Raw genomic sequence first — 114,897 nt, forward strand, 5'->3', positions numbered from 1 at the left:
CCTGGGACTTCCCCTGGATGGAAACTCCCAGAACCTAGGCGTCCTAGTTCCCCTGCCAACTCCCACCAACTATCTGGGTTCTGTTCAGCTTCAGTCAGATCTTCCTGTCTGCCAGCCTTTGGCCAAACTACATCTCTGGCACAGACGCAAGGATGTGGGCCTACCCTTTGGGACTGTCTCTGATGTCTGGCTGTCCCTTCTGGTGGGCTCCTTTGAAGAAAAGATGTGGGGCTGGAGGAAGGGGGAGGTTAGGAAGCTATCCTTTCTCAAGCACCTACTATGTGCCAGGTGTTGTGCTAGGCGTGTATATTATCTCATTTAATCCTCAAGGCAGAGAAGTCCAGAGAGCTAGCAATTAATTATCACTCTCATTTCACAAAGTGTTTTGCTTAATATCACACAGCTAGGAAGTGGCAGAGCTAAGATGGGAGCCAAGGTGTTGGTGGTCCTGAGTTCTTTTTTTGAGACAGGATCTCACTCTGTTGCCCAAGCCTCTAACTCCTGGGCTCAAGTGATCATCCTGCCTCAGCCTCCCAAGTAGCTGAGACTACAGATATGTGCTACCATACCTGTTTAATTTTTCTATTTTTTTATATGGACAGGGTCTCACTCTTGCTCAGGCTGGTCTTGAACTCCTGGCCTCAAGCAATCCTCCCACCTCAGTCTCTCAAAGTGCTAGATTTACAGGAATGAGACACGGCGTTGGCCTCCTGAGTTGTCTTTGCTATAGCAGGCTTTGTCTCCTCCTCCTGTAGCTGCCCACCTCCCCATGTGTGAGAGACTTGGGAAATTCAATTCAATCCAATTCAGCAAACATTTGTTGAGCATCTGTTATGTGCCAGGCATTGATAGGTGACATACAAGGAAGGTCTGGTGGGAAAAGGTGGGTATATGGATTAGGAAGTGTCTAACTTCAGTATAATGATCTGAATGAGATGGCATGAAGCAGATAAAGAAGCAGCACTTTTATTTACTCTTTCAGTACAGAGGATATTATGAACAGTGTACAGAATAAATTGGAATAAAGTAAATACCTATTTAATTGCCACCAAGGTAAAAAAAAAATGGAGTGTCTTTTATTGTATTTATTTATTTATTTATTTATTTTATTTTATTTTTTGAGACAGAGTCTCAATTCTGTTGCCCAGGCTAGAGTGCCATGGCGTCAGCCTAGTTCACAACCACTTCAAACTCCTGGGCTCAAGCAATCCTCCTACCTTAGCCTCCCGAGTAGCTGGGACTACAGGCATGCGCCACCATGCCCGGCTAATTTTTTCTATATATTTTTAGTTGGCCAATTAATTTCTTTCTATTTTTAGTAGAGATGGGTCTTGCTCTTACTCAGGCTGGTTTCAAACTCCTGACCTCCAGTGATCCTCCTGCCTCAGCCTCCCAGAGTGCTAGGATTACAGGCGTGAGCCACCACGCCTGACCTAGAGTGTTTTCCTACACTGCAGAAGTTCCCTGTGTATCCTTTCCACTGTCTCCTTGCTCCCCTAAGAAGTAACCACCATCCTGACTTTTGTAACAATTGTAAACACAGAAATTGTTTTTCTTTAAAGTTTTAGTGCCTGTGTATGCATACCTAAACAATACTGCTCAATTTGCTTGTTTTTGAGATTTATATAAATGGAATGATACTCTATTATTCTTTTGTGTCTTATTTTGCTCAACTTCTTGTTTCTGAGACATATCCAAGTTGTTGCACACAGCTGTCCTCTTGTTGTTGCATAGTATTCATTGCATGAACACACCACTGTTGTTTTTTTTATTCTACCGTTGGTGGATGTTTGAGTTGTTTTCAGTTTGGGCTATCATAAATGATGTGCCTATGAACATTCTTGTACATGTTTCCCAGTACATACATGAGAGAGTTTTTCTAAGATGTAGAACCAACAGTCAAACTGTATACACAGGTTCAATTTTATCAGATAGCACCAAACTGATTTCCAAAATGGTAGTACCAATTACACAGGCAGCAGGACTTTCTAACCAGGTGCAGAAATTATAACCAGGGTGTAGAACCAAAAAGACCCATACATTTTCTTGCCTAAAACTCTCAGAGGTTTTCCCTTTTTACTTGGAATGAGATCCAAGTCCCTGCTACGGCTCACAAGGCCCTGTATGACGGGACTCATGCCTTAATCTCTGACTTGTGCCATTGTGGCTCTCCTCTTTGCTTGTGGCACTTGCTGTCCCCACTCTCTGGAATGTTCTTCCACTAGATATTTCCATGGCTTGCTCCCTCACTTCTTTCTTATTTATTTATTTAGTAGAAACAGAGTCTCATTATGTTGTCCAGGCTGGTCTTGAACTCATGGGCTCAAGAGATCTTCCTGCCTCCCAAAGTGCTGGGATTACAGAAGTGAGCCACCATGCCCAGCCCTACTCCCTCACTTCTTTCAGATCTTTTCCTCAGTGACGCCATGCTTGACCACCAAATTTTAGGTTGCAACCTCTAGCATTCCTTATCCTTGTCCTTTTCTCAGCTTTATTTTTCTCCACAGCCCAGCCACTTGGGTTCCATTCAGCTTCAGCCAGCTCTCACTCCTCTGCCAGGGCTTGACAGACTATATCTCCCTCAAAGTCCTTAAGGGCAGTCATGCCTGACTGTTTGGGGGCTATCTAGCTGCCCCTTCTGACTGATCCACCTTTCTGAGTCACTTTTTATCACATCACCTTGGAATAGTGAGAATAGCTACTCTCATGCTCTGAAATATTAATAATTTGTTTATCTACCTGTTTGCTTTTTGCCCGACCCCACCTCTCATTTTTATGGGAACTCTGTAAGAGAGGAAACTTAGCTATCTTATTTACTACCAAGGTCAGTACCAGATGCCTAATAGGCCCCAGGCTGGTTGTCAAGTCTCCCAGAGACTGCTGGCCCCCTGCACTCACACCTAAGACTTGCTCTCTCTGCAAACTCTCTGAACCCAGGTAACCTACCTCCTCTGCTAGTTCCCAACATCCCTGGCTCAGTCTCTCACAGCCCTTCTGCAGTTGCTCCTGCCTCCATCACTGCTTCTCTATGTCCCCGGTGGGAACTCTTGAGGGGCCTGAAGCATCAGCTCTGGGCATCAGGATTGGAGAGAGTCAGGCCTTAGGGGACTAGAGCTCAAGAAATAATTTTTCATTGAATAAAGAAGAGGACTTCAGAGATGATAGGACCTCCCCATGTGGAGAAGAGAGCAAGGGTACTCCAGGCAGGAGGAACAGCGTGAACAAAGGGCTGGAGGCATGAAAGTGCACGTCATATCTGAAGAACGTGTTCTGGTCTGGTGCTGTTGGAGGGTTTTCAGGGGAGGGAGGTGGCAGGAGAGCATGGCCTGGCAGGCCTGGAAGGGGAGGGCTGGATGGGGAGGTCTGAGCTCCCTGCAGGATCAGCAAGGCTCAGTGTGTCTTAGGTTTAATCCTGCCCCTCACAGTAGCCCCTCCTGCTTCATCCCTGCCCTCCCCTTCACCCAGCCCCCAGCCTGGGCGCTCCTGCAGCTGAATGGACTTCTCTCTGGGCCTACGCTTGGGGCCTCGCAACAAGAAGAATGCCCACCAAGAGCCCCCTACTCCCTCCAGGCATGGTCCACCAGCTGCCTCTCCTTGTCTACCCTGTCCCCCCTCTGCCTGTACCTTCCCTTGCCCTGGCTGTCCCCCTTCCACCTACTCCTGCACTGCCTGTCCCTATTACACAGCTCCCTGTCCCTCCTGTCCCAGCCTCCCTGGCCCACCCTGCACCTGCTCTTGCCCTCCCTGCCCTGCTTGTCCACCCTTGACTTGTCCCCATACTTCCTGTGTCTCATGCTCTGGCCCACCCCTAGCCTGCTGCCACCCCTCACCTTGCCCCATTTACCCTTGCTCCAGGGGCCGAGCTGCTTGCTTGAGCTCCCACGTGGTCTGCAGTGACAGCTGCGGCTGTAGCAGAGGGGCTGCCTGGGGGCCTCCAGGCACCACTGGCTGTTGCAGCTGCTTCAGGGGACAACGCACTTCTTCTCGGGGGCGCTGTCTGATAGTCTAGGTGGACTAATGCCCACCAAGGGACTGTTGGTCTCCTAGAGCACGTCCGTAGCTGCTTCCTCAGGCAGGGAGGCAGGAGCTGGGGTGGGGTGGGGAGAGGGATCGGCTGGACCCCTCACCAAGGCAGGCAGAGGCAGCAGGCTGCTCAGAACCCTCCTCCCGCCCAGTCCTGGGGGAGTATCTGCTTTGAAGTTAGTTTCTGGGTGTGCTCCTGCTGGTTCCAAAACCTCTTCTTCTGCAACTTCTGGAATGGAAAGTGTTCTCAGAGCCTCCCCCACAGCTGCTGAAGGTGAGCAAGTTGGCCATTTCTTCCCTCTACTGAGCCCCACTGGAGTCTCCTCTGCAGTTCCCATGGAGGTGGACTCTACCTCTAGAGTAGGTAGAGGATCCTTTGTCCGGAGACCGCTTCTCCTCCCTTGGACTTCCACCCACATCCCTGATTGTCCCAAGAGTCTCTGAACCCCTCACCTCTCACCTTGAGTCAGGCAGAGGTTAGTGGCCTTTGGACCAGAAGAGGAGGCTGAGTAGAGGGTATCTGGTTCCTCCCTCCCCATGGATATCTTTGACATCTTTGTGGTCATTTGTTTCTAGCCAGGAACCCTCTGCTTGGATGTCTTGTCTTTCAAATCTCTGAGAGCTCACTCAGCCTCATGACCTCAATCTTGCAGCAATAGTCCCATCTGTGACATCCATACTTATCTGGCATGGGGATGAAGGAAGCTGGGAACCCTTGACTTAGGCTTCTAATAATCCTACCCACATATAGCTAGCTAAGTCTCCTGTCCCTGGGGGTGGGGCTGGAAGCCCCTCCAAGAGAAGCTAGAAGTGAGAGACTCAGCTATCTGTCCAGAACTAGCTCGTAGGCTGAGTCCCTAAGCTCCCCTCCATGTTTCTCAAGTTCTCTGGCTCCTGCACTAACCTGTTTTTTCGACTTCTTTTTCTTAGTCTCCTTCTCTAGAACTCTTTGTTATTTTCTTTCTCTGTTTATTTTTTTCCATCTATCTTTATACTTTACTCTCTCTGTTTCTGTTTCCTTCTATCACTGGGACACATTGCCTTCAGATCGTTACATCTGTTTTCTCCTCCCTTTACCTCTATTCCTTTCGCTATTTCCCTCATTTAAAATCCATTTAACATATACGTCTTTTTCTTTCCCCTTCCCCATCTCAATCTCTGCCTTCATATCTATTTCCTTCCTTGGTCTTTCCATTCACCTCATATCTCTCTGCTTTTCTGTCCTATTCTGCTTTGTTGTGCATTTCATTCGTGATCTCTTCCATTTCTGTTTCCCTTTCTTTGTCTCTCTTCCTGTCTTCTATGTCTAGCTGTTTTTTCACTTCCTAGCTCTCTTTTTCGATCTCCTCATATCTCTCATGCTTCCCCCCCAGCCTCCTATCTCCCCATCTCCCTGGGCCCTGCACAACAAGCCTGTGTTATGTCTTTCTCATTGCTTCCCAAGGGCCAGGACTCTGTCCATACTACAGAGGGTCCATACTCTGCAGTGAGGAAGGGGTGGACATGGTTATGAGAATAGGCCTCCATTTCCCCATTCACTATTGAGGCCATCCACCCCTGCTCAGCTTTAATCCCAAACGTGTTTTTTTTGTTTTTGAGACAGAGTCTCGCTTTGTTGCCCAGGCTAGAGTGAGTGCCGTGGTGTCAGCCTAGCTCACAGCAACCTCAAACTCCTGGGCTCAAGCAATCCTACTGCCTAAACCTCCCAAGTAGCTGGGACTACAGGCATGCACCACCATGCCTGGCTAATTTTTTTCTATATATATTAGTTGACCAATTAATTTCTTTCTATTTATAGTAGAGACGGGGTATCGCTCTTGCTCAGGCTGGTTTCAAACTCCTGACCTCGAGCAATCTGCCTGCCTCGGCCTCCCAGAGTGCTTGGATTACAGGTGTGAGCCACTGCATCCTGCCCTAAACCTGTTTTTGAAATGATGGTTCTTTCAACTTATTTTGAAAGTTGGCAATTAAGAAGAAAAAGAATTAAGCATTTATGCTACCTGTCCTATATAAACTATATTTCAGAATAGCTCTAACTGGTAAAGACAACTTGTTTTTTGTTGTTGTTGTTGTTTGAGACAGAGTCTTACTCTGTTGCCCAGGCTAGAATGCCGTGGCGTCAGCCTAGCTCACAGCAACCTCAAACTCCTGGGCTCAGGCAATCTTCCTGCCTCAGCCTCCTGAGTAGCTGGGACTAAAGGCATATGGCACCATCCCCGGCTAATTTTTTCTATATATTTAGTTGTCCAGCTAATTTCTTTCTATTTTTAGCAGAGACAGGGTCTCGCTCTGGCTCAGGGTAGTCTCGAACTTCTGAGCTCAAGCGATCCTCCCACCTCAGCCTCCTAGAGTAGTACTAGGATTACAGATGTGAGCCACCACACCCAGCCAACTTCTTATTTACAGAAGAATTCTAGCTAAAGAAGACTTCAGAGATGATAGGACCTTCCCAAGTGGAGAAGAGAGCAAGGGTACTCCAGGCAGGAGGAACAGCGTGAACAAAGAGCTGGAGGCATGAAAGTGCACGTCGTATCTGAAGAACGTGTTCTGGTCTGGTGCTGTTGGAGGGTTTTCAGGGGAGGGAGGTGGCAGGAGAGCATGGCCTGGCAGGCCTGGAAGGGGAGGGCTGGATGGGGAGGTCTGAGCTCCCTGCAGGATCAGCAAGGCTCAGTGTGTCTTAGGTTTAATCCTGCCCCTCACAGTAGCCCCTCCTGCTTCATCCCTGCCCTCCCCTTCACCCAGCCCCCAGCCTGGGCGCTCCTGCAGCTGAATGGACTTCTCTCTGGGCCTACGCTTGGGGCCTCGCAACAAGAAGGATGCCCACCAAGAGCCCCCTACTCCCTCCAGGCATGGTCCACCAGCTACTTCTCCTTGTCAGGAATATGGAATTAGGAAAATCACCATTTTGCAATCCCTAATGAAATAACTGATCAAAGCAAGAATCACCTAATGGATGAAACCAAGAATGATGGTTGATGCAGAACTTTACAATGGAGGAATCGAGCCATTATAGTCTAATCCCACTGATGAATCCAAACATCACAGCCAGATACCATGTACCTCCTGATGTGATGCAATGTTAAGTATCATCTACCAAAGTTTTTTTTTTTTGAAACAGAGTCTCACTCTGTTGCCCAAGCTAGAGTATCATGGCATCAGCCTAGCTCACAGCAACCTCAAACTCCTGGGCTCAAGCAATCCTTCTGCCTCAGACTCCCAAGTAGCAGGGACTACAGGCATGCACCACCATGCCCGGCTAATTTTTTCTATATATATATTTTTTAGTTGGCCAATTAATTTCTTTGTATTTTTAGTAGAGATGGCATCTCACTCTTGCTCAGGCTGGTTTCAAACTCCTGACCTTGAGCAATCCTCCCGCATTGGCCTCCCAGAGTGCTAGGATTATAGGTATGAGCCACTACTCGGCCTACCAAGGATTTTTGCCAAGCAAAGTAATAAACAAAAAAAATTGAACATGAATCTAATCAAACCTCTAGTGCTAACTTCCATTAACAGGAAATACAGGGGATGGAGGAACAAATTAAATGACACAACAAGGAATTAAGTAAACACATACAGAATGTGGGACATTCTAAAGGAAATCTGGCCCAATTTCTTCCACTAGTCAATGGGCGGGGGTGTGACGTGACAGGGGATTTAAAAAGACAACTACTGGCCAGGCACAGTGGCTCACTCCTGTAATCCTAGCACTCTGGGAGACCAAGGTGGGTGGATTGCTCGAGGTCAGGAGTTCGAAATCAGCCTGAGCAAGAGCGAGACTCTGTCTCTACTATAAATAGAAAGAAATTACTTGGCCAACTAATATATATAGAAAAAGTTAGCCAGGCATGGTGGTGCATGCCTATAGTCCCAGCTACTTGGGAGGCTGAGGCAGTAGGATTACTTGAGCCCAGGAGTTTGAGGTTACTGTGAGCTAGGCTGACACCATAGCAATCACTCTAGCCTGGGCAACAAAGTGAAACTCTGTCTCAAAAAAATAAAATAAAATAAAAAGACAACTACTATATGGAACATGTGGACCTTGTTTGGTTCCTGATTTGGACAACCTAACTGTAAAAACAGGAACATTTAATTATGGACTGGGTCTCTATGATACTAAGGAATCAGTGCTAATTTTGTTAGATACAAAATGGTTCTGGAGTTATGTAAGAGAAGGTCCTTATTTCCTAGACATGCATGCTGAAGTATGGAGTAAAGTGACCCATTTAATTTAAAATACTTCAGCAGAGGAAAAAAGGACAGAAAGAAAGGAAAAGGAACAAAAGTGGCAAAATCAATAACTGTTAAGTATATGAGGGTTCATCGAACTATGCTTTCTACCTTTGTGTATATTTGAACATTTTTATAATACAAGTTTTAAATGATGTTCCTCTGATAAGCATGGTTGCTTGTAATTCCCAGAGCATCCTCACCACCAGTGCTGAAAGCCAGTACTTCCCTCTGGTTCCCCTCTACTCCCAGCCCAAATCCCAGCCTTCCCTGGCCTGTACCAGGCCACCCTATCCTCTCAGTCCTCTGCTGGCACATTCCCCATGTTTATGACTTTCCCAACTGTGCTTCACAGCTATAAGGGACCAGGGGAACCTTACATATTTTGAATAGGTCCTATAATAAACAAAGATAATAAAAAAAAGGTAATCTTGCTTTTGGTCTCTCTCTATCAGGTGCTTCTGAGCAAAATACAGTGCAATAATGGCAGAAAACTGGTCTCCATCCTGTGAAACAGAAGACAAGGAATATAAATAAGATCATACTGTTCTATCCACTGCCTTCATCCAGGACAACCTCCACTCCCAAGAAAAGACCACCAAGAATTTAGAGACTCACTGTAATGCATTCAAGGGACCGAAGCCCAGGACTTAGATGGAGGGCAGTTGGATCCTCCATACTTTCACTTACTGAGTGACCTTGGGGAAATTATAATTTTTAATCTTAGTGTTTCTAGATGAAGGCATGGAAACCATTACCCCTTTCTACTTTCCAGTAGTTTGCCAGGGAGGGATGAAGGCACTCTGGAACTTGTAGGATATAAATCAGCAGTTTACTTTTTCATAAGGAAGTATTTCTCCAGATGTAATCCCAAACTCTCCTACCCCCTCTCTACTCTCCAAGCTTTAGCATACAGAAAACCAACATTTACTAGTCATCTGTACAGGTAAGTAAACTCATTTAATCTCTTCAGAAAGGATGTGAGCATGGAATTGGAAAGATCTGAGTCCCAATGTGACTCCACCTCTTACCGTGTGACTCTGGACATGTTATCTAACCTTTCCAACTTTGGGGGATAATAATAGTACCTACCTTATGGGTTGTTGTGACAGCTTAAGGAGATAATTCATCTATAGCAGTTGGTCCAAACCTTCTTTAAAAAGAGCTTACGGGCTGGGCATGGTGGCTCACGCTTGTAATCCTAGCACTCTGGGAGGCCGAGGCGGGCCGGATTGCTCAAGGTCAGGAGTTCAAAACCAGCCTGAGCGAGACCCTGTCTCTACTATAAAAAAATAGAAAGAAATGAATCGGCCAACTAATATATATATATAAAAAATTACCTGGGCATGGTGGCGCGTGCCTGTAGTCCCAGCTACTCGGGAGGCTGAGGCAGAAGGATCGCTTGAGCCCAGGAGTTTGAGGTTGCTGTGAGCTAGGCTGACGCCACGGCACTCACTATAGCCTGGGCAACAAGCGAGACTCTGTCTCAAAAAAAAAAAAAAAAAAGAGCTTACGTAAATGATAACTGTTTGATAAGTGTTAACAGTTAATATGGGCCAGTACTTTTTACAGTAATTTACATGGATTCATTTATTCATTAATTTATTTATAGAATATTTATGGAATGTTTATTACATACTAATGACTGTTTTAAGTTTTAGGAATACAGGTGAACAAAACAGATAAAAATCTGTAGGGAGAAGAGATAGTAAATAAACAAGTAAAATATATAGTATGCCAAATGGTGTTAAGTGCCGTGGAGAAAAAGCAGCAAGAGAACAGAGTTGGAAGGAAAGCAGGTAGGTTACTGTGGTGGAGGTGGAGGTGGAGGTGTTGTTGTTGCTATTTTAAACAGGATGGCCAAGGAAGGCCTCTCTGATCTGGTGACATTTGGACATATAACTGGAGGAGGTAAGGGAGAAAACCATGTGGAATCTTGGAGAGAATTCCTCACAGGGAGCAGTGTGCAAAGGCCTTGGTGGTAGCCAGTATAAATGGAGTAGAGGAGAATGGTAGGGGATGAGGTCAGAGGAGTGGCAGAGGGTCAGAGGAGAGAGGGTATTGTAGCCCATTATAAAGATTTTGGGGCCGGGCGCTGTGGCTCACGCCTGTAATCCTAGCTCTTGGGAGGCCGAGGCGGGCGGATTGCTCAAGGTCAGGAGTTCAAAACCAGCCTGAGCAAGAGCGAGACCCCGTCTCTACTATAAATAGAAAGAAATCAATTGGCCAACTGATATATATATAAAAAATTAGCCGGGCATGGTGGCACATGCCTGTAGTCCCAGCTACCAGGGAGGCTGAGGCAAAAGGATCGCTCGAGCCCAGGAGTTTGAGGTTGCTGTGAGCTAGGCTGACGCCACGGCACTCACTCTAGCCTGGGCAACAAAAGCGAGACTCTGTCTCAAAAAAAAAAAAAAAAAGATTTTGGCTTTTACCTTTAGTGAGATGGGAAGCCATTGTAGGCTCCTGAGGAGGTAATACTGAGGCTGGGGAGAGGTTAAATATACTCTTCCAAGCTAAAGCAGCTAGTAAGTGGCAGAAAGTGGGAATTCAACTCCAGGACTGAAGTTCTTAACCCTATGCTGCCACTGAACTTTAGCCTTCTTTATTTCAGCACTGCTGTCCTGTGACTTCAAAGGAACTGGGACACTGAGAAGTTACGTGGCTTGCCCAAGACCACACAGCTGGTAAGTGACAGGGGTAGGATTGGAGCCTTAGTCTGTCCGTAGCCAGAGAACAAGTTCTTTACACCACACCGCCTCCCTCAGGTGTCTGGACCTACTGACTTCTTGCTTGGAGGTCACTGCAATGGGAGAGGAGGCAAACCAAGGAGCCCGTCTCTGCTGTGTTCCCTAGGAAGCTTCAGCCCCTACCCCTGCAGGGCTGCGGACATCTTTCCCGGGAGAAAGATGAACCTTTATTTCGGGGTGGCCCCGGAGGTATCCACGAATCGGAGGACCGAGAGGGCAGCAGGCGAAGCCAGACCCGGAGCAGCAACTGCCACTGTTTCCAGTCGCCCCCTTCCCTTCCCTAGGCATCCGGAGTTCTGCGCCCGAATCCGGGCGCAGGAAGGCGGGGCATGGGCGGAGTTTTAGTGCCGCGCCCCCGTCACGTGACGGGGCCATCATGGCGGCGGCCAGAGGTCTGCCTGGTTCCCGGAAGCAGGCTGCGAGGGGCGGGCGTGCTGCTGGAACCCGAGCGGGAGCCGGAGCCAGAGCAGGGAGGGCGGCCCGGCGGCCTGGAGCCGGACGCGTCCGGAGCGACCCCGCAGACCGGGCCAGCGGGTGAGACGGGGTCTGGGCTAAGCGTGAGTGGGCGTGGCGGCTCTGGGCGGGGGCTAGGGAACGCGGGGGGGGGGTGCCAGTGACCTGCAGGAAGGGGAATCTGAGATGCACGCGCATGACCCTAAAGCAACTCGAGAGGCTTGCGTTGGCGGGAGGGATACCCGGAGCAGAGGACGACACACTGAGAGCAAAAATGGGCTACCCAGCGAGGATGGGAGGTAATAGCAGGAAGTGGACAGAAGCTACTGTGGAGAAGGGCTGCAGCCCCTTTAGAACTTTAAGGACCAGGATTTTTGAAGGGGCTCCCTCTTTGCTATACCAGGCAAGGGTGGGGCGAAAGCTCAGTCCTCTCCCCTTGCCTCTTACTCCTCCCTGCCCCACAGTGTTCTAGGAGACATTTCTGGTGGGGCCACTCCTCCCATCCACCCAACTGGTCCCTCCGGTCTGAGATCTGAGATCTGGGGGAGTGGAGTCGACAGGGGGTTGGGTGGAGCTGCCATTTGCTTAGATACCCAGCTCCTGGACTGTGCTACTGGGGCAATGGATGTGACTCTGACATTCCCTCTCTTCCCAGGTCGTCTGGGGGCCTACCATGCTGGTGACTGCCTACCTCGCTTTTGTAGGGCTCCTGGCCTCTTGTCTGGGGCTGGAGCTGTCAAGATGCCGGGCTAAGCCCCCTGGAAGGGCTTGCAGCAATCCTTCCTTCCTTCGGTTTCAGCTGGACTTCTATCAGGTCTACTTCCTGGCCCTGGCAGCTGACTGGCTCCAGGCTCCCTATCTCTATAAACTCTATCAGCATTACTACTTCCTAGAGGGTCAAATTGCCATCCTTTATGTCTGTGGCCTTGCCTCCACTGTCCTCTTTGGCCTTGTGGCCTCCTCCCTTGTAGATTGGCTGGGTCGCAAGAAGTCTTGTGTCCTGTTCTCCCTCACTTACTCTCTGTGCTGTTTAACCAAACTCTCTCAGGACTACTTTGTGTTGCTGGTGGGCAGAACACTTGGTGGGTTGTCCACAGCCCTGCTCTTCTCAGCCTTCGAGGCCTGGTACATCCATGAGCATGTGGAACGGCATGACTTCCCTGCAGAGTGGATCCCAGCTACTTTTGCCCGAGCTGCCTTCTGGAACCATGTGCTGGCTATAGTGGCAGGTGTGGCAGCTGAGGCTGTGGCTAGCTGGATGGGGCTGGGGCCTGTAGCGCCCTTTGTGGCCGCCATTCCTCTCCTGGCTCTGGCTGGGGCCCTGGCCCTTCACAACTGGGGGGAGAACTATGACCGGCAGCGTGCCTTCTCAAGGACCTGTGCTGGGGGCCTGCGCTGCCTCCTGTCGGACCGCCGTGTGCTGCTGTTAGGCACCATACAAGCCCTTTTTGAGAGTGTCATCTTCATCTTTGTCTTCCTTTGGACACCTGTGCTGGACCCACATGGGGCCCCACTGGGCATTGTCTTCTCCAGCTTCATGGCAGCCAGCCTGCTCGGCTCTTCCCTGTATCGCATTGCCACCTCCAAGAGGTACCACCTTCAGCCCATGCACCTACTCTCCCTTGCTGTACTCATCGTCGTCTTCTCTCTCTTCATGTTGACTTTCTCCACCAGCCCAGGCCAGGAGAGTCCAGTGGAGTCCTTCATAGCCTTTCTACTTATTGAGTTGGCCTGTGGGCTATACTTTCCCAGCATGAGCTTCCTACGGAGAAAGGTGATCCCTGAGACAGAGCAGGCTGGTGTACTCAACTGGTTCCGGGTGCCCCTGCACTTACTGGCCTGCCTAGGACTCCTTGTCCTCCATGACAGTGATCGAAAAACAGGCACTCGGAATATGTTCAGCATCTGTTCTGCCGTCATGGTGATGGCTCTGCTGGCGGTGGTGGGGCTCTTCACTGTGGTAAGGCACGATGCTGAGCTGCGGGTGCCCTCACCCACTGGTGAGCCCTATGCTCCTGAACTCTAACCCTGTTCCAGGACAAGGCACCTGGGATGAACTTAAATCCCACCTCTCCAGGGTTGTATAGATTTCTCTGTGACTGATTTTGTGACTCTTTCCTGCAGCTTTTCCTGCCAGTGCTTTGTGTTGGGGAGGACATGGAGGTAAAGGACTGGGAAGAAGGTGCCAAAAGTTGCCTCTGTGTTACTCCCTTTCCCCTTCCCATTTAAAAATAAACACTTTCAACTGATCATTGATTTGATTTACTCATCCTCACCTGTAGCTACCTCAGTAGTTTCTGGTGAGTGGGCAGCTGGAGGTTTTGAGATGGGATTTTGAGCTAGGATTACCAGTAAAATGTTTGTATTTCTAACTTTTCTTGGACTGTCTGCAGCTCAAACTGGGAGTTGTGGGAAGGACCTGAGACTCCTAGGTCCTCCACATCTCTCTGCTGTGGGACAGGCACCCTCTCCAGTTGTCAAGCAAAACCCTTGCTCCACATCCAGGGCAAGACAATCTCTGGAGCATGTAGGGTAAATGCCCAATATGCCAGGCCACTGAGCAAAGATTTCAGAGCCTTGGGCTCCTGCTTTGACCATCTCTTGGGCAAACCCAGGGCCCTTCCTACAGGAATAAGCTTATAGCTCAACACATGCGTGCTGCCTATCCTCTGCCTCTGTGGCTATGAATGCACCATTTGTCTAGCATCATCTGAGTCCACCAGGTCCTGTATCCCTGCATGAAACCTAAATGAAGGGCTGCCAAGGGAAGAGAATAGTCAATGGCTAAGGGATTGGGACATCTTGTCTGTACCTGATTTTTCCCTACCCAGCCTGAGTGAGGGTGAGGGAGCCATCAGGGCAGGAAACAGTACTAGTGAGCCAGTTCTGTGGGCCCCTCCCTGCCTCACCTCTGATTGTATCTGCCTTTTCTCCTCCCAACAAAACCTGGGCTTCGGCCGGGCGCTGTGGCTCACGCCTGTAATCCTAGCTCTTGGGAGGCCGAGGCGGGCGGATTGCTCAAGGTCAGGAGTTCAAAACCAGCCTGAGCAAGAGCGAGACCCCGTCTCTACTATAAATAGAAAGAAATTAATTGGCCAACTGATATATATATAAAAAAAAATTAGCCGGGCATGGTGGCGCATGCCTGTAGTCCCAGCTACCCGGGAGGCTGAGGCAGAAGGATCACTTGAGCCCAGGAGTTTGAGGTTGCTGTGAGCTAGGCTGACGCCACGGCACTTACTCTAGCCTGGACAACAAAGCGAGACTCTGTCTCAAAAAAAAAAAAAAAAAAAAAACCTGGGCTTCTCAGGGAAAGCAGAGCCAGCTTTAAGAAAGGTGGGGATTGGCCAGGCGTGGTGGCTCATGCCTGTAATCCTAGCACTCAGGGAGGCTGAGGCAGGAGGATTGCTTGAGCTCAGGAGTTCCAGACCAGCCTGAGCAAGAATAAGACCCCATCTTTACAAAAAAAAAAAAAAAAAAGGAAAAAAACAAAAACCCAGTGGCTTATTGCAGGGTGGGCCTGTAGTCCCAGCTACCCAAAAGGCTGAGGCAGAGGGATGGCTTGAGCCCAGGATTCAGAGGTTGCAGTGAGCTACAATGATGCCACTGCACAATACCCAGGACAGCAGAATGAGATTCTATCTCAACAAAAACAAGGCAACTGAATACCCCTCCTCCCAACCTCCCACCCTTCAATAAAAATTTAGAAAAAAAAGGGGCAAGGATGAGGTGGGTGGATTGCTCAAGGTCGAGAGTTTGAAACCAGCCTGAGCAAGAGCAAGACCCCGTCTCTACTAAAAATAGAAATTAATTGGCCAACTAAAAATATATAGAAAAATTAGCCGGGCATGGTGACGTATGCCTGTAGTTCCAGCTACTCGGGAGGCAAAGGCAGGAGGATCGCTTGAGCCCAGGAGTTTGAGGTTGCTGTGAGCTAGACTGACGCCACAGCACTCTAGCCCAGTGCCTGGGCAACAGAATGAGACTCTGACTCAAAATAAAAAGGGGGGGGGGCAGGGATAGAGGAAAGGTAAGCTCAAGGGTATGTCCTGGAATGTGCTTAAGATGGGCATGGGGGACCCACCCATTCTGGAAAGAGGTTGACAGCCTTTCCTTGGGTCCCAGACTACTTCCCAGACAGGAAGACGCAAGATGTTCAGAGACCTGCAGGTCCCAACCTGTGTGGAGAGATAGCATCAACTGTTGCTGAAGGAATGCAGGATGGAAGGGCTTCTGCACGGTAAAGCTAAGGAGAGGAATGGATGGTGGTCTCAGGTTCTTACTCAGAGAAGAAAAGACATGTTTCCCCAGCAAGGCTGCAGGGAACAGAGGTTGAGGTTAAGTACAAAAAACACATATCTTTTCCTTTTCTTCCCCCCATCATCTTGAGACTGAAGACAGAGTCTTGTAATAACTCCACTTCCTCTTTCTGCCTTGTTGAGCTGGACTTAGATATATTTTATAGTTATTTGCAGACTTTCTGTCTCCTTCTATCATACTATGATCTTGAGGGGAGGAGGAAACTGTCTTAGTCACCTTTGTCTCCCCTATATACACACACAAATTGGTGCTTCACCCATGACTGTGCTTGGTACATATCTGGAGAGGAGACAGGCTGGTTCATACCTGGCTTTTCAAGAACCGCCCATTTGGGGAAGTATATTAGACTAGAATCTAGAGCCTAGTTAATGATTTGTTGTTTTGGATGACAGTAGTTATTTACTGTTGGAATCATGCAGGGGGCATCACATTCCTGAGTGTTACAGAAATGCGGGGGTAGGGGGGACAGACTAATGAGGTTCCTTTAGCTTTGTCTTTGCTGAGCTTGCTTCAGAGGGGCAGTAGCGGATAGAGTGGAGGTGGTTCTTTCCTGTTGGACTCAGTGTGTTAAGAGCTGGAAAGGATTTTAGGGATTGTCCATTTGGCCTTAAATGTATTTTGGACCTTCACCTACCTGCCTTTTAGTCTCTAGCCCTGCTCCCCCATCCCAAGCTCTGTCGTTGGAGAATGGCAAGAGAATGGGAGCATTTGGTCATCTGGTCCATTTTGGAGTATCTCTCCATATGGCTCAAATGAGGATTGGTTCATCCAGTGCACACTCTGCAAAACGCTGCTCATGATGCTCCAGAAAGGCAGCATAGGGAAGCGGCCAAGACTGTGGATCCAGAGCCTGACTGGTTCAAATCTGGCTTCACCACTCTGAGCCTCAGTTTCCTCATCTGTAAAGTGGGGAGGATAGCATAGTTTCAACCCCTTAGGACTCTCATGAGGATTAAATGCATTATTGTATTTAAGTGCTTAGAATAGTTCTTGGCTCACAGCATAAGCACTATATAAATGTTTGCTGTTATATTTTATTTTTTAACTTTTCCAATCCAGCTGAGCTATCTGGATTTGGGTGTGAGAATGAGTGGATGGGGCTGTACTGGAGTGTAGTACTTTCCAACACATCCCAGTGATTGGGGGATTCCCAGCAGTGTTTATCCTCAGTCCTGGCCCAGATGGAAGTATCAAGCTGAGATGCCTTCTACTTTAGGGTATGTGAGCAGCTGAGTTGGGTGTCAGTATGTTCCACTTGAACTCATTTCCTCTTCCTCAAGTGGGAAGGTCAGCTTGGGGTCAGGCTGGATAGCACACTACCATCTTTCACTAAGAGGCTCCTGATTTTCTGAATTTCCATCTGGCTGGACACATGATTATTTGATCTGGAGCTTTTAAGTGATCCTAAGAAGAGAAGAGAAACATCCCAAGGAATTAGGAGCCAATGGACAAGGATGCAGGAGAATTGGGGCATGCAGACATTACTGGGTTCTGAAGCCTGGAGGATGACCTTTTCCTGAAAATCTCATCCCTGCCCTGGGAGGGGAGTGGCTGTTCCCAGCTGTCAGCTGGGTCTAGGTTCTACTCCCAAGGGTTCTGTCCCTAACCCCAATCCCATGGTCCTCCCTGTCCCTTTTATTATTTTCTGCTACCACCTCCCTACAGAACCACAGGTCTATAAAACAAAAGTTTGGGCCAGGTGTGGTGGCTCATGCCTGTAATCCTAGCACTCTGGGAGGCCCAGGCAGGTGGATTGCTCGAGGTCAGGAGTTCAAAACCAGCCTGAGCAAGAGCGAGACCCCGTCTCTACTAAAAATAGAAAGAAATTCATTGGCCAACTAAAAATATATAGAAAAATACTAGCTGGGCGTGGTGGTGCGTGCCTGTAGTCCCAGCTACTCAGGAGGCTGAGGCAGGAGGATTGCTTGAGCCTAGGAGTTTGAGGTTGCTGTGAGCTAGGCTGATGCCATGGCACTCTAGCCTGGGCAGCAGAGTAAGACTCTGCCTCAAAAAACAAGCAAACAAAAAAACCCACAAAAGTTTGTCATGCTTAGGATCAGATCCAATATTATAAAAATACCTCACATTTGCTTTAAAGTTTTTAAAATTTTTTAAATTTTATTAATTTTTTCATATCAGATGGGTAATGTGCCAACGTTGTAACAAGGTTTGAGGAAGACACTGGGCACATCTCATATATTCACATGGAAACCCAATCATCATGCTTATGAACTACAAAAGGACTTACTTTAAGGTTTTGTTTTTTGTTTATAATATTTTTGGTTTTTATAGAGGCAGAGTCTCACTCTACTGCCCAGGCTGGAATGTAGTGGCCCAATCATAGCTCACTGTATGTAACCTTGAATTCCTGGGCTCAAGTGATTATCCTGCCTCAACCTCCTGGGTAGCTAGGACTACAGCCATCTACAGCCATACAACACTTACTTTTTTTTACAGATGGTTTATTTATTTATTTATCTTTTTTTGACATAGAGTCTTGCTCTGTTGCCCGGGCTAGAGTGCCGTGGCGTCAGCCTAGCTCACAGCAACCTCAAACACCTGGGCTCAAGCGATCCTCCTGCCTCAATCCTTGGTAGCTGGAACTACAGGTGTGAGCCACCAGCCCGGCTAATTTTTTTGTTTCTATTTTTAGTTGACTGGCTATTTTTTTCTATTTTTAGTAGAGATGGGGTCTTGCTTTTGCTCAGGCTGGTCTCAAACTCCTGACCTCAGGCCATCCTCCCGCCTGGGCCTCCCAGAGTACTAGGATTACAGGCATAAGCCACCACACCCAGCCTATAGATGGGTCTTGTTATGTTGCTCAAGCTGGTTTTGAACTCCTGGCCTCAAGCGATCCTCCCCCTACAGCCTCCCAAAGTGTTGGATTATAGGCATTCAGCATACAGCCTCTTTTCCTTCTTTTTTTTTTTTCTTTTTAGAAAAATAGTCTTCCCTTCTAGATTCTCACCTCCTAAAAGAGCTCTATGATGATGGAGAGAAGGATGAAGGATGAATTATCCAGTAGAGTTCATCAGGGAAAAGCTAACTGGGAAACCAGTTTTGAGCTGAATGCTTTGGTGGAGGAAAGAAAGAAAAGCAGAACCAGCTGAATCTTCATGTTTGGGGAAGTGCTTAGTACTTACCAAACATAAGCCATTAAAGACTGTGGAAGATCCCAGGAAATGAATTTTCCTACTTCTTCCCTCACTCAACAGCTCCTACTCCACCCCTCTCTCTCCCATCAAAAAGCGCTAGATTCTGTCTTCCTGATACAACCCATGGAAGGAGTAAGGCTGGATGGCAAAGAGCTGGCGGTAGCCATGGATACTCATTTCAGTGCCCTCAGAAAACTATATTTAAAAGAATTTCATAGAAGGCTACGCCCTTCTTTCCTAGTAATCCAAACCGCGTGAGTTTCCAAGTAAGTTCCTTCTGTTGTCTAGTCTATTTCTCTTCTCTTGAAATTTAAACTCTTGCCTGAGCTCTGAAGATAAAGGGGAGAAGGAGGAAAAAGGCTGGCCTTCCGGATAGCGACTAAAGCCACCAGTAGCTAAGAACTCACCAGACTGGAGGAAAAAAAAAAGGGGTGAAGCCTGCGCCCCCAAGAGGCCTCAACGCCCAGAGCAGCAGGACCTCGGGCGGGGTTGCGGAGTAACGAGGCGAAGCCGGGAGTCGGGCGAACTACAACTCCCAGTGCGCCGCGCGGCACGCCGGCGTTACGCAGCCCTCGCTGATTGGCCGCTGGCGATATTTGAAAGGAGGGGCTGGCGCGGAAAACGAAGGTTACGTTTTGGATCTTGCGGGGTACTCGGTGTGGCAGGTAGGTCCTGGATGCGGGAAGGACGGCGATTTCTTGGGCGGTAAGGCTGGGAGAGACTCTTGAGCGTATATACGCGCCAAGGCGAATGGGGTTCCCCAAGTTGACTTGGGGGAGAGCTGGAGGCAGTTCTGCGAGAGTGAGTAGGGAGATCTTGAGACGTCCGGGTGGGCGCTGAAGAGCTTGGCGGAGTCCCCTAGGGTGGAGTGGAGGACTAGTAGGGTAGTGAGAGTGGGCATCGGCTGGGAGGAAGAGCAGAAGCGTGGTCAGTTTATAACGGGAGCCCGGCCTCCTGGCATGATTCCCCCCACCCCCCATGAGTAGGATTTCAAATGGGATTCATTGCCTCCTCCTTCTGAGGCCTTCATACCCTTCTCCCTTCCTCCAGTTAGCTGCATTACGAATCTTCTCCACTTTCTCTAATTGTCTCCTTTGCTATAGCTCTCCAGCATCATGAGGATCTTCAAAGGAGTCAACTTTGGGACTCTGCTAAGCAGCCAGAAGGAGGTTGAAGAGTTGCTGCCTGATGTGAAGGTGGGGGTGCTGTGTGGGTCTGGATACACCTGGCTTTCCAAACTGAGCTGTTTTATTTGTGTTTTGCCTTATTTGGAAGAGCCAGATAAGTAGGGGACTCTCTCTTGATCAACTCTATTTCTGCTATCTCTACCTCTTTGCCTCTTTTGGTAGCTCCAATCATATCTTCCTTCTCCTAGGAGTTCCTGTCCAAACCTCCAGCTGGTTTTTCCAGCAGCCGATCTGATGCTGAGAGGAGACAAACTTGTGATGCCATCCTGAGGGCTTGCAACCAGCAGCTGACTGCCAAACTAGCTTGCCCTGGGCACCTGGGGAGCTTGCTAGAGCTGGCAGAGTTGGCCTGTGATGGCTACTTGGGGTCCACTCTCCAGCGCCCTCTCCTCTACCTGGAACGAATTCTCTTCATCTTACTACGGAATGTTGCCTCACAAGGAAGCCCAGAGGCCATGCTCCGCCTGGCTCAGCCCCTCCATGCCTGCTTGATGCAGTGCTCTCACCAAGCTGCTCTCCAGGATTATGAAGCCATAGCTCGAGGCAGCTTTTCTCTTCTTTGGAAGGGGGCAGAAGCCCTGTCGGAGCCTCGAGCTGCATTCTCAACTCGGCTGAAGGCCTTGAGCTTCCTAGTACTCTTGGAGGATGAAAGTACTCCTTGTGAGGTTCCTCACTTTGCTTCTCCAACAGCCTGTCGAGTGGTAGCTGCCCATCAGCTATTTGATGCAAGTGGACATGGTCTGAATGAAGCAGATGCAGATTTCCTAGATGACCTGCTCTCCAAGCATGTGATCAGAGTCTTAGTGGGTGAGGAAGAGGGCTCTCCTGGTCCTCTTTCCCCCCAGAGGGCCCTCTGCCTCTTGGAGCTCACCTTGGAACACTGCCGTCGCTTCTGCTGGAGCTGTCACTACAACAAAGCCATCAGCATGGTGGAGAAGGTTCATGGTTATATAAGGAACACCAATCTAACCCCCAGCCTCCAGCTATGCCAGCTGGGAGTTGAGCTGCTACAGGCTGGGGAGGAAGGATCCCAGGCAGTGGCCAAGCTTTTGATCAACGCATCAGCTGTCCTGAACAATAGTATGAAGGCACCATCACCCCCACTTCGGGCATTGTATGACACCTGCCAGTTCTTCCTTTCAGGTCTGGAGCGAGGTACCAAGAGGCACTATGGACTTGATGCTATTCTGAGCCTCTTCACTTTTCTTCAAGGGTACTTCTCCCTTATCCAGCAGCTGCGTGATGATAGTGTGAGTTAAGGACCTGGAGGTAGGGTGGGGATGTGGTTCTGTGAACTCACTACCAGCCTACGGTCTTTGGTAAGATCTAGAAGCCCTGGCTCCCTCCTTGATAAGCTGCTTTCTGGACTAGGCCTAGCCAGCCAGCAAGCAGCCTAGTCTACCCTGAGACAGCAGAGGTCCCTCCTAATGTCCATCTTCCTGCCCCCTGAGCTGCGCCAGCTCTCCAGGACTCTGGGTCAGTCTTCAGCTGGGAGCTCACTTTTTATCTCTACATCTCAAATCAACCTTCCTCTTCCTTCCTCAGGTCTGTGGAGTCTCCTCCAAACAGCAGCAATCTTTGTATCAGATGCACTTTCAGGCATTTCACCTCTACGCTGTCGTGGTTTATGACTTTGCCCAAAGCTGTCAGGTACCATTTGGGAATCGAGGAACCTGGACTAGGGTCCTAGGGTCTGGGGTTATTCCACTGCCCTCGATAGAGCTTTGGGATTGCTTTGGCAGTGCTTTGACTTTGGATGTGGGTGGGGTAGAGGTCACCTTGGGCCTGCCATTCTCACTTTCAAGCCCTTCTTGTTCCTTCAGGTAGCTGATTTGGCTGACCTGGCCCAGCTAGTGGAGAGTTGCAAATCTATTGTTGTGTGGATGCTGGAGGCCTTAGAGGGCCTGTCAGGCCGAGAGCTGACTGACTACATGGGGATGACTGGTTAGTGCTGTGGGGCCCAAATACAGGGTTATTGGGAGGGTCATCACTCATCTGGCAGACAAATAGTACTTAACTTAAATTTTTAAAAATCAGGTAAAACATCCATGTGGTTCAAAATTCAAGTTGTACAAAGGGACATACAGTCAGTGAAAAGTCCCTCTCCCATTCCTAATACTATTCACCCAAGTTCCCTTTTGCAGAGACAACAAATATCAGTGTGCTGTATATCCTTCTGGAGATATTGTGTATATATAAACCAATGTGCATTTATACTTCTCCCCACCCTTTTTCTATTTGTTTTTTAGAGACAGGGTCTCACTCTGTCACCCAAGCTGGAGTGCAGTGGCACAATCATAGCTCACTACAGCCTTGAACTCCTGGGCTCAATCCTGCTACCTCAGCCTCCCAAGTAGGTAGGACTATTGGTGCAAGCCACCACACTCAGCTATTTCTTTTTTTTTTTTTTTTTTTTGAGACAGAGTCTCACTTTGTTGCCCAGGCTAGAGTGAGTGCCGTGGTGTCAGCCTGGCTCACAGCAACCTCAATCTCCGGGGCTCAGCGATCCTACTGCCTCAGCCTCCCGAGTAGCTGGGACTACAGACATGTGCCACCATGCCCGGCTAATTTTTTCTATAAATATTTTTAGTTGGTCAATTAATTTATTTCTATTTTTGGTAGAGACGGGGTCTCGCTCAGGCTGGTTTCGAACTCCTGACCTTGAGCAATCCGCCCGCCTCTGCCTCCCAAAGTGCTAGGATTACAGGCGTGAGCCACCACGCCGGGCCTCACTCAGCTATTTTTAAACAGTCTTTGTAGAGACAGTCTTACTATGTTGCCCAGGCTGGTCTTGAACTCTTGAGCTCAAGCCATCCTCCTGCCTTGGCCTCCCAAAGTGCTGGGATTACAGGCATAACCCACTGTGCCTGATCTTCCTACCCTTTTTTTTGAGACAGAGTCTCACTCTTACCTGGGCTAGAGTGCCGTGGTGTCATCCTAGCTCACAGCAACCTCAAACTCCTGGGCTCAATCGATCCTCCTGCCTCAGCCTCCCTTGTGGCTGGGAGTACAGGCATGTACCACTATGCCCGGCTAATTTTTATATATATATATATATATATATATATATTTGGTTGTCCAGCTAATTTCTTTTTATTTTTTTCGTGGAGAAGGGGTCTTGCTCTTGCTCAGGCTGATCTTGAACTCCTGAGCTCAAACAATCCGCCTGCCTTGACCTCCCAGAGTGCTAGGATTATAGATGTGAGCCACCACGCCCGGCCTCCCCACCCTTTTTAATTATAATATACATATCTGGATAGAGAGAGTGTGTAGATCATAGGTGTACAGTTGGATGGATTTTTACAAAGTGAACACACTTTGTAACCAACATCTAGGTGAAGTTGACAGAGTAGGACTTATATCCCAGAAAAGCCCTTTTTGTGTCTCCTTCCACTCAGTACCCCCTACCAACAACTATCCTAATAGCTTTGCCTATTTTTGTATTTCATAATACATTTCTCTCTCATTTTACAAAAAGCATGGCCCTTTAGTTTAAATCATATGATCCCAAGGATTTCAGTTATGGGAACGTTCTGGAATACTTTTCATATTCTCAGTGGTTGAACTTAGCCATAGAGATAAAAATATCAGCAGGACTCAAAAAATTATTAGGGTGAACATTCTTCCCACAGAGTACTGAAGACTGACTTTATTTTCTCCCAGCCATCTATGTTGATAGCCAAGAAACTGCATAAATTAGTTATTACAAATATTTGTTTGGTACCTATTGTCAGCAAAGCTCTATTTTGTGCACTGAGATGTGTTAGTAAACAAAACAAACATCTCCACTCAGGGAGCCCCATTCTAGTTCAGGGTGGGGGTGGGAGATGAACAACAGACTCAGTAAGTCAGTGAATTATCAACATGTTAGAAAGTAACAAGAAATGTGGGGGAAAAGGAAAAGTAGAGCATGATAAGAGAGGAAATCTTAGGAGTCCAGGGTGGGTGAGGGGGCAAGATGCCATCTTAAATCGGATGATCAGGGACTATCTCATTGAGAGGGTGGTGAGAGCAAAGACTTGGAGTAAGTGAGGGAGTTACCACATGGATCCCCGGGAAAGAACATCTCTGGCAAGGAAATAGTGCCAGGGCGCGGAGGCAGGAGAGGGTCTGGTACATTTGAAGAATAGCAAGGAAGGTAGTGTGGCGTCAGTGGATTGAGGGAAGGAGAGGGAGGTAAGAGACAGGCCAGAGCATCTCCCCTAAAAATGCTGACTTTTGAAGGACAACAGAGAGATTGGAACATGAGGAGAGATGGGCCTGTGTTGGAATGCAGACTCAGCCTTATAAAACTGGTATGGGTTCGCCTTATTGGAATGGAGGGCATAGGCCAACTTGGAGCAGGAAGGGGAGAGCCGCCCCTTCCTCACTGCCTAACGATAGGGGTTCCTGTCTGATCTGGAAGCTGCTGATCTGGCTACAGGTTGAGCTCTCCTCTGGCTCTCCAGTGGGAGAGGGCAGTGGGAACCATGCCTATGGTCACTTGTCCTTTCTCTCTCCTGCAGCCTCTTACACCAGTAACTTGGCCTACAGCTTCTACAGTCACAAGCTCTATGCCGAAGCCTGTGCCATCTCTGAGCCACTCTGTCAGCACCTGGGCTTGGTGAAGCCAGGCACTTATACTGAGGTGCCTCCTGAGAAGGTATGAGGGAAAAGGAAGGGCGCAGAAGGAAGGTTATGTGGTAGTGGAGTAGCAGGAAAGGGCTTAGCCAGGACCTTGCCTTGGAGTAGGGTGTTAGGAGCAGCATGTTGACACTAGTACCTGGGGCAAGATCTCCCATACCTCACCTGTATTGTTACTTACTTTTTTCTTTAGATTGACTCAATTTTTACATTTAGCCTTATCCTAAGCCTGTAGTTCTCAGCCTAGCTGCTCATGAGAATAACCTGAGTGAACTTTATAAAAATTCTAAAACCTGGCCCAAGTTAATTGCATCAGGATCTCTAGCGCTGGAGCCCAGGCATCTGAATATTTTAAAAGTTCCCCCAGATGGTCCTTTGGGCAACCAGAGTGAGAACCAATCAATGTTCTTAAGAATACCTGTGAAAGGATTGGTTGGCTGGATTGGCAAGCAAGGTGGGTTGTAGAGGGCCTTCGGTTTCATCCTGAGTGAGGTGGTGAGCCTCTAAAGGATGTGAGTGGAAGCGTGACATCAGGTGGGTGCTCTGAAGTTCTCTGGCATCACTGTGATGAACGTAGTGCAAGAGACAAGACTGGGTAATCAGGATGCTGCAGTAGCCTGGGCAGGGAATGGTGAACCGAAATGAAGAAGCTGCAAGGATTAACATGGTTAGTGACTGGCTGGGAGGGAGGGAGAGCAAGAGAAAGGAGAGTCAAGCATGGCCCCGCCTTTCAGACTCAGGAGAAGGCAGTGCCATCTGCTGAGAGAAAGATTGCAGGAGGAGGAGCTGGTTTTCAAGGATGTAGATGATAAATATAGTGGTGGGGTAGAATGGAGCCTTTGAGGTTGAGAGCATCCAGGGTATTTAGTTCTTAGTTGTCACCTGCTTTGGGGTGGGGGTGTGGCAGGAGGTCCACCTGCCAATCCCCTCCTGCCCCATGCGGTGTATGTACTCGTGCAGGCAGATACCCTCCTACCATACACACTCATTGGTTCCTCTCTCCCGTTCCCTTTCTCTGGTCAGTTGCACAGGTGCTTCCGGCTACATGTAGAGAGTTTGAAGAAACTGGGTAAACAGGCCCAGGGCTGCAAGATGGTTACTTTGTGGCTGGCAGCACTGCAGCCTCGTAGCCCTGAACACATGACTGAGCCAGTCACTTTCTGGGTTCGGGTCAAAATGGATGCGGCCAGGGCTGGAGACAAGGAGCTACAGCTAAAGTGAGTTGGTGGGGAGAAGACAATCACATTTGCCTCATGGATAGGGTGGCCTTTTGTACTCATGGTCATGTCCTTCCATCCTTATGTTTGAAAAAGGCAGTCATTCTTTCATTCATTAGTTGTTCATTGAGTGTCTACTATATGCCAGCCACTGTGCTAGGTATAGGGGGTATAGTGGTGATAGGCAATGTTCTTGCTTTCTTGGAGCTTATATTCTACTTGGGGAGATATAAAAAACAAATACATTTCATATTTGTTCTATGAAGACAATTAAACGGTGATTTGCTAAAAGAGGGAGCAACTTTAGATGGGCCCTTTTTTTTTTTTTTTTTTTTTTTTTGAGACAGAGTCTTGCTTTGTTGCCCAGGCTAGAGTGAGTGCCGTGGCATCAGCCTAGCTCACAGCAACCTCAAACTCCTGGGCTCAAGCAATCCTCCTGCCTCAGCCTCCCAAGTAGCTGGGACTACAGGCATGTGCCACCATGCCCAGCTAATTTTTTCTATATATGTATTAGTTGGCCAATTAATTTATTTCTATTTATAGTAGAGACAGGTCTCACTCTTGCTCAGGCTGGTTTCGAACTCCTGACCTGGAGCAATCCGCCCGCCTCGGCCTCCCAGAGTGCTAGGATTACAGGCATGAGCCACCGCACCCAGCCTTCTATGGGCCCTTTTTGAAGAAGTAATATATGAGATGAGACTAGAGGATATGGAGGAATCCACCCTTCAAAGATCCTGGGGAAGTGACCAGCCTGGGTTACACAGTGAGACCTTGTCTCTACAAAAAATTTAAAAATTAGTCAGACATGGTAGCATGTACCTGTAGTCCTAGCTACTCAAGAGGCGGAAGCAGGAGGATCGCTTGAACCCAGAAATTTGAGGCTGCTGTGAGCTGTGATTATATTGCTGCATCCAGCGTGGGTGACAGAGCGAGACTGTCTTTATTTTTTATTTATTTTTTTGAGACAGAGTCTTGCTTTGTTGCCCAGGCTAGAGTGAGCGCCGTGGCGTCAGCCTGGCTCACAGCAACCTCAAACTCCTAGGCTGAAGCAATTCTTCTACCTCAGCCTCCCAAGTAGCTGGGACTACAGACATGCGCCACCATGCCCAGCTAATTTTTTTTTCTATATGTTTTTAGTTGGCCAATTAATTTCTTTCTATTTTTAGTAGAGACAGGGTCTCACTCTTGCTCAGGCTGGTCTTAAACTCCTGAGCTCAAACGATCCGCCTGCCTCGGCCTCCCAGAGTGCTAGGATTATAGGTGTGAGCCACCACGCCCAGCCAAGACTGTCTTTTAAAAAAATAAAAATAGATTTGGGGGAAGAGAATTCCTTGCAGCAGGAATAGTATAATAGAATAGTAAATATAAATGCTGCAAGGTAGGAATTAGCTTGGGAACATGTTGAGAAAGCCAGCACGCTGGAAGGTAGTGGAATGGGTTGTAGGTTAGGGAAACACATGGAATGAGGGGGTAAGGTGGGCAGAGACTGGGTCACACAGGGCCTTATAGGCCATGGAAGGGATTTGGATATGGTTCCTAGTGGCAGCCCACAGCAGTGTATTAAACAGAAGAAGGGTACAAACTGATTTAAACTTTTAAAGCCATAATGGGAAACCTACTGAACTCTCAGCAAGCCAAGGATGAGGCTCCTTGGTATGGGGCAGAGGCTTCGTGCCTCATGGGCTCTGCCCTGGTGCTGAGCCTGCCCTCTCTCAGGACTCTGCGAGACAGCCTGAGTGGCTGGGACCCGGAGACCCTGGTCCTCCTGCTGAGGGAGGAGCTGCAAGCCTATAAGGCAGTGCGAGCTGACACCGGACAGGAACGCTTCAACGTCATCTGTGACCTGCTGGAGCTGAGCCCCGAGGAAACACCAGCCGGGGCATGGGCACGAGCTACCCACCTGGTGGAACTTGCTCAGGTGCTCTGCTACCACAACTTTGCCCAGCAGACTGACTGGTGAGCAGGGATAGCTGGGGAGGCCACTCTTGCTCCTTGCCCTAGGTTCTCTCACTCTTTTCAGAGCCAGTTTCCCTCTCTTCATCCCTGAGTGCCCCCTTCATTTTGTGGCCATGGAAGCTCATTCAAAGGGTAAGGCCAGCTGTTCTGCCACAGGCCCCTCCCAGGGCACTGTGGCAGGTACTCATAGTAGGCCCAGATTAAGTGCACCCCCTCTCTACAGCTCAGCCTTGGATGCTATCCAGGAAGCCCTGCAGCTTCTGGAGTCTGTGAGGCCCGAGGCCCAGGCCAGGGATCGGCTTCTGGACGATAAAGCACAGGCCTTGCTATGGCTCTACATCTGTACCCTGGAAGCCAAAATGCAGGAAGTGAGTGGGGCTGAGCAGAACCGGGTATAGGGTGTTATTTTCCCTGGGCCACCAGGTAAGTTTGTACCCACCATGTTTTATACTTTGATCTCCCCACCCAGGGTATAGAGCGAGATCGGAGAGCTCAAGCCCCTAGTAACCTGGAGGAATTTGAAGTCAATGACCTGAACTATGAAGACAAACTCCAGGAAGATCGTTTCCTATATAGTAACATTGCCTTCAACCTGGCTGCAGATGCTGGTGAGTGTAGTAAATGTAGCGTGGCATGGGTGTCTCCTCCATGGCTTCCTAAGAGCATGACAGGGACCCAAGTGTGAGAGGCTGGCCTTGCAGGGTGGGAGGTTGGCACAAAGGGCAGAGAGGTTATGGAGAAAGCCAACTTCTCTCCAGATGGCCTGTGCTGAGAGAGCAGTCACTTTCTTCTGACTTACAGCTCAGTCCAAATGCCTGGACCAAGCCCTGGTTCTGTGGAAGGAGGTGGTTTCAAAGGAGCAGGCTCCAGCTGTGCGGTGTCTCCAGCAGACAGCAGCCTCACTGCAGATCCTAGCAGCCCTCTATCAGCTGCTGGCGAAGGTAATGGGGCAGGGAATTGATAATGGGGCAGGGACCCATAGGGGCTGAATCAGAACTGAGCTCCTTTGGATTCTTTGGCCTGTGAACCTGCTGAGAAGCATATAAACCAGTGACTAAGAGCATAGGGTTGGCCAGACGTGGTGGCTCACATCTGTAATCCTAGCACTCTGGGAAGCCAAGGCGGGAGGATTGCTTGAACCCAGGAGTTTGAGACAAGCCTGAGCAAGAGAGAGACCCTGTCTCTACTAAAATTAGAAAAATTAACCAGGCATTGTGGCATGCATCTGTAGTCCCACCTACTCAGGAGGTTGAGGCAGGAGGATTGCTTGAGCCCAGGAATGTGAGGTTGCAGTAAGCTACGATGACGCCATTGCACTCTACCCAGGGTGACAGAGTGAGACTGTGTCTCAAAAAAAAAAAAAAAAAAAAAGGCCGGGTGCGGTGGCTCACGCCTGTAATCCTAGCACTCTGGGAGGCCAAGGCAGGCGGATTGCTCGAGGTCAGGAGTTGGGGGGGGCGGGGGAAGCATAGGCTTTATCATTAGTTCTCTGAGTTTAAATCCAAGCTCCACTATTTATTAGTGTATGGCCTCAGGCAAGTTGCTTTACCATCTCAGTCTAAATTTCCTTATCTCTGAAATAGGGACAATAATACTACTTCATAGCATTATCATTCAATATGATGATGCATGGAAGATGTTTTGTGTAAAGGGAATGCTCAGATGTTAGCTTTAATTATTATTAGATAATTTGAGGCCTATATACTCAGGAAAATACATAGATTCCTATAGATGCAATTTTATATTCTTACATACAATCTCAGGGGGTGTCAAAGACACCCTGAAGCTGTTCCCTGGACCCCACATGAGAAAAACAAAGAAATAAAAAAAACCCAAAACATTGCACATACTGTTACTATGAACCATTAGATGACATTTGTCATATAAGGAGCCTGGGAACTACCTCAGTCCTAGATTTGAGTCTTGGTTCTAGTGAACTTAGACAAGCAACTTAACTTATATGGGTCTCAGTTTCCTCTGCTGTAAAATCGGGATTAGAGTAGCCATAAAGATTAAATGAGTTGGTGCATGCAGACCTCTTGACACAGTACCTGACGCATAGTGAGCGCTTGGTAAACCCTGGCTATTGATGGTGATTGGCACCTAGGCTATAAAACAGGTGGTTTGTGGTCTCCCTGCTGCTCTCATCTTGGGTTCCCTGAGGATGTCTGATGGTTGCTCTCTCCATATAACCACATTCAATCCAAACTCTGAGCTCAGACCACAGTCCAGGGTCCCAAAGGGCTGGGGAGCAGAGGGTAGAAATGGAGGCTTGAGCAGGAGTGGGCTAACCTTGCTGCTCTTGGCCAACCAGCCCCTGCAAGCTCTGGAGGTCCTCCTGCTTCTGCGGATCATCTCCGAGAGACTGGAGGATCACGTGAAGGCAGTTGGCTCCTCCTGCCACATCATCCAGCTCCTCCTGAACCTTGGCTGTCCCAGCTATGCTCAGGTGAGTGCCCAGCCACCCTAGCCTGGGGGTCACATGGGGCCTATGGCTGTAGAAGCTCATCTTTTCCTGAGAAGACAGGACACTGAAGGGGCAGCTTCTCTGCCTTCTCCCACCGCATTTGGCTGGAATATTGTAAAGTGTGGAGTGTTAGAGCAGCTGTGAGAAGCGGAGGCATCTTTCTTCCCACTGCAAAACCAGTTCATTAAGTCTTACAGATTCTGCTCCAGGCACATACTGCTAATCCTGTATTTCCCACTGTTTCTGCTGCCCTAGTTGTTGCTTCGTCACTCACACAGGACTGTCACAAGGTCTCCTAGTTGGTCTCCTTGTCTCTAGGTTTCCTTTTTTCTACTTTGTCTTCTAACTACTACTAGTAGGCTCAGGTCTGAGCTTACCTTTCCCACTTCAAAGATTTCAGTGGCTTCCCTGTTATCTAAAGGATGCTGTCTAGATTCTATATTGCATATCCTTTTTTTTTTTTTACTTTTTCCCTAAGTCCCATTTATGTTGCATGTCTTTTTTTTTTTTTTTTTTTTTTTTTTGAGACAAAGTCTCGCTTTGTTGCCTAGGCTAGAGTGAGTGACATGGCGTCAGCCTAGCTCACAGCAACCTTAATCTCCTGGCTCGAGCAATCCTTCTGCCTCAGCCTCCCGAGTAGCTGGGACTACAGGCATGCGCCACCATGCCCGGCTAATTTTTATATATATATATATATTAGTTGGCCAATTAATTTCTTTCTATTTATAGTAGAGACGGGGTCTCGCTCTTGCTCAGGCTGGGTTTTTTTTTTTTGAGACAGAGTCTCACTTTGTTGCCCAGGCTAGAGTGAGTGCCGTGGCGTCAGCCTAGCTCACAGCAACCTCAAACTCCTGGGCTCAAGCGATCCTGCTGCCTCAGCCTCCCGAGTAGCTGGGACTACAGGCATGCGCCACCATGCCCGGCTAATTTTTTGTATATATATTTTTAGTTGGTCAATTAATTTCTTTCTATTTTTGGTAGAGACGGGGTCTCGCTCAGGCTGGTTTCGAACTACTGACCTTGAGCGATCCGCCCGCCTCGGCCTCCCAAAGTGCTAGGATTACAGGCGTGAGCCACCGGCGCCCGGCCTCAGGCTGGTTTTGAACTCCTGACCTCGAGCAATCCGCCCGCCTCGGCCTCCCAGAGAGCTAGGATTACAGGCATGAGCCACCGCGCCCGGCCTATGTTGCATGTCTTTATTTATTTATTTATTTTTTGAGACAGAGTCTCGTTTGTTACCCAGGCTAGAGTGAGTGCCGTGGCATCAGCCTAGCTCACAGCAACCTCAAACTCCTGGGCTCAAGCCATCCTCTTGCCTCAACCTCCCGAGTAGCTGGGACTACAGGCATGCGCCACCATGTCCAGCTAATTTTTTCTATCTATATTAGTTGGCCAATTAATTTCTTTCTATTTATAGTTGAGATGGGGTCTCGCTCTTACTCAGAGCGAGACCCCATCTGGTTTTGAAGTCCTGACCTCGAGCAATCCTCCCACCTCAGCCTCCCAGAGTGCTAGGATTACAGGCGTGAGCCACCGCGCCCGCCCTGTTGCATGTCTTTATATTGCATATCTTTTATATTCTGGTTCATGCTTTCTCTGCCACTTCTTCCCATGAACCTTATGCCAAACCATACCAGTTATTTGTATTCCCTATGTGTGCCTCTCTGTCTTTGGTTTTGTTAGTTCCTCCACCCAAAATGTACCACTCCCCACTTTTATTTCCCTCAGAAAACCTCTACTTTCTTTTCAAAGCCTAGCTCCATTGTCACCTCCTTCATGAAGCATTCTACATCCTCTACATCCTCTTCTACATCCTCTTCTTCAAGGGCAGAATCACTTGCTTTCCCTGGGTCCCCATGCCACTGGGTAATACTCATGGCAGTATGTCATGATTGCATATGTATGCCTGTGTCCCCACTGCCTTGCAAGATATATGACAGAAGGTCCTAGCTGGGTGCGGTGGCTCATGCCTGTAATCCTAGCACTCTGGGAGGCTGAGGCGGGCGGATTGCTCAAGGTCAGGAGTTTGAATCCAGCCTGAGCAAGAGCGAGACCCCGTCTCTACTATAAATAGAAAGAAATTAATTGGACAACTAATATATATAGAAAAAATTAGCCGGGCATGGTGGCACATGCCTGTAGTCCTAGCTACTTGGGAGGCTGAGGCAGAAGGATCGCTTGAGCCCAGGAGTTTGAAGTTGCTGTGAGCTAGGCTGACGCCATGGCACTCACTCTAGCCTGGGCAACAAAGCGAGACTCTGTCTCAAAAAAAAGCAAACAAACAAAAAAAAGAGAAGGTCCTGCCTACTCTTCATTCAGCTTTGTCTTTGTAGCATGGTGGTTAACTGAAGTGTTAAATGAACATTTTATTTAGTCAATGAATAACTCCTTTGTAGTTTGTAATACTTGAAATAATTTAATATTTAACTGAACATGTTGGGCATTTTGCTTGTAAATGCTGTACTCTATCAAATTTGAAGAGTCTGGCTGCCTATCCTCATGTGTCTTCTGATTGCTTCCTTAGTTATACATGGAAGAGGCAGAATTCAGCCTGAAGCGTCTTGATCAGACCACTGACACATACCTGCTCCTTTCCCTAACCTGTGTTCTACTTCGAAGTCAACTCTACTGGACTCACCAGAAGGTATTTCTCACTTTCTTAATCCCTGAAGGTCCTGGGTATTAGAAAGATTTTAGGCCAGGCACAATGGCTCACACCTATAATCCCAGCAATCTGGGAGGCTGAGGCAGAAGGATTGCTTGAGCTCAGGAGTTCAAGACCAGCCTGAGGCCGGGCGCAGTGGCTCACGCCTGTAATCCTAGCACTCTGGGAGGCTGAGGCGGGTGGATAGCTCAAGGTCAGGAGTTCGAAACCAGTCTGAGCAAGAGTGACACCCTGTCTCTACTATAAATAGAAAGAAATTAATTGGCCAACTAATATATATAGAAAAAATTATCTGGGCATGGTGGTGCATGCCTGTAGTCCCAGCTACTCGGGAAGCTGAAGCAGGATTGTTTGAGCCCAGGAGTTTGAGGTTGCTGTGAGCTAGGCTGACGCCACAGCACTCACTCTAGCCTAGGCAACAAAGTGAGACTCTGTCTCAAAAAAAAAGATTAGCCTGAGCAAAAGCAAGACCCTGTCTGTACAAAAAGTAGAAAAATTAGGTATGGTGATGTGTACCTATGATCCTATCCACTCAGGATATCTGAGGCAGGCAGATTGCTTGAACCCAGGAGTTTGAGGTTGCAGTGAGCTACGATGATATCACTGCACTCCAGCTGAGGCGATAGAGCAAGACTGTGTCTCAAAAAAAAAGATTTAGAATTTAGAATTTTCTGGATATTTGCCTCGAGCTAGACAAAATGATCCTGACCCTGAGAAGTAGTAATATTTCCTTGCCAATGACTTGTTCACCAATCCTTCTCTGGTACAGACAGATACTAGCTTTTCATTCTTTTCCAGTTTCCTCAGGGGTAGGAGGGAAGAAGTCTGTTCTTTGACTAAAAACTGGGACAAGAATGATCCTGGGAAGGCACAGGAGCTCTAGACTATAAATCCAGTAGGATCCAAAAGACCTGAGTTTCTCTCAAACTAGCTGTGTGACTTGGCCAAGTCCTGTACCCTCCCAGGCTCTAGTTTTTTCTCTATAGCCTTTATCATTCTTAAAAGCAGGGGATTGAGCCAGATATCCAGAGGTATCTCAAGCTCCGACATGCTTGTCTGACTTCACTTACTGATCTCCTCCGGCCCCTTCTGTCTCTTAGGTGACCGAGGGTATCTCTTTGTTGCTGTCTGTCCTTCGGGATCCTGCCCTCCAGAAGTCATCCAAGGCTTGGTACTTGCTGCGTGTTCAGGCCCTGCAACTAGCGGCAGTCTACCTTAGCCTCTCATCAAACAGCCTCTCAGGCTCCCTCTGGGAGGAGCTCTGTGCCCAAGGTAAAAGAACAGGGTGGATGGCCCTCCTTGGATGATGTGCATGGTTTGTCTGCCATCAGCTCTTTGCAGCCCTTGTCCTCTCCGCTGTCCAACTGTGTGGACTGGCCTACGTAGAACCTGTATACAGTAGGCCTGGGATAGCAAATGGGTTTCAGTTTGCCTGCTATCACTAACCAATTAATTAGTGACTGCCTGGAATACTAGGCTGAAAGGATTCTGTGACCCCACTGTATCTCAGAGAGAAAGAGTTCTGTGATTGATTAGCTTTGTCTGCCTCAGGTGCAGAAGGAAGAGTGGGCAGCATGCTTTGCATCTGCTATCTTAGTAGTTGAAGGTAGCAAAAGTTCTGGCTGTATCTTCTCCCTTCTTTCTCTGACCCACCTCCCACAGGCTGGCAGACACCTGAGATAGCACTCATGGACTCCCATAAGCTCCTTCGAAGCATCATCCTCTTGCTGATGGGCAGTGATGTACTTTCAATTCAAAAATCAGCTGTGGAGACACAATTTCTGGACTATGGTGAGTCTGAGGAAGAGAGCAGCCCCTGTGGGAATGGACAAGCTGTATGATGGAGTTTTGTCTCCAGAGGATCTGGACTGGTGCTGAGTGGTGATGGTCTTATCTCTCTCCTTTGCTACAGGTGAAAACCTAGTACAAAAATGGCAGGTTCTTACAGAGGTGCTAAGCTGCTCAGAGAAGCTAGTCTGCCGCCTGGGCTACCTGGGTAGTGTGAGTGAAGCCAAGGCCTTTTGCTTGGAGGCCCTAAAACTCACTACAAAGCTACAGATACCACGCCAGTGAGTACACGGCCCAAGAGGATGCCGATTCTGGCACCTCAGTGTCACGCACCCTTGACCATGGATTCCCAAACCATTCCACAGATCACATGTTACGTTTAGAAGGATTTGTGCAGACGGATGCGGGCTGGGAGGGGAGGGGAAGGTAGGGGCAAAAAACAAAAAAAATTTTAAAAAAGAAAAAATAGAAGGATTTGTGGAAGCACGCATTCTATAGCTAATTAAGTGGGAAATGCTGAGTTAATCAAGGTTGTTTTTATTTCCTATAGTACTCTCCATGTCCTACAGTATGCTCATATGTATTGTAAATGTCCAAAAGGGAGATCTAGTGTACAATGTTTCCCTACATTTATTTGCCTACAGGATCCTTTTTTTGAGGAATGCAGTTTGGGAAATTCTGTCCTAATGCACGGAGATGAGTTGGAATGAGAGAGAAGTATAAAGCATTTTCTGTAGGGAGCCTTTAAGTCAGCTTTAGGGAGTGAAGGCTTTTTGGAGGCAAGGCAAGATGGTGATGGCTCTGTCTGGAAAAGGAGCAAAGAGAAAGATTCCAGGGGAAAAAAGATTCCTCTGATTGGTTCTTCTCCCCTCTCCGAACAAGGTGTGCCCTGTTCCTGGTGCTAAAGGGTGAGCTGGAGCTGGCCCGCAATGACATCGACCTCTGTCAGTCAGACCTGCAGCAGGTTCTGTTCTTGCTCGAGTCTTGCACAGGTGAGCAGTCGTGCCCCATTCCCTGGCAGTGATGAAAGTCACACACATACTACAACATGTCTATACATAGAGGTTTGGTTCCTTCTAAATCAGAAATTGACTTCTGGTCCCCGTGCAATACTCTCTTCACTTCAAACCATTGGTCTCCTTCCTTCAGATAACCTATCCAAGCTAACCCTCCCTGATTCTAGTTTTCAGCTGGGCCCAATACATTTTGGCTGTTTAAATTTATTTATTTGGCCGAGGTACAATGGCTCACAGCTGTAATCCTAGTACTGGGAAGCCGAGGTGGGAGGATCACTTGAGGTCATGAGTTCAAGACCAGCCTGAGCAAGAGCAAGACCCTGTCTCTACTAAAAACAGCGCCTGTAGTCCCAGCTACTCAGGAGGCCGAGGCAGGAGGATCGCTTGAGCTCTGGAGTTCAAGGTTGCTGTGAGCTAGGCTGACGCCACAGCACTCTAGCCCAGGCAACAGAGTAAGACTCTGTCTCAAAAAAACCAAAAACAAAAATAAATTTAGAATCATGGCTTCAGATGAAAGAAGAAGAAAAATGGGAAAAAAATTTTTTTTAAATATATAACAATAGGCCGGGCGCGGTGGCTCACGCCTGTAATCCTAGCTCTCTGGGAGGCCGAGGCGGGCGGATTGCTCGAGGTCAGGAGTTTGAAACCAGCCTGAGCAAGAGCGAGACCCCGTCTCTACTATAAATAGAAAGAAACTAATTGGCCAACTAATATATATAGAAAAAATTAGCCGGGCATGGTGGCTCATGCCTGTAGTCCCAGCTACTTGGGAGGCTGAGACAGAAGGATCGCTTGAGCCCAGGAGTTTGAGGTTGCTGTGAGCTAGGCTGACGCCACGGCACTCACTCTAGCCTGGACAACAAAGCGAGACTCTGTCTCAAAAAAAAAAAAAAAAAAAATATATATATATAACAATAAAATTAAAAAATAAATAAATTTAGGCCAGGCACGGTGGCTCACGCCTGTAATCCTAGCTCTTGGGAGGCCGAGGCGGGCAGATTGCTCAAGGTCAGGAGTTCAAAACCAGCCTGAGCAAGAGCAAGACCCCGTCTCTACTATAAATAGAAAGAAATTAATTGGCCAACTGATATATATAGAAAAAATTAGCTGGGCATGGTGGCGCATGCCTGTAGTCCCAGCTACTTGGGAGGCTGAGGCAGAAGGATCGCTCGAGCCCAGGAGTTTGAGGTTGCTGTGAGCTAGGCTGACGCCACGGCACTCACTCTAGCCTAGGCAACAAAGCGAGACTCTGTCTCAAAAAAATAAAAAAAATAAAAAAAATAAATAAATAAATTTAAAAATATAAAAAAAATTTATTTATTTAGAGACAGGGTGTAGATAGGGTCTTGCCCATTTATTTAGAGATAGGGTTTTGTTCTGTGGCCAGGCTGGAGTGCAGTGGTGCCATTAAACATCTCCCTCACATAGGAGACAGTTTTGTAATTCTTGTTCTGCCCTCTCCCCAGAATTTGGTGGGATAGCCCAGAACCCACAGCCTGTGAAGAAGGTCCACCTGCAGAAAGGGAAGCGGCAGGCCCAGGTGCCCTGTCCTCCACAGCTGCCGGAAGAGGAGCTCTTCCTAAGAGGTCCTGCTCTGGAACTAGTAGCCACTGTGGCCAAGGAGCCTGGCCCCATAGCACCTTCTACAAATTCTTCCCCCATACTGAAAACCAAGCCCCAGCCCACCCCCGGCTTCCTGTCCCATTCACCCACCTGTGACTGCTCGCTCTGTGCCAGCCCTGTCCTCTCAGCAGTCTGTCTACGCTGGGTATTGGTCACAGCAGGGGTGAGTCTGGCCATGGGTCATCAGGCCCAGGGTCTGGATCTGCTGCAGGTTGTGCTGAAGGGTTGCCCTGCAGCCACTAAGCGCCTCACCCAAGGTCTCCAAGCTTCCTTAAATCATAAAACACCCCTGTCCCCAGTCCCAAGCCTCCTAGATGAGATCTTGGCGCAGGCATACACACGGCTGGCACTGGAAGGCCTGAGCCAGCCATCAAACAAGAACCTGCAGAAGGTCCTGGAGTCAGGGCTGAAGTTTGTAGCAGCACGGATGCCCCACCTAGAGCCCTGGCGAGCCAGCCTGCTCCTGATTCGGGCCCTTGCAAAGCTGGCTGGCTTCAGCTGCTGTACTGCCCAGCTTTTTTCAAGCTCCTGGGGCTGGCAGCCACCATTAATAAAAAGTCCTCCATGCTCAGAGCCCTCTAAGACTCGGAGCCAAAAACGTTCTGGACAAGGGCGCAAGCAGGTTGCTTCTGCTCCCCTGCCTCTCCATAATACCTCTCAGAAAGGTCTGGAAGGTGGAGGACCACCCTGTACACCTAAGCCCTCAGGCCGGGCCAGGCAGGCCGGCCCTCGTGTCCCCTTCACCGTGTTTGAGGAAATCTACCCTACAAAGCCCAAGCCAGAAGTTCCCCAAGCCCCCAGGGTACAACAGAGGGTCCAGACGCGCCTCAAGGTAAGATGGGACTGTCCCCAGGTAGTATTGGTATAGGGGAGGTGGCCCTGGAGAAGAGTGTTCTACAAAGCAGGTGTCCCTGTGGGATAGCTTTCCCTCCCTAGGGCCAAGTGCAACCTTAGTCTCTCCTGCTATCTGCAGGACCCCTACATCTTCCACAGCAAGACCTTGTTCCAGGTCTCCCTTTGTTGCATATAGAAGGCACTTTCCTTAACTTCAAGATTCCTTTTCCTTTTCATCCTTCCTCCTTATCTTCTGTTCCCTCTTTCTTTTCACACCCAAGAGTTGCTGCCCCTGATTGAGAGTGGTGGGTTTCATGTGAAAGTTAATTTTTGAACTTCCCAAGTCCTCAGATAGTGCCTGCTGGTGCCTCTGCAGCGCCACCTGCTATCAAAAGGTGTCTTGTCACTGAAGGCCCCTTGGTCCTCTCTTTCCCTCATCCTAGGTGAACTTTAGTGATGACAGTGACTTAGAAGACCCTATCTCAGCTGAGGCAAGGCTGGCAGAGGAGCCAAAAAGAAAGGGCACTGCCTCGCGGGGCCGGGGCGGGGCTAGAAAGGGCCTGAGCGCGAAGACTGATGCAAAGACTGATGCAGTGGTTGCTCCTGGGCCCCCTGGCCTGAGTGGCAGGAACCGGAGGGCCAAGAAGATGGCATCAAGACATTGTGAGGAGCAGGGACCCCAGAGGGCCCTTTCTGGCCAGGCGAGGCTTGGCACTGAGATCATGAGGACCGTCCCTGAGGAGAAACTGATGGAAAATCAGATGGAAATGAGCTTTGAGATCCTCAGGGGCTCTGACGGGGAAGACTCGGCATCAGGTATGATGGCAAGGGTGAGAGGCAGAAGGGGTGTGTTTGTGGGGAGTGCCCTGGGGCCAATGCACAAGGAATAACTAATGCCAAGGGAGTGTAGGAAGTTCTTTTGCTGGCTCCAAGGGACTAGATTATAGAAGGAAGAGCAAAGGGGATGGCAAGAGGGAGTGCTATGAAAAAGTCACGCTCTCTCCCCAGGTAGCAAGGCTCCAGCTTCAGGCCCTGATACAGTCATAGGAGAACGGGAGCTGTTGAGACGAGATTCCAGCAAGGAGGAGCTGCCCATCTTGTGCCCAGACAAGGATAGTGACAGGGACCTCTGTTCTCCACTTCGGCTCCTCTCGGCCCCTGTAGCCATTGGTGAATATGCTGACCCCCCTCTAGTCACCTAAAGAGGGCTGTGTCTCAAGGTCTTTTGATCTCTGTGTCCTTGCAGTCTGTCAGTGGTTCTGGCTTTGCATTCCCATCTGGATCCGGTAGCCTTGGAACCTGGGTTTGAATCCCAGCACTCTGTCTACTAACTGTGTGCAGTGCAAGTCACTTCACCTCTCTGAGCTTCTATTTCCTTCACTGTAAAATGGGATTTGGGGAGGATGGAGGGAGTTGATGCCTATAAGTTGCATAGCACCCTACTTGGTACATGGCCCCTCATTAATGGTAACTGCTGTTTTCTGTGTGGGACATGAGACCGGGACTCCTTGAAAGTTCCTATGAACTAGGAAATAAGGGATTCATCTATAGCAAGTATCTTGACCTTCCTCTAGGTCTTTCTACCCTGGATTCCATCTGTGACTCACTGAGCATTGCTTTCCGGGGCATCAGTGGCTGTCCTCCTAGTGTGCTCTATGCCCCCCTCTGCCGCTTCCTGGCCTTGTGCCTGGGCAGCCGAGATCCCTATGCCACTGCCTTCCTGGTCACCGAGTCTGTCTCCATCACCTGTCGCCACCAGCTACTCACCCACCTCCACAGGCAGCTCAGGTTGGTACCCACCATCCCCAAGGTCCCTGCTGGGGCAGACTGGAAGGAGGGTCCAGACTGTGAAGAAGGGGCACTCACTCCTACCTGTGTTACCTGCAGCAAGATCCAGAAGCATCGAGGATCGCTTGAAATGGCAGATCAGCTCCAGAGGCTGAGCCTTCAGGAGAGGCCTAGAGATGTCCCCCTGGCCCGCATCCAGCACCTCTTTTCCTTCAGGACCTCAAGATCGGGCCACTTCCCCCAGCCTGAGACGGAGAGTTTCCAGGAGCACCTGGCTCTGATCCCTAGGGGTATGCTGGCAGGCTTCTGGCTGGCCCTCTGTCCTCTTGGGCACCTTCTTACTAAGGAGCTAGGTGAAAGAGTTTTAGGTACTGGTCAGATTTAGGTCATGCCTTTTCACCTATTGGCCATTTTGTTTTTCTCATCAAACTCTAAATCAGAAAGTTGGGGGGGTGGGGGAAAAATAAAGAAATAAATCAAAAAGTTGATTTTTTTTTTAACCTCAACTATGATTTATCAGCAAATTCAGTATCTTCAAGGGTGAGTTCAGATGTCTCAGATCTTCCTGCAGTAATGTGAAACATGTTAACAGATGATTTTAGTGCCTTGCTCTGTGCAAGGCCCTTTGTTAGTTTCTGTGAGAAACACAAAGAAGTACAAGACATGGTCTCTGTCCAGACAGTGGTATTAGGGCAAGAGAGAGCACCTTGAACTCCAGTTTCCAGGGAAGACTTCTTGGAGTTGTCTTGAGTGATAGATAGGAATTGAGCACCAAAGCCCAGGGAAGGGAATTCCTTGTAACAGCTGAAATGATCCTGGGTGTGTCCTGTTGTTAGGGGTGACTGTATGTGTGTTGGCCCTGGCCACCATCCAGCCTGGAACTATGGGCAACACCCTCTTGCTGACCCGGCTGGAAAAGGACAGTCCCCCAGTCACTGTGCAGATCCCCACTGCCCAGAACAAGGTAAGATTCCTGGGCCAAGCATAGTCGGGCTGGGGTGAGCTTCTGGTCAGGCTGGTTACATTTTGGCCAGGGGGTGGACAGACGGTGATCTCATGCACAAGCAGAGATCTCACAACCCCCTCTCCCACAGCTTCCTCTCAGTTCAGCCCTGAATGAGTTTGATGCCATCCAGAAGGAACAGAAAGAGAACAGCAGCTGCACTGACAAGCGGGAATGGTGGACAGGGCGGCTAGAACTGGACCATAGGATGGAGGTGTGTGCTGCCGGGATGGGTGGGGTCAGCCCTGCTCTAGAAATGACCCCGGTGATGCCAATGTCTTCTCTATCAGATATCCTGGGTCAGTCCTGAGCTATTTCCCTTTCTAGAAGAGTAGGCCTAAATAGAAAATTATGTCACTTGGGGTAGACTTTACATAAAAGCCAAAAATTGGGGGAGCATGGCAATGGAATATTTAAGGATACACAGGAAAAAGGGGATTTTTTTCTTTTTTTTTTTTTTTTTTGAGGTGAGGTCTCACTGTGTCATCCAGGCTGGATTCTAGTTTGCTGCAGCCACAAACTCCCGGTCTCAAGTGATCCTCCCAAAGTGCTGGGACTACAGACGTGAGCCACTGCACCCAGCCAATAAAAAGGATTTCAGCCCAAGTATCAGTTTCCTGGCTTCAGTGCCCACCTATTCATATTTGTCACAACATAGAGATATGTAATAATATATACTCTCCAGAGTTTTGGAAAATGGAAAAAGGTTCCTACATTCTTGCTTTCTAAGATTGGCAGAAAGAGATGTAAGGCAAATATACACAATAGAAAACCCATTTCCTCGCCTCCAAAATGTCACAGTCTGTGGAAGAGACTTGGCTTCCTCTGACGAAAGGCTCCACCGTCTGCTTTCAGGCTCTCATCACTTCCTTGGAGAAATCTGTGTTGGGCTGCTGGAGGGGGCTGCTGCTGCCATCCAGTGAAGAGCCTGGCCCTGCCCAGGAGGCCTCCCGCCTCCAAGAGTTGTTGCAGGAATGTGGCTGGAAATATCCTGACCCCACTCTGCTGAAAGTGAGTTAAGAAAGCAGGCAAGGGGAAGAAACTAGACTTAATTCTGCCCACTAGCCATCATGAGTAGAGATGGGAGTTACGGTGCTCACCGACCACCGTTCCCCTGCAGGTCATGCTCAGTGGTGCCGGAACCCTCACCCCTCAAGACGTGCAGGCACTGGCCTATGGGCTGTGCCCAACCCAGCCAGAGCGAGCCCAAGAGCTCCTGAATGAGGCAGTAGGACGTCTAAAGGGCCAGACAGTACCAGGCAATAAGCACCTCGTCTTGGTGCTAGACAAGGTAAAGAGCTGGGGCAGAGGGACAGTGTCTAGTGGGTAATGGGCACCAACTCACCGCTATGCCCCTTGGGACTCCTGCGTATACCTGGCTGGGGACAGTAACCTCTGAGTGCTTTTTGCCCAGGACCTGCAGAAGCTGCCATGGGAAAGCATGCCCAGCCTCCGGGCACTACCTGTCACCCGGATGCCCTCCTTCCGCTTCCTACTCAGCTACTCCATCATGAAAGAGGTGGGGGTTCAGGGGCTGGTATTTGAGGATGATTGGTATTTGGGGGAGACCTGAAGAAAAAGAAGCAGAGGGACCTGGGAATACAGGAATGGGTCAGATGTGCAAAGGGGCTGAGTTTGTTGGAGCTTGGGCCTCCTGATGGGTCCAAACCACCAATGTCTCCTTCCCAGTCTGGGGCCTCATCAGTGCTGAGCCAAGGAGTGGATCCGAGAAGTACCTTCTATGTCCTGAACCCTCACAAGAACCTGACAAGCACAGAGGAACAATTTCGAGCCAATTTTAGCAGGTCAGTGGGGTTGAGGGCAAGGAGGGGGACAGGGAAAGGTAGAGACAATATATAGTGGCTACATTCTTCCTTTTCTCCAGAATCAATTGTTTCAGCCCACCTTCCATCTAATAATGTTCAGTTCACCGCTTTGCCACAAGACCCTTGCTGTGCAGTTCCCTATTCTTTTTTTTTTTTTTTTTTTTTTTTAGACAGAGTCTCACTCTGTTACCCAGGCTAGAGTGAGTGCTGTGGCGTCAGTCTAGCTCACAGCAACCTCAAACTCCTGAGCTCAAGCCATCCTGCTGCCTCAGCCTCCCAAGTAGCTGGGACTATAGGCATGTGCCACTATGCCCGGCTAATTTTTTCTATATATTTTAGTTGGGCAATTAATCTCTATTTCTAGTAGAGACGGTGTCTCACTCTTGCTCAGGCTGGTCTTGAGCTCCTGACCTTGAGCAATCCACCCTCCTCGGCCTCCCAGAGTGCTAGGAACCTATTCTTTTTTTTTTTTTTCCTTAAGATGGGTCTCATTCTGCCACCCAGGTTCTAGTGTAGTGGTGTGGTCACAGCTGACTGCAGCCTTAAACTGCTGGGCTCAAGTGATCTTCCCACCTCAGCCTCCCAATTAGCTGGGACTACAAGCGAGTGCCACCATGCCCAGCTATTTACTAATTTTTCTTATTTGTTGTAAAGACGGGGGTCTCACTTATGTTACCTAGGCTGGTCCCAAACTCCTGGCCTCAAGCAATCCTCCTGCCTTGGCCTCCTAAAGTGCTGGGATTACAGGCATGAGCCACTATGCCTGGCCCTCATTCTTACTTCTCCCTTTTCCCTGCAGTGAAGCTGGCTGGAGAGGGGTGATTGGAGAGGTGCCAAGCCCTGAACAGCTGCAGGCAGCCCTGACAGAGCATGACTTATACATGTGAGTGCTTAGGGCAGGATGTGGGGAGAGGGGATGGTATCACCATGGGTTGTTTTGGGACTTTAAAGCTTCTGAACACAGGCAGAGGCCTGCCTGGTACTGCTAGGTCAAGGCTCATCTCACCTCCTTCTGCCTTAGCTATGCAGGGCACGGGGCTGGTGCCCGCTTCCTCGATGGGCAGGCCATCCTGCGGCTGAGCTGCCGGGCAGTGGCTCTGCTGTTTGGCTGCAGCAGTGCGGCCTTGGCTGTGCATGGAAACCTGGAGGGGGCTGGCATCGTGCTCAAGTACATCATGGCTGGCTGGTGAGTCTCAAGGGACAGGATCCATCCTAGGACATCAAGACTCTGCCCCTACCCCAGGTCCTTTTCCAGCTCTGAATCCTTATTCTTGTGCCCCACCTTCCTCCCATCCTGGTTCCCTGGTATGCCTGGGCCTTTAACCCTTAGCCCAGTGGTCCCCAACCTATGGTGAGTTGTATACTTATTTTGTCATATATTACACTGTAATAATAATAAAGTGCACAATAGATGTAATGCACTTGAATCATCCCATAACCATCCCTGCCTTTCCCAGTTCCATGGTAAAATTGTCTTCCATGAAAATGGTACCTAGTGCCAAAAAGGTTGGGGACCCACTGCTTTAGGCCCCTTCTATCCTCCTGGAACAAAGGGCTAACCCTAACCCTAATCCTCATTGGCTCAATCCTTTCTACTTACCCACCACCACCACTAATTGTATTTTCCTGTGCATTCTGTCTTAGAACCCTTACTTAGTATTTCTTCCTTCTCTTTTCCCAGCCCCTTGTTTCTGGGTAATCTCTGGGATGTGACTGACCGTGACATTGACCGCTACACGGAGGCTCTGTTGCAGGGCTGGCTTGGAGCAGGCCCAGGGGCTCCCCTTCTCTACTATATCAGCCAGGCCCGCCAGGCTCCCCGACTCAAGTATCTTATTGGGGCTGCACCTGTAGCCTATGGCTTGCCTGTCTCTCTGCGGTAACCCTTTGGAACTGTCTTATTGCTCATAGAAGCCATTTGGCTGTTCTACATCCAAAGTTATATTTAATCCTTAGGATAAATATTTTAAAATTATTTTCGCCAGTGTTTTAAATGAAATATTTCTTTTTGATTTAATCTTAATAAAGATACATCACTTAAACCCTGTTTTGTGTAGTACATCTGAGAACATTTAAAGACAAGACAGGCTGGGCGCGGTGGCTCACGCCTGTAATCCTAGCATTCTGGGAGGCCAAGGCGGGCGGATTGCTCGAGGTCAGGAGTTTGAAACCAGCCTGAGCAAGAGTGAAACACCGTCTCTACTATAAATAGAAAGAAATTAATTGGCCAACTAATATATATGGAAAAAATTAGCCAGGCATGGTGGTGCATGCCTGTAGTCCCAGCTACTTGGGAGGCCGAGGCAGCAGGATTGCTTGAGCCCAGGAGTTTGAGGTTGCTGTGAGCTAAGCTGACAGGGTACTCGCTGTAGCCTGGGCAACAAAGGGAGACTCTGTCTCAAAAAAAAAAAAAAAAAAAAAAAAAGACAACTGCCCTCTCCCCACTATGTGGTACTATAGGCAGTTGGAGTTCAAGTCTAAGAGCCTTAGGAAGAAAAGCAAGGCCACAGGACACAGCTGGTCCAGGCTGGGCCTCAGCAGACAAAGCAGAAGGAGAGAGGGGCAGCATTCAAAAGTGCAAAAGTGAATTGATCCAATTTCACTTAGCACTCCAATGCTAAGTGGAGACAGGCCCAAAGAAAGGGTACTGTTAGGCCTGTTGCGAGTGTTTTGGCCTGGTACCATCCTGTCCGTCCTGTCTTCCTGCTTCGGGTTTCCTGGGAGGGGCACTAGCTTTAATACCTCAGTTGCCTTGCCACCCACCTAAGTCGATGCTAGAAGCTGCTGCTCTCTTCCTGTGTACGGCTGTTACACTTCTCAGTGCCATGTATTTTAGCGGCAGATTTTGTGGGGTTTTGCTGCTGGTCAATGGTGTTTGTCTCTCTGACTAAATAAGCTCCTTTGAAGCACATATCTTACACTGTCGTGTACCCTTCACATCTAGCACATGGTAAAACATTTTACTGATTAATAAATCTTGTGCTGGGGCTGGACGCAGTGGCTCAAGCCTGTAGTCCTAGCACTCTGGAAGGCTGAGGCAGGAGGATCCTTTGAGGTCAGGAGTTGGAGACCAGCCTAAGCAAGAGCGAGACCCCCATCTCTACTAAAATTAGAGATTACTAAAATCTCTAAAAAATTAGTCTGGTGTGGTGGTGCGTGCCTGCAGTCTCAGCTACAGGAGAGGCTGAGGCAGGAAGATCACTTGGGCCCAGGAGTTTGAGGTTGCTGTGAACTAGGCTGATGCCACGGCACTCTAGCCTCAGCAACAGAGCGAGATTCTCTAAATAAATAAACAATAAATGTAAATAAATAAATAAATCTTGTGCAGTACTTGGTTGGCATTGGTGCCTCCTTTTTGTTCTCTTCACCTTCAGACTCTCTTCGGCTTCATCTGCTCAAAACACCACTTTCACGGTGCTACTCCCCAGACCGAAGAACACAGGTTTCCTCCTGGCCTGTTAGTCTCTAGGCTGATACCACCCACGTGGGCTAGCATACACTACTTTGCAATGTTGTGGTTGTGTCCTGAAGACTTTAAGATTTTTAAGTTCCTTGATGGCAGGAGTCCTGTTCGTTACAACTTGACAGCGCTAGGCTTAAGATATTTTATGCAAACACCGCGCCTCTGTCTCCTCCAACCAAAAGTGAGTCTGAGAGGTTCCAGCCCCTCATTCCCTTCCGGGAGGGAGGATCATAGAGATGTCTGGCGCAGCTAGGCCCCCTGGCGCGGCCATCGAGATGCGTAGAGGACGGCTAGAGCGTTGCTCGACAAGCCGGCTTCCTCTTCTTTAGTCCTCCTTCCCAACATGGCGCAGTCGATTAACATCACGGAGCTGAATCTGCCACAACTAGAAATGCTCAAGAATCAGCTGGACCAGGTAGGGAAGGCCCAGAGGCACCTCTTTCCCGCTACACATCCCCCTGCCCATACATACTTCCTCACCCCGCGTTCCCTCCCAGTTTGGGAGGCTACCTTTCCCAGGCGAAACCCCTATCCGGTTCCAGGACCCGCCCCCTCTTTGGCGTGCTCTTCTCCCCTCTGTCCCCACCTTGATCCTGTTTCCCGTTCTTTGTAGGAAGTGGAGTTCTTGTCCACGTCCATTGCCCAGCTCAAGGTGGTACAGACCAAGTATGTGGAAGCCAAGGACTGTCTGAACGTGCTTAACAAGAGCAACGAGGGTATGAGGGTAACCCGGGGAATGTGGTGAGCCTGTTTCTCTCGTCCCACCTCCTAATCCAACTTTCTTTACCTGAGATGAGAAGACAACCCGTTACATTTTGTGTACCGCTTCATGAGCCCATTGCATGTTGCCTACCAGATTTGAAATGTACAGAACATTTCTCTGCTCCTGTTGCCCCTGTTGCCATTTTTTTTCACACTGTCGGTGGGCGCTGTGCTGGGTTGGAACTCCCTTTAACGTCTTACTTAAGGTTGGAGCTGCCAACCTTCCCCAGGTGTTTGTCTTCATTGCTTTCACAGGGAAAGAATTACTCGTCCCACTGACGAGTTCTGTATCCTTTCCATTGTAACAGCTACCGGGCTGCCTTCTCCCTTTCTCCCTCACGCTCCCCACAAAAAGGGGGGGGGGAGTTTTGATTACTCCAGAGTACCCCTCATGATTTTGAGAATAATAAGAGTAATATACACGCTTGTATACACCTCTCGTATCTGACTTAAGACCAACATCTAGCTAATGCCAAGGAGTATGTAAAGTTGAGGTATGATATTTCCCTTTGCTATTTGAGGTTATTTAATACGGAGGTAAAGCTGCTAGTTCATACTTTTGCTAATAATTTAGAAGACAGACAATAGAAAAATAAGAGAGTATGAAACAGGGAGGTTGGCTCTATTTGTTAATCCTTTTTTTTTTTTTTTTTTTTGAGACAGAGTCTTGCTCTGTCGTCTGTTGCCTGGGCTAGAGTGCTGTGGCATCAGCCTAGCTCACAGCAACCTCAAACTCCTGGACCTAAGCGATCCTCCTGCCTCAGCCTCTTGAGTAGCTGGGTCTACAGGTGCATGCCACCACAGCCATCTAAGTTTTTCTATTTTTAGTAGAGACCGGGTCTTGCTTTTGCTCAGGTGTCTTGAACTCCTGACCTCAAGTGATCCTCCTGTCTCAGCCTCCCAGAGTGCTAGGATTACAGGCATGAGCCACTGTGCCTGGCCTGTTTATTAATCCTTGATTTCAGCTTAATTGTGGCTCATTCCTAAAGTGCTGCCATTAAGAAACCTGGATTGTGTCTATCTATTGAATGTTTTACTTGAATGAGCAAGTTATGGCAATAGGGCACCTTTAATCTGTAATCTGAGAAGTGCCAGGCTGAAAGAAACATTGTAGTAGGGAATGGTTAAAGACTAAATATTAAATCTATCGGGAATTAGCTAGAATAAGGGTATTGAGGGGAATTGAGGCCGGCTTTTTCATTTGTACTACTCTAGAGCAGGGGTCCTCAAACTTTTTAAATGGGGCCAGTTCACTGTCTTCAGACCGTTGGAGAGTGGGCACTGGGCCCGGGACGAGTCGGCTGCTAAGCAGGCCTGGCAGCAGTGGCAAAAACACCCAGCGGGCTGGATAAATATTCTAGGCAGGCGGCATGTGGCCCGAGGGCCGTAGTTTGAGGTTGCCTGCTCTAGAGCAATAGAAAAACGTTATTTCTTGGCATTCTGCAGAGGCTAATGGGAAGAATTGCAAGAACTGCTTGGAGGGTGGGAGATGGGATCAGAAAAAAAGTGTTCCAGCATATATCATTTTCTACATAAGGAACCAGTTTTTCTATCTGTCTCTATTTGGAGTTAGAGGTATAGTTCTAAGGCCTCCAGATTATTCAGTCCTCATGCCTTGTAGCTCTTTAGGAAAAGGAGGGTCTTATGAGGCCAAGCAGCCTAGGTAACAGGGAATCGTGGCTCATGCTTGCTAGTTTTTCCCTTAATCCTTGCTTCTCAGATGTATGTCCCTGGGAAGCTACATGATGTAGAACATGTGCTCATTGATGTGGGAACTGGCTACTATGTAGAGAAGGTAAGTGGGAGGAAGCATGTGATGCCCCAATGAACAGAGAAGGGGAATTTAGGGGAAGATCTAAAGTGCATGGGGGTGGGAGGGAGTATCTCCATTTAGCCCCTCATTTGCCTCTGATCTTGGAGACGGCTGAGGATGCCAAGGACTTCTTCAAGAGGAAAATAGACTTCTTAACCAAGCAGATGGAGAAAATCCAGCCAGCTCTCCAGGAGAAGCATGCCATGAAACAGGGTGAGCTCTGTTTGGGGAACCTTTTGACCCTGTCTGTCTCCATAATAACATGGATTGCAGTGTGAACCATGGTGGGGGGGGGTCCCCTTTGCTGGATTAAAACTGTGTCTTTATTTCTCTTTGGCATTTTGATGTGTTATTCTCCAGAATCTGTGTATTGCATACCCACTATTATTAAATTCCTGGGTTGGGTGTTTGAGAAATGTAGACGAAGGAAATCTGTCTTTATGCTTGTGTGGAGCTCCTATTTAATGGGAATGGAAAGGGGGATGAGATGCATGTAAATGAACACACAGGAAGGAAACATAACACTAAATACTAGCTAGCAATTACAACCTTCGCTGCATATTAGAATCACTCAGGAAGTTTAAAAAGAAAGCCTTGGGCCGGGTGAGGTGGCTCACGCCTGTGATCCTAGTACTCTGGGAGGCCAAGGCGGGCGGATTGCTCAAGGTCAGGAGTTCGAAACCAGCCTGAGCTAGACCCGTCTCTACTATAAATAGAAAGAAATTAATTGGCCAACTAAAATATATAGAAAAATTTAGCCAGGCATGGTGGCACATGCCTGTAGTCCCAGCTGCTGGGGAGGCTGAGGCAGAAAGATTGCTTGAGCCCAGGAGTTTGAGGTTGCTGTGAGCTAGGCTGATGCCACGGCACTCACTCTAGCCTGGGCAACAAAGCAAGACTCTGTCTCAAAAAAAAAGAAAGAATGGGTGCACTTCAGACCAGCTAAATCAACCTGGAAGTGGGGAGAAGGGCAGTGGTCTTAAGAGGTCAGTGTTTATTATTTTTATTTTTTATTTTACTTTTTTTTTTTGCTTTTACTTCTGGCAAGCTTTGAATGGGGTCAGTGCTTTTTAAAAAGCTCCCCAGGTGATTCTGTTACAGTCAGGGTTGGGAACCATTGTTCTAAAGGCAAAAACCTTTCCACATTGTAATTTTCTGGTTATGTCTGACTCATTTAATACCGTATTGTGTTCATTTTTTTTTCCCCAGGGACAACAAATTTATTTTAGCATATTATGGGGGTACAAGTGTTATGTGTTCATTTTTATATCTCAGTGATTAGCGTATTGACCCACACATTGTGGACTCGAAATTTGTGTTAGTGTGTGACCACCACAGTGGGATCACTGTGCTAAGTTTTACTAGCAATCTGCAGTTTGTCCTCTGCCTAGCCTTAAACTTCTTTTTCACTTTTCCTTAACTCTAGGTTCTCCAGTTAACTTCTAACCAGTATCTGAGTCTTTCCCCCCTCCCCCCACAGCTGTCATGGAAATGATGAGCCAGAAGATTCAGCAGCTCACAGCCCTGGGGGCAGCTCAGACTACTGCTAAGGCCTGAGAGTTTGTTGCAGAAATGGGGCAGAGGGACCCTGCTTCAGGGGCCTGGGACTCTGTGGGCGTGGCTTCCTGTGGTCGGGGAAGGGAAGGGTCTTGTAATGCCAATAAATATGCGAGCTGGGCAGAATATTGGTGTTTTCTTGCTTTAAGCAAGGGCCTGGTGATGAAATGGGATAGGGGTAGTCGAGAGTTTGGGTCCCTGCCTGATAAGCAGGAAGAGATGCAGCACTCTTCTGGAAGGCTCCACCCTGGAGCCGTTCGGTTAGCCGGGGAGAAATCCTGCGCTGGGCTGTGTACTCTGCGGAACCGGTTGCCATGGGAATGGTGGGCAAGCGGAAATGCGGTAACCTGCACGCTTTTCCTTCCGGGTTGGTGCTTCCGCCTTCCCACGAGCGGGCCGCATGGGCCGCCGCTGCTTTCGCTGCCTTTTAACACTGCTGCTGCTGCCGTCGTCTCCGCCTCCCCTCCGAACGTGGCACCGCATGCTTGGCCCAGAGTCCGTCGTGCCCCCCAAACGACCCCGCAACAACCTCATGGCACCGCTCCGGATCGGGACGCACAACGGCACCTTCCACTGCGACGAGGCGCTGGCATGCGCATTGCTTCGCCTCCTCCCAGAGTACCGGGTACGTCCACGGAAACTGGCTGCCGGACTCCGGGGCGGGCCGCCTGCCTTTAACAGGCTCCCTCTGGTAGCTCATGCAGCTCAAGCACCCCTCCTACCGGCCCCCATCCCCTGGAAACCCAACATTAATTCCCTACCTGCGAGGCCCCCTGGCAGACACTTTACCTACGACCCCCACAGGATGCAGAGATTGTTCGGACCCGGGATCCGGAAAAACTGGCTTCATGTGACATCGTGGTGGACGTGGGCGGCGAGTATGACCCACAGAGACACCGATATGACCATCACCAGAGGTGAGTTCCAGATACTATTCCTTTAGCTTCCTCTGCTTCAATTAAGTCATCCACAGCCACGGTCACAGTCAGCAAAGGGCCATCATTGAAATCAAACTCCTGTGTCCCATTGGGACTATAGCCATCCTTCCAGCTGTGCCTGCTCTTCACCCATCTCCCTGGTCTTGGACTTCCCTTGTTTCCCAGTGCACCCCTCAAACTCCTCCTGACTCACTTCTTCCCTTGGCTTAGGTTTTTTACCCCCACCAGCACTGTCATCACCCCAACTAACAAGCCCATTTAGGATTAATCCATTCATATGCCTCACCTGACCACTGGGCCCACATGATTGTGGCACTTGGCGACAGTTATGATATATGTAGTCATCTACTTCACTTGCACCTTTCCGTTGAGAAATCCTTGTTCAGGCCGGGCAAGGTGGCTCATGCCTGTAATCCTAGCACTCTGGGAGGCCGAGGCGGGAGGGAGGATCGCTCAAGGTCAGGAGTTTGAAACCAGCCTGAGCAAGAGCGAGACTCCATCTCTACTAAAAATAGGAAGAAATTAATTGGCCAACTAAAAATACATAGAAAAGGTTAGCTGAGTATGGTGGCACATGCCTGTTGTCCCAGCTACTTGGGAGGCTGAGGCAGGAGGATTGCTTGAGCCCAGGAGTTTGAGGTTGCTATGAGGCTGATACCATGGCACTCTAGCCCAAGCAACAGAGTGAGACTCTGCCTTTTAGAAGAAAAAAAAAGAGAGAGAAATCGTTTTTTAAGGGTAGCCCCCATTCCAATCCTTTCCCCTCTTTCTCCCCAAGTCTCTACAGCATCAAATTCTCAGTGAGTGTCCCTGCCTCTTCTTAAAGGAAATCAAGCTTTTTCTGCATGCATTTCCTCAGTTTACCAACCCCAGACATTCTCAGCTCCCTCCTACCAATTCAGGAAAAGTTGTTCCCTTCTGTTGGAGGTTAATTTTCTGTCTTTTAACCAATCTGTTACTTTTTTCTTTGGAACTTCATGTCACAATCCTACCACCGGTGCTTCTACTTCTCCTTCCCTACAGCTTAAAACCCTGATCAGGTATCTTCCATCTTGAAAAGAAACAAAGGAGTGAATAAAAAACAAAACCCTCAATTATACTACACTATTAAAAGTAATTATCTCTGAAGGATTATGTTTTAAGTCTGTGTTTCTCTCTCTTTTTTTTTAAGTGTACAGGTTACCTTTATAAAAGGTATCAGGAGGAAACTCTCCTAATTACAGCCTAATCTCTCATCCTCAGGACTCAGCTACTTTTCAAAAAATAGCTGACCCTGGCCCCATCTCTTCCCTTCCAGTTCATTCCCCTCCAGCCCACTCTCCCAAACTCCCCCTGGAATTGCTCAGTGAAATGGCACCAGCATCCTTAGCACCAAACCAGGGAGCTGGCATAGGGTCTCACCTTAACCTCTTTGTGGCACTTGGCATTACTGACCTCTTCTTTTTTTCAAATTGTTTAGTTTATATATACTTAAAAATTATACGTTACTTTACAAACCTAAACTAAAAAAGAAAAATATTATGCATTATTTGAAACATAAGAATATAACATTTCTAGAATATCAAACATAAAGTGAATACCCATGAAGCAATCTCTCAGCCTAAGGACTTGACCATTGCCATTACCTTTGCATCTGTACCTGTGTGCTTCTTCCCTATCCTGTGCCCTACCTCCCCTCAGAAGTAAGCAATATCCTCAGTTGTGTTCTTCATACCCTTGTTCCTATGCATAGTTAGCACATCTGTTTCCATCAGTGGACTCTGGGCCATTGTTTCCATCAATATATTTAGTTTTGCTTCTTTTTGAACTTTGGGGGGTTATTATGTCATTTGTCTTTGTAACTTGTGAATATTTTATAAATACTCTTGTATTTATTTAATACTTAAATCATGGGTGTAGTTTCAACTTCTAACATCTATCATACCTCTTCCTATTTTCTGTCCCACTGCTCAAATTCCTGTCTTCCTCACTCACCTGGATCATTGCAGGTAATCTTTTTGCATCTGTTCTCCGTGATGGTTGGTGCAGTGTCTAACATACACCTACCTGCTTAACACCCCCCCCCCTGCCGTGACTTCCCGTTATCTACACATAAAGTCCGAACTCTAAAGCAGGGCATATGAGACCTGCCGTGGTCTGGCCCCTGCCTGCCCTTTCAGCTTTATCCTTTGCCACTCACTCCCCACACCTGAGCTGCCTTTCTTGGCAGTTCCATGAAGAGACTTGTCTCTTACCCATCATACATGTTGTTCCCTATACTCGGAATGCTTTTGCTCCTTCACCCTTTGTGTGGTGAGAACCCACTAATTTATCTCTCAGGACTGTCGTAAAAGCTCTCCACTGAACACTTGCCTCATCCCCTCCATCCATTTCCTTATTATATACCTACCTGGAGTACTCGCTTACTTGGTTGTGGTTTGTTTGTCTGCCTCCAGCAGATGAATTTGAACACAAGGACAGGCTCTTGGTTTTTTTATCCCTAATGTCTGATAAACAAGTTAACCACTGGGCCGGGTGCAGTGGCTCACGCCTGTAACCCTAGCACCCTGGGAGGCCGAGGCGGGCAGATTGCTTGAGCTCAGGAGTTCGAAACCAGCCTGAGCAAGAGCGAGACCCTGTCTCTACTATAAATAGAAAGAAATTAATTGGCCAACTAATATATATAGAAAAAATTAGCCGGGCATGGTGGCGGATGCCTGTAGTCCCAGCTACTCTACTAAAAATAGAAAGAAATAAGCTGGACAACTAAAAATATGTAGAAAAAATTAGCTGGGCATGGTGGCACATGCCTGTAGTAGTCCCAGCTACTCAGGAAGCTGAGGCAGGAGGATCGCTTGAGCCCAGGAGATTGAGGTTGCTGTGAGCGAGGCTGACGCCAAGGCATTCACTCTAGCCTGGGCAACAAAGTGAAACTCTGTCTCAAAAAAAAAAACAAAAACCCAAGTTAACCACTGTTGAATGAATGTGTGAATGGAGACTCTAGTCGAGGTTCATATTGACTCAAGCAAAAGCCTTCCCAGCCAGGCTTTCTCCTCCTAACTCTGGCAATGTTCCCCGTCCTGCCCACCCCACCCAGGCCTACACATGTGCACATGTGTGCACACACACTTGTGGGTTAACTGGGCCAGCTCCTTCACCTCAGCTCTGCCTCCCTCTGCTCCTCAGGTCTTTCACAGAGACCATGAGCTCCCTGTCCCCTGGGAAACCGTGGCAGACCAAGCTGAGCAGTGCGGGACTCATCTATCTGCACTTCGGGCACAAGCTGCTGGCCCAGTTGCTGGGCACTAGTGAAGAGGACAGCATGGTGGGCACCCTCTATGATAAGGTGGGGACCTGAGGACAGAGCTGTCCCACACGTCTCCACCAGGCCAGCTGGGAGTGGCACTCATGCCACTCTCAGAACTGGGCTTCAGATCAGGGTTCCTGGCCTATAGAGGGCCTAATACTCCTCACCCTCAGTCAGCCTCCTCTCAGAAGGGATTGGTGATCTCCTCCCTGCCTACATCCCGGGGTAGTTGTGTGAAGTGTTGACGTAATATATGGGGAAGAGCTTTGCAAACCATAAAAGCAGCATATCCCAATCTTTTTCTTGACACACATAAACAATGATTGTTTAGTACTTTTAGGTAAACAGAGGGGAGGCTGCTTATGTTTGGAAGCATGTAGCTGAGAGTTTCTGGCTGCCCTGAAGGTTGAGGGGAGCATATCTTAGAGACCACGGTAATTCACTGGTGACACATGAGTTGGGAAGCTCGGCTAGGAAGAGTTTTATTATGAAAGTATCTTCAGGTTCCACCAGGGTCCTCTGCAAGCAGCTTCTTGCTACTGGGGAAGGAACAGACTAATAGCCCTGGCATGCATATCAGATCAAAGGACACCTACTTAACCCTTCTCCTGTGCAGTACACAGGTCACACCTGGTTAGTCAGCTGTATATCTTGCTTGTAGGCTGTTGAGTTCAGGTCTGTTTTAGCTTATCCATTTAATGACCCCCATGACTAAAGTTTTTGGAAGGGGTGGGGCATGGTGGCTCACACTTGTAATCCTAGCACTCTGGGAGGCCGAGGCGGGTGGATTGCTCGAGGTCGGTAGTTCAAAACCAGCCTGAGCAAGAGTGAGACCCCGTCTCTACTAAAAATAGAAAGAAATTAATTGACCAACTAAAAATATATATATATATATATATATACACAAAAAATTGGCTGGGCATGGTGGTGCATGCCTGTAGTCCCAGCTACTCAGGAGGCTGAGGCAGTGGGATTGCTTGAGCCCAGGAGATTGAGGTTGCTGTTGAGGTAGGCTGATACCACAGCACTCACTCTAGCCTGGGCAACAAAGTGAAACTCTGTCTCAAAAAAAATTCATCTTCTACAGCTATCTTTAAAAAAAAAGAAAAAAAAAAGTAAAAAAAAAAAAAAAAGTTTTTGGAAGGTTTTGTAGGTTTTAGACTGCCTAGGTCAATTTTCCCTTCCACTGCTAAAGGGTTTCTAAACAATTGACTAAATTAAACCCATGTATGTTTGTTTGTTTTTCCTTTTATTTTATCATATTATGGGGGTACAAATATTGTTAGGGTTACATATATTGCCCCTGCCCTTCCTCCCCCCACCCTGTTTTTTGAGACAGAGTCTCACTCTGTAGCCTGGGCTAGAGTGGCGTGGCATCAGCCTAGCTCACAGCAACCTCAAAACTCCTGGGCTCAAGCAATCCTTCTGCCTCAGCCTCCCTAGTAGCTGGGACTACAGGCATGTGCCACCATGCCCGGCTAATTTTTTATATATATATTTTTAGTTGGCCAATTCATTTCTATTTATAGTAGAGACGGGGTCTCGCTCTTGCTCAGGCTGGTTTTGAACTCCCAACCTTGAGTGATCTGCCCGTCTCAGCCTCCCAGAGTGCTAGGATTACAGGCGTGAGCCACCGCGCCTGGCCTAAACCCATGTTTTAACCGAGCATAAGGTTGGTATCCAGACCCAACTTTTTTCAGCTCTCCCTGAGTAGCACTTTTCTACATACCATAGGTGTGTTCCTATGGAGGCCTGTGTCATAGGGCAGTTTTGCATAAAACATATCCCATAGTGTTTCTGCCCTGAGAGTCCTGAGGCATTATCTTCTCACTTCTTTAGGCTCAGGAGATGCAGCAACTGCTGATGTCATGTGGCACATTATAGGCTTCCCTGGAACCCCTAACCCCACATCCAGCTCTTGATGTCCAGCACTTGACTTTTGTGCTTGACCAGACCCTCCTGTGCATCCTTAATGATGTCACTGAATAGCCTACTCAGCCTAGCTAGAGATTTACCCACCGCACTCAACCATTAGGATCCACACTCACAGAGCCCCCGTAAGAACTGGAGACCTTCCTTGTTCAAAAGTCAGTAGCCCCCATATGTTGGCCTTGGCTTTGTATACTAGAGTGAGCACTGGATTAGAAATCAAGTGATTTGAATTCCAATCTCAGCACTATTAGTTCTCTAACCTTAAACAAGCCATTGAACTCCTAATTCTTCCTTTTCATTTCCTCAGCCTATTAATGTTGAGATCCTCACAGGGCTATTGTGAAGATTAAGTGAAAGAGCGTGTTCGAAAATACTTTGAAACCTGTAAGACTTTACACAAATGGTAGGTAGCCTCAAGAGCATTTCCCCTGCCTTAGATGTACGAGAACTTTGTGGAGGAGGTGGATGCAGTGGACAATGGGATCTGTCAGTGGGAGGAGGGGGAGCCTCGATACGCACTGACCACTACCTTGAGTGCCCGGGTTGCTAGACTTAATCCTACCTGGAACCAGCCTGATCAAGACACTGAGGTAAGGAGGGCCCCTGGGAAAGAGACCCTGAGACGTGTAAGAACCCTGAGAGTGTTCGTTCCTCCTAAGCCCTAGCAAATTCAAAGTTTGGGCAAGCACCATAGTTCTCATTCCTGCCATTCCCAGGAAGGGTTCAAGCGTGCAATGGATCTGGTCAAAGAGGAGTTTCTGCAAAGACTGGATTTCTACCAACACAGCTGGCTGCCAGCCCGGGCCTTGGTGGAAGAGGCCCTGGCCCAGCGATTTCAGGTACAGGCCTAGGAGGAGGCATTGTGGCTTGGGGATCAGTGGCTGCTGACAGGCTGCTGGGCAACAGGGGCTCCTGCTTCTACCCTAAACCTTCTAACTATATTTCACTTCCTTTTCAGGTGGACCCAAGTGGAGAGATAGTGGAACTGGCAAAAGGAGGATGTCCCTGGAAGGAACACCTCTACCACTTGGAATCTGGGCTCTCTCCCCCTGTTGCCATCACCTTTGTTATCTACACTGACCAGGCTGGACAGTGGCGGGTACAGTGTGTGCCCAAGGAGCCCCACTCATTCCAAAGCCGGTGAGGCCCCAAGGAACCACACTGCAGATCTTCAGGCCTGTCTCAGCCCTGTTATAGAAGGCTACTAACCTTGACCTCTACTCTGCTCCCATTTCTCTTGGCTCCTCAGGCCTCCATTTGCTCCCACCAACTCCCTCTTTCTGCTCATTTGTAGGCTTCCTCTGCCAGAGCCCTGGCGAGGTCTTCGGGACAAGGCCCTGGACCAGGTCAGCGGGATCCCAGGCTGCATCTTCGTCCATGCCAGTGGCTTCATTGGTGGGCACCACACCCGAGAGGGTGCCTTGAACATGGCCCGTGCCACCTTGGCCCAGCGCCCACACCTACCACAAACCCCCTAGTCCAATAAAATTTCTTCCAACTCATACTGACCCAATCTGTGACCCATGATTGCCCTACACCAGGGGTCCCCAACCTACAGTGAGTTGTATAATTATTTCAGTATACATTACAGTGTAATAAGAATAGAAATAAAGTACACAATAAATGTAATGTGTTTGAATCATCCCGAAACTATCCTCCCCCATCCATGGAAAACTTGTCTTCCATGAAAATGGTCTTTGGCTAGGCTCAGTGGCTCATGTCTATAATCCTAGCACTCTTGAGAGGCCCAGGCAGGAGGAGGATAGCTTGAGCTTGGAAGTTCGAGACCAGCCTCCAAGGCACTTGCCTGGGCAACAGAGTGAGACTCTATCTCCAAAAAAAAAAAAAAAAAAACAGGCTAGTCATGGTGGCTCACACATATAATCCTAGCACTCTGGGAGACGGAGGCAGGAGGATCACTCAAGGTCAGGAGTTCAAGAGCAGCCTGAGAAAGAGTGAGACCCCATCTCTACTAAAAATAGACAATATCTGGACAACTAAAAATATATATAAGGCCGTACATGGTGGCTCATGCCTGTAATCCTAGCACTCTGAGAGGCCGAGGCTGGCAGACTGCTCAAAGTCAGGAGTTTGAAACCAGCCTGAGCGAGACCCAGTCTCTACTAAAAATAGAAATTAATTGACCAACTAAAAATATATATACAGGCCGGGCGCTGTGGCTCACGCCTGTAATCCTAGCTCTTGGGAGGCCGAGGCGGGCGGATTGCTCAAGGTCAGGAGTTCAAAACCAGCCTGAGCAAGAGCGAGACCCCGTCTCTACTATAAATAGAAAGAAATTAATTGGCCAACTGATATATATATAAAAAAAAAAAAATTAGCCGGGCATGGTGGCGCATGCCTGTAGTCCCAGCTACCCGGGAGGCTGAGGCAGAAGGATCACTCGAGCCCAGGAGTTTGAGGTTGCTGTGAGCTAGGCTGACGCCACGGCACTCACTCTAGCCTGGGCAACAAAGCGAGACTCTGTCTCAAAAAAAAAATATATATATATATATATACACAAAAAAATTAGCCAGGCATGGTGGTGCGTGTAGTCCCAGTTACTCGGGAGGCTGAGAGAGGAGGATTGCTTAAGCCCAGGAGGTTGAGGTTGCTGCGAGTTAGGCTGATGCCATGGCACTCACTCTAGCCTGGGCAACAAAGTTAGACTCTGTCTCAAAAAAAAAAAAAAAAAAAAAAAAAAAAATATATATATATATATATATTTATTTATATAAAATTAGCCGGGCATGGTGGTGCATACATATAGTCCCAGCTACTTGGGAGTCTGAGGCAGGAGGATTGCTTGAGCCCAGGAGTTTGAGGTTGCTGTCAGTGAGGCTGATGCCACAGCACTCTAGCCCAGGCATCAGAGCAAGACTGTCTAAAAAGAAAAACAAGGGGGGGAAATGGGCATTTATTGAAACCTTAAAATCTGTACCCCCATAATATGCCAAAATAAAAAAAATAATTAAAAAAAAAAAAGAAAAACAAAACAGTCCCTAATGCCAAAGAGGTTGGGGAACACTGCCCTACACCATTCTGAGAACTTGTTCAAACTTGGGAATAGTGTATAACCCAATGCTAGGTATTACCTTCCTTCACACTAACTTCTCAGCTTTGCTTTCCAAATCATTGCAAACCATCCATGTCCTTAGGGTTACATAACTTAACCAAATTCACAGAAGTAGCTAAAAAGTGACAGAGTAGGACCTTAGTATAAAGTCTATGCTGCCCTCCTACCCCCAACTATACCCCAGTGCAATTCCCTGGAAAAGACAAGTATGGTAATTGAGTGGAAAACAAGACATTTTTTATTATTGGATATGGGGATAAGAGGAATGGGACTGAGCAGGTGGGGGTCCTGGGAGAGAGTCCCAAGGGGCAGAGGTTAGGCACGTCTCAGTAAAGAGGGGCAGGTCATGAGTAGAGCTTACACCTCCAGCTGGGAGCTCTTGAGCCCGGCCAAGCACTGGGCTAAAACGTGGAAACTGGGCATTAACAAAGTACAGAGGGATGTGGGCAATTCGGCCTGTGGACCAGCACTACAGAGAGGGGAAAAAAAAGTATCAGAGCCTGGGCCCAAAGAAGGCCACTTGGCAGAACCACACAGAAGCCCAAGCCCTCAGCTTCCCCCGCCCCGACCCAAAATTCAGCAGCCTGGCATACTCACCACACTGAGCAGGGCCCCTTTGCTGAAGGAAGGATGGAAAGTGATGAGCTGAGCCTGGGCTCCAGGCTCCCCCTGAATAATGCCACTAGGAGAAGAAAAGATGAGCAGGAGACTAGAGGCAGAAGGGAGGTGAGTGTAACAGAATGTAGGTTTGGTACAAGAAGGCTGGTGACAAGCCCAGACCTTCTAGGGCCGTGCCCAGCACTTACCAAGGAAGAAGTTCAAACACAGGGCTATTTCGAGTGCGGAAAAGGAGAATGACTGGTTTACCATCCTGTACCCTCGGATTTCCTGTAAGAAACAGCTCCAGGGATAAGAAAATATTCGGAAGGCAGAGTTCAGGGCAGGGGCAGAGAACTACAGGCCAGGGCATGCACCTGATTAATGGGGATGATGGCTGTGGCCTGAATAAAGCCCTTCGTCCTGGCCTCTTACCTTTCATGAGCACAGCCAGACGTTCCCCACTGGGATCCCAGACCATGGAGTGGGCCTCTCCCCCAAGTCTATAGGTGAGGACAGGAGTTAGGAGAGCTCGGTGTGGTCCCTCCCACCTTCCATTCACTGCTACTCCCTCAACCACTCAACTCACCTCTCCTCACCATCTGGTGTCTGTACTGTTGTCTCAGACAAATCTGCCACAATTGTTGCTGACTTTGCACCTCCTACACACCCCTTTCCCTCACCTGTGGATAAGAGCAGACATTCTTTTTGTTTTTTTTGAGACAGAGTTTCGCTTTGTTGCCCAGGCTAGAGTGAGTGCCAGGGCATCAGCCTAGCTCACAGCAACCTCAATCTCCTGGGCTCAAGCGATCCTTCTGCTTCGGCCTCCCTTGTAGCTGGGACTACAGGCATGTGCCACCATGCCCGGCTAATTTTTTCTATATATATTAGTTGGCCAATTAATTTCTTTCTATTTATAGTAGAGACGGGGTCTCGCTCTTGCTCAGGCTGGTTTCGAACTCCTGAGCTCAAGCAATCCACCTGCCTCGGCCTACCAGAGTGTTAGGATTACAGGCGTGAGCCACCGCGCCCGGCCGTATCAACACTCATGAAGTCTCCTAAACATCTATAGTTAACCCTCAGAGTAGCATCTTACAGAAGGTTGCTGCCCCCCGCTGACCACCCCAGATAGTCTGCATCCTGAAGTATTGCCCTAACTCACCACAACGTTCTGGGAACAATAAGGAGTAAATCAGTGGCTCCCCCAAAACAGTGAACAGCAGTCGGTTTCCATCTGGGCTCCAGCAGCCAGTCTAAGGTCAGGGAGCAAAAAGGCAGAAGAAAGGAGGTCTACAGGGGAATGTAGGAGGGAAAGAAGTAGAGGTGGCCAGGCTTGAGGGATCAGGGGCCCTTTGGAATCATCTCCCCAGCTTCTGTGAATCACAGTTCCCTCTTACCTGACAGCGCCCTGACAGAGTAGGCCATCTCTCACAAGTCCACATCTGGGCCTCCCAGACTCTGAGCCAGAGAGAAGCAAATTACAACTTAGGGCCTCCAGGTTCCAAAATTTGGACCTAACCTCCCTTTGGCAGAGGTTCCAGGAGCCAAATGCCTTTCTCTAGGGCCTTGGACTCCCTCTGCCCTTCTCCCACTCACCGAAAGACAGCTGAAGGAGTGGTAGCCAGAACTTTGCTGCCATCGGGGGACCAGAGCAGGTTGGTAACCCCACCTCCTCGAAACCAGGGAAGGGGAACACAGGTCTCTGTTGAGACATCCCACACCTAGGAGAGTGAGACAGAAAACTCAAGCACCCTATCATCTCACTGTGGGCTGCCCTCTTTAACATACAAAAAATAAGAAAGGAGGGAAAGCAGGAACAGGACTGTTGAGCATAAAGGTACATTGGTTCTGTTTTGAAAAGTCTAAAAGAGGCCGGGCACGGTGGCTCATGCCTGTAAACCTACCACTCTGGGAAGCCGAGGCAGGTGGATCGCTCAAGGTCAGGAGCTCGAAACCAGCCTGAGCAAGAGCGAGACCCCATCTCTACTAAAAAAAAAATAGAAAGAAATTAATTGGACAACTAAAAATATATAGAAAAAATTAGCCGGGCACATGCCTGTAGTCCCAGCTACTCGGGAGGCTGAGGCAGAAGGATTGCTTGAACCCAGGAGTTTGAGGTTGCTGTGAGCTAGACTGATGCCACGGGGCACTCTAGCCATGGCAACAGAGCAAGACTCTGTCTCAAAAAAAAAAAGTTTAAAAGAGGCAGGCTGCTGTGATCCTAGCACTCTGGGATCCTAGCACTCCACAGCTGAAGGAGTGGTAGCCAGAACTTTGGGAGGCCAAGGTGGGATGATCACTTGAGCTCAGGACTTTGAGATCAGCTTGAGCAAGAGCGAGACTCTGTTTACACAAAAAATAGAAAACTTAGCCAGGCATGGTGGCACATGCCCGTAGTCCCAGCTACTAGGGAGACTGAGGCAACAGGATTGCTTGAGCCCAGGAGTCTGAGGTTGCAGTGAGCTATGATTGCACCACTGTACTCTAGCCAGGGTGACAGAGAAAGACTTTGTCTCAAAAAACTAACTAAATAGATAAAGTCTAAAAGAAAAAGAAAAAAAAAAAAGGGCATGGGTTTATGTTTACAACTGCAGCAGGCAGAATTTCAAATCTGAGCAGTCTGGATGGGTTCAAGACTGAATGGACAATGATCACTCTCCTTCCCCCATATTTTCCACCAGGAGTTGAAGAATGTGCTTTCCTCGAGGCTGAGGGGTGGCTGAAATGACCACAAGAGGGGTGGGGGCCAACTCACCAGGATAGCAGCATCCACAGGTGAAGCTGAGAGCAGCCGCCCCCCACTGGGGGCCCAGGCTAAGCTGGTGACAGGTGTGTGCCCAGGGTGAGACAGCACTTGCGCACACCCAGAAGAGGGCCTGCCAAGAGGAAACAAAGTCAGAAAACGACAAGAAAGCCCCATGATTCTAATTCCTTGCCTCCTCCTGCCCTGCCTAAACTTTCTAATCTCAATGCCTCTCTGAGCTCAAATCCAGGTGGGGGGAAACAAATAAGGATCATGAAAGTTAAAGGAGAAAAAAAGGTGAAAGAAGAAAGGATAACGTCACTAGCAGCAGGTCTACAGAAAACAGGTCATCTGTAAAGTCTCAAGGCCAGATGAAACAGAGTAAGCTTTCACTATAGGCCTCAAGAAGACCAGTCAAGCTAGAAGGTACTATGCTGGGAAGATGTAATGCCTGACCCCAGAAGAGAGCCCTCTCCCCACAGGCCATCCAGCCTGGCCATCCAGGGATAATCTATGGCACTACTGCAAGTTTCCATTCTCTGAGTTATCTAGCACTCCCAGAACTCCCTACCCTCCACAGCCACCTTTCTGCCCTTCCTTGTCAGAATGTCTCCCACCTCTGTGCTCCACACTTTTTGCTGCCTATCATAAAGATGCCAGATGTGGACTGACCTCTGTCACTAAGCTGGGAACCACCTGAGAGCACCTCCTATGTCTTCAGCTTTGTGTTTCCAGAGCCATGACCATGGCCTCACAGGTACAGGCTACTACCTGAAATAATGCCACCCTTTCCCTTTGCACCTAACTATAATATAAAACCACCTTTAGCTCTAAGGAGGTCTTAGGTCACTGATATGCAACGTATTCTTTCCAACTTTACAACAAATCGCATCTATCATTTCAGGTCAGTTCACAAAGATCCATCTTATTATTTTCAGTGGCTCCACCATGTTGTTCTGAATAGATGAACTGTAATTTATTCAGTCATGCTTCTACAAACGGACATGTGAGTTGTAATTTTTTATTACAAATGCTGTAAAAATATTTCCTATATCTACACCTTTTGTATTCATATTATTGCATAAACATTAAATTGGAAAAGGCTTACATCTTTTAAAAAACAAATATGTCAACGAATTATTTTCTGAAAAGTTTACAGTACAACATACTCTCGCACCATTTTGTATAAGAGTACCTGTTTTCCTTCTCTTACCAATACTGGATATAATAAAACTTCTTAATTTTAATTTCTTCCATATCTTCTCCTAGTCCTTTTATTTTTTATTTAATTTTATTATATATTTTTTAATTTATTTTATTATAAATTCATCTTTTTCTTTTTCTCAGCTTTAGGCAGTTGCTGTTCAACTACAGTCCTTTTATTTATTTACTTTTATATTTAGTTCTTTTGTCTGCTTAGAATTTATTTGTATATAAAGTGTGAAGCAAGGACTACCTTTACTATTTTCTTTTTTTTTTTCTGAGACAGAGTCTTGCTTTGTTGCCCAGGCTAGAGTGAGTGCTGTGGCATCAGCCTAGCTCACAGCAACCTCAAACTCCTGGGCTCAAGCAATCCTGCTGCCTCAGCCTCCTGAGTAACTGAGACTACAGGCATGCACCACCATGCCCGGCTAATTTTTTCTATATATATTAGTTGGTCAATTAATTTCTTTCTATTTATAGTAGAGACGGGGTCTTGCTCTTGCTCAGGCTGGTTTCGAACTCCTGACCTCGAGCAATCTGCCCACCTCCGTCTCCCAGAGTGCTAGGATTACAGGCCTGAGCCACCACGCCCGGCCTACCTTGATTATTTTCTAAATGGATAGCCAGTTATTCCAAATATCATTTAAGAAAAGAGGCCGGGCGCGGTGGCTCACGCCTATAATCCTAGCACTATGGGAGGCTGAGGCACGTGGATTGTTCAAGGTCAGGAGTTCGAAACCAGCCTGAGCAAGACCCCATCTCTACTAAAAATAGAAAGAAACTAAATGACCAACTAAAAATATATATACAAAAAATTAGCCAGGCATGATGGCACATGCCTGTAGTCTCAGCTACTCGGCAGGCTGAGGCACTAGGGATAGCTTAAGCTCAGGAGATTGAGGTTGCTGTGAGCTAGGCTGACACCACGGCACTCACTCTAGCCTGAGCAACAAAAAGCGAGACTCTGTCTCAAAAAAAAAAAAAAGAAAGAAAAAAAACTCAAGCCAGGTGCAATGGCTCAGGCGTGTTATCTGAGCTACTTGGGAGCCAGAGGTGGGAGGATCATTTGAGACCAGGAGTTTGAGACCAAGCTGGGCAACATAGTGAGATCTCCTTCTGTAAAAGAACGAACTATGATTGTGCCACTGCACTCCAGCCTGGGTGACAGACTGAAACCCCCTCTCTAAAAAAAACTAAATAATAAAATGAAAAATAAATTTAAAAAAAAAGGAATAGGGCCAGGCGTGGTGGCTCATGCCTGTAATCCTAGCACTCTGGGAGGCCAAGGCAGGCGGATTGCTCGAGGTCAGGAGTTCAAAACCAGCCTTAGCAAGAGTGAGACCCCGTCTCTACTATAAATAGAAAGAAATTAATTGGCCAACTAAAATATATCGAAAAAATTAGCCGGGCATGGTGGCGCATGCCTGTTGTCCCAGCTACTCGGGAGGCTTGAGGCAGCAAGATTGCTTGAGCCCAGGAGTTTGAGGTTGCTGTGAGCTAAGCTGACGCCACGGCACTCATTCTAGCTTGGGCAACAAAGCAAGACTGTCAAAAAAAAAAAAAAAAAAAAGGAATAAATCTGAACTTGATTGCAATGAAAAGCAAATTTTATCATATATTAAATTTCCATGTATTCTTAGATCTATTCCTGAATGTTATTCTGCTACATTGATCTGTTTGTCTATTCTTGTGCCAATAACTTCCTATTACTGTAGCTTTACAGAATATTTTCACAACTTGTAGGGCAAGTCTTCCCTGACTAGGCTTCATTTTCAAAATTTTCTTAGCAATTCTTCCACATTTATTCTTTCATAAAAACTCTAGGCTGGGCGGAGTGACTCACACCTGTAATCCTAGCACTCTGGGAGGCCAAGGCAGGCGGATAGCTCAAGGTCAGGAGCTAGAAACCAGCCTGAGCAAGAGCGAGACCTCGTCTCTACTAAAAATAGAAAGAAATTAATTGGCCAACTAAAAATATATAGAAAAAATTAGCCGGGCATGGTTGCGCATGCCTGTTGTCCCAGCTACTCGGGAGGCTGAGGCAGAAGGATTGCGTGAGCCCAAGAGTTTGAGGTTGCTGTGAGCTAGGCTGACGCCACGGCACTCTAGCCAGGGCAACAGAGTGAGACTCTGTCTCAAAAGAAAAACAAAAAACCAACTCTAAATATCATTTTGTCCAATCCACAATAACAAAAACCAAGCAGAATTCTGATTAGAATTACACTAAATTTCACATCTTTATGAGTAAAATTTTCCTATCTAACAATATAGCATGTTTTTCCATTTATTCAGCTCTTATTTAATACTTATTCTTTTTTTTTTTTTTTTTTTTTTTTTTGAGACAGAGTCTCGCTTTGTTGTCCAGGCTAGAGTGAGTGCCGTGGCGTCAGCCTAGCTCACAGCAACCTCAAACTCCTGGGCTGGAGTGATCCTTCTGCCTCAGCCTCCCGAGTAGCTGGGACTACAGGCATGTGCCACCATGCCCGGCTAATTTTTCATATATATATCAGTTGGCCAATTAATTTCTTTCTATTTATAGTAGAGACGGGGTCTCGCTCTTGCTCAGGCTGGTTTTGAACTCCTGACCTTGAGCAATCCGCCCGCCTCGGCCTCCCAAGAGCTAGGATTACAGGCGTGAGCCACAGCGCCCGGCCCAATACTTATTCTTAAACAACTTTCTTCAGATGTCTGATAGACTAAATAAATTTAACAAGTTTTGTGTTTTTTTTTTGAGACAGAGGCTCACTCTGTAGCCCCAGCTACAGTGCTGTGGCATCAGCCTAGCTCACAGCAACCTCAAACTCCTGGGCTCAAGCAATCCTCCTGCCTCAGCCTCCGAGTAGCTGGGACTACAGGCATGTGCCACCACGCCCGGCTAATTTTTTCTATTTTTGGTAGAGATAAGGTCTCACTCTTGCTCGGGCTGGTCTCCAACTCCTGAGCTCAAATGATCTGCCCGCCTCGGCCTCCCAGAGTGCTAGGATTACAGGCGTGAGCCACCTCGCCTGGCTTTAACAAGTTTTTCTTTCAAGTTTTTTACTTGATACAGTAATAGTTGTACGCATTCTGGGGGTACTTGTGATGTTTAGATATATGCATACAATGTGTAACGATCAAATGAGAAGGGTAACTAGGACATCCATCACCCCAAATGTTCACCTGTTCTTTATGTTGGGAACATTCCATCTATTTTGAACTATACAATAGATTATTAACTATGGTCACCCTACTGTACTATGGAACACGGTATCTTTTTTTTTTTTTTGAGACAGAGTCTCACTCTGTTGCCGGGGCTAGAGTGCGATGGCGTCAGCCTAGCTCACAGCAACCTGAAACTCCTGGGCTCAAGTGATCCTCCTGCCTCAGCCTCCCAAGTAGCTGGACTACAGGTGCGCACCACCATGCCCAGCTAATTTTCTATTTTTTGTAGAGACAGGGTCTCGCTATGTTGCTAAGACTGGTCTTGAACTCCTGGCCTCAAGTTATCCTCCTGCCTTGGCCTCTCAAAGTGCTAGGATTACAGGCATGAGCCACCACACCTGGCCTTTATTCATAATTTAAAGAACAAGTTTCTGGTTTTATTTTGAGTTAGTTCTCATGAGATTCTTTTTCCAATTTCATTGGCTTCTAATCTTTTATGTACTCATTCTCTTCACCTTTCCTTTAGACTCTATTTGATAGTCCTCTGAAAAAGATAATCTTTCCAACCCATGATCCACAGGTACATTCTCCCAACAATCCCCAAAGCTCCAAATTCTGTGCCTTTCTCTAGATTAGAGTATTCTCAACAACCCACCTTGACCTTAGATTAGCTTCTCCCATACTCTTGGGAAATGTTGTGAGGACAAAGAATTCCTCCTTCCAGACATTCTTACCACCCACTAACCCTAGCATGGCTACAACCCTCAGGCCAAGGTAAGACAGGCTGCCAAGACTCACCGGGTAGACAAGGAGGTAGGGTCCAGGGTCCAGATGAGAATGCAGCTCTGGCAGGCCACAGCCAAGACAGAGGCACTGAGGGGCTTCCAGGCCAGAGTCGCCACATTTCGCTGCAGCCGGTGCTTCAGGGAGGGTACTATATTGCTGAAGTGAAGGTATAGGGAACTGAGTCAAAGCAGGGACACTAAAGGTCAGGGGACCACAGAGTGGTTAAGGATCGAAAGCCACAGAGAAGCAAGTTGATCCATCCAGGGCTCAGGGGTATAATGGGACAGAAGGAGAAAATAAAGTTTAGGTCCAGAAAGAGGACATATCCAATTATGGAGCTTCCCTGACCCCAGTTCTGGAAGAAGCCCTGTGGACGAGACTCAGGAACTGCAAGACTCTCTTGGGACCAAGACTGGAGAGGGAAGGGGAGATTGACAAGTCAGAGCCCACCTGGTACACCCACACATACCTGTTGGCATTATACACGCGGATTGAGTCATCTAGCAGGGCTACCGCAAACTTGTTGGTGTGGGGGTGCCATGCAAAGACACGCAAGCAGCAGCTGGACCTAAGGCAGAGTGAGCATGAAACATCAGAACCTGCACCTACCCATACCCCAGCCCAGAGGCTCAGATTGCTTCCCCATGAAGAGAGAGTTGTTTTCTACTTTTTCTTGTATTCCTTTTGGGGGTAGGGTGGGCCAAGAGGAATAAGAAATGTGGTGAGCAGTCAGGAAATGAATAGAAGTTTCTGCTTTGACATCTTTTTCCCCAGAAGTTGTTTCAAGGTCGGGCCTTCCTTCCCACAAAGCCCCAGAGCTTATGCACTCACCAATTTGTGACTTGGGCAAATTCAGCAATCAGATCTTCACTTCTGAGCTGTAGAGCAAAGCAGATAGAGCACACACTTGGACAAAAGGAGCTCATCCCCTCAACATTCCCACAGAGGAACCAATCTCCTACATGCAGTCAACACACCCAACCCTGACCTGAAGGGATAAGTGGGGCAGGGGTAGGGGAGGAGGCCAAACTTACAGACAGATGGGGGAACAGGGACCCATGGAGGGAGGAGGCCCATCGACAAAGTGCCAGGGCCCAGCTGGACGCCGTCTTCACCCACTCAAACACTATGGGATAGAGGAAGCAGCTCTGATTAAACCATTCATAGGGCTCTTACTGGGCACCCTTAGGTAAAAGACAAGCAAGGACAAGCAATCCCCAGGTCCTTCTGCCCAGCAACACATCCACGCTGAGTTATTTGGGTAGGTAGGTAAAAATGGAGAAGAGGACAGGAAAAATAGCACTAAAGGGAATGAGGCTGGGCCAAATGAGTTCAAAGAGAATATGGAGAAGAGATAACAACCACTAGAGAAAGCAGGAGAGGAAAATACTTACCTTCCTCCTCTGAGTTTGCAATTTCATTCAGCACCCCAAAAACGCCCATATCACGCCTGATAAGGACAGGAAACTATGAGTCAGATTACCCTAATAACTCAGTCACTATAAGTTTCATTCATTCATTCCAGATACATGTATTAAAAATGTAGGCACTTTTTTTTTTTTGAGACAGAGTCTCGCTTGTTGCCCAGGCTAGAGTGAGTGCCGTGGCGTCAGCCTAGCTCACAGCAACCTCAAACTCCTGGGCTCAAGTAATCCTTCTGCCTCAGCCTCCCGAGTAGCTGGGACTACAGGCATGCACCACCATGCCCGGATAATTTTTTATATATATATATATATTAGTTGGCCAATTAATTTCTTCCTATTTATATAGCGGGGTCTCGCTCTTGCTCAGGCTGGTTTCGAACTCCTGACCTCGAGCAATCCGCCCGCCTCAGCCTCCCAGAGTGCTAGGATTACAGGTGTGAGCCACCACGCCCAGCCGCTTTTTTTTTTTTTTTTTGACAGAGTCTCACTTTGTTGCTCAGGCTAGAGTGAATGCCGTGGTGTCACCCTAGCTCACAGCAACCTCAAACTCCTGGGCTCAAGCAATCCTGCTGCCTCAGCCTCCCAAGTAGCTGGGACTACAGGCATGCGCCATCATCCCCGGCTAATTTTTTCTATATATATTCGTTGGCCAATTAATTTCTTTCTATTTTTAGTAGATGGGGTCTCACTCAGGCTGGTTTCTAACTCCTGACCTTGAGGGATCCGCCCGCCTCTGCCTCCCAGAGTGCTAGGATTACAGGCATGAGTCACCGCGCTGGCACTCACTTTTAATAAGTGCCAACTATGTACCAGGCACTCTATATATTGCCCTTTCATTTACTTATCACATTTATCTTCTGAATGGCATTCTGCCCATTTACAGATGAGCCAACTAAGGCTGAGAAATCTTCTGGGGCTTTGTGAGCAAGTCAAGGAGTCAGGATTTGCTCTAAGTCAGTAAATAAAAAGCCATGGAAGGGTTTTAAGCAAAGGAATAAGATGATCACATTAGTATTTTAGAAATATCAATCTGGGTCAGGTATGGGGGCTCACACCTATAATCCCAGCACTTTGGGAGGCCAAGGCCAAAGAACAGCTTGAGGCTAGGAACTCCAGGCCAGCCTGGGCAATAAGCAAGACCCTGTCTCTACAAAAAACTTTTTAAAAATTAGCCAGATGTTGGGGTTGCAGTGAGCTGTGATCATGCTACTGCACTCCAGCCTAGGCAACAAAGTGAGAACGTGTCTCAAAAAAAAATAAATATCAGTCTGTCTGTAGATTAGAGGAGGACAAGAATAGAGAGAAAGAAATCAGTTAAGAGGTTACTTCAGAAATCTAGAAAACGGTGAATGTGGCCTGAACCAGTAGGGTTGGAGAAAAGGAGACACATTAGAAGGACTCAGGAAGTAGCAGGAACAAGGTCTGAGGACTAATTAGACATTAGTAAGGAAAAGAGTAATATCAAAGGAAACATCTAGCTGATAATATTTTCCTTAATTTTTTTGTACTACCTATGTTGAACTAATGTAGGTTATATCAGCTAATATGCTTACAATATGCCAGGCCCTGGACTAGGTGCTTCATATGATCTAATTAAGCCATTATCACAACCCTACAAAACAGGTATTGAACAGGTATCACTGAATTGTTAGATGGGAGTACACAGGTGTGAAGAGGTTAGTTAATATGAACAAGATGACCTAAGTAGAAAGTAGCAAAGTCAGGATTCAACCATCTGTCTACCCCAGAGTCTACAATAAAAACACCTGCTCCTGAATGAAAAATATGATCATTCCTAGAAATGAAAATCCCAGGTTTGGAAAGGGAAATTAAGAGATTAGGTTTGAACATGCTGAATGTTTGAAGTCTGTGGAATAGCCAAGCAGGAGTATTTGTCAAACAAGTGAACACACAGGTCTGATGTATCAATTGTAAATACAACCCCAGGAACACCAACATTCAAGGAACATCAGGAAAAGGAGCCACCATAAAGGCTGAGAAGCAGCAGCTGGAGAGGTAGGAGGCAAGAAAGAGCCCAGGAATGAATGCCTTTTCAGACAGTGAATTGATGTTCAACTTCACTCTCACAGAGACATGCTAACGAAACTTTACTGCAATACTAAATATCAAAGTTTGATAGCACATGTGTTGGGAAACAGGCACTCTCATACACTGCTGTTGGGACCATATATATGTACAACTTCAACAGAGGACTATTTTGGCACAGCTCCCAAAATTACAGACGAATATACCCTTTGAACCTAGCAACTTACTTCCTAGAAATTCATCTTATAGATGATAATGGTAATAATAAAAATAAAAGTAATAGTAGCTGACCATTGAAGGGATTAGTACGTGCCAGGCACTGTTCTCTAAGTGCTTTACATCTATTAACTCATTTAATCATCACTACAACCTTGTAAGACAGGCTCCATATTACAGATGAGGAAACTGAGGCACAGACTGATTAAGTAATTTTCCCAAGGTCACACAGCTAAAAAGTGGCATAGTCAGAAAACGAACCCTGATCATGTGGTTCCACTCCTACAGGTGCAAAAGTGAATAACTTATGTATGAGATTATTCAATGCCACCTTATATCTAACCTGGCTGAGCTTCAGGTAAAAGCTCAGAAGTGGTAAGGATATGATGAGATGGGGGTAGCAAGCAAGTTCACATACTCAAACCAGAAGGCAAGGCAAGAAAGATGAAATGGAACTACTGTCGCACAACCTTGAGTTCCACAGTAAGGACTGATAATTTCATAGGATTTATGATATACAGCTGATGAAGAGAGTCTGGAAAAAAAAACCCAGCCTTTTGAAGAGCAGCACAAGGCACAGGGGTGGTGACCCCATTTTCTCCAAGATCTGCAGACCACGGCCCAGGAAATCCTTTGCCATTCCTCACCAAATGTTGATGCACCTCTTCCACACTTGCTCCCGGTGATGGATGAAGGCAGTCCTTGTGCCATGGTCCAGCCTCCCAGGGGTCTTTAGAGGATCCTTGGCCAGGTGTAGGACAGGAAGATTGATCCACTACAACAAAGATGTGAAGGGTGTGATAGTGAGTCAGTCTCTTCCCCAGATCCTTACTGAACTCCTGCCATCTCCAACCCATAACTGGGCTAAGTATAAGAGACTCCAGAGGCCTGTTTCCTTTTTCCACAAAATAGCACTTGTGAGTACGGGAAACGAGTCTTAGCTCCCTTATCTGTAAAACCAGAACAATATTTCATAGGGTTGCTGTCATTAATAAAGAGTAAAACATTTTTAGAAAGCACCCGACTCAGAGTCTCCTTACACAGCAAATGCTCAATTTGCTTCCTTTTCCTTCCCAGGAAAACCACGAAAAAAGGTTCCAAATTGTGCCTTCCCAGTTCTCCGACACTGTCCGCAAGTTTTTAATAGTTCTCCTGGAGCCTCACACTCCCTGGATTTGCCCTCCATTCTCTCCATCCTCTAGGCCCGCCCGAGAACTCCTCAGCATCCCTTATACTCCAATTCCAGCCCGAATATAGGTTCCAGCCCTGCTATTCTCCTGCCCCGGACATGCAGGTTCCAGTCCGACAGACTTGGCAACCCGCCCCACCCCTGCAGCCTCCTTTCCCCAGTTCTCCCTGACCCCTCCCCCGTGCCTGCAGGTCTCCCTCCCTCCTCGGCCCCTCCACCTGGCCCCGGAAGTCAGGAGGCGGGCTCTCATAGCTGTTGCCCGTCACCAGCTCGTTATTGTGCTCATATAGGGTGACTTGACCCCTAGGTGGTGGCGGTGGGAACAACGCCAGGGAGCACATTTTGCCGGTCCAGAGGACGTCTAGAGTCAGCAAACTCCTGGCCGGTGACAGCACAGATCCCACTGCGACTCTTAGTTCCCGGGCTACATTCGTATGCGGACGGGTAGCCGCACGGGACAAACAGCGACGCGAAGCTGAACGGAAGTGAAGTAAAGAAAAACGAGGAAGAAGGCTGCGTACGGAGTCCCGGGACAGACTTCCGGAGCTTCCTCGCACGCCACCTGGCGGTCGGAGGTGGAACAGCGCAGACACGTCTGCTGGACCAACTTTTGGTTAAGGGCTGACCGGAGGGGGTTGTGTGTGTTTTGTTTTGTTTTGTTTTGTTTTGTTTTTTCTGTGAGACTACGGCTTTTCCCGGCTCCGAATTCCCCAACACCTTTTCCCACTCACTCTCTCAGCTCTCGGAAAGGCCAAAATAAGCCACATTCAGGGAAGTACCTAATTAAACTCTCCTAGGCCTGTGAATCGTCCAAAGGAAAATACAGACTGTGTCACAGGCAGCTGGCTGGAAAGCTGAGGAAAAACCTCCGGGAGTAGAAAAGGCAGAGAGGAGACCTCAGGAGGGACAGGACTGCGCCCGCAGGGATCCTGGGCCTACAGGGTTAAGTGTCCTGGAAGGGGAGGTGGGGACAGTTGGAAAGCAGTAACGTTTCCTGAGCTCTTCTTACAGTAAGCGCTTATGTAATCTTTTCAACAACCTCATGAGCTGGGTACTGTTATATCACCGTGGGGAAAGTGAGGCCCAGAGAGGTTGGACCTAGATATACTCACACCAGTCATTCTGATTTAGGAATAAAAGTGAGGCTGGGCGCGGTGGCTCACGCCTGTAATCCTAGCTCTTGGGAGGCCGAGGCAGGCGGATTGCTCAAGGTCAGGAGTTCGAAACCAGCCTGAGCAAGAGCGAGACCCCGTCTCTACTATAAATAGAAAGAAATTAATTGGCCAACTAATATATATAGAAAAAATTAGCCAGGCATGGTGGCGCATGCCTGTAGTCCCAGCTACTCGGGAGGCTGAGGCAGGAGGATCGCTTGAGCCCAGGAGTTTGAGGTTGCTGTGAGCTAAGCTGACGCCTCGGCACTCACTCTAGCCTGGGCAACAAGTGAGACTGTCTCAAAAAAAAAAAAAAAATTAAATAATAAAAGAAAAAAAGAATCCAGGGGGCATTCTAGTTCTAGCATTCTTGGATCCTGTGTCTGTCCCTCTCCTTTTTACCTGAAAAGTTCCCCCCAATAGTTATTCCCAGGTCAGAAAACAAAAGGCTCCAGAAAGTCTGAAAAAAGCCCCTCACCTAAGAAGGTAGGTAAATCTACTCCATCTAGTACTTCTCAAATGTTCAGGGACATAGGAATCACCTGAAGATCTTGTTAAACATGAAGATTCTGGGGTGGAACTCAGAGGCCATATTTCCAAAGAACCCCACCAGTCGATACTGCACAGATCACATTTTAAGTAGCAAGGCTCTACAACTAACCTTTTCTCATAGCCTAATTTAATTTGCTAGATTAGTTCACTGTCACCTGGGAAGTTGCAGCAAGCTTAAAGAGCATAAAGTCTGAACTGGGGATAGTTTGGGGCACCTGGCTGAGAAAGGTCTCCCTGAGTAAAGGATTCAGGCAGGTTTAAAGAAGAGGGAGGCAGTGACTGACAGATTAGTGGACAGCACTGAGAACCCAATGTCAAAGTGTTTTTGAATTTTGGTCACAACAATAGCCAGCCCCTTATAACCTCTAAGAAATCACTCCTGCCTGCAACTTCCACCACCCTTTGATGAAGCCTCGATTTTTACCAACAGGTTATGTTACAATTATAGGGTAGGTGCTTGCCTCTTACCCTGTAATATGAACTGGAGAGAAGGAACAGTGCTATTCTGCCCCTTGCCCCCGCCCTGGCCTTGCCACCAGTACTGCCCCTCTCCCCCATACTGCTTAGTTAACGTTTGTTGAATGGTTTTCACAACTTGCGGGGTCTAGGGAGGGTCTAGGGAGGCCCAAGTCCAGGCCTCACGGGCTTCCCCAGCAACTTCACCAGGGAGCCTGGACACACAGCGACTGTGACCTGCCGCACAGTGGGCTCCCAGAACACTGAGCGGGCAGTCTTCGCAGGGTGGCTCCCTGCGACCTGGGCGGGAACCCGGGCAGCTCGCAGGCTGCGGCCTCAGACTTCTAAAAGCACCCCGCCCTCCCGCTACCGCATTGGGAGTCATCGCCGGAGCCTAGGTGCCTGGAGCTCGGCCCGCCGCCCCTTCCAGGGCCTGCAGAAGCCCGGCGCCCCGGCCCGGGGCCGGTAACCAGGCGCACATGGCCTGCCCGACCCTGTTTGTCCTGGCAGCGCGCCGCCGCTATTTGAGGCGGTTTTTATCTCCCAGAAACCAGCAAAACCCCAAGCGGAGTCTAGAGAAGATGAAAGAGGCCGAGGGGCTGGGGAGGGGAGGACCGCGAGGAGGCTGCGGCGGGCGGGAGCTGGCACCGGACAGGCGGAGACCCGGAGGCTAGAGGGCCAGACCCTGGGGGGTCCGGAGCAGCCTCCTAGCGGGGTGGGGCGAGATCCTGGGGGTCCACTCCCGGCCGCCTCCTCGCTCTGAGCAGCTCCAGGCCACCCCCTACATGCCCCTCATCCGCCCCAGCCTCCTCCCCTGTCTTTCTTCCGCCACAGCCCCCAGCCCACTAAAGAAGTCCTGGGAACTCGGGTTTCTTCAAAGCGCCTTTGAAGCAGCGCGCCCAGCCAGAGGGCAGGATATTTCGCACCTGGGCGGGGGCTGGAGCAGCGGCTCTGAGGAGGGGGCTCATAACCCGAGTCCGGCCTGCTTGCCGCCCGGGATCCCCTCCCACCCGTTCCAGTGCCTCCAGCGCCTCTTCCAACCCGGCGAGGTGTCCCGTCCGACGTAGAGCTCAGCCAGGATTCGGGCCCAGGCCTGGCGGTGCGGCTCGTGCGCCCCCTTAGCCCAGCAGGGGAGCCCTGGGGGGGCGGGGGCCGCACAAAGCCCTATTATGGCTTGGGGGAAGGCCACCACAGAGTGGCTTTTGTTCCTACACTAACTCCGTGGCGGGCACGACTGATTGCAGGCCCGCGGAGGGGGCGGGTTACGTGCCAGGCGGGGTCCGCCCGCCGGGAGCAGCAGCACGGCCCGGCTGGGGTCACCGCAGTAGTCGGCTCTGCAACCGCGGTGCCTGTGCTCTGGCCGGGTCCCTGCCCTGCCCAATACTGGTTGGTGCAAAGTCTGAGAAGGGGCCAGGGGATAAACCACTGAGTCTTCCGAGCTCTAGAGAAAGCACTGTACGGTCCAAAACTGAACTCCGCCTGAGGGCTTGGCCACGGGAAAGCATGGCCAACACAGTATTTTACCGTGAGCATAATATGCAAACGTGCAAATAGAATATTCGTCCGTGGAGAGTCTTCAGTTTGCTAAGGGAAAATCCTGTGGCCCACCCTTCACCGTTCCTCTTCCCCTTTTCTCACCAGAACAAATTTTCAAATCAAAATTGTATTTATTAAATTAAAAAAAAAGACTCCACAAGGGCATGATTCCTTCCCTTCCACAACATTACCCTCTCCCCAAGCTCCAGCGGCTTTAACCCTTTAACTTGGGGCCTTGAGGGAGCAGGGGGGACAGATAGAAAAGGAGGATCCAAAGTCACAGGAAAGGCATTTAAAGGCACTAAGCGGCTTTAGAAGTCACTGAAGGTGGAGTTGGGAGCATCGGAAGTCCCAGGTTAGGGGCCTATGGATGCACCTCCAAATCAGCGTGGGGTGTCCTCCTAGCTCTATAAATTCTTCTTTCTCATGGCTTCTAGGCACCAGGCCTAGTACAGTGCCTTGCACAGAGTAGGCACTCAATAAATACTTGATTTATTTGAATCTGATCCCAGAGAAAGTCTTCCAGACCCATTCTTCAGGAGGGGCACCTCCAAACCAGTGTCCTCCTGTTAGGTGGGCTTCTCCAAAGAGCATGTCTAAGATGGCAGCTGTAAACTCTCCATAACCATGGCAACAGGGGATTAGCCTGATGGGGTCATGGTGTCTGGGGGAAGGGGCAGTGGAAGAACCTGCTCTGGGGTCAAGGGAGGTGGTGTGCATTCCAGTCCTTCTCCCCTCCATAGGACTTGAGGTTTCACAGCTTCTGGCTTGGGCTGGGTATATTAGGGATCCCCTAATTGAGAGATACCCCATCAACTCTTTAACAGAGATCTAGTTAACTAACCGAATTTGTAGAAACTCTATTAAAAGAGAAACACGTTAACTGAGACCCCGATAATAGAAAGTCTATTAACAAGATCTCCACTAATACTTTGTGTGTACAGAGATGCGTTAGGCTAGAATTTCCTTAGCAGAATTGGATCCCCTTCCCTCCCCAGCTCACTCTAACTGACCCGTCATCATAACTTAGATAAATAGAATTATTATTATTACTATTCATTACTCCTGGTACATAGGGGTTAAATATACAGGCCTGGGGGCAGCCTCCCTGACCCTGGGGTCACCCCATCTTTGGGATCAGATCCCCACTGGTCTGCCCCCCTCTTGGCACCCTGCTCCTGGCCAGGTCATTAACCCCAATCCCCCCCTAACTCTGGTCTCTAATGAAGAGGCCACCAGGGGGCAATAAATTATCATCATCATCATCACTGTGTTTGTATAAAGGAAAAAAGCTTTGGAGAATGGAAAGCAGTAGAATAAGAGCTGGGAAGACTGGAGCCTGGAAGCTGATGGATAGCAGTAAATAAGCTTGGGAAGGAAAAAGGGCATATGACAATCAAGGAGATAGTGAGATGTAGAAATAGTGTTGGGAACCCAAATGGAAGGAAGGCAAGTTGGTGTGGCAAAAGCCAGGCAGAGACAAGCTGTAAGCAGGGGCCAGGAAAGAGCTTAGGAAGCCAGAGTACAGGAATCAGGACCGGTTGAGGGCCTAAGATGAGTTTGCAGATAGCCAAGCCCATGGTGAAGGGAAAAGGTGAGCTGAGGAGGCATACAAAGAGATACCCAGACCCAGAATGGCCAGGGGAGAGATGGGGAGCACCCCAAAGGACAGCATGCATGAGGAGAGGGAGTGAGGAGCAAGCAGTGGTCCGTAGAGCCAAAAGAGGATAGCAAGGCAGCCATGGGCTGGAGACCCTCCACCCAGCTCAAATCTCCAGCAGGTTGCTCTGCTCAGGGCTGCCTCCAGGGGCTTTCTCTGGGGGTGCTGGTGAGGCTGAAGGATGGGGCGTCTGACTGGCCTCCTCTTCCCCCGTGCTGCGGCCCTCCCCCAGCTCCTTGGGGCCACTGGGTGGGGGTCCAGGGCCTGGCTCTCCGTGGGTGCGCTGGTGTTTGCTCAGGTGGTCGCTCCGGGTAAAGCGCTTGGAGCAGAGAAGGCAGGTGAACTTCTTCTCTCGGGTGTGAGTGCGCACATGGCGCTCCAGCTCGTCAGAACGAGTGAACCTCTTGCCGCAGAAGAGCCAGTTGCAGACGAAGGGCCTCTCGCCAGTGTGCCATCGCAAGTGGGCCTTCAAGTGTGAGGCCTTGCCGTACACCTTGCCGCAACCAGGGATGTGGCAGCTGTGGATGGGCTTCTTCCGCAGCCCAGCCGCTGCTGCCCCCAGTCGCTCCAGCTCCTGGCAATTGGGGCAGTCGCAGGAGGAGCGCCCTGCCCCACTGCCCCCATATCCACCACTGCCCCCAGTGCCTGTGCCCCGTGTGGGTTTGGCTCCACCACTCCCCTCCAGCTGCCCACTATTGCCCACTGCTTTGGGTTTATAGACATCTTGGGGCAGAACATGCTGGGGCCCTGGTTGCAGGAGGTGGGGAGCGGGATAAGGGGCTGGATTAAGGGGAGCAAAGTCGGATGGGTAGGTGGGCAGCTGGGGGTTCAGCGGAGGCTGAGCAGGGCCTGTGGGCAGTGTTCCTTGCAGCCCATCACCCTGGCCCTGCCCACCACCTAGCCAGTTGCCTCCAGGGTGCATGTCCCACCAAGGAGTAGGAGCATTGCCTGGGCCTGGTGAAATGCCTGCATGGATGCCCGCCTTGTACCAGGAGCCGTAGGGGTGTGCCATGTCCAGAGAAGTATAGACACTGGGCAGGCAGTCAGAAGAGCTGTGCCCCTTGGGCACTAGTAGCCCAGGGTCCTGGGTGCCCGTGGGTCCAGGGAATGAGTGGGAAAAAGGAGGATAGTCATTGGCATAGCCTGAGGTGGGTGCTGGAGGACTGCCTGCAGGTGAGAGAAGGCCATTGGTGCTTGAAAAGGGGACTGGGTAGGCATCCCCCATGGTTTTGGGGGCTGAAAGGTCACTGCCCACAGAGTATGGCTTCTTTGTGCCTGCTTTGCCCAATGTTGCTGAGTCCCGAAGAGGGCTAGAGCCACCGAATTTGCTGCACGCTGCTGTCAGCATGGCCAGGGGGCTGGAGCCATAGTGGACTTCCTCCTGTGGAGAGAGGGGAAGCACTGCTTAGGGAGGGAGGAGGAGAGGTGCAGAACAAAAGGCAAAATTCTAGGACTGAGACCTAGAAACATCAAGAACAGAACAGAGTGGTCAGGGAAGAGTTGAAGAGGATGGGGAATTAGAGGTAAAAGAGGTGGGCCAGTGGGGACTGAGCGTCAGGGCAGAGCTACAGTGGAATCATGGAAGGGGAGCAGAGGCCCAGGACTGTAGCCTAATACTCCAACTCATTGTGGAGTTCCTCAGGGTGTGCAAAGGGCCTCCAAGGAACATGCGGCTCTTTTTAAATTGCTGAAGAGCTAGAAACAGAGGCAGCAGTGGGGTGAGTTGAGAATTAGGGATCCTGACCCCTGGAAGTGGGTTTGGAGCAAACAGAGGCCATGGTCAGGGACTTGGAGAGGAAATATGAGGCTCAAAGAGCAGCACAGGGAGAAGGCAAAGTACTAGGGACAGTATTTGCCCCCATTCCAGATTTTCCTGGCTTTACCCCATGTTCTGCTTCCTGTCTTTGCTTCAGCTCCTGACTAAGGCAGTGGCCTGGTCTCCCTGAGGTCCTCACATCCCTGGTGAGGAATCACTTGGCAGGGATTCTGGGACTGGGGAGCAAGAGGAAGCAACGTGGAGACACTGGGACATTGAGAGGGAACAGGGCTGCCGCCAAGCCAGAACTGTGGCTGAGGCAAGAATGTCTTTCAAGCGGGCAGTGGGCACCTCCTGCTTTGTGGTGCCAACCCGTACCCCTTTGGGAGGGCTGGAAGAGCCCAAAGTCCTCATGCCCCTCCAAGGCAGGGAATTAGGGTCGCTAAGATACTGGCTACAGCCACACCCCTCCATGCCTTAGTGTCCCCACCATGTAGCCACATAGCTGGTCTCTCTTCACTCTTCTAGCACAGTGAGTGGAGGAAGACATAGGGATGTAGGGCATGGGGGTCTTTTAGAAATGCAACGGTGTCTCCTTAATGCCCACCATGCTGCTGCTGCCAGTCCAACCACCCTCAAGATCTCCACTTCTCAGGAACTCATGGTATATCCCTCCCTGGGTCAGGCTCAGGACCTCCAAAGTAAAGCTGCCCTCCAGCATCCTTGGCTGGCATTGACATGCATTCATAACTGAGAATCCCACCAAAAAAAGATGCCCTCAAAAGCTGACCCTGGGCTGGGCTCAGTGGCTCATGACTGTAATCCTAGCACTCTGGGAGGCCCAGGCAGCCAGATCGCTCAAGGTCAGGAGTTCAAGACCCGGTCTCTACTAAAAATAGAAAGCAATTAATTGGCCAACTAAAAATATATAGAAAATAATTAGCAGGGCATGGTGGCACATGCCTGTAGTCCCAGCTATTTGGAAGGCTAAGGCAGAAGGATTGCTTGAGCCCAGGAATTTGAGCTTGCTGTGAGCTAGGCTGACACCATGGCACTCTAGCCCCGGGCAACAGAGTGAGACTCTGTCTCAAAAAAAAAAAAAAGCTGACCCTGTCTAGTTCCCTGACTTGGGGTCTTCAAAAGCTGATATGCCTGCTGTCTTTCCAGTAAAGCTGGAAAAACAACCCAAGAATCCAGGGTTCTCAGACCTGCCTGGTAGCTCCCAGCACATGGTGTGTGTGTGTGATACCAATTCTAGAGGTAGGTCTGGGGCCTTAAGGTTGCAGCAAAGAGTGTGTGCAGTCGCCACTCCTGCACTGCACCCCAAGTGCAAATCTGCTGCTCCTCCTGCCCTTACCTCTCTCTAAGGTTCTATTGACCCATAGGCTCCCAAAATTGGAGCCACTAAAAGCTTTCTCCAAACTGGCCACAGTAAACACCCAGGCTTCCTCCTAGTCAGGGTTTCTCTGGAGCCTTGATCTTCCAAGCAGAGGGTGGGCTAGGGCAGGATAGCTGATGGGGCAGAAAGGAGAGGTAGAAACATGGAGTTCGAAGGAGAGAGGCAGACGCCCAGAGACATGGGGCACAAAGGACCTGCGTGGCATGAGGAACTGACATGAAAGCCGCATAGGAACCAGGAAAGGAGGACCAGAGAGGGAAAACTGACATTAAGAGGCAGAAATGGGCAGGGACCCCAAAGAGCAGAAAGGTGAAAAGACAAAAGGGAGGGAGAGAAAGGAAAGCAGAATAAACAAAAGAGAGGTGATGGAAAAGAGATCGGGCTAGGAGAGCAAAGGAAAACAGAGGAAAGGGGGGAAGGGAGAGGAGGAGGAAGAAGGCAGACTTCCTACCTAAGAGAAAACCACCGTGGTGGTGCTGGGCCCCAGAAAACCCCCAGACCAGGCCACTCCTCCCTTCTCCTCCCCCCTGACCGCCCCCTCTCCTTCTGCCCAGCCGGCTCCGATGGTTTCCCTGCGGTCGGTTTATTTTTAAAAACGCCGACGCCGTCCCCCGCCCGGCCCTCACACTGTGGCCACAGGGGCCTCAGCCAAGCCCAGGGACCCCACCCAGCTGTGGGGAGGAAAGGAGGGGTGAAAGAAGGCAGCCAGCCCCAGGCCAAAAGGAGACCCCAGCCCTGGGGAGTGGAGGCCCACAGGGCCCCTGAGAGCAGGGAAGGAGAAGCCAGGCACCAGACCAACTCAGACCATTCTGGAGGCCAAGAGCTGGGCACACCACACATCTAAGTTTCAACACAGCCTCAGTTTCCTTCTCTTGTTGATTGCCCTCTCCTGAGACCTGGGAGAGCGGGCCCTGGTTAGGGGTTCTAAGTATGTGCCTGCATCCCTGACCAAATGTATTATTACCTTCCCATGAGTCCCACCTTCCAGTTGTTTCCCCTCCCACCACCACCTCTACCTTAAAAAAAAAAAAAAAAGTGAGAAAAGACACAGGCTTAAAGTATTAAATTGGAGGCTTTGGAGAAAGAACAATATAGGAGCTGACCTGGCTCTCCCACCCGGATGGAGAGCAGGGGAAGGGAATCCCCTTTCCAGGGAGCAGGGCAATGCCTAGCCAGACCTCCCAGTGAGATGCTCACTGCATCTGAGGGCTCACTGGCCTTATGTTCTGAGGAACCAAGGGCCCAGTTTCCAGTTCTCAACTTTCCCAGCCTTCTCCTATCTCTTAGTTCTCCCAGCTTCGCACTACTCCATTCCCATCTAATCCTCACCATTGCTCCCTCCTGCCTGTCCCCCTGCACCTCACGTGGCCCAGGTGAAGCTCCCCTCAAACAGCAGCAGCTTCCCTCTCTGAACCCCAAGTTCCTCCCACTTCTAGAGGACCAAACCATACCAGGCAGAGGGTTTCCTGGGGAGGTGGGGAGGAGGTTGAGGGCCCAGGTACCCCAAAACTAGGTAAAGAGATGGAGGGACTGGAGGAACTGGAGTGACTTTGTGTTGAGGGCATCTCCAGCTCACAGGGAGTGAGGGGGCCGTGAAAGCCTCACTTCTATGACACACTCCTCTTGTCATGTGCTACCCCAATCTCATGTTTTTCCAGGAGGCCTCTGGGCCAGCCCCTCCCCAGGCACCAGCGCCACGCTGGCAATGCTGGCAGAGTGCCCACACCCACTGACACTGCCCCTGCCCTGGGTGGACCCGGGATTTCCATGCATCTTGTTCCTCCAGCTTCCTCAAGACCACAGTGTTCCAATGATGGCTCAAAATAGTCTCCTAGGGGAGATGACAGGATGACAGTCTGCCCCCACTACAGTGGGGAGGTAGAGTGGAACACCTGGGGACCCCTGGCTGGATAAAGAGTGTGACAAGAGGCATGGAGTCCATCCCATTGGTTTGCATGCCATCCCCTTAAACTCAGCCAGACTGATTACCTGAGGACCCTACTCATACAGTATTCCTCACTTGGACTCACAGCTCTAGATGGCTCAGCACACACACACACAAACACACACACACACACACACACACACACACACACACACACACACCTGTGCTCTCACAAAGCCGGCTGCTCGCAGGCATGCTCGACTGCACCCTAACACTCGTAGGCCAATGAACACAAGTGTTAGAAGACGCCTGCTCTGTCTCACACACACCTCTCCTACAGGTTTAATGAGTTGGCTTTCTGTTTGACCCATCACCCCGGGACCATGAACAGAGGTACAGGCTTTTGGGGAACCCAAGAATAGGGAAGAGTCAAGGCTACTGAAAAGGGTTGATCTTTAGGGAGGGCTCTCTGACCCCAAATTCCTGTGGAGAGACACAGAAAGCAGGACAGAGATGGTAACAGAGAAACAGAGTCCCAGAAGCAGGGAGAACTCAGGCTCTGTGTGCCTATGAGTCCTCCTTTTCCAACTCTGTGTCGTGGGTCCCCCAGAAACTCTGGTAGAGTCAGCGATTTCTCCAGACCCCAAATCCTGCCCCCCATGGTACCCTAGTTCCCTTCATCCCCAGCACCAGAGGCAAGGGATACTGGGGTCCAGGCCTGGAGGGGAAGTGGCCCAGTCCGCCCTGGAGCCTCCCACTCCCAAAATAGAGCTGAGTTTGTCTTTGGCTGAAAGCTAAATATTTGTGAGCTGGGCAGGCGGCCTCAGACCCTGTCCCTCCTCTTTGGTTCCCTCTCAGGCCTGGGCTCGGTTCCCCTGGTCAGCCCCACCACATGCACATGCCCTCCTCCTTTCTCTGTAGCCTACCTCATCTCCTACACACACAAACCAGACAAGAGCCTGCTGAGGCTAGGAGTCCCAGGAGAGAGACAGGACCCCCAAAGAACCGTACCCAATTGCTACTCCATGCCCATGTGGCCAATCCTCTCTGCCTCTGTCTCTGCTGCCACTTTATCTGCTTCTCAGCCCTCTCCCCCACTCCCCCTCCTCCTTTCTCCATCCCTTTCCACTCCTCACAGTCAGTGTGCTTAGTTGACCCCTGGGGTCCAGCCTCCTTGTGACCTAGTCCCTTCTCCCCATTCTTGCCCTGCCCTCTGATCCCTGCCCTATTCTCTCCTCCCTTTGCTCCTGCCCTCTGCCTCTACTTCTCAGACCCCCACTCTTCTCTCTTCATCAGAAGGACCCCTGGAAGTGACAAGCACCACAGCTACTGTCTATGTGAGTTGGGGGGATAGGGATTAGGATCATGAAGATTGTAGCTGGTTTCCTGGGGAGAAGAGGGGGCTGTTACCTCGAGCAGGGAGGACGCCATCCTGAGGCTGGGGAACGGGTCCCAAGGAGCCAGGCAGATGGAGAGAGCCGAGCCGGAGAGAAAGGGAGAGGGGAGAGGGAGGGAGAATGGGAGAATGGGAGAGAAGAGATCTAAAGTTAGAAGGGACTGGGGGGTGGGGGGTGGGGGGGCTGCTCTCTGTCTGTAGGGATCCACCCTCTAATTACAGCTTTCCCAGCGGAGAAGGCTCCGGATCCAATGAGGAGGGCGAGAGAGGGAGGCAGAGGGTCCAAATTTCCTGCTCCATTTGCTAAGCTTCCCAAAGAAGGGATCTGGGAGGGAGAGGAGAAAAAGGGGCGCCCAGGGAAGGGATGGGAAGCAGGAATGGGGGATAGGAACATGGGCAAGTTGTCAGGGCTTCCTTGGGAGCTGCTGAGGGGAAAGGTTAAAGGGATGGTGGACCCAGGTGTCCTACACACCCACAGCAATCCCATAGGCATTTGTGGGCACCCCTCCCAGAGCTCGCCAGTATTATGTACCTGGGGGAACCTGGGGCTGGCTGTCCTGGGTCTCTCCTCTCTGGAGGTCTGGCAGGGAGAGTGCAGGCAACGGGTGGCCTGAGGGTGCTGGGAGGGATCCACTCCTCTCCCAGGCCAGCTCTGCTCCTCTTGCCACTCAGGCTCTGATCCTACAGTCCTACTCTGACTCCAGAATCCTCGCTGCTGCTCAGGCGCTGCTGCTTCTGCCACTGCTGCTGCTGAGGCTGCTGCCGCCCGCCGCTGCTGAGGGAAGGAACAGGAGGGAAAAGGAACAAACCCCAAACCACTAATTAGAGATCCAGGGGGGGGATGGGGGGCTGGGGACGACACTCACACAGAGAGACTGGAACACACTGACATACACACTCATGGACAAATACAGGGATGATGCATGCACACACGCACACACAGTACTACTCACACGGGTGCAGCCACTGTCATGAATGAACACAGACAAACACACACAAATGAACACAGTAATACACTGGCAGCACACACACTACACACACACCCCCAGCTGACCATGGAGATGCTTGCTTCTCCAACCACCCACCCACTTCTAGATCGGGAGAGCAGTGTGTGTGTGTGTGTGTGTGTGTGTGTGTGTGTGTGTGTGTTGTGTGGAGAGAGAGGGAGGGTGTGCTCTGGGATAGAGGCTTCTGCTGCCTAAACTTTTAGAGTCACTGAGGTAGGTTTCAGAGAAAGGCCTGTAGGAAGGGGTGAGGAGTAGGGGAGGGTTTGACATAGAATTGAGGGTCCCTCAGTCTTCCTCCCAATGCCTCAGTTTCACTGCTTGGAAATGATACCTAGTCCACCTCACTTTGTGGGGCAGAACACAGATCTTCCAATGATCAGAAAATTTAAGGTAGGTAGGAGTGAGGGTAGGGGTTGAAGGGTCAACTTCCTGAATGGGTTAACTCATCCATGCCTACACCTAGCCCCTTTGGATTAACCCCCCCAAAAAACAAATGCCCTAGCTTGCATCATTCCTTGCCAGTTATCATCCCATGGCCCCTCTTGGCCATGAGATTCATCTCCATCCTTTGACAGATAGTTCTTCTCATGAGTGATCATACTTTTCTGGGAGCTCCTGGTTTCCTTTCTCTTTGCCATGAATCAATTCCCTCTGTAGCAGAAAGAATTGAAGTTAGAGCTGAATAAGGACTTCCCAACCTTGACTTCCCATCACAATGGGAAAGAAGAGAAGGAATGTCAACCAGGTTCAGAGAGGGAAGCCCAAAAAGTCTATTAACTGAAACCTGGGCCCCAGGGTAAGCTGATGGGAGAGAAAGGACTGGGCCACCAAGTGGTCCACAGAGGGGCCCAGTCTTCCGGGGTTCTTTTGCAAGTTATTCCCTAGCACCTACCTCTCCCCTCCCAGCTCTGCCCATCAGAGGAATAAAGTCCTGTCCTTTCCACTCCCCTGACTCCCCAACACAGTCCCCTCACTTTTTCTTTCTGAGTGCCCACTTCCTTGCTCCGTTTGCTCTCCCAGCTCTCCAGTGAAAAGATTGGGGCTGGCAGGGCAAGTGGAGGTCCAGGGAGGATTACACAGCAGTTTAACCAGCAGGCAGGAGCAAATGGTAAGGTAGGACCCAGGAGTTCCATATTCCAGCCCCATGATTTGATTTCCCCCAAGGAATCCTGTGAGCCCAACTTTTGGGGAATGGATCAGGGAACCAAGTGGCTGGTAGACAAAGGGAAAGAAGCAAAAGAAGAAACACAGAATGACCAGGAGATGCACAGAGCAGATGGAACAGCACAAGAGAATCAGAAGAGACTTTATGGATTTAAAAAAGAGACAGGGAAGAAGAAAACACAAGACCAGAGGTGTGGCCTTAAAAAAAAACCAAGAGAGCAGGAAAAAATTGAAAAAGTAAGGAAACTGGCCCAGAGGAACAAAGATGAGGAGACAATGGCTCCCAAGGACAGGGAAAATAGCCTGAGGCTTGGCCAGGTCTGCAGGGGTAAGCGGCCAGGCAGGTGGGGGGCGGGGATGGAGTATAAATAGCACATAATTGTGTCCGATGATTACACGGGCCACCCCACCCGTCTGCCCAAGAGGAAGTGCCCGTGGTGGGGTGTCCCTGTGACCTCGTAGTCTCCCCCTGGTGCGGAGGAGTCTGAGCCTCAGGTGCCACATGGATTTCTGAGGCCCCCACCTCAGAAGCTGCGAGGAAGGAGGGGAGGCTTTACAAAAATTTCTATATTGCCCAACAGAAAAGCCAAAGATTAGTTAGATCAGGCAGGAAACTGAGGCAGAGGAGAAAAGTCTAGACTCTAGGAACAAGCAGGTGAGGAGGGGGTTGGGGCTCCAACTAAACTGGGGAAGAAAGGGAAAATTGACCTAAAAGAAAAAATAAGAAGGATGGGCCGGGCGTGGTGGCTCACGCCTGTAATCCTAGCACTCTGGGAGGCCGAGGCGGGCGGATTGCTCGAGGTCAGGAGTTCGAAACCAGCCTGAGCAAGAGCAAGACCCCGTCTCTACTATAAATAGAAAGAAAGTAATTGGCCAACTAATATATATATATAAAAATTAGCCGGGCGTGGTGGCGCATGCCTGTAGTCCCAGCTACTCAGGAGGCTGAGGCAGAAGGATTGCTTGAGCCCAGGAGTTTGAGGTTGCTGTGAGCTAGGCTGACGCCACGGCACTCACTCTAGCCTGGGCAACAAAGTGAAACTCTGTCTCAAAAAATAAAAAAATAAAAAAATAAGAAGGATGAAAAAATGAAAGGAAGGATAGGGTTGAGGTGAGGAGTTGAGAAGGATGAACCTTCTCTACTCCCCTATGGGCTTTAATTCCTAATCCTACCTGGAAAGGGGCAGAAATATTCAGGTCCAAAGAGTCCTAGGGAAGTAAAAAGGAGGAACAGCATCCTAAAAAGTTTTGTGAGCCAGCCCCCCAATTCCCCAGATATCAGCCCCAGGAGGATAGCCCCTGGACACAGAGCACCCCCCCCACCAGAGGTCTGTGGCAGAAACAGGCAGAGGGGCTGCCCTCAGGACCCTGGGTTCTGCCTTCTTCCCCACCCTTTTTAAAGATAGTCCTGCAGCCCAGCTGAGACCCTGGGATTCCCAGGTCCAGCTCCCACCGCCTTCCCAGTGCCCTCATGGGCAGGGGGCAGCAACTGGAATCCTGACCAAGGACCTACCTCCACCCTCCCAGGCCTCCGTTAGCCCAGCCTCCGAGGGGGTGGGGCAGCCCAGGCAGAGGCGCCATGTGGCAGGGGCGGGTAGAGGCTGCGGCTCTGGTCCTTCCAGTATAAACCCCCTAGGCATCTGGTTTCTATCCACCACCCCCCACCACCCTGGGGGCCCCTCAGCCTCCACCCATGGCCACCCAGACGCTGAGCTCCTAAGGATGGATGCCCCTGAAGGAAGGGGTGGGATGGTGCCTTTCTGATCTCTCAATGCCAGGATTGAGCTGAACCACAGGGACCACTCCCTTCCCTCCTTCCTCTGGGAATATCAGGGTGGGCTTTCTAGGTCAGACAGGGTTAAATCTGGAACCTGCCTCAGTTCTCTCTAATGATTTTGGATCTTTTAGCAAAGGTCAGTGGAGAGTGAAAACTGGGGCGAATGGGAGATCTCTACCCCCTACTTCTGAGGGAGGATATCTCTTTCCACACACTGTCCTCTACACATCCTTCTAGGCTGGGCTATCTCACCGTCCTAGTTCAAAAGGACTCCTAACCCTTCATTGTTGCTGTTATAGAAAGTTTGACTGTCATATAGAGAATCACCAGTGAGTAGCAAATAGAGCTCCTGAAATACAGAGACTGACACATACTCTAATATATACCTGATGTGTGACACACATTCAGATACACACACTTGCACACAAGCTGGGTAACATAATTCATACACATATATGTACTATGCAGGCACCCGCATTGACACACACTGATATATACATACACTATACAGATAATGCTAACCCCAAGACACCCTAACCCCCAATCATAAAAAGGCACACACCAGTATGTATACCTGCATACAGACTCACAGTGACCTACAATACTCCCCACATAGATTCACACAGACTCACATCGATGCACACATCTACAGCAAATGTTATATATATACACACAGGACTATCATCACAATTTTACAGCTCTGGAGATTCCTGAGGTCTCCTAGAGGCCACCTAGGAACCCCTTTCCCTACAAGAATCTGGGGATAAGAGGCTGGGTGCGGTGGCTCACACCTGTAATCCTAGCACTCTGGGAGGTGGAGGCGGGTGGATGGCTCAAGGTCAGGAGTTCAAAACCAGCCTGAGCAAGACCGAGACCCCCATCTCCACTAAAAATAGAAAGAAATTAATTGGCCAACTAAAAATGCATAGAAAAAGGGCCAGGTGCGGTGGCTCACGCCTGTAATCCTAGCTCTCTGGGAGGCAGAGGCGGGTAGATTGCTCGAGGTCAGGAGTTCGAAACCAGCCTGAGCAAGAGCGAGACCCCATCTCTACTATAAATAGAAAGAAATTAATTGGCCAACTAATATATATAGAAAAAATTAGCCGGACATGGTGGCGCAAGCCTGTGGTCCTAGCTACTTGGGAGGCTGAGGCAGGAGGATTGCTTGAGCCCAGGAGATTGAGGTTGCTGTGAGCTAGGCAGACGCCATGGCACTCACTCTAGCCTGGGCAACAAAGCGAGACTCTGTCTCAAAAAAAAAAAAAAAAAAAAAAAAAAAGAAAAAATTAGCCCGGCATGGTGGCACATGCCTGTAGTCCCAGTTACTTGGGAGGCTGAGGCAGTAGGATCACTTGAGCCCAGGAGTCTGAGGTTGCTGTGAGCTAAGCTGATGCCACAGCACTCTAGCCCAGGCAACAAAGTGAGACTCTGTATCAAAAAAAGAAAAAAAAAAAAAAAAGAATCTGGGGATAAGAGTCATATGGGGACCACTGCCAGTCCTATAAATTCTATCTCCAACTCTTACTAGTGTGGGAACCTCCAGTGTATATCTGGGTACCTTTGATCATTTATTCCCCATTCCCACCAGAGTTCAAACCCAGATGGCCCCAGCAAACTCCCTGGCCCTGGGGAACCCCGGCATCCCCACCACCACCCAGGCCCCCACTACTCTGCAGGCTGCTGACTCATCTTTCCCTCTGTGGAGCTCCCCAACCACAGGGGCCTGGAAGAGAAGCTTGGAAAGTTGCGCTCATGTCCCGGGCCCCTGGTCTGGCCACTACCCCCAACCCCCCACCCCCACCCCATGCACCCAGGCCCATCCCTCATCTCCTGTGGATACTCCAGTGACAAAAAACATAGAGGGGACAGGAAAGAAGAAGCCACCCAGAGAGAGGGAAACAGTAAGACAAAGGGAGAGATGGGCAAACAGATGGTAGGGATACAGATAAGAGACACTGAGGGACAACTGCTAATCTGGTAGGGTCCTCCAAGAGCAATGGGGTTGGTGATGAGGGAAACAGGCTTCTTGGGTTGAGGGAACACCCTACTCATGGTCTCAGGATTTGGAGACTGCTCAGTGCCTTGACCCAGCATTCTGAGCTTAGGCTTAGGGTGCTTGGGGAAAAGGACACAAATCTAGGAGGCAAATCTGTGGATGTAGTCAGGGAAGAAAGGAAGCTTTCAAGTGGCTGGCAACCTTCGAACAGGACAGCTCAGAAAAGGAGCTTCCCACCCCAACAAATATGTATGCACATTTATAGGTACAGGCATACCTCAACCTCACTCCCTCTCTGCCAGGTCTCCCCATCCCCATCCCCTCTTCTAGCACCAGGGCTACAACGCAGGACTCCTAGTACTAGCCCTGGCTCCCCTCTTCTCTACAGCAGTTCTAGGGGAGGCAGATCAGAATCAGAAAGAGAAATGCTATGGAAGGAGGAGGAAAGGAGGAAGAAGGCAGAGGGTGGGATGGCAGGGGACCAAGAGGAAAATGGAAGGAAGAAGACTGAGGTCTGAGCCTGGACTAAGGTACCTGCCCTCCGTGGGTTTCTCACATGGGTCAACATTGAATTAAGACCCTGGTCATCTCTAGAGAATGACCTTTTGTAAAAAGATACTTTGGAATCTGATCCAGGAAGTATACAAGTTTCTTTAACAAGGAGAACTTGGGGTGATGGGGTCCTGATCACATATTCTACCCCTAGAAATAGGGCTGAACAACCCAAGGAATGATCTTTCAAAATCCTAAATATATACCTCTCCTACTTTTTCTGAACTGCTCCCATTCTTCTTGGGAGACAGATTTTTGAGATATGGAATGAACCTATAGAACATTCTTTCATTCAACAAAAGCTCAGAGAGTGCCTACTTTGTGCCAAACACAGAGGGCTAGGCTTGGACATGCAACCATGAACAAGACAGACCCAGTCCTTGGCCTCACAAACTAACAAGCGACTCACATAAAAGAGTGGGAGATGTCTTGTAAGCACTCTGTATATTATAGGAGACAAAAGATTGAATCTAAGCCAGTGTTGGGGGAATCAAGGAAAGCTTCCTGGAAGAAGAAATGGCTAAAGAAACTGAAGGATGAATAGGAGTTAGCCAGGTGAAGAGAGGAAGAGTGTTTTAGGCAGGGGGAAAGAGTATATGCAAAGGCCCAGAGGTATGCTGGATTAACACCACTTTAGAGATGCTGAACAAGGCCAGGCGGGTGGCTCACGCTATAATCCTAGCACTCGGGGAGGCCAAGGTGGGCAGATTGCTTGAGCTCAGGAGTTCGAGACCAACCTGAGCAAGAGCGAGACCCTGTCTCTACTATAAATAGAAAAGAAATTAATTGGCCAACTAATATATATAGAAAAAATTAGCCGGGCGTGGTGGGGCATGCCTGTAGTCCCAGCTACTCGGAGGCTGAGGCAGGAGGATCCCTTGAGCCTAGGAGTTTGAGGTTGCTGTGAGCTAGGCTGACACCACGGCACTCACTCTAGCCCAGGCAACAAAGTGAGACTCTGTCTCAAAAAACAAAAATAAAAATAAAATAAAAAAATAGAGATGCTGAACATTGAGTGTGACTGGAATACAAAGGGTAGAGGTTGATGGAGAAGGTCTAATCAGCTATGCAAGGGGTCTGGACTTGATCCTAAAGGCAACACCTGGGAATATTTGTATATTAGAAAGACGAGTCTGGCTGCAGCAAAGAGAATTAAATAGGGGCTTAGAGCCAGGCAGTTCTGGGTAAATCAGCCATTTACTATGATGCAAGCTTGAGCAGGCTATTTAACCTCTGATGCCAAAGATTTCTGTAGAAAGGGGAAACATAATACGACAACCTCCCAGGATTGTTATAAGGATTAGAAATAACACGTGTGGAATTCTTAGTACAGTGCCTGGCACTTAGTAGTTGCTCCATAAATGGTGCCTATTAGTATTGTCACAGTTTGGAGGAAGCATAATCCGAGGCAAGGAGTCTGTTGCAGCAGTCCAGGGAGGAGGTGGGAAGATGTGGTTCACATCAGAGGGGATGAGAAGTAAATGAAGGGAAACAGAGGGACGATATTTAGGAGGTGGTGTAGAGAGGACTTGTCACCTGATAGAATGTGAGAGGTGAGCAGCCACAGATGACGTCCCTTGATGTGTGTTTGTGTGTGCACTTGCACACAGTACACACAGGCATTTTGGAGGTATTGGTTCAGTTCTGAAGATAGCCCTTGACAGTCACTGGATCAGGTCAAGAGTGAAGGGCCAGTGCAGTGACAAACTGGCCCGTAGACCCCAGACCACCAGGAGGACGCCCCCCATCCTTCCTGAACTATTCCCATTCTCCTTTTTCACCCATTTCTGCCTCCACTCCTCGTCTCCCATCTCCCCTACCATGGAACCCCCTGTAAGTTCCACAGCTGCCTAGGCCACCCTTCCCCATCCTCCCTTTTCCCACTGCCTGAGTTAATGCGAGTCCCTGGGACTCAGCCGCCACCACCACTACCTCCTCCCCAGGCACCCTCAATCAGACGCCCCCCTTTGGATTTCAAAGCAGTCTGTTTCCAGAGTGGAGGTTCGAGGCAAAGTGCAAGGTTAAAGCTAAGGCAGGATAGGGGGTCTCGGCGCCCAGCTACAGCTGTTGCAGAGATAGGTGCCCTGGGTCAGCCGGACAGGTCGTGAGGTGTGGGTACGCTGGGCGGTCTCTGGTGGCTTAGGCTGTATTCAGGGCTGCCAGGGATCTCGTCTGCATGCGGTGCCTCAGTGTCCCTGTGCGGGCCAGGGGCGGGCCGACCTGGGGGCGGGGCGCGGGCGGGGCCGGCCGGGCCAGGCGCCCGGGCAGGAGGCAGCTGCATATCTGCGGTCCCGACCACAATTGCTGGGAGTCGCGTCCCGGAGACTGGCGGCGCTGACTCTGCCCGCTGTGGCCGCCGCGCCGATTAGAGCCCGAGAGGGAGCGCCAGCCGGGGGAAGGGGGGAGGCGGCGGGGGAGCTCCGGGTGCCCCTTTCGCCTCCGCCCCAGCCAGCACCCCCAGCTGCCCTGCCCAGTCCTTTCTCAACGGCCTGAACCTAGGAGAGGAGTCCTGCCTTCTCAGCCCAGGCTTCCTTGAGACTGGATCTCAGGTCCTCCTCTGGACCCTGCAGTGCCCAAGGTCCCGACGGTGCTGACATCCGGTTGACCCAGGCCGCCAGTCTCCCAAGCCCTTTCTCTTCTCCAACACCCACACAAAGAGGAGTCAGAATCTCAGGGCTCCCCCATTCTCGTATCCTCAGTTCCCCAGAAGCACTAGGTAGAAGCAGTTCAAGCGAAGAACGTGCCAGAAATGGGAGAGACCAGGCTTCCCAGGGCCAGAGCACCCCCTGCTGGCTGGCCCGAAGCCCCTGCCCCTCCCCCTCCAGCTGTGACCTCCAGCTGCGGTGGTTGGGAAGAGCTGGCCTCTTTGATCTAGGAGCGTGGCCACCCCCTCCAGGCTCCCCATTAACCTCCATTATCCCAATTAGGCAGCCCTCCCAGTCCTGGATCCAAGCTTCAAAGCCCCCTCAGTGGGGAAAAGAGTGAGCTGAATCCTATGCTCCCTCCCCCCACTAAGCCACACCACTTTCATACAAGACCCAGGTGTCCTGGTTCCCAGCTTGTGCACAAGATAGCAGGGCAACAAGAGGGACCCTCAGAAGCCACCCAGATCCCAATCCCTAAACTTCATTGAGAAGAGAACCAGATAGGGAAGGGAAGCTGGCTCTCAATTTTTCTGCATTAAATAATTTAGGTAGCAGCATCTAGGTTCCCATCAATTTATCTACCCTTACCCTGTGGAGAGGAGGGCAGACACCCACCCACTCCTCCCCTAATCCTATCTCAACACTCCCTTCCTCACTCCCTCCTTAAACAATTTCCGCTAGGGGAGCCAGAGCAGGGCCCAGCACAGTGGCCGCTTCCTGGAACATTTTCCTGTATCTGAAACCGCGGCTCCCTCCCCAGGGACCAGCTGATCAAGGCCAGATGGGAGCAGGGATGGAGGAGGAAGGAGAAGGAGCCAGGCTCTCACCATCACCCCCTCCCAATACATATGCACACCACAGGAGCCCCTGCCCTGACACACAAAGGCTGATATAGGCACACACCACATGCCACAGTCACACACTCATGGGCATTCATGGCGACACAGGAACCACAGGGGCCAGGTCGTAGAAGGAGACACAAAGTCAACATATTCATAGATGATTACCGTTTGCTCTCCATCCAGCTCCTTACCCCTCTAAAGTGTCCTTGGGGCCAGGCGTGGTGGCTCACACCTGTAATCCTAGCACTCTGGGAGGCCCAGGTGGGCGGATTGTTCAAGGTCAGGATTTCGAAACCAGCCTGAGCAAGAGCGAGACCCGTCTCTACTATAAATAGAAAGAAATTAATTGGACAACTAATATATATATAGAAAAAATTAGCTGGGCATGGTGGCACATACCTGTAGTCCCAGCTACTCAGGAGGCTGAGGCAGGAGGATCACTTGAGCCCAGGAGTTTGAGGTTGCTGTGAGCTAGGCTGACACCATGGCACTCACTCTAGGCTGGGCAACAAAGTGAGACTCTGTTTCAAAAAGAAAAATAAAAAAATAAGCCTGAGCAAGAGCGAGACCCCGTCTCTACTATAAATAGAAAGAAATCAATTGATCAAATAATATATATAGAAAAAATTAGCCGGGCATGGTGGCGCATACCTGTAGTCCCAGCCACTTGGGAGGCTGAGGCAGAAGGATTGCTTGAGGCCAGGAGATTGAGGTTGCTGTGAGCTAGGCTGACCCCACGGCACTCATTCTAGCCTAGGCAACAAAGTGAGACTCTGTCTCAAATAAATAAATAAATAAATAAATAAAAATTAAAAAATAAAGTGTCCTTGGGCCCTGGGTCTTCCTTGCCAAATAAAGAGACCTTAGGAATCCAAGAATATTAGGGTAGGACAGCAGAAAAGCTATCCTTAGCAGAGGGGACTGACTGAGACATCTAATGTGCCCTAGCAGATCATACCTAGCAGATCACCCCATTCCACTTTTGGATGGCTATCAGGCCTGACCCCTCTTTCCAGGATCCTGGGACGTGGGATAGAGGAAGTCTGGGGTGCTTCCTCTCAGGTGCTAGCTACTCTCAAAGCACTTTCTAGTTGCTTCCAAATCCTTGAGAAAGAAGCACATAGTGTCCAGTGGACTCACTCATGGCAGCCAAGAAACAAAGACAGGACAAGAATGTGCAGCTGCAGGGGGCTCTGGGAACCCAGGGGAGGAAGAAGAACACCAGAATAACTCCTGGGGGCAGAGAGAGAGCCTGGGAACCTGGGGACTTGTGGCATCACCAGTGATATCCTATCTCCAACCCATGCCTCTCCTGGTCTCTTCTATCTCAACCCTGGTGATTGAGAAGAAGAGGGTGGGGAGTATGCCCCCAGGGCAGCCCATTCTTTATCCTCTTCTGCCCAGCACCTTTCTAGTACAGGGGCCTAATTTTTACATCCCACATTTGTCTGTTGCTGGGAAGGGCACATATTTCTGCAAGGATACAGTATCAGAAAGAGCTATGGAAAGGCTGAGGATAGAGATATATAGTCTTTTCTTTTCTGGGACATTTCACTGGTTTAGGGGAAATATTTAAAATTGGAAAGTTCCAGAAAATCTGAACTATAAGGTTACCATAGAGGGGCCAGGCAGGTGGCTCACACCTGTAATCCTAGCACTCTGGGAGGTGGAGGCAGGCGGGTTGCTCAAGGTCGGGAGTTCGAAACCAGCCTGAGCAAGAGCAAGACCCTGTCTCTACTATAAATAGGAAGAAATTAGTTGGCCAACTAATATATATAGAAAAAATTAGCCGGGCATGGTGGCGCATGCCTGTAGTCCCAGCTACTCGGAAGGCTGAGGCAGCAGGATTGCTTGAGCTCAGAAGTTTGAGGTTGGTGTGAGCTAGGCTGACGCCATGGCACTCACTCTAGCCTGGGCAACAAAGTGAGACTCTGTCTTGAAAAAAAAACAAAAACAAAAAAAATAAGGTTACCATAGAGGGATGAGAGACTATATAATCATAAGAAGAACCAAAGCTAATAAGGGTGGTTCATTGTGTTCTTTTCTCAGTCTTGTGGCCCAGTTAGAAGGCATATTCTCCTTTCTCAAACTCACTTGGAGAGGCATTACCTCAAGCCATCTTTACCTGTTTAATGGTTTACCTCTCCAACTATTCAGAAATCCTTTATTTGGTATAACTGGCATCTTTCCTTTTAGCCTAACTTTTTGCTCTAGCTCCAGTATAAAATCCTATTAACCGGCCCAGTGCAGTGGCTCACGCCTGTAATCCTAGCACTCTGGGAGGCCTAGGCGAGTGGATCGCTCAAGGTCAGGAGTTAGAAACCAGCCTGAACAAGAGTGAGACCCTGTCTTTACTATAAATAGAAAGGAATTAATTGGCCAACTAATATAGAGAGAAAAATTAGCTGGGCATGGTGGCACATGCCTGTAGTCCCAGCTACTCGGGAGGCTGGGGCAGGAGGATTGCTTGAGCCCAGGAGTTTGAGGTTGCTGGGAGCTAGGCTGACGCCACGGCACTCACTCTAGCCTGGGCAACAGAGTGAGACTTTGTCTCACAAAAAAAAAAAAAAAAGCCTATTAACCAATTTCAGTAGCATTTATTGCTTGGCCCTTTAGGTGAAAGACTATAGAGAAAATGCCACATATAACTCTCAGTCCTTGCTCTTTGGGAGCTTAGCAGCTTGGTTAGGGAACAGAAATACATGAAAAAACTAGGAAAACCTCAAGACAAATAAGCATAACTTGAAAAAAAAATAAAAATTAAAAAAAAGAAAAAACTAGGGAAGGCCAGGTGCAGTGGCTCACACCTGTAATCCTAGCACGCTGGGAGGCCAAGGTTGGCAGATCCTTTGAGCTCAGGAGTTCAAGACCAGCCTGAAAAAGAGTGAGACCCTTCTCTACTAAAAACATAGAAAGAAATTAGCTGGACAACTGAAAATATATAGAAAAAATTAGCCGGGCATGGTGGCGCATGCCTGTAGTCCCAGCTACTTGGGAGGCTGAGGCAGGAGGATCACTTGAGCCCAGGAGTTTGATGTTGCTGTGAGCCAGGTTAATGCCACGGCACTCTAGCCCGGGCAACAGAGTGAGACTCTATCTTAAAAAAAAAACTAGAAAAACTAGGGATGATATTTGAAGGCATAGATGACCCACTTTACACCTAAGAGCCTCTATTTCCTCATTCAAAAATGAAGGAATTTAAACCAGGAGTAGGCCAGGCACGGTGGCTCACGCCTGTAATCCTAGCAGTCTGGGAGGCTGAGGCGGGTGGACTGCTTGAGGGCAGGAGTTCGAAACCAGCCTGAGCAAGAGCGAGACCCCGTCTCTACTATAAATAGAAAGAAATTAATTGGACAACTAATATATAGAGAAAAAGTTAGCTGGGCATAGTGGCACATGCCTGTAGTCCCAGCTACTTGGGCGGCTGAGGCAGAAGGATTGCTTGAGCCCAGGAGTTTGAGGTTGCTGTGAGCTAGGCTGACGCCATGGCACTCACTCTAGCCTGGGCAACAAAGTGAGACTCTGTCTCGAAATAAACAAACAAACAAACAAACAAACCAGGAGTAGTGGCTCATGCCTGTAATCCTAGCACTTTGAGAGGCCAAGGTGGGAGGATTGCTGGAGTCTAGGAGTTTGAGACCAGCCTGAGCAAGAGTGAAGGAGGCCATCTCTACAAAAAATAGAAAAATTATCTGGCATGGTGGTGGTGTGCACCTGTAGTCCCAGCTACTTGGGAGGCTGAGGCAGGAGGATTGCTGGAACCCAGGAGTTTGAGGTCACAGTGTGCTATGATAATGCCACTGCACTCTAGCCTAGATGACTCTGTCGCAAAAAAAAAAAAAAAAAAAAAGGAATTTACCTACATCTAATTGAGAACCACTGACTTCAGTGATCTCTAAGATCCATTTCTGATTTACCTCATGAATCCTAGAATGGGTCTGTAATAATGCACTTATATTAATAAGGAGCACATTAATATGTTTAACAAAAATCACATCATCAATTCAATAGATGCTAAGAAGCCGTTTGACAAAATTCAATGGCTACTCCTTTTTTATTTTTTGAGACAGGGTCTTGCTCTGTTGCTCAGGCTAGAGTGCAGTGATGTCATCATAGCTCACTGCAGCCTCCAACTCTTGGGCTCAAGGGATCCTCCTGCCCCAGCCCCCACATAATTTTTCTATTTTTTATACAGATGAGGTCTCACCATGTTGCTGAGACTGGTCTTAAACTCCTGGCCTCAAATGATCCTCCCACCTCAGCCTCCCAAGGTGCTAGGATTACAGGCATGAGCCACTGTGCCCAGCCTTCAAGACGGCTATTTTTTTTTTTTTTTTTTTTGAGACGGAGTCTCACTTTGTTTCCCAGGCTAGAGTGAGTGCTGTGGTGTCAGCCTTGCTCACGGCAACCTCAATCTTCTGGGCTCAAGTGATTCTACTGCCTCAGCCTCCTGAGTAGCTGGGACTACAGGCATGCGCCACCATGCCTGGCTAATTTTTTGCATATATATTTTTAGTTGGTCAATTAATTTCTTTCTATTTTTTAGTAGAGACGGGGTCTCACTCAGGCTGGTTGCGAACTCCTGACCTTGAGCAATCTGCCTGCCTTGGCCTCCCAGAGTGCTAGGATTATAGATGTGAGCCACCGCGCCTGGCCTAAGACAGCTATTCCTAATAAAACCCACTTGAAAAGACAGGATCAACAAATGGTACAGGTTGCCATTTTGGGATCCTTCATTTCAGCTGAAACATGTTTTTTGGGGGGTGTGGGGAGGAGTCTGATTTGCAAAGAGAAAAAGTGGCCAGCCGGCCTTTCATTCCAGCCACAAATCAAAAACCAAACATTGGCAGGGCGTCCTGGCTCAGTCCTGTAATCCTGGCACTCTGGGAGATGTAGGTGGGAGGATCATTTGAGCTCAGGAGTTTGAGACCAGCCTGAGCAAGAGCGGGACCCCCATCTCTACTAAAAAAATAGAAAGAAATTAGCTGGACAACTAAAGAAAAAAAAAATATATATAAAAAATTAGCCAGGCATGGTGGCACATGCTTGTAGTCCCAGCTACTTGAGAGGCTGAGGCAGGAGGATCACTTGAGCCCAGGAGTTTGAGGTTGTGAGCTAGACTGACGCCACAGCACTCTAGCCTGGGCAACAGAGGGAGACGCTGTCTAAAACAAAACAAAACAAAACAAAACAAAACAAAACAAGACAAAACAAAACAAGACCATTGACAATGATCTATTATCTCTTAGGTCCTTACTGTGGGAGTCTAAGAAAGACAAAGACTTAAAATACAACAGCCCTATTCTTCAAGCAGACCCTTGGCTAAATAGGGAGTTGCAGGCTTATGTCAGGAAGATTCTTTTTTCCAAAACGGGATCCATGGTGTACCATGCAGTAGTATCCAGCAGTACCTAGCAGTGTTTAGCACAAAAGGCAGTAAGGCAGGGGCACTAAAGCCAACAGAAATTTTAAGATACATAATTTAATAGTTCATATTTTTCAAAATAAAAACATTAAAGTAGCCCTTATGAGAAAAATCAGAATTTTTAAATACATCCTTACTTGTACTTATTTTACTTTTAGTATTCTGTCTTGAAGCCCTTATTGTAGAGGTGAACACCAAAATCTTTTCAGAGTTTAGGATCTTTAAGTTAATTAACTATTCAGTTCAGTTCAGTGTGCTGGAATAGCAGGAATGTGAAAGTGTGCTGCAAATAACAAGGGATTCTGAAGAAGAAGAACCCTCAGGAGCACAAGCAACGTGCAAGAGTTTTCAACCTTTTCTAGAGAAGACCTTCCCTGGATCCCCCACGGTGGAGAAAGGAGAATGAGCAATGCTTCCTAGTACCAGCAGCTGGCAGAAATGAGCTGATCAACCGCACCACCTATCACTGCTCTCTTGGGCTTGGGACTTGGGGCGTCTTTTTGCAGGGGGCAGTAGTAAAGTCGTCAGTGCCTAGGCAAGGGCTGGGGTGGGAAAAAGTCTCAAGATTATGGTACTGATTCTGCCCCTTTCCATGTCTGCACTCAGAGAGGGTAAGCACTTGTCAAAGGTTCAAAGGTATCCTGACACCTAGGCCAGAGTTCAGCAAGTGCCCACCTATTTCCCGCCCGACCTGATGCTTTTCCCCTTTCACAGACATTTCCTGAGCATCTACTATGTGCCAGGTATGTGTTAGAAGTATACAATATAGTATTTAACAAGAAGTCCATAATCTAATGGAAGAAAGCCTAATAAGCAGCTAGGCTTGTATGATTTGGGGAGGCAGTTTGAGCAGTGCTTAAGCACACTGCCTTGGAAGTCAGTCAGGCTAGGTTGTTTCTTCAGGTTCCACCACTTGCTAGTTGTGCACTCTGTCTGAGCCTCAGTCTCATTGTCTATAAAATGGGGTAAACAAGCTTCATAGAAAACCAACAAGATGATATATAAAATTCACTGCCTAAAGATAAATAAGTAAAAGTCATTGCCTGCCACATGACAATTATAAATGCTGAATGCTGGGGGAGCAGCACCCAGCTCAGTCTTGAGAAGACTTCCCCAAAAAGATAACTATTGCGTAGAACTGTGAAGGATGAGTAGGAGATACATACAAGGTGGGGGAGAAGTAAGCCAGACAAACTAGGGAGGACATTAGTGCATACCTACTGCTTCCATCAGCAACAGGGACAAGGACAAGCCTAGTTTCCAAGATTTGAGGCTGGCATGATCTAGATTCTCTCCACAAATCAATGTGCATTTAGTGAGCACCTGCTATGAGCTTCTTGCGAGAGTTATAAAAGATAATGGGGCCGGGTGCGGTGGCTCACACCTGTAATCCTAGCACTCTGGGAGGCCGAGGCGGGCAGACTGCTCGAGGTCAGGAGTTCAAAACCAGCCTGAACAAAAGCGAGACCCCGTCTCTACTATAAATAGAGAGAAATTAATTGGCCAACTAATATATATATATATATATAGAAAAAATTAGCTGGGTGTGGTGGCGCATGCCTGTAGTCTCAGCTACTCAGGAGGCTGAGGCAGGAGGATTGCTTGAGCCCAGGAGTTTGAGGTTGCAGTGAGCTAGGCTGACGCCACGGCACTCACTCTAGCCTGGGCAACAAAGCAAGACTCTGTCTCAAAAAAATAAAAATAAAAAATAAAAAGATAATGAAGGCCGGCATGGTGGCTCACACCTGTAATCCTAGCACTCTGGGAGGCAGAGGTGGGCGGATTGCTCGAGGTCAGGAGTTGGAAACCAACTTTGAGCAAGAGCAAGACCCTGTCTCTACTATAAATAGAAAGAAATTAATTGGTCAACTAATATATATAGAAAAAAATTAGCCAGGCATGGTGGCACATGCCTGTAGTCCCAGTTACTCAGGAGGCTGAAGCAGTAGGATTGCTTGAGCCCAGGAGATTGATGTTGCTGTGAGCTAGGCTGAGCTAGCACGGCACTCACTCTAGCCTGGGCAACAAAGCCAGACTCTTGTCTCAAAAAAATAAATAAATAAATAAAAAGAGAGATAATAAAAATAAATTAAAAAATAAAGGCCTAGGCTGGGAGCGGTGGCTCACGCCTATAATCCTAGCATTCTGGGAGGCAGAGGCGGGCGGATTGCTCAAGGTCAGGAGTTAGAAACCAGCCTGAGCGAGACCCCATCTCTACTAAAAATAGAAAGAAATTAATTGACCAACTAAAAATATATAGAAAAAAAAATTAGCTGGGCATGATGGCACATGCCTGTAGTCCCAGCTACTCGGGAGGCTGAGGCAGGAGGATTGCTTGAGCCCAGGAGATTGAGGTTGCTGTGAGCTAGGCTGACGCCACAGCACTCACTCTAGCCTGGGCAACAAAGTGAGACTCTGTCTCAAAAAAAAAAAATCCTTCCAAAGTTTTCCATAATCTAGGAGATAAAGTCCAGGTTTCCCTATGTCTAGAACTTTACATCTAGCAATGCTTAAGCTGCTTCCAAATGTACCCACCACTGACCTCACTATTCCTGTGCCCTTTCTCACTTCTTTGCCTTTGCTCTCTGTTTGGAATGGGCTTATAACACACTGGTCTTCAACTCTGACTGCATATTCGAATCACTTTATGAACTTAAAAAATGTATAGGTGGCCAGGCGTGGTGGCTCACGCCTGTAATCCTAGCACTCTGGGAGGCCGAGGGGGGTGGATTGCTGGAGGTCAGGAGTTGGAAACCAGCCTGAGCAAGAGCGAGACCCCGTCTCTACTATAAATAGAAAGAAATTAATTGGACAACTAATACATATAGAAAAAAAATTAGCTGGGCATGGTGGCGCATGCCTGTAGTCCCAGCTACTTGGGAGGCTGAGGCAGCAGGATTGCTTGAGCCCAGGAGATTGAGGTTGCTGTGAGCTAGGCTGGCGCCATGGCACTCACTCTAGCCTGGGCAACAAAGTGAGACTCTGTCTCAAAAAAAAAAAAAAAAAAAAAAAGTATAGGTGTCTGAGCCTCAACCTCAGAGATACTGATTTAATAGGAGTGGAGTGGGGCTGTGTATGGGTGTTTTTGAAAAGAAACTCAGAAAAAGAAATTAAATTTAAAAAATTTTAAAAGAACCTCAGGTAGGTTAAGAAGCACGATCTCCTATTTAGTTCAGGTGTTTCCAGGCTGGATTCCCCTTCTGTGTTAACTCTATTATTGTACAATTTTTATTTTTAAATGATCTAAACAGTTCATCTCAGTCCAGTGGAATTTTTTGTGCCTTTTGTCTAACTCCTCTGTTTCAGATCTTTCCGTGGCTCCCCTTACCTCCAAGATAAAGTCCAGACTTCTTAAGGAAGCTTGCAATTCCTTTCTGTCCTGGCTCGTCTTTAAGTCATTCATCCATCTACCTTTAACAAGTACCTATATGAGCCGTTAGGCTCCACAATACTAAACAATGAGGATAAAGAGAAAAATGAGAGTTTTCTCTTTTATGGAGCTTAAAATCTTTTGGGGAAGATAAAAGTTGAAGGAGTAATTGCAGGGTTATATGGGACCTAAGGCTGTTTCAGGAGTTGGGGAAGGATGGCTTCTCTGGGGAATGAGAGTTGAAATGAGTCCAGAAAAGTGCCTGGAAGTTAGGTGAGGTAGGAGGGAGAGCAGGGTGTTCCAGGCAGAGAGTAGCTTCTGTGAGGACCCTGGTGTGGGGGAGAACAAGGCACACTGGAAACACTAAAAGTATGTGTGGATGGTAAGGAGATGGAAGTCATACTTGATGAAGATCAAATAATCCACAGCCTTATAGGCCAAGTTAAGGTGGGGGAACTTTGTCCCAATTGTACAGGTGTTCCTATTTACAAACTCCTGGGGAGGGTAGTGAAATACATCACTGTTGTTGGGTCATTCAACAAATACTCATTGGGATGCTATTTTGTGCCCATCGAGGCCCAGGTGCGGGGGGTATGAAGATAAATAAGACCCATCTCAAGGTACAAAAGGAAAAGATGAATAGATTTCATCTGTACAGAAGTTACATAGGCTGGACTTGGTGGCTCACGCCTGTAATCCCAGCACTCTGGGAGGCCGAGGTGGGCGGATTGGTCGAGGTCAGGAGTTCAAAACCAGCCTGAGCAAGAGTGAGACCCCCATCTCTACTATAAATAGAAAGAAATTAATTGGACAACTAATATATAGAGAAAAAATTAGCTGGGCATGGTGGCGCATGCCTGTAGTCCCAGCTACTTGGTAGGTTAAGGCAGCAGGATTGCTTGAGCCCAGGAGTTTGAGGTTGCTATGAGCTAGGCTGACACCATGGCACTCTAGCCTGGGCAACAGAGTGAGACTCTAACTCAAAAAAAAAAAATAAAATAAAAAAACTTGTATGCAACTCATAGCAGTTTTATTCATAATACTCAAAAACCTGAAAACAACCCAAATGTCCATCAAAAGACAAATGAATGACCAAACTGTGGTATATCTAGACAATGGAATGCTACTAATAATAACAATAGTATTAATAATACTATTAATAAGTAACAAGATAGTGATATACCCAACAATATGGAAGAATCTCAAAACCATTATGTTCAATGACAGAAGCCAGAGGGGGTGATAAAAAGAGTACATACTATATAATTCCATTTCTGTGAAACTCTAGAAAAAACAAATCTAATCTATGGTGAAAGCAGGTCAGTGGCTGTCTGGGATTAAGGTGTGTATGTTGAGGAGGAAGTTAGTAGGGATTGTTTGGGATGATGAGGCACAAGGAATTTTTTAGGGCAATATTGTATATGTTGATTGTTGTGGTGGTGTATACATTTGTCTAAACAAGTATATACATTTGTCTAAATTCATCAAAATGTATTTAGACCAGCAGTTACTTGTTAAAAAAAATGTATATATATATATATATATTTTTTTTTTTTTTTGAGACAGAGTCTCACTTTTGTTGTCCTGGCTAGAGTGAGTGCCCTGGCGTCAGCCTAGCCCACAGCAACCTCAAACTCCTGGGCTCAAGCGATCCTCTTGCCTCAGCCTCCCAAGTAGCTGGGACTACAGGCATGCACCACCATGCCCAGCTAATTTTTTGTATATATATTTTTAGTTGGTCAATTAATTTCTTTCTATTTTTAGTAGAGACGGGGTCTCGCTCTTGCTCAGGCTGGTTTCGAACTCCTGACCTCGAGCAATCCGCCCGCCTCAGCCTCCCAGAGTGCTAGGATTACAGGCGTGAGCCACCGCGCCCGGCGCAAAATGTATATTTAAAATGGGTACATTTTATTGTGTGAAAATTATATCTTACTAGAATTGATTTATTTTTTATTTTATTTTGTTTTTTTGACACAGAGTCTCTCTGTCAACTTTGCTGGAGTGTAGTGCCATCATCATAGCTCATTGCAACCTCAAACTCCTCAGTCTCCTGAGTAACTGGAACTACAGGTGTGCATTACCACACCTAGATAATTTTTTCATTTTTTGCAGAGATAGGGGTCTTCCTATGTTGCTCAAGCTGCTCTCAAACTCCTGGCCTCAAACAATCCTCCCACCTCAGCTTCCCAAAGTGCTGAGATTATAGGTGTGAGGCACATAGCCTCCACCTTATTTTTTTTAATCTCAAAAACAAACATACAAGGCCGGGCGTGGTGGCTCACGCCTGTAATCCTAGCTCTCTGGGAGGCCGAGGCGGGCGGATTGCTCAAGGTCACGAGTTTGAAACCAGCCTGAGCAAGAGCGAGACCCCGTCTCTACTATAAATAGAAAGAAACTAATTGGCCAACTAATACATATATACAAAAAATTAGCCGGGCATGGTGGCACATGCCTGTAGTTCCAGCTACTTGGGAGGCTGAGGCAGGAGGATTGCTTGAGCCAGGAGTTTAAGGTTGCTGTGAGCTAGGCTGACGCCACGGCACTCACTCTAGCCTGGGCAACAAAGTGAGACTCTGTCTCAAAAAAAAAAAAAAAAACAAAGAAAACAAAAAAAACAAAAAGACAATTGAGGCCAGGCCGGTGGCTCACACCTATAGTCTGAGGTGGGAGAATCACTTGAAGCCAGGAGTTTGAGACCAGCCTGGACAATATAGTGAGATCCCATCTCCATGAAAAAATAAGAAACTCAGCCGGGCGTGGGGGCACAATGTGCCTGTAGTCATAGCTACTCAGGAGGCTGACATGGGAATATCGCTTGTGACTAAGAGTTTGAGGTTACAGTAAACTATGATTGGGGCATTGTACTCCAATCTGGGCAACAGAGCAAGACCTTGTCTCTAAAAAACCGAATTTTCATTTGATTTCTCTACAACCCTTCTAAGAAAGTAATAATATCCTCTTTTTATAGACGAGGCAACTAAGGCTCAGAGAAGTTAAGTAATTTACTTAAATTTGCACAGTTAATAAGACTGAACATGAATTGGCCTGTGAGGCTCCACAACCCAGGTTCACCTCACTGTGTGTATAAATGCACTGACAAGTGAAGGCAACAAAGTGTTGAAAGCTGCATAATGGAAGACAGCAGAGGTTGCAGTGGGGGCACATGGAATAGCATGGCCAACTGTAGAAGAAAAGGAATGTTTCTGGAAAGGATTCCAGAGCTGAAGCTTAATCTAAGACATGAAAGTTGACTTCTTGAACTACGAGAAAAGGATACTCCTAGTATACACCTGTGTGTATACCAGTGCAGTGTCAGAGGAAGCCAGATGGCCTATTTTGTGAATGAGACGTAGCTGAGTGGACATGGCTAGAGCTTCACTTACACTTCTAGGTGACAGGTGGGGCCTGGAAAGATTTGATTTCATTTGGGCTGGGCTCCTCGGTGGCCATTTGTACCATATGATGAAGTCTATCTTCAATAAGATAAGAGTATAGGCTGAGGCAAGAGGATCACTTGAGCCCAGGAGTTTGAGGTTGCTGTGAGCTAGGCTGACACATGGCACTCTAGCCTGGGCAACAGAGTGAGACTCCTCTCAAAAAAAAACTAAGTCCCTGAGGTTACAGTGTGGAGCTTATTTTGAAGAGGATCAACCTGGAGATAAGAAATCCATTGTATACAGTAGCAATGCAAGTAGGGATGAGAGGGGTGTGGCTGATAACTAAGGCAATGACTAGGGATATGAAGAGAGAGGAGGGAGGAAGAGATGGATTACTCTGGGAGGCCGAGTCAGGAGGACTGCTCAAGGTCAGGAGTTCAAAACCAGCCTGAGCAAGAGCAAGACTCGTCTCTACTAAAAATGGAAAGAGGCCAGGCATGGTGGTTCACGCCTGTAATCCTAGCACTCTGGGAGGCCAAGGCGAGTGGATCACTTGAGCTCAGGAGTTCAAGAACCACCTGAGCAAGAGCGAGACCCCCGTCTCTATCAAAAATAGAAAGAATTCTTCTGACAGTGCTTTATTGAAAGAAAAAAAAAAAAATAGAAAGAAGTGGCTCACGCCTGTAATCCTAGCTCTCTGGGAGGCCGAGGCGGGCGGATTGCTCAAGGTCACGAGTTCAAAACCAGCCTGAGCAAGAGCGAGACCCCGTCTCTACTATAAATAGAAAGAAATTAATTGGCCAACTGATATATATATAAAAAATTAGCCGGGCATGGTGGCGCATGCCTGTAGTCCCAGCTACTCAGGAGGCTGAGGCAGAAGGATTGCTGAGCCCAGGAATTTGAGGTTGCTGTGAGCTAGGCTGACGCCATGGCACTCACTCTAGCCTGGACAACAAAGCGAGACTCTGTCTCAAAAAAAAAAAAAGAAAGAAAGAAGTTAATTGGACAGCTAAAAATATACAGAAAAAATTAGCCAGGCATGGTGGCACATACCTGTAGTCCCAGCTACTCAGGAGGCTGAGGCAAAAGGATTGCTTGAGCCCAGGAGTTTGAGGTAGCTGTGAGCTAGGCTGACGCTATGGCACTCTAGCCCAGGCAACAAAGTGAGACTCTGTCTCAAAAATAAATAAATAAATAAATAAATAAAAATAAAAATAGAAATAAATTAATTGGTCAACTAAAAATATTTAGAAAAAATTAGCCGGGCATGGTGGAACATGCCTGTAGCCCAAGCTACTTGGGAGGCTGAGGCAGAAGTATCACTTGAGCCCAGGAGTTTGAGGTTGCTGTGAGCTAGGCTGATGCCATGGCACTCTAGCCCAGGCAACAGAGTGAGACTTTGTCTTAAAAAAAAAAAAAAAAAGGCCGGGCGCTGTGGCTCACGCCTGTAATCCTAGCTCTTGGGAGGCCGAGGCGGGCGGATTGCTCAAGGTCAGGAGTTCAAAACCAGCCTGAGCAAGAGCGAGACCCCGTCTCTACTATAAATAGAAAGAAATTAATTGGCCAATTGATATATATATAAAAAATTAGCCGGGCATGGTGGCGCATGCCTGTAGTCCCAGCTACCTGGGAGGCTGAGGCAGAAGGATCACTCGAGCCCAGGAGTTTGAGGTTGCTGTGAGCTAGGCTGACGCCATGGCACTCACTCTAGCCTGGGCAACAAAGCGAGACTCTGTCTCAAAAAAAAAAAAAAAAAAAAAAAAAAAAGATATTTGTGGAATAAAATTGATGGGACTTGATGACTAATTACATACATTATGATGGAGGATGGTGGAAGTTTGAGAGGGAGAGAAGATTGTTAGGGAGAAAATTGGGTGGAAGGTCCCTGAAAAAGGGATCACTTCTGTATGTATCTCCTTCATTGCAGGAAAGACAGCATATTATAATTAGCTATGCATGAATCTGCCTCTACTAGGCTAGGGGTTCGTTAAGGCAGGACCATATCTCATTCATCTCATTTTCCCCAGTGTCCAGCACCCTGTCTTGCACAGAGCATGTTCAAAACTGAAGAAAGGAACAGCAGTAAAAAGAGTAGCTTTGACCTAGGTGGGGGTGGCAAGAGCAGAAATGGTGGGGGTATAGGTGATCACACAGGTGGGAAGAATAGGAAATTCTCTAGCCTATTCCCTCCCTCCTCAGCCTTGATCAGAAGCCTGACCCAGGGAGGACTGCTCAATTTCCTTGAGTCCTTTCTGTCTCTGGGTTAGCCACACAGTGAAATAGATGCTGACTAGCTGGGACAGGGGTGGCTTCAATATGGGGGAGAGAGTCTCACCCAAATTCTACTACTACTCGGAAATTGATTTTAAACAGGCACTGTGGGAGACGTCTCAGACTTCTGCTTCACTCCTCTAAACCACCAAACCTAGAGATGTAGGGCAAGAGGTGGCATGTCTTTGGCACTATGCCACATACTGATGTGGCAAGGGGAAAAGAAGAGAGAGTAGCTGAGAAGGTGCTGAACTCCAGCAAAAATGAAAGGAGGCAATAGGCTCGAGACTGGTGATTGAAAGGAGAAAATGATCCAATGGAGGTTTTTATTGTTATTAATAACATTTATTAAAATTTTTAGCCATTTTGTTACTAAAAGGCTGTTTAAATCAGAAAAGAGAAGAAAATGAACCTGAAATACCTATCATCTGGACTTAATGATTATTATTTATTTATTTTTGAGATAGGGTCTTGATCTGTCACTCAGCCTGGAGTGCAGTAGTGTCATCACAGGTGACAGCAACCTCAAACTCTAGGGCTCAAGCGATCCTCCTACCTCAGCCTCCCAAGTAGCTGGGACTACAGGTGAGTATCACGATGCCTGGCCTGGGACTTAACAATTATTAATATTGTCATATTTATGTCAGTTATTATTTTAAAAATTATTTTAAGATAATTTGCAGACATTATAACATAAAATCTTAAATATTTCAATATGCATCTGTCAGGCATAGTGGCACACATTTGTAGTCCCAGCTATTCAGGAGGCTGTGGGAAAAAAGAAAAAAGACAAAAATTAGCATCACTAAGAAAATCATTTTTAATATAATCCCATACAATTATCATGCCCTCCAAATTAACAATCATTTCTTTTTTTTTTTTTTGAGACAAAGTCTCACTTTTGTTGCCCAGGCTAGAGTGAGTGCCGTGGCTACAGCCTAGCTCACAGCAACCTCAAACTCCTGGGCTCAAGCGATCCTGCTGCCTCAGCCTCCGGAGTAGCTGGGACTACAGGCATGTGCCACCATGCCCAGCTAATTTTTTCTATATATATTAGTTGGCCAATTAATTTCTTTCTATTTATAGTAGAGACGGGGTCTCGCTCTTGCCTAGGCTGGTTTCGAACTCCCGACCTCGAGCAACCTGCCTACCTCTGCCTCCTACAGTGCTAGGATTACAGGCATGAGCCACCGCGCCTGGCCAACAATCATTTCTTAATATAATCTAATACCCAGTCCATATTCAAATTTTCCTAACTGTACCCAAAATGTCTTTTTACAGTTGGCTTGTTCAAAACAGGATCACGGGCTGGGCGTGGTGGCTCACGCCTGTAGTCCTAGCATTCTGGGAGGCTGAGGCAGGTGGATTGCTCAAGCTCAGGAGTTCGAAACCAGCCTGAGCAAGAGCGAGACCCCGTCTCTACTATAAATAGAAAGAAATTAATTGGCCAACTAATATATATATATATATAAAAAAATTAGCCGGGCATGGTGGCGCATGCCTGTAGTCCCAGCTACTCGGGAGACTGAGGCAGTAGGATTGCTTGAGCCCAGGAGTTTGAGGTTGCTGTGAGCTAGGCTGATGCCATGGCACTCACTCTAGCCTAGGCAACAAAGCGAGACTCTGTCTCAAAAAAAAAAAAAAAACCAGCCTGAGCAAGAGCAAGACCCTATCTCTACTATCAATAGAAAGAAATTAATTGGCCAACTAATATATATAGAAAAAATTAGCCGGGCATGGTGGTGCATGCCTGTAGTCCCAGCTACTCAGGAGACTGAGGCAGAAGGATTGCTTGGGGCTAGGAGTTTGAGGTTGCTGTGAGCTAGGCCGATGCCACGGAACTCACTCTAGCCTGGGCAGCAAAGTGAGACTCTGTCTCAAAAAAAAAAAAAAAAAAAAAGGATCATGGATCATGGCTGAATGCTGTGGCTCAGGCCTGTGAACCCAGTACTTTGGGAGGCTGAGGTAGGAGGATCACTTAAGCCTAGGGATTGGAGACCAGACTGGGTAACATGGGGAAACCCGATCTCTCCAAAAAATAAAAAGTTAGTTGGGCATGGTGGCACGCACCTATAGTCTCAGCTACTCAGAAAGCTGAGGCAGGAGGATCACTTGAGCCTAGAAATTTGAGGCTGAAATGGGCTGTGACTGCAACTCTGCACCCCAGCATGGACAACAGAGTGAGACCCTGTCTCTAAAAACAAAACAAAATAAGAAAACAACAACAAAAAAATAAGATCACATTGCATTTGATCGTTTTGCCTCTGACATGTTTTAAGTCAAATAGTCCTTCCTCCTCTCTTTCCAAATACCATTGACTTGTTGAAGAAAGAGGCAGTTGCCCTATAGAATGTCTCACCTTTTGGATTTTTCTGATTTGCTTCTTTGTGTTTGCATTTACCTTGTTCCTCTAAGCCCCCATATTTTCTGCAAACTGGATATTAGGTATAAAGACTTGCCTGGATTCAGGTTCAATATTTCTGGAAAGAATATTTATTAGGTGATGCAGTGTTCTTCCTATTGCATCACATCAGGGGCACACAATGTCTGGTTGTCTGATTCAGATGAGGAGGGAGCCTTTCAGAGAAGCATCAGCTAAGAAAGCTTGATGTGGGCAGCTTGGACTGGCTCAGTCCTTCAGCAGGATTAATCAAAGAGTTCTGGCGACAAAAAGACTACATAGGCAGTGGTGTAGGGTGGCAAAACGGGAGCCTCCCTTCAATCCTGTTGTGTGTACCCTGCAGGAATGAGAAATGAGACTAACCAGGCAAAATTTCCCAGGATTGGGGTGGGACCATTCTAAGACCTGTTTGCCCTGTCCTCCAGAGTGGGAGGACACTTCCTTTTCAGGTAGTGGGTCTGGTGGTGATATATGGCTGAGAGAAAACTCTCGACTCTATTTGCTCAGTTTTTCCTGTTCTCTAGCTTCCAGTTCCTGCCTGAACATACTTTTTTTTTTTTTTTTTTTTGGAGACAGTCTTACTCTGTAGCTCTGGGTAGAGTGCAGTAGTGTCATCATAGTTCACCGCAACCTCAAACTCCTGGGCTCAAGCAATCCTCCTGGCCTCACAAGTAGCTAGGACTACAAGTGTATGCCATGGACAACCTGCTAAGTTTTCTATTTTTAGTAGAGACGGGGTCTCCTTGTTCACGCTGGTATTGAACTTCTGAGCTCAAGTGATCCTCCTGCCTCAGCCTTCCAGAGTGCTAGGATTACAGGTGTGAGCCACCATGCTGGCCTTAAAATACTTTTTTTGTTTGTTTGTTTTGAGACGGAGTCTCACTTTGTTACCCAGGCTAGAGTGAGTGCCATGACATCAGCCTAGCTCATAGCAACCTCGAACTCCGGGGCTCAAGCAATCCTCCTGCCTCAGCCTCCCAAGTAGCTGGGACTACAGGCATGTGCCATCATGCCCAGCTAATTTTTTCTATATATATATATATGTTAGTTGGCCAATTAATTTCTTTCTATTTATAGTAGAGACGGGGTCTCGCTCTTGCTCAGGCTGATTTCGAACTCCTGACCTTGAGCAATCTGCCTGCCTCAGCCTCCCAGAGTGCTAGGATTACAGGCGTGAGCCACCGCGCCCGGCCTTAAAATACTTTTTGATCTTAAACTTTGGAATGTCAGTGCTGGAAGGAACTTTGAGGATCATCTAGAGAAGCCCCCTCACTGAAGAACTCTCCTTCTTCTTCATCCTTCCTTAGAAAAAGCTGCATGTAAGATGGTAAAACTAGTATAGTACAGTGTAGTTCTCCAAACTTCAATCATTCACATTCCACCCTCATAATTTTTACCATAATCAGGTTCCACATGCTCCATAATACACTATTATTTTTCTTCATTCTAACAATAATCTGTTAGATAATAGGTTTGACAAGTATTTTAATTTATTTCTAAAAGTCATTAGTGCTGGGCGTGTTGTGGCTCACACCAATTATCATAGCACTCTAGGAGGTTGAGGCTGAGGGGGGAGGATCGCTCAAGGTCAGGAGTTCGAGACCAGCCTGAGCAAGAACTAGACCCTGTCTCTACTAAAAATAGAAAGAAATTAATTGGCCGACTAAAATATATAGAAAAACAATGAGCTGGGCATGGTGGCGCATGCCTGTAGTCCCAGCTACTAGGGAGGCTGAGGCAGTAGGATCGCTTGAGCCCAGGAGTTTGAGGTTGCTGTGAGCTAGGCTGACGCCACGGCACTTTATCCCAGGCAACAGAGTGAGATTCTGTCTCAAAATAAATAAATAAATAAAAATAAGTCATTAAGCCGGGCGTGGTGGCTCACGCCTGTAATCCTAGCACTCAGGGAGGCTGAGGTGGGCGGATTGCTCGAGGTCAGGAGTTCGAAACCAGCCTGAGCAAGACCAAGACCCGTCTCTACTATAAATAGAAAGAAATTAATTGGCCAACTAATATGTATATATATAATTAGCCGGGCATGGTGGCGCATGCCTGTAGTCCCAGCTACTCGGGAGGCTGAGGCAGGAGGATTGCTTGAGCCCAGGAGTTTGAGGTTGCTGTGAGCTAGGCTGACGCCATGGCACTCACTCTAGCCTGGGCAACAAGCGAGACTCTGTCTCAAAAAAAAATAAATAAATAAATAAATAAAAAAATAAGTCATTAAGAGAACACATACAGAAATATTCAAACTATACTAGTAAGTACACTATGCTTTGGGAAATACTTGAGAAGCAAAATTGGGAGTAAGGAAGTCCTGCCTAAGTTGCTTTTAGTTGGGCACGGTTCTCAAGTTCTATTTCCTAATCTCAAAAAGGGGACATTATAATATCTACGGGTGTTAGTTATTAGTCTTGTTGTGAGTGATTTAAGCGAAATTCTTCCTGGAAGACTCCCAGGGACCTTTGTCCAGGACTTCTGATCACCTCCGGCGGCGGGGGAAGGGCGGCAGCGCGAAGGCAGGAGCGGTGAACGTGATCATTGGAGAATGTGACCACTCCAAGCAAGGCACCTATGGCAGAGGCGGGGAAGCCCTCTGGAGACAAAGTCTGTGACTCTCCAGTCCTCTTCCACCTCTCCCTCTCTCCACCGCCGCCCTGGCCGCCCCAACAAGGAATTTATTTATTATTTTATTTTATTTTTTTAATTTTAATTTAATTTAATTTATTTTATTTATTATTTATTTTATATTTTATTTTTTTATTTTATTTATTTTATTTTATTTTATTTTTTTATTTTATTTATTTTTGAGACAGAGTCTCACTTGTTGCCCAGGCTTAGTGAGTGCCGTGGCGTCAGCCTAGCTCACAGCAACCTCAAACTCCTGGGCTCAAGCAATCCTTCTGCCTCAGCCTCCAGAGTAGCTGGGACTACACGCATGCGCCACCATGCCCGGTTAATTTTAGATATATATATATTAGTTGGCCAATTAATTTCTTTCTATTTATAGTAGAGACGGGGGTCTCGCTCTTGCTCAGGCTGGTTTCGAACCCAACAAGGAATTAGCACGGCCATCCAGGGCCTTTCCCCCACAGGAACCACCCACTCGGCCAGTTTTTCTCCCTGGGGGCAGCGAAAACTTCCGGGAGAAGAGCGGAGAAGTCAGGTGTTAGGCCTCCGCGA

At 48.4% G+C, this 114,897-nt stretch overlaps 7 protein-coding genes, 1 long non-coding RNA gene and 1 pseudogene across 12 annotated transcripts; 5 read left to right on the forward strand and 4 right to left on the reverse strand.

Moving 5' to 3' along the window:
* The first annotated feature begins 3,493 nt into the window (after positions 1-3,493).
* LOC142873282 (uncharacterized) lies at positions 3,494-4,009 on the forward strand. Its single transcript, XM_076006811.1, has one exon. The coding sequence runs from the start codon at positions 3,494-3,496 to the stop codon at positions 4,007-4,009; it is 516 nt and encodes a 171-aa protein (XP_075862926.1).
* Positions 4,010-11,341: 7,332 nt separating this feature from the next.
* On the forward strand, positions 11,342-13,705 carry SLC61A1 (solute carrier family 61 member 1). 2 transcript variants are annotated; one of them, XM_012763509.3, is made up of 2 exons: positions 11,342-11,537; positions 12,112-13,705. In XM_012763509.3, the coding sequence occupies exon 2, from the start codon at positions 12,130-12,132 to the stop codon at positions 13,480-13,482; it is 1,353 nt and encodes a 450-aa protein (XP_012618963.1). In that variant the 5' UTR covers positions 11,342-11,537; positions 12,112-12,129; the 3' UTR covers positions 13,483-13,705. The 2 variants fall into 2 exon arrangements, with proteins under 2 accessions (XP_012618963.1, XP_012618971.1); XM_012763517.3 differs by lacking the exon at positions 11,342-11,537 and adding an exon at positions 11,606-11,755.
* Positions 13,706-16,790: 3,085 nt separating this feature from the next.
* LOC105870735 (uncharacterized) lies at positions 16,791-19,441 on the reverse strand. Its single transcript, XR_001153752.3, has 2 exons — positions 19,339-19,441; positions 16,791-17,180 (listed from the first exon to the last, which is right to left on the reverse strand). It is a non-coding gene; the product is annotated as an uncharacterized LOC105870735 (long non-coding RNA).
* Positions 17,910-18,020, reverse strand: LOC142873643 (uncharacterized; annotated as a pseudogene).
* Positions 19,442-19,518: 77 nt separating the features above from the next.
* Positions 19,519-44,966, forward strand: ESPL1 (extra spindle pole bodies like 1, separase). Its single transcript, XM_012763528.3, has 31 exons — positions 19,519-19,596; positions 20,035-20,127; positions 20,307-21,368; positions 21,664-21,768; positions 21,942-22,062; positions 24,624-24,760; positions 25,765-25,958; positions 27,675-27,914; positions 28,138-28,282; positions 28,384-28,522; positions 28,716-28,855; positions 30,229-30,363; positions 32,906-33,025; positions 34,147-34,318; positions 34,709-34,837; positions 34,959-35,115; positions 35,717-35,826; positions 37,317-38,305; positions 38,751-39,123; positions 39,316-39,477; positions 39,882-40,095; positions 40,195-40,385; positions 40,932-41,059; positions 41,190-41,312; positions 41,954-42,109; positions 42,219-42,389; positions 42,513-42,617; positions 42,788-42,903; positions 43,724-43,807; positions 43,946-44,110; positions 44,606-44,966. Exons 2-31 carry the CDS (start codon positions 20,047-20,049, stop codon positions 44,805-44,807), a joined length of 6,366 nt encoding a protein of 2,121 aa, XP_012618982.2. The 5' UTR covers positions 19,519-19,596; positions 20,035-20,046; the 3' UTR covers positions 44,808-44,966.
* A 1,687-nt stretch (positions 44,967-46,653) lies between these two features.
* Positions 46,654-50,645, forward strand: PFDN5 (prefoldin subunit 5). Of its 2 annotated transcripts, none has more exons than XM_012763590.2 (6): positions 46,654-46,802; positions 47,001-47,103; positions 47,405-47,436; positions 48,870-48,944; positions 49,070-49,175; positions 50,443-50,645. In XM_012763590.2, exons 1-6 carry the CDS (start codon positions 46,731-46,733, stop codon positions 50,517-50,519), a joined length of 465 nt encoding a protein of 154 aa, XP_012619044.1. In that variant the 5' UTR covers positions 46,654-46,730; the 3' UTR covers positions 50,520-50,645. The 2 variants fall into 2 exon arrangements, with proteins under 2 accessions (XP_012619044.1, XP_075863416.1); XM_076007301.1 differs by having other exon boundaries at positions 50,389-50,595.
* Positions 50,646-50,779: 134 nt separating this feature from the next.
* MYG1 (MYG1 exonuclease) lies at positions 50,780-58,304 on the forward strand. Its single transcript, XM_012763579.3, has 7 exons — positions 50,780-51,144; positions 51,324-51,436; positions 54,623-54,782; positions 57,113-57,265; positions 57,392-57,514; positions 57,634-57,815; positions 57,970-58,304. Exons 1-7 carry the CDS (start codon positions 50,920-50,922, stop codon positions 58,151-58,153), a joined length of 1,140 nt encoding a protein of 379 aa, XP_012619033.1. The 5' UTR covers positions 50,780-50,919; the 3' UTR covers positions 58,154-58,304.
* Positions 58,305-59,963: 1,659 nt separating this feature from the next.
* On the reverse strand, positions 59,964-73,581 carry AAAS (aladin WD repeat nucleoporin). Of its 3 annotated transcripts, none has more exons than XM_012763549.2 (16): positions 73,312-73,581; positions 72,552-72,679; positions 69,613-69,668; positions 69,253-69,344; positions 69,050-69,096; positions 68,688-68,786; positions 68,231-68,374; positions 63,101-63,221; positions 61,942-62,066; positions 61,743-61,803; positions 61,508-61,598; positions 60,935-61,028; positions 60,781-60,848; positions 60,555-60,636; positions 60,346-60,430; positions 59,964-60,217 (listed from the first exon to the last, which is right to left on the reverse strand). In XM_012763549.2, the coding sequence occupies exons 1-16, from the start codon at positions 73,432-73,434 to the stop codon at positions 59,990-59,992; spliced, it is 1,644 nt and encodes a 547-aa protein (XP_012619003.1). In that variant the 5' UTR covers positions 73,435-73,581; the 3' UTR covers positions 59,964-59,989. The 3 variants fall into 3 exon arrangements, with proteins under 3 accessions (XP_012619003.1, XP_075863417.1, XP_075863418.1); XM_076007302.1 differs by having other exon boundaries at positions 60,346-60,457; positions 73,312-73,564; XM_076007303.1 differs by lacking the exon at positions 73,312-73,581 and adding an exon at positions 72,947-73,259 and having other exon boundaries at positions 60,346-60,457.
* A 4,762-nt stretch (positions 73,582-78,343) lies between these two features.
* On the reverse strand, positions 78,344-84,922 carry SP7 (Sp7 transcription factor). Its single transcript, XM_012764958.2, has 2 exons — positions 84,902-84,922; positions 78,344-79,832 (listed from the first exon to the last, which is right to left on the reverse strand). The coding sequence occupies exons 1-2, from the start codon at positions 84,920-84,922 to the stop codon at positions 78,558-78,560; spliced, it is 1,296 nt and encodes a 431-aa protein (XP_012620412.1). The 3' UTR covers positions 78,344-78,557.
* Between the last annotated feature and the right edge of the window lie 29,975 nt (positions 84,923-114,897).

This window comes from Microcebus murinus, chromosome 10 (assembly GCF_040939455.1).
Source record: "Microcebus murinus isolate Inina chromosome 10, M.murinus_Inina_mat1.0, whole genome shotgun sequence".
Classification (NCBI taxonomy): Eukaryota; Metazoa; Chordata; class Mammalia; order Primates; family Cheirogaleidae; genus Microcebus; species Microcebus murinus.

Coding starts and splice junctions, on each gene's coding strand:
- PFDN5 (XM_012763590.2), top strand. CDS start 46,731: ATGGCGCAGTCGATTAACATCACGGAGCTGAATCTGCCACAACTAGAA. Junction 46,803..47,000: donor TCAAGAATCAGCTGGACCAG/GTAGGGAAGGCC, acceptor CGTTCTTTGTAG/GAAGTGGAGTTCTTGTCCAC. Junction 47,104..47,404: donor GCTTAACAAGAGCAACGAGG/GTATGAGGGTAA, acceptor TTGCTTTCACAG/GGAAAGAATTACTCGTCCCA.
- LOC142873282 (XM_076006811.1), top strand. CDS start 3,494: ATGGACTTCTCTCTGGGCCTACGCTTGGGGCCTCGCAACAAGAAGAAT.
- SLC61A1 (XM_012763509.3), top strand. CDS start 12,130: ATGCTGGTGACTGCCTACCTCGCTTTTGTAGGGCTCCTGGCCTCTTGT.
- SP7 (XM_012764958.2), bottom strand. CDS start 84,922: ATGGCGTCCTCCCTGCTCGAG. Junction 79,833..84,901: donor TGGCGTCCTCCCTGCTCGAG/GTAACAGCCCCC, acceptor CTCTCTCCACAG/GAGGAAGTCCACTATGGCTC.
- MYG1 (XM_012763579.3), top strand. CDS start 50,920: ATGGGCCGCCGCTGCTTTCGCTGCCTTTTAACACTGCTGCTGCTGCCG. Junction 51,437..54,622: donor CGATATGACCATCACCAGAG/GTGAGTTCCAGA, acceptor TCTGCTCCTCAG/GTCTTTCACAGAGACCATGA. Junction 57,266..57,391: donor AGCCTGATCAAGACACTGAG/GTAAGGAGGGCC, acceptor TGCCATTCCCAG/GAAGGGTTCAAGCGTGCAAT.
- AAAS (XM_076007302.1), bottom strand. CDS start 73,434: ATGTGCTCCCTGGCGTTGTTCCCACCGCCACCACCTAGGGGTCAAGTC. Junction 68,787..69,049: donor TTTGCCCAAGTCACAAATTG/GTGAGTGCATAA, acceptor ACTCTGCCTTAG/GTCCAGCTGCTGCTTGCGTG. Junction 68,375..68,687: donor CGCGTGTATAATGCCAACAG/GTATGTGTGGGT, acceptor CCTTCACTTCAG/CAATATAGTACCCTCCCTGA.
- ESPL1 (XM_012763528.3), top strand. CDS start 20,047: ATGAGGATCTTCAAAGGAGTCAACTTTGGGACTCTGCTAAGCAGCCAG. Junction 24,761..25,764: donor CTGAGGTGCCTCCTGAGAAG/GTATGAGGGAAA, acceptor TTCTCTGGTCAG/TTGCACAGGTGCTTCCGGCT. Junction 28,856..30,228: donor TCTATCAGCTGCTGGCGAAG/GTAATGGGGCAG, acceptor TTGGCCAACCAG/CCCCTGCAAGCTCTGGAGGT.